The sequence below is a fragment of the Salvelinus sp. IW2-2015 genome, linkage group LG13, assembly GCF_002910315.2.
Source record: "Salvelinus sp. IW2-2015 linkage group LG13, ASM291031v2, whole genome shotgun sequence".
Taxonomy (NCBI): Eukaryota; Metazoa; Chordata; class Actinopteri; order Salmoniformes; family Salmonidae; genus Salvelinus; species Salvelinus sp. IW2-2015.
Genome location: NC_036853.1, coordinates 45051797 through 45189944, shown reverse-complemented (window position 1 = coordinate 45189944; position 138148 = coordinate 45051797). Strand labels below are relative to the sequence as shown.

Below are 138148 nucleotides of genomic sequence, written 5' to 3'. Positions count from 1 at the left end.
TGTGTGTGTGTGTGTGTGTGTGTGTGTGTGTGTGTGTGTGTGTGTGTGCGTGTGTGTGTGCGTGTGCGTGTGCGCGTGTGCGTGTGCGTGTGTCACTGTGTCTGTGTTTGCATGTGCGAGTGTCTTTATGGGTTTGTGTTTGTCCGTACCTCCAATTCCCTCCGTTATGTTGTCTTTCCACTGGGCACAGACTTCTATTCCACGTTGGTTCAATGTCATTTCATTCACCGTTGATTCAAACAGTGTGTGCCCAGTGGGTTGTGCCCTTACAAGTTTTGTGTTTTTGCTTAGGGGTACCTCCCCCTGCTCAAGAGAGGGGCCTACTTAGTGTAGAGAAACATTAGGTGTGATTGTGTGGAAACACCAATCAGAGTACTGGAATTAGCACCTCAAACCAGGTATAAAGAGCCTGAGTGTGGGCTGCTCTGATGGAAGTTCTCGTTCAATGTTGGACCCAGCGAGAAGCCTCATGCCTAAGTTCCCACCAATAATGTACTACAGTTGCGTGCGGTCAGTGATTTGATATCGATACCGACTACAAGATCTTAACATAAACCGATATTATGGACAAATGTACCCACGTCAGGTCCTAACATGAATAGATTACCACAGTATGAGTCATAATACCCATAAAATGTGGATGTCAAACAGGGAAATGTTTCCAATCGTTTTTTCCACAATAAAATAAGGGCTGTGTTTCGTGTAGTCTTACGCTGGCATGACGTTTTGATAACCGTGTAAAATCTCTCTAGGACAAGGTGACTTTTAGCAATATATTCGGTTCTATTTACTCTCAGATTCGAAAACGCTAATTAGCATCAAAGTACACATTTTAAGTGTTACTAAAATCCCCTATGGGAAAAATGGATTGGAACCATTTCCCTGTTTGACTGCTAGGTTTTATGGGTATTATGACACCTCCACTGTGGGTCTCTATTGTTATCATGGACAACGTCCTGACATCGAGATTCTTAGCTTGCATGAAAACAAAACTCCCCACACAATTTAAACCCCCCTTTAACTCTAGAAGTGTCCTAACTTCCATATGAACCCATATCATAGGTTTAACATTATATCATATATCATAGGTTTAACATAAATCTGTAAGATATAACACACATCCTGCAACCTATGGCCGCAGCATTTCCAGAGGCATTGACATGCACCCAGAGCAGAATCTGACAACCTTTCTGAGACTGATGCTTTGTATCCCCATATTAACCTGACGACACACTGCAAGTACCTGTCAAGCTGCGATAAACATTTACTAAGTACCGGAGATTCCTTTCCCGGCAGCAGTGTATATTCCACATGATTCTAAGTATAGATAAACCTGAAACGTTGTGTACATTTCTTCACAATAATACAGTTAGATGAAGGAAGTTACTTGAAGTTACATGAATACTTTAGATGGACTTTCTTTTTCCCGAGGGAACTTCATTTGTGGTGTCAGATCTTGTGGGTACAAGTCATTCATCCATTTTTAAGCTCCAGCAAATACATGTGCAGCATGACAGATTGTGTTCGAAGTAGAACACGGCTAATTTGCTTAAGTTAAGTTTGCATCAGTAGAGAAAGTTTTATCAGGGCCTTAGGTAATGAGTAGGAAGTCTGTTCAGCAGCATGGAATATTTGACTGGAGTGTGGCAAGCAATTGCAGGGTCATTTGAGAATATTCAGAGTTTGCCTTTTGTGCCTTGCGGTGTTGACCTCTCCTTGTCTTGCTCACATTATTGTCTTTATTTTCTTCCGCAGGAGTGCTGTTACTGTGTGGTATGCTGTCATTAAGTAATTCTACCTCAAAATCCATTCAAGACTTTAGAATTGCAGTTGCTTCAGAGAGGAAGACCATCTTCTACCAGCATGGTGTCCATATTAGAACTCCCTCGGTCTCAGCAGTCAAAGCTGTCCTAATATGGACACCATGGTGCCCAGAGGCTGAAGAGGACTCAGAAAAGTGGTTAACAGCCATTAATTAAATATATATATATATATAATGAAACAAATACCAAAAAATACTTTTTGGGTGGAATGTTCCTTTAAGGAAAAATAGAGCTGAGCGTTTTCTCCCGAGTCTGAAGGTCTTGCATTCTGACAGGAGTTGATAAGCCAATTTGTCACATCGGGATGTTGTTCTAGGTTATTTTACGTGATGACATGGTTACCTTGTTAAAGTCAGTGACAATGAAACACTGGAGAACTTGAGGCTTAACCGGTCTCAGCTCAAACCTGATGACCCTTTTATAATAATGACTGGACATAATGGTTTTTCGTGGCACAAATACACAGTGTCTCTATTATGGCAGCCTTCTGCTGAGACTGAGACTGTCCTAATATGGACACCGTACATCAGATATTTTCTGATACGGCCCCAAAGTAGGATCTCCTTTAAACAAGAAGAATAGGTAATTATGCCTTTGTGTGTGAATGCATCTCTGTGTGCTTCTCAGCATGCTCTACTGTACTGTGGTCTCCACAGTGTGCTGGCTGCTGGCTGCTGGCTGCTGGCTGGGAGTGAGGCCCATCTATCATTGATGAATGCCACCGTCTCCATGCTGCTCCACTGATTTGTCTCTCTGTCCCCGGCTGTGATTTCCAGCGCTGGGTCATATGCTGGGACTTTTCCCCCCCACTGCACGCAAATAAACAGCCTATATGTGCTGAACAGCCTATAGTCCTGACGACTGCACCTGTCCTCCCAGGTGGAATGGATGAATACACTTGATGTAACATGAGTACACATCCTCAATCTTAAACAGGATCCATTGGGTTGGCCATTTTTACTCTAGCCCAGCTCTAACACACCTGGTTGAACCAAGGGCTTGATGATGCATTGATTAGTTGAATCAGGTGATTAGTTGACTTGTTAAATCAGGTGTTTAAATCGTACTTTTGCCAGGTGACTCAACGAAAACAAATTATCTTTCACAATGACCTGTTAAGCTGTTGTTGGTGAGGTAGAACAAAACAGTGCATTGTTCGGTCTACCAAAGAGTTTGAGAAATACTGTCCGGGAGAACAGCTAACCCTTTGTATTGCCCAGAGGTGTGCTCCTTAAGACTGGTTACTGGGAAACGCTGAAGGCAGTATCATGTTGGCCTGGGAGGATGTTCAAGGAATTGACTCGCAACTCAGCTAAAGGGGATGGTCTATGAGTTTTCAATGTTAGCTTAATTACTAACCCCCTGAACAATTATTAATTCTGTCTCATTCAGATGTACTAATATGGACGCTGTACCCATTCAAACGAAATCTGGTTGAGTTGAATAGACATAGACACAGATGTCATTGAGCCAATGTCATATCAGATCCGTTTGTGGGTGACTTGACTGTTCTTGATCTTTGGAATGGCTTATTCAAGTGCATACAAGATATAAGCCAACACAGCATGTCTTACGGAAGACATACCAATTGAACAATTCAATGGAAGGCTAATCAAATTAGCAGCTTTTTAATATTTGAAACAAAGACATTATGTACGTCAATATTCTCATAAACCCGTGTTTATTAACCTACAAATGACTGTCCTTTTAAAGGTTTCACATGGGAGCTAATTATTACGTTTCACAGACGTCAGCCCTTGATCTATGCCAACCAGTGATTTGGAAGAAAAATCCTTTGTAATGCCAATATGGTGCGTGTCTTTAGTCTAGAGATAGATGTGATGATACAGGGAGTATTATCTCRCCCTACAGGCACTATGAGGACCAAAACCCCAATCATGTGGACTGTCTCTGCTAAGGCCTTTCAGAGTCTTTTCTCTCTCTGAGTTTAAAAGGGGAAATTTGGGATTTGCGAAGCTGTTTAACGGTCATTTAAATTCTTGAGATTTACTTATTGATTCTTGAAGAATATAACTCATAAATGCCTCATGAGTTTAATAATTTAAAAGGTTATATGATCTATTTCTTTTACAACAAAAAAACAGGAACGTAAACAAACAATGTCTTGGGTGTCATGGACTGTCAGTCCTTGCATCTAGGACACCCTGTTTTGTTGTTTTCAAATTGCAGACTGTAACTTTAAGCAACATAAAGCCTCTTCACTTTACGCTACGAAACCAGAGTCGTCGCCTTGAGCCGCTGAGTAGCTTCTCGTTCCCCGGACCGATGTGACATCATGAGCCAGATCTGAAGATTAGAACCAGGCGAGGCCCAGGGGCATTCTCTTCCCTAAGCTTCCTAAATAACAGAGACGATACGCTCCTATTAGATAAGCAAATGTGTGTGGAGATGCATAATACATGATCGCCCAGAGGACTACTGTACATTTGGCTTGTTTTTGTCAAAGAAAGGAAGGGGGAATAAGGAGAAGAGAATATCATGGTGTAGCTTGAATAAACACAGGCCTACTAAAGGGCACCCGCTATTCACAACTTGTTGTTTTGTTCCCCGTGATTTGTGAAAGGATATGCTGTAGGCAGAGTAAGAATCGACTGGAAATGTGTACAGAATATGTGTAAGGAAAACACATGTTGTGCAAAACAGAGAAACAGTTCGACAGCACTCGAGCTCAAAGAATCCTCAATCCACGGTATCTCACCCAGTCTCGCTCATCCGAGTCCGAGTCCGAGATGCAAATTGGACCATTTGAACTGGTTGTCTGTTTTTTACGGTAGATAGTCGAAGGTGAAGAGCTTTATCTGCCTCACATAGATAGAAGCAAGAAAATATATTTAAATGATGTTCTCTTTTTCAGAAGAGAAATTATCCTGGCCCTCACACTCGGCTCAGATGAGTAGCGTCTGTTTGTAAAAAATGTATAAAAAGGGAACCAAGCATCACGTTAATGTATGTCAGAACAAGATGATGGCTTTCTGAAAGCTTCTACTACAAGGCTTTACAAATCCAAACATGCAAATCCATGTCAAAGATGCGCCTTTTGTGTATAATCCCAACACAGTTCCCATGGAATTAGGATTGAGGGGAGAAAATAGCTGGTAGAGTATTTATAGAACAATCCCACTGGGCACAGACTTCTATTCCACGTTGGTTCAACGTCATTTCATTGAAATGACGTGGAAACAACATTGATTCAACCACTGTGTGCCCAGTGGGATGTGGCCAACATGACCCAGTCTGTAATGTACGGTGTTCATATTAGGACAACCTGCGGACACTGAGGCTGTCCTAATATGGACAACGTATGCAATGTTCAATTTCATATAGGCCTATATTTATCTCTTCAAAGTGTGCGCTAAAGCCGCTTATGTAGAATTGAATGAGACATACAGTATAGAAATGATTTTGCACTGTATATAATTCTGTGTGTTGATGTCTTGGTGTGTCAGATTATGAGTTAACCAGGTACTAAATCCACAGGCCTACTTATTTCCCAAGAGCAATAAATCAGATAGAATGTGATTAGTTAACATTTTCTGATTGCCTCGGGACACATCTCCACCTCTACAAAGACATAGTATGGTCTGGGTAGAGTCAACTTGTTAAACCACATAAAATTCGGGATAAAGACAAAAACTCAACTGCTCCCTCCCTCTAATCGATGGCTATTGCACCTTATCTGCCTCTAGCCTGTGTGTTTGCTGCAGTGAGGTAGTGTATGTTGAACTACACGACATATACAAAAGTATGTGGACACCCCTTCAAATTAGTTGATTCTGCTATTTCAGCCACCCCCGTTGCTGACAGGTGTATGAAATTGAGCATGAAAATTGTTGACAAACATTGGCAATAGAATGGCCTTAATGAAGAGGGCAGTGACTTTCAACGTTGCACCATCATAGGATGCCACCTTTCCAACAAGTCAGTTTTTGCCCTGCTAGTGCTGTTATTGTGAAGTGGTAACGTCTAGGAGCAACAATGGCTCAGCCAAGAAGTTGTACGGCCACAGAGGTTCACAGAACAGGACCGGCGAGGGATTCAGTGCATAGCGTGTAAAAATCATCTCTCCTCGATTGCAACACTCTCTATCGAGTTCCAAACTGCCTCTGAAAGCAACGTCAGCACAATAACTGTTTGTCGGGAGCTTCATGAAATGGGTTTCCATGGACGAACAGCTGCAAACAAGCCTAAGATCACCATGCGCAATGCCAAGTGTCGGCTGGAGTGGTTTAAAGCTCGTCGCCATTGGACTCTGGAGCAGTGGAAACACGTTCTCTGGAGTGATGAATCAAGCTTCACCATCTGGCAGTCTGACGGACGATTCTGGGTTTGGCGGATGCCAGGAATGCATAGTGCCAACTGTAAAGTTTAGTAGAGGATGAATAATGGTCTGGGACTGTTTTTCATGGTTCGGGCTAGGCCCTTTAGTTCCAGTGAAGGGAAATCTTAATGCTACAGCATGCAATGACATTCTAGACGATTCTGTGCTTCCAACTTTGTGACAACAGTTTGGGGAAGGCCCTTTCCTGTTTCAGCATGACAATGCCCCTGTGCCCAAAGCGAGGTCCATACAGAAATGGTTTGTCGAGATCGGTGTGGAAGAACTTGACTGGCCTGTACAGAGCCTTGACCTCAACCCCATCAAACACCTTTGGGATGAATTGGAACGCCGACTGCGAGCCAGGCCTAATCGCCCAACATCAGTACCTGACCTCACTAATGCTCTTGTGGCTGAATGGAAGCAAGTCCCAGCAGCAATGTTCCAACATCTAGTGGAAAGCCTTCCCAGAAGAGTGGATGCTGTTATAGCAGCAAAGCGGGGACCAACTCCATATTACCGTAATGGCCATGATTTTGGAATGAGATGTTCGGCAAGCACGTGTCCACATACTTTTGGTCATGTAGTGTATGTTCCCTTTGTAAAGGCTATAGCCACGTGAAATAACTACATGGAATTTGATGTAACTGAAGTTCAGTTATAAAGACCACACTGCAACTTCTCTCCTCTGTCTCTAAGCAATGGCTGTATACACACCTGAGTTACCTCACCGTGACCTGTGTGTTTGCTACAGTGGAGGTATTGTATGCTCTGGGTGGAGACCAATGACTGTAGAAGGTGGAGATACCTTTTGAAGAGTGTGTGTGTAATCTGTGATGTGTGTAACAGAGGAAAAAACATTTGTCAAAATAGGTTGAAAACGTGTTCATGATTGACTTCAGGTCATATAGTTACAGTTGAAGTCGGAAGTTTACATACACTTAGGTTGGAGTCATTAAAACTCGTTTTTCAACCACTCCACAAATTTCTTGTTAACAAACTATAGTTTTGGCAAGTCGATTAGGACATCTACTTTGTGCATGACACAAGTAATTTTTTCAACAATTGTTTACATACAAATTATTTCACTTATAATTCACTGTATCACAATTCCAGTGAGTCAGAAGTTTACATACACTAAGTTGACTGTGCCTTTTAAAAAGCTTGGAAAATTCCAGAAAATGATGTCATGGCTTTAGAAGCTTCGGATAGGCTAATTGACATAATTTGAGTCAATTGGAGGTGTAGCTGTGGATGTATTTCGAGGCCTACCTTCAAACTCAGTGCCTCTTTGCTTGACATCATGGGAAAATCAAAAGAAATCAGCCAAGAACTCAGAAAAATAATTGTAGATCTCCACAATTCTGGTTCATCCTTGGGAGCAATTTCCAACGCCTGAAGTTGCCACGTTCATCTGTACAAACAATATTACGCTAGTATAAAACCATGGGACCACGCAGTCGTCATACCGTTCAGAAAGGAGACGCGTTCTGTCTCCTAGAGTTGAACGTACTTTGGTGAGAAAAGTGCAAATCAATCCCAGAACAACAGCAAAGTACCTTTTGAAGATGCTGGAGGAAAGAGGTACAAAAGTATCTATATCCACAGTAAAACGAGTCCTATATCGACATAACCTGAAAGGCCACTCAGCAAGGAAGAAGCCACTGCTCCAAAACCGCCATAGAAAGCCAGACTACGGTTTGCAACTGAATATGGGGACAAAGATCATACTTTTGGAGAAATGCCCTCTGGTCTGATGAAACAAAAATAGAACTTTTGGCCATAATGACCATCGTTATGTTTGGAGGAAAAAGGGGGAGGCTTGCAAGCCGAAGAACACCATCCCAACCGTGAAGCACGGGGGTGGCAGCATCATGTTGTGGGGGTGCTTTGCTGCAGGAGGGACTGGTGCACTTCACAAAATATATGGCATCATGAGGCAGGAAAAATTATGTGGATATATTGAAGCAATATCTCAAGACATCAGTCAGGAAGTTAAAGCTTGGTCACAAATGGGTCTTCCAAATGGACAATGACCCCAAGCATACTTCCAAAGTTGTGGCAAAATGGCTTAACGACAACAAAGTCAAGGTATTGGAGTGGCCATCACAAAGTCCTGACCTCAATCCTAACGAAAATTTGTGGACAGAACTGAAAAAGCGTGCGAGCAAGGAGGCMTACAAACCTGACTCAGTTACACCAGCTCTGTCAGGAGGAATGGGCCAAAATTCACCCAACTTATTGTGGGAAGCTTGTGGAAGGCTACCCGAAACGTTTGACCCAAGTTAAACAATTTAAAGGCAATTCTACCAAATACTAATTGAGTTTATGTAAACTTCTGACCCACTGGGAATGTGATGAAAAAATAAAAGCTGAAATAAATCACTCTACTATTATTCTGACATTGCACATTCTTAAAATAAATTGGTGATCCTAACTGACCTAAGACACAGATTTTTTTAATGTCAGGAATTGTGAGAAACTGAGTTTAAGTGTATTTGGCTAAGGTGTATGTAAACTTCCGACTTCAACTGTATATTGAAGCCCTTCTGTGCATTACCTGTACATGTGCACATCCCAAATATTCACACCGGTTCAGAGTCGAAAACAGACTAAGAAGAAAGAAAGTGTGCACAACATTCAAGGGGGTGCACGATTACTGTAAAAACTTCAACGTTGCATTTACAGCATTTACAGTGTACAAGCTTTCTTTTCAGGAGTCCCCTTTTGGATGATATAATAATAAAAATAAATATAACAATAACAACAATAATGTATTATTTTATATAGTGCTTTTTATACAGAATCTCAAAGTCACTTAACATTTTTTTTAAAGGAACCTTGCAGTGATGGGAGATGCTCTTCCATCTGCAATGCGTACAGCGCTCAACTAATTTTCTCCTTCCCCCCCTTCTGACACCCAGGGGGCGATGCGCATCCCTGCATTCCTGGCAGACATCTCAGATTGGATGTTGGCCCATACCTCAAAATCATCCTCGACAAGATGGAACTGCTCTTCCTCACGGGGAAGGCCTGCCCGCTCCAAGACCTCTCCATTATGGTTGACAACTCCACGGTGTCCCCCTTCCAGAATGCAAAGAGCCTTGGCGTGACCCTGAACAACACCCTGTCATTCTCTGCAAACATGAAAGCAGTGACTCGCTCTTGCAGGTTCAAGCTCTACAACATCCTTAGAGTATGACCTTTCCTCACACATCAATCGTCGCAGGTCCTAATCCAGGCACTTGTCCTCTCCCGTCTGGACTATTGCAACTCGCTGTTGGCTGGGCTCTCCGCTTGTGCCATCAAACCCCAGCAAATGTATCCAGAACGCTGCCGCCCGCCTGGTTTTCAACCTTCCCAATTTCTCTCATGTCACCTCGTTCCTGCTCACACTCCACTGGCTTCCAGTCGAAGCTTGCATCCACTACAAGACCATGGTGCTTGCCTACAGAACAGCAAGAGAAACTGCCCCTCCCTACCTTCAGGCTATGCTCAAACCCTACACCCCAACCCGAGGACTCCGTTCTGCCACCTCTGGTCTCCTGGCTCTCCCACCCCTACAGGAGGGCAGCTCCCACTCAGCCCAGTCTAAGCTCTTCTCTGTCCTGGCACCTGTCACGCACTGACCATAGAGAGCCCTTGTTTCTCTATGGTGTAGTAGGTCAGGGTGTTACTAGGGGGTATTCTAGTTTATCATTTCTATGTTGTGTTCTAGTTTATATTTTCTATGTTGGTGTTTTGTATGATTCCCAATTAGAGGCAGCTGGTATCATTGTCTCTAATTGGGGATCATATTTAAGTAGCTATTTTTCCCACCTGTGTTTGTGGGATAGTGTTTTGTGTTTGTGCATGTGCACCACGTAGTCACGTTTAGTTGTTTGTTTATTTATATATTTTGTTTTGTTTAAGTTTCTCTTTGAATTAAATATGTGGAACTCAACATCCGCTGCGCCTTGGTCCCGTTCTTACGACAGCCGTGACAGAATATCCCACCAAAAGAGAACCAAGCAGCATATCCACGAGGTAAAGGAGTTTTGGACATGGGAAGAAGTGATGGGTGGATGCGAGACCCTTCCTTGGCGGCAGGCGGAAGGTAATAATGGAGGACAGCGACGACGCCAGGGTTCGCGTCCACAGAAAGCACAAGGACAACCCCCCCAAAACAATTTGGGGGGCACAAGGGGTGGCCGGCTGAGCCGCGGGAAGAGCCAGAGCACATGGACCAGGCAATAGAGAAGTGGTCAGTCGACCCAACGAGAGTGCCAGAGCCCGCATGGGAGTCGATGGAACAGTGTGAGAAAGGTTACCGGAGAATGGAGTTGGCTAGGAGTATGCGTCAGCGCAAGCGTGCTGAAGAGCAGGTCATCAGTCCGGTGCCATATGTGACGGCTCCACGCACCAGATCTCCAATGCGCCTCCTCAGCCCGGTATGTCCTGTGCCGGTTCCTCGCACTTGCCATGAGGAGCGTGTCGTCAGTCCGCTGCCAAAGAAACACCAAGATTATTTTGGGGGGGGGCACATGGAGCTGGCGGTCGAGCAGCGGAGAGTGCCAGAGCCTGTGTGGGAGTCGGAGGAGGAATTCGATGAAAGATTCCGGAGAGAGGTGTTAGTGATGAGAATACTGCAGCACACTCGTCCTGATGTGCGTGTCCCCAGTCCGGTACATCCTGTGCCAGCTCCCCGCACTCTCCCTGAAGAGCCAGAGACCATCAGGCAGGCGATGGAGAAGTTGGGAGAGAGAGAGAGGAGAGAGATGTTGTGCAAGTGTGCTCTGCTCAACATTGACCAGAGGATCCGGTTAGCAGTCTGGTGAAACCTGTACCGGCTCCACACATCTGGACTCCAGTGCACCTTCCCAGTCCAGTACGTTCTGTGCCTTCTCCCAGCACTCTCCCAGAAGTGCGTGTCACCAGTCCGGTGCCACCTGTACCGGCTCCACGCACTAGGCCTCCAGTGCGCATTCACAGTCCAGAGCTTCCGGCGACGATCCCAAGTCCGGAGCTTCCGGCGACGGTCCCCGGTCCGGAGCTTCCGGCGACGGTCCCCGGTCCGGAGCTTCCGGCGACGGTCCCCGGTCCGGAGCTTCCGGCGACGGTCCCCGGTCCGGAGCTTCCGGCGACGGTCCCCGGTCCGGAGCTTCCGGCGACGGTCCCCGGTCCGGAGCTTCCGGCGACGGTCCCCGGTCCGGAGCTTCCGGCGACGGTCCCCGGTCCGGAGCTTCCGGCGACGGTCAACGGTCCGGAACCTCCAGCGACGGTCAACGGTCCGGAACCTCCAGCGAGGGTCAGCGGTCCGGAGCTTCCAGGAAAAGCGTACAGTCCAGCTCCAGGGCAGGAGCCTTCCTCTGCACCGGTGGCCAGTCCAGGCACGGTGTCCAGTCCAGCTCCAAGGCCGGAGCCTTCCTCTGTGCCGGTGCCCAGTCCAGGCACGGCGTTCAGCACGGCACATGGTCGGATCCGGGGTCTGGGGGGGGGATACGACCCGCACCGGAGCCGCCACCGACACTAGTTACCCCCCCTAACCCCCCCATTTGGTTTCAGGTTTTGCGGCCGGAGTCCGCACCTTTGGGGGGGGGGGGGGGAGGTACTATCATGTCCTGACCATAGAGAGCCCTTGTTTCTCTATGGTGTAGTAGGTCAGGTCGTGACTAGGGGGTATTCTAGTTTATAATTTCTATGTTGTGTTCTAGTTTATATTTTCTATGTTGGTGTTTTGTATGATTCCCAATTAGAGGCAGCTGGTATCATTGTCTCTAATTGGGGATCACATTTAAGTAGCTATTTTTCCCACCTGTGTTTGTGGGATATTGTTTTGTGTTTGTGCATGTGCACCACGTAGTCACGTTTAGTTGTTTGTTAATTTATATGTTTTGTTTTGTTTAAGTTTCTCTTTGAATTAAATATGTGGAACTCAACATCCGCTGCGCCTTGGTCCCGTTCTTACGACAGCTGTGACAGCACCCCAGTGGTGGAACCAGCTTCCACCTGAAGCTAGGACAGCAGAGTCCCTGCCCATCTTCCGAAAACATCTGAAACCCTACCTCTTCAAACAGTATCTTAAATAATCCTTCTCCTCACCTCAACCCCCCCCATTTAAAAAAGACACCCCCCTTCTGACTCTGCTGATAGCTACGTTATTGAGGAAGAATGTACTTTTTAATGCCTGTGATATGTGGATGTCCAACATAGCTATCTTAAGATGAATGTAAGTCGCTAACTGTAAGTCGCTTTGGATAAGAGCGTCTGCCAAATGACTAAAATGTTAATGTAAAAACTGTACTAATCCAGGCACTTGTCATCTTCCATCTAGACTACTGCATCTCTGTTGGCTAGGCTCCCTGCTTGTGCCATCAAACCCCTGCAACTTATCCAGAACGCAGCAGCACGCCTGGTATTCAACCTTCCCAAATTCATTACTTGGGTAAAATTTGATTCACAGAAGTGTATTGTGCCATATCACAATGTGTTGCTGAACTCATGACCGAGCAGCATGATTTTCCATGTTTGAAGGCTTATTTAGGCCTAGGCCTATTTATTTGTTAAGACAGCTGTGCATGGCTGCATCTCACTGTAGTAGGCTGTAGGCCATGTTTTGGTTATTTGGATCTCCATTCGCCTTTTGTTTACTGCGTTTGTTTTCTGTAAATCTAGCCTAAATATAGATTGTGTCATGCCTTTATCGATCTGATATTTTGTTTACTAGGCCTACTACTTGGTAGCTGTGTTTTGTTTAGTTAAATTAATTAGCATTTGCAGTTGTGTCGGTATTCTAAGCCAAACTGGTATTCGGTATTTTTGTTTGCATGCATGAATAACTAGGCTACTACTTTCAGGATTAAGTTTGCATTATTTTGGAAAAACAGCTGTGTACGGCTGCATTCAAATAGGCTGTTTGTAATAGGCGAATTGGTCTATCTATCTTGTAGCCTATATTCATTACCAAAATGGCCTAGCTGTAGGGTGCTGTCCATTGTGCTAGTACAGCGCAGCAGAGAATTTCAAAAGGACTCGATGATCACAGAGTCTCTGCATTTAAACTTGATGTTTCTTGTGTTATAGCGTGATTACAGTATATAAGCAAGATTCAATTTAATTCTAATTCAAGAACTCCAAACATTTAGTCCCCTCGCCGATTTCAACTGCCCCCTTAGTCACTTTATCCTGGCGCCCGGTAAGGGAGGGCATCTCCCACTCAGCCCTGTCAAAGCTCTCCTCTGTCCTGATACCCCAATGGTGGAACAAGCTGACCCCTGATGTCAGGACAGCAGAGTCCCTTCCCATCTTCTGAAAACATCTGAAACTCTACTTCTTTAAAGAGTATCTCAAATAAATCCCGCCACCAGATATTTTAGCTCAACCCTCAAAAAGTTATCAAAAAACAAAACAAACAATTAGAAATAACATACATGTTCAATATTTAAGAAGCTCTCTGCCAGGGCTTCCTCACCATGGTAACCATAGAACCTTGATATACTCCAAGTTGCTATTCACCTCATAAACAAGGCCTACAACGGCCACCCTGGAGGAGAACAACTGCCCTTCGCCATTTACGCCCATTCAACATAGCCTAGATTTAAGTAGTTATTACTTCTAAACAAGACAACTTTTTGGGGTTCTCACAGGCTTACAATGTTGTTTAGATTATTGCTTGAAGAGTTGATAAGATTGTGTTTGTCTGGGATAGCAAAATACCTATTTTGGATGAGGCAGTTGTTAGCTAGAACGCTAACGCTCATTGACATAGGATAGGCTAAAAGCTACAACCATTTTACTGATTCAAGTTGAAGTGTTTTTTAAGTATAATGTAGTTGATTTACGACGATGACACAAACATTATATTAAGCATGACAACTGCCTTACAATCCAATTATGATCCAAAAGTAGTGTGAAATGCACTCATAAGCAACATGTAAATTGTGTATTTTTTTGCTGGTGGTTTATGAGAACTCACCCATGTTTTCCCCCACCAGTGGGGAAATTGTGAATAGCGATTCAGAGTATAGCCTATCTTAGCACAGGTTAGCTTTTCATATACACTGAGAATCCCAAACATTAGGAACATCTTCCTAATATTGAGCGGAGATGCTGGAATACATTAAACATTTTAAATCAAACATGAGAAAATCTGATAACCTATTTTACTGGAATTCTCTTGCTCTAAGTCTGTGTTTTCATCATGTACTGTCCATATAACACTACTATTTGTGCAAAGCAAAGGGTTCACACAGCCAAACATTAGACTCGCTGAATTCCATTGACACCAAATTAATGTCAGATTGGATCTCCTTCACACCATTACCTTTCACAGCACATCCTCTCTGTTGGCTTTGTTTGAAGTAGACTATTTATTTTGCAGAAGGCTTATACTCTCTTCCTCTCCGCTTTCTCCTCTCATTCCCTATCTCACTCCCTCTCTCAATACCCCCTCCCCCCACGCTCGCTCCATCTCCCTTTTCCCAGTCTTTCTTCTTGCCTCCTCACTCCCCACCATTTCCTCTCTTGGCTTTCTCTCTGTCTCTCCTTCCCTCTTTCCTTCTGTCTATCTCTCTTTCCAACCCATTCTCGGCATCTCTCCTCTCAGAATACAACTTCAGAATCAAAGGTGATCTAAGATCAGATCGAAAGAGTTTCTTAACCCGAGTATTAAAACACTTCAGTTGTCTCAGATATGCTTTTTTGTTTCTAGAATGTTGACATTTAGAGTGAGAGTGGATGTTTGCATCATCTCAAATGCAGCAGAGAGAAATACAAATGAGCCTACCTGCTGCCTAGCTGTGTGTCTGATTCAGAATGGGATGAATAATGCATTTGCAATGCAGTAGCTCTCTGTAATTTGTTTTGAATAGTGGATGTGATGCTCTACACTACTATTTCCTCGATTAATTGCAGAAAATGCTTCTGACATGAGGATTTGATAAGACAATGCTCTGTTCTGAGAACAGTGGAGCTTAACAATTGTCTAATCAATCTTTATAGTTGTAGTGTACTGACACTAACCAGGATTTCAGATATTTTCTGGACTGCTAAAGAGGTGCTCAGTCACAGGAATGTAAAATGAAAATAATTGAAGCTGTCGTCCAGAACCTTACTTCAACATTTCAATTGTCAAACAAAATCAACCTTGGGAGAATACAAAGGATATTCATCATCATGCCATAATATACAAACTGTTATTTTCAATATTGAGTCCATAGCATCACAATACTCCATGCACAAGGACCAAAGCCCATTTATTGGACGATGTTCAACTGAATGGAGGTTATTGATTGGACAGTGCAGTATTGTCAGGAAAAGGTCATGGGTAAGAGATGTAGCCTGCCTTATTAGCGACTGAAGAGCTGTCTTTCAGGCTGAGAGGGCAGGAGGACATTCTAGTACCTGAATGAGCATCAAAAGGTATCCGTGGCCTCCTCACCATCTGCACTGACATAAAGAAATGGATAGGTGAGATATCATTCCTGGTAGGCATCCTACATGTTGCTTTCACCCATCCTGTGTTTTGAGATCAGTGCAGAATCAGGCGCAGGAGAGGAGGCAAGGAGAGGAGGCAAGGAAAGGAAGCCGCTTTAGACTATTGAGGTTAAACCAAACGGAGAACATGTAGGACTATTTGTTTAAATATGTTTTTCTCTCCATTTCACCACATTTTCCAGTTATCTGTAATTCCACAGTAACAGAATTGTGCTGAGACTCAGATTGTTCACTTAAAATGTATTCCAAACAAAAACCATTGATTTCAAAGTTTAATAAACCATAAAACTCTATGCACCAGGACAGGGGCGTATTGAAACAATAATTCAGGCTGGGAATTTGACTCCATCCCAGGCCACCCTGATCACGCAAACCACCAGACCGCTCATTTTGTAGGCTAACCCTATTTGTTGATGTAACGGGTACCAAACTAGTACTATACATTTGGCCAATATGTTCATCTGGGAAGAAAGTTAGCCACATTACAAAATACAAACATTTGGGACTGACCAACAAGTAGCCTATCTGAACACTGAGTTTTCAAGGCTATGGCTATGGGTGCACCCTCAAAAACTCACTAGGAATACACCAATCATAGCACATACAAATATACAAGGCTAGACACACAAAACAATTAGCCTACACTTTTTTTTTAAAGAGAATGAGATATACGGAGTTAGCTCAAATGTTCAAATGATTATCTTTATATTCAAGCATCAAGCATATCAAAAGTATCAAAAAAGTTCACACACACACACACATTCACTGAACTTGAACATAAGCTACAACAATGTAAGTATAACACTAAAGTCAAAAAAGCACTCATCTACAAAAAAATGTAGATTACAATGTTCACTCACTGGTGTCCATAAAGCAAACAGCACAACAATAAACACATCTATACACTGAGTCAATGAAATTGAACAATGGCTACATAACTGCAAGTATAATACGAAAGTCCCAAAAATATGCCTCTGTACAAAATCTTGCCTCTGTAGAAAAAACTCACAGCAAATTTTCTTTCACCCTTGTCAGCCTGTTAAGAGTCATAGCGTAGCTACTTCAGAGTAACCAGGAAGTAATTACCACTAGTAAACCAGTAGGCGGCGCAGTAACTCACTGCTCTCTGCCATTTTGTCAACGATGTCATCTTTGTCTCATAAGAATCTCCTTCCCTGTTGCCATCAAAGGGAACGCTTCAAGGTTCTCTTAAGTGAGGGAGGTTCTTAGGCGGTTCTTCACAAATTTCAGGGTGGAGAAGGTCCTCTCACAAGCCACCTGAGTGATGGATAGGGTTAGGAGGAACTTGTAGCCCAAACCAATGATGTGATACGCATCCGTGAGCAGATTGTACTGAAACAGGAGAAGATAGCAGCATATCGGTAGTTTTTGTTTTACATGTGAAACAACTTCTACTCACCAACTCCACACTTTCATCAGGATCCTCAAAGCCTTCCCCTGATTCATCACTGGCGGAGGCGGCCCTGGTGTTGTACTCCACCAATGCTGACTGTTACAGCCTTTCCCATTGTTGTGCAAGGCTGATCAATTCAGCCTGCAATGCCTCAACAGTGGCATGTTCATCAAATTCCAGTTAGCATTGCTGAGCTCCTTCATGGCTGTCTTTGGAAGGCCCTTTTCTCTGATCTCAGGAAAATGCTTCGGATTCATGCAGGAGACATCTGCACACAGCACTGCATTTGCTGCGTAACAGCGGTGAATGCTTTCAACAACAGTATTACATTGTGGATCTTGATTTTGTAATTCATGTCTGCATTAGCAATGCACCTTCTCTGGGAGAGCAGTCTGAGCTTCGGCATCACAGTCCTGCTGCTCCCCCAGAATGTCATTGGCCCACTCAACAAAGTTGTCTGCTGCTGTCTTCACACCCTCAAAGTCTCGGGTACACTTTCTCAGGTTATCCTCTGTTCCCGTCACCAAGTGCTGTGCTGTTACGATATCCATGCCACTTGTTTGCAAGTATTTAAAGAGAGGGAACATCTGCTAAAATATCCTGAGAAAAACCTCAGCTGTAAGTACGGTTTCATACTTTAGGAGAGCATCCTTGTACCCTTGGGCCTTGCTTCGGATGACAGGTTTTATGGTCACATCCTTTTCAATTATTTCCATAGGGATGACCACATCCGTGTAAAGTGCACGGTCAGGCTTTGCAAAGCTTCCAAATACTTTCCTCAAGGCCTCTTCTTTGGCCCACCAGCGTGTTTCACCAATTACATCAAGCCGTCTGTGTCTCCTGGTCCTCACTGGTTTCCTCCCATAGCTTCATGCGCTTGTAGGAATCTCGAATGAACACTGCAGTGTCACTCAGTAGTGAGAAAAGGGATTCACTTGCCACAACAACCCCAGTGGTGTCAGTTAGCACAAGGTTGAGGACATGTAAGTAACACCATAGGTTGGTTAGGAGACTCTCCTGTGAGCGATGCAGAGAAGCCCCTGTATTGTCCCTGCATATTAGCTGCTCCGTCTGTTGCATTACCAACACACTGTTTGATATCTATGTCCATCTTCTCAAGGGTCTGTTTCACAAGGTCCACAAAGTACTGTCCAGTCGATGACTCACAGTCCAATGACCGCAATGAGTCTCTGGTGGACAACATCAGTGACATGTCACAGAACTACTGCACACTGGTCTTTGGATGTTAATTCCTGTGTTGTGTCCATTTGTATTGAGAACATCCCTGCCTCTCTCACTTCAACAGCAATTGTCTTGCTGTTGTTTTGGATGTCATAGTTACCAAGGACCCTCTACCTTTACTTCCCATCTGCTTCTTGCTCTTCTCAATGCAATCACTAACATGCTCTTGCAGGCAGACATCATATTTGCTTAGCAACAATATAAGGTCAAGGAACTTGCCATGATCGACGGCCATGTTTTCCAAGTTATATGCAGCTTCGTGTCTGTGTCCTCTGTAGCTAAGCCCACATTTACCAATAACTTTAACTACATCAATCACACGTTCCATGACCTGCCTCTTTGTGACCCGGTCTCGTTGAACTGACATTAGCTTATCACTCAGAAGGGTACATATGTGCTTTTCTGGCTCTGAGGAAAAGGGCTTCTGCACTTTCTCTATGGGTCTTGCTTCTCTCATGTTCCTGTACTCTCTGATGGGCATGTTTCCAGGCCCGCATGCCTCCTTTGACAAATGCACTATCACTGGCTGAAGGTTTTGCGAACGCGAGACATACTGAGCAGAACAAGGAGTGAGTTACTTCATTGTATGTCAGCCATTTTCTGTCTGTGCCATCTTTGGAGTGGAATACATTGGAAATTACTCTTTGAGGGGTTTGTTTTGGGTGGTACTTAATAAATAAGTCAAAATTCTTGGACTGAGGACGGGCAAAATAATGAAATGGATTTTCAGTGCATTCGCTGTCCCTTTCTATTTTCCCTGTACTGGGCGCTCGCTCTCTCTCTCTCTCTCTCTCTCTCTAACCCCCCTCCCCCCCAATCTGGTTGCTCTAGAGAATGAGATTAACATTGAAAATAACCTAAACTTGTATTACTTGTGCAGTCATCGATTGTATGCCCCCCGATTACAGTCCTAGTGATAATCTCATAAATAAAGCACATATTCATCTAAAATCATAGCCTACATGTTTAGGTTTGTGCTCTTAAGTTGTACCTGAAGGTTCCTGCTCTGAGTCTGACTCTGAACTACCACCATCTCCAGTTCTGCAGGAGCACCTGAAGCTCTAGTGCTGCTGTTGTTTCCTTCTCCACCTTTGCAAAGAAAATAATCTATTGTCATCCAGGAACATAACACAGTCGCCTGTGTGACACAGCACAGGCAATGACAAAGCTCATTAGCGCCATTAGTACCAGCAAAACAAGTTACTACAATAATATACAGCTCTGGGAAAAATGAAGAGACCACTCTTAATTTTTCCCAGAGCTGTATATTATTGTAGTAACTTGTTATGCTGGTACTAATGGCGCTAATGAGCTTTGTCATTGCCTGTGCTGTGTCACACAGGCTACTGTGTTACGTTCATGGATGTATTATGGTTACAATACTGGAGCCTGTTTCGCTGTACAGTGTATGTTTAAAAAATATATATATATTTCACCTTTATTTAACCAGGTAGGCAAGTTGAGAACAAGTTCTCATTTACAATTGCGACCTGGCCAAGATAAAGCAAAGCAGTTCGACACATACAACACAGAGTTACACATGGAGTAAAACAAACATACAGTAGAAAAATAAGTCTATATACAATGTGAGCAAATGAGGTGAGATAAGGGAGGTAAAGGCAAAAAAAGGCCATGGTGGCGAAGTAAATACAATATAGCAAGTAAAACACTGGCATGGTAGATTTGCAGTGGAAGAATGTGCAAAGTAGAGATAGAAATAATGGGGTGCAAAGGAGCTAAATAAATAAATAATTACAGTAGGGGGAGAGGTAGTTGTTTGGGCTAAATTATAGATGGGCTATGTACAGGTGCAGTAATCTGTGAGCTGCTCTGACAGCTGGTGCTTAAAGCTAGTGAGGGAGATAAGTGTTTCCAGTTTCAGAGATTTCTGTAGTTCACTTTCCCTAGCTTATGTGGCATGAGTCATGACCGAATGCTGGCAAGTCCATAGTCTAGGTTTACTATTTTTACTAGTTGTGTAACGGGTTTCGTCCTCTTCGTCTGAGGAGGAGTAGCAAGGATCGGACCAATTAGCAGCGTGGTAAGTGTCCATAATGATATATTTAATAAATCAAAACGAACACTGAACAAAATAACAAAAGTACAAAACAAACAACCCGAAACAGTCCCGTATGGTGAAAACACTAACACAGGATACAACCACCCACAAAACCCAAAGGAAAACAGGCTACCTAAATATGGCTCCCAATCAGAGACAACGACTGACACCTGCCTCTGATTGAGAACCATACTAGGCCAAACACATAGAAAAAGACAACCTAGTCATACAACATAGAATGCCCACCCACATCACACCCTGACCAAACAAAATATAGAAACATACAAAGCAATCTATGGTCAGGGCGTGACAAGTTGAAACATATTGCCTTCAATGTCATATTATGATCGCTTTGTTGCACTCATTGCTATGATATAATTCCTAAACGGAAACATAAGACGTGCAAACTGTTTAGCCTACCGGACGTTGTGTCACTATTATTAGCTAGGCTACTTAGCTAGCCATGTTGGGTGTCGTGTGTGTGTGTCAGTGTGTGTTTTAGCTAGTGTTTTTGACTGACCTGGTCCCTTACTGGTGAACATGTCGCTTATTTTGCAGCATTTAGCTGTGTCTGTGGCAAGGGCCTTTCTCCTTTTTATTCTCTCCCTCTCTGCTCCACCTTACCTTTTCTGACCGTCCAATTCGCCGTGCGACTTGTCTAAAATGTTATCGGTAGAGAAGCAAGGAGACGGTTGCCATGTGCGTCACGGAGAGACCTGATGTCCTTTTTGGCGCGGGGACACTGCAGCGAGAGAGTGAGAGTCGCGCCTGATGCGTGGATTCTCCGTCAACTCATTCCTGCTTGCTATATTATCGCTGGTCAAGTTGACTACTCACGGCAGGCCAAAACGACCCTCAGGCCACCATCCCAGTGCTCCCGACGGCCAGTCCACCACTGCACCAGGACTACCATTAATAATTTACACCGAACATTTTACAAAAACCCATTTACTGGAAGAGTTGTGCAGATGCAAAGTTTGGTAACAGAATTTCGGTAAAATCTCCCTCCGTTCTTTTGTGTCCACATTTTCCAAATAATCTGTTAAAACTTTTTCGGGATCGGTGTCCCGTCCACGGGACGGTTGAGCTAACGTAGGCTAATGCGAATAGCATTAGTAGAGGTTGTATAGAGGATAGAGGTTGTAAGAAACAAGAACATTTCCCAGGACATAGACATATCTGATATTGGCAGAAATCTTAAATTCTTGTTAATCTAACTGCACTGTTCAATTTACAGTAGCTATTACAGTGAAATAATACCATGCTTTTGTTTGAGGAGAGAGCACAATTTTGAACATGAAAAGTTATTAATGAACAAATTGGGCACATTTGGGAAGTCTTGATACAAAAATTTTAACAGATTTGCAATGGTTAATTTATCTTGCATTTCAAAGATGGTGGTACAAAAAAATACCAAAGAACGTTTTTTTTTCTTCTTTGCATTATCAATTAACCAGCGCTATTGTGTTATGTTATCTTACATTCCTTTCACATTTCCATAAATTTCAAAGTGTTTCCTTTCAAATGGTACTAAGAATATGCATATCCTTGCTTGCAGTTACATTTGGGAATGTCATTTTTAGGCGAAAATTGAAAGGGGTGGATCCTTAAGGGTTAAATATCTGATCTGAATTAAGACCCAAAGATGTCTGCAGAAAGAATGGAGTGTCAGCTAGGACATAATACATTGACTTTGAAAAAATATGTTTTGGTTATTTAACTACACTAAGTGAAGTCAAATCAAATCAAATGTATTAGTCATACACATGGTTAGCAGATGTTAAAGCGAGTGTAGCGAAATGCTTGTGCTTCTAGTTCCGACCATGCAGTAATATAGAACAAGGAATCTAACAATTTCACAACAACAAAGGAATGAATAAGAATATGTACATATAAATATATGGATGAGCGATGGCCGAACGGCATAGGCAAGATGCAGTAGATGGTATAGAGTACAGTATATTCATATGAGATGAGTAACGTAGGGTATGTAAACATTATATGAAGTGGCATTGTTTAAAGTGGCTAGTGATACATTTATTATATCCAATTTTTTATTATTAAGTGGCTAAAGATTTGAGTCAATATAACTCAATGTTATTGATGGCTGTTTAACAGTCTGATGGCCTTGCGATAGAAGCTTTTTTTCAGTCTCTCGGTCCCAGCTTTGATGCACCTGTACTGACCTCGCGTTCTGGATGATAGCGGGGTAAACAGGCAGTGGCTCGGATGGTTGTTGTCCTTGATGATCTTTTTGGCCTTCCTGTGACATCGGGTGGTGTAGGTGTCCTGGAGGGTAGGTAGTTTGCCCCCGGTGATGTGTTGTGCAGACCTCACTACCCTCTGGAGAGCCTTACGGTTGTGAGCCTAGCAGTTGCCATACCAGGAGGTGATACAGCCCGACAGGATGCTCTCAATTGTGCATCGGTTAAAGTTTGTGAGTGTTTTTGGTGACAAGCCAAATTTCTTCAGCCTCCTGAGGTTGAAGAGGCGCTGTTGCGCCTTCTTCACCACACTGTCTGTGTGGGTGGACCATTTCAGTTTGTTTGTGATGTGTACGCTGAGGAACTTAAAACTTTCCACCTTCTCCACTACTGTCCCGTCGATGTGGATAGGGGGGTGCTCCCTCTGCTGTTTCCTGAAGTCCACGATCATCTCCTTTGTTTTGTTGATGTTGAGTGTGAGGTTATTTTCCTGACACCACACTCCGAGGGCCCTCACCTCCTCCCTGTAGGCCGTCTCGTCCTTGTTGGTAATCAAGCCTACCACTGTAGTGTCGTCTGCAAACTTGATGATTGAGTTGGAGGCATGCATGGCCACGCAGTCATGGTGAACAGGGAGTACAGGAGTGGGCTGAGAACGCACCCTTGTGGGGCCCCAGTGTTGAGGATCAGCGGGGTGGAGATGTTGTTTCCTACCCTAACCACCTGGGGGCATCCCGTCAGAAGGTCCAGGACCCAGTTGCACAGGGCGGGATCGAGACCCAGGGTCTCGAGCTTAATGACGAGTTTGGAGGGTTCTATGGTGTTAAATGCTGAGCTGTAGTCGATGAACAGCATTCTTACATAGGTATTCCTCTTGTCCAGATGGGTTAGGGCAGTGTGATTGCGATTGCGTCGTTTGTGGACCTATTGGAGTGGGTCTAGGGTGTCAGGTAGGGTGGCGGTGATATGGTCCTTGACTAGTCTCTCAAAGCACTTCATGATGACGGAAGTGATAGTCATTTAGCTCAGTTACCTTAGCTTTCTTGGGAACAGGAACAATGGTGGCCCTCTTGAAGCATGTGGGAACAGCAGACTGGGATAGGGATTGATTGAATATGTCCGTAAACACACCAGCCAGCTGGTCTGCGCATGCTCTGAGGACACGGCTAGGGATGCCGTCTGGGCCGGCAGCCTTGCGAGGGTTAACACGTTTAAATGTTTTACTCACGTTGGCTGTGATGAAGGAGAGCCCGCAGGAGGGAATAGCAACACTGTTTGTATTCGGTCATGTTTCCGGTCGCCTTGCCCAGATTAAAAGCAGTGGTTCGCACTTTCAGTTTTGCCCGAATGCTGCCATCAATCCACGGTTTCTGGTTGGGGAAGATTTTAATACTCGCTGTGGGTACAACATCACCATCACCGATGCACTTGCTAATAAACTCGCTCACCGAATCAGCGTATACATCAATGTTGTTGTTTAACACTATCCGGAACATATCCCAGTCCACGTGATCGAAGCAATCTTGAAGCGTGGAATCAGATTGGTCGGACCAGCGTTGAACAGACCTGAGCACGGGCGTTTCCTGTTTTAGTTTCTGTCTATAGGCTGGGAGCAACAAAATGGAGTCGTGGTCAGATTTGCCGAAAGGAGGGCGAGAGAGGGCTTTGTATGCGTCTCGGGAAGTTAGAGTAACAATGATCCAGGATTTTGCCGGCCCGGGTCACGCATTCGATATGCTGGTCAAATTTAGGGAGCCTTGTTTTCAGATTAGCCTTGTTAAAATCCCCAGCTACAATAAATGCAGCTCAGGATATGTGTATTTACACCTGGTAACAGAATTATGGTAAGGGCTTTACATTGTGGGTCCCTGATCTTACTACACATACAGTTAAAGTCAGGAAGTTACATACACCTTAGCCAATACATTTAACTCAGTTCCTCACAATTCCTGACATTTAATCCTAGTAAAAGTCCCTGTCTTCGGTCAGTTAGGATCACCAATTTATTTTAAGAATGTGAAATATCAGAATATAGTAGAGAGAATATTTATTTCAGCTTTCATTTATTTTTCATCACATTCCCAGTGGGTCAGAAGTTTACATACACTCAATTAGTATTTGGTAGCACTGCCTCTAAATTGTTTAACTTGGGTCAAATGTTTTGGGTAGCCTTCCACAAGCTTCCCACAATAAGTTGGGAGAATTTTGGCCCATTCCTCCTGGCAGAGCTGGTGTAACTGAGTCAGGTTTGTATGCCTCCTTGCTCGCACGCTTTTTCAGTTCTGTCCACAAATTTTCGTTAGGATTGAGGTCAGGACTTTGTGATGGCCACTCCAATACCTTGACTTTGTTGTCGTTAAGCCATTTTGCCACAACTTTGGAAGTTATGCTGTGGGTCATTGTCCATTTGGAAGACCCAATTTGTGACCAAGCTAACTTCCTGACTGTTGTCTTGAGATGTTGCTTCAAAATATCCACATAATTTTCCTGCCTCATGATGCTATTTATTTTGTGAAGTGCACCAGGTCCCTCCTGCAGCAGAGCACCCCACAACATGATTGCTGCCACCCCCGTCTTCAACGGGGTTGGGATGGTGTTTCTTCGGGCCTTTGCAAGCCTCCCCCTTTTCCTCCAACATAACAATGGTCATTATGGCCAAACAGTTCTATTTATGTTTCATCAGACCAGAGGACATTTCTCCAAAAAGTATGATCTTTGCCCCCATATGCAGTGGCTTCTTCCTTGCTGAGCGGCCTTTCAGGTTATGTCGATATAGGACTCGTTTTACTGTGGATATAGATACTTTTGTACCCGTTTCCTCCAGCATCTTCACAAGGTCCTTTGCTGTTGTTCTGGGATTGATTTGCACTTTTCGCACCAAAGTACGTACATCTCTAGAAGACAGAACGCGTCTCCTTCCAGAGCTGTATGACGACTGCATGGTCCCATGGTGTTTATACTTGCTTACTATTGTTTGTACAGATGAACATGGTACCTTCAGGCGTTTGGAAAATGCTCCCAAGGATGAACCAGACTTTTTTTTCTTTTTTTTTCCTGAGGTCTTGGCTGATTTCTTTTGATTTTGCCATGATGTCAAGCAAAGAGGAACTGAGTTTGAAGGTAGGCCTCTGTAATACATCCCCAGATGCACCTCCAATTGACTCAAATTATGTCAATTAGCCTATCAGAAGCTTCTAAAGCCATGGCATAATTTTCTGGAATTTTCCAAGCTGTTTAAAGGCACAGTCAACTTAGTGTATGTAAATTTCTGACTCACTGGATTTGTGATGCAGTGAATTATCAGTGAAATAATCTGTCTGTAAACAATTGTTGGAAAAATGACTTGTGTCATGCACAAGGTAGATGTCCTGACCGACTTGCCAAAACTATAGTTTAACAAGAAATTTGTGGAGTTGTTGAAAAATAAGTTTTAATGACTCCAACCTAAGTGTATGTAAACTTCGACTGGAAATGCATGATTATGGATATGAACGTTATTGTCTTCATGAAATAGGTACACAAAGGTAGAAATATGCAATATCCTCCCTTGCATACTCGGGTATTATTCTACACAATGGCTATTATTTGAATGAGCTCCACTACCAAACAAGACCCAATTTGGTTGGTCCAGACCATAGAAAATCTGAAAAAAGATCATAGACGTCTGTATTTCACACGTTTGGACATCAAAGTACAGCACAGTAGAGCTCAGTAGAGTAGAGTACAGTGTACAGTACTGAACATTAGACTAGAGTGCAGTACAGTAAAGTAGAGTACACTTCTATATACAGTACAGTACAATACAGTACATTATAGAGTACTCAACTCTATTGTGCTGTACTGTACTATACTGAACTATACTCTAGTTTTCTTTACTGTACTGTTCTGTGCTACTAAACTATACTCCACTTTACTGCACTCTACTGTGTAGTACTGTGCTTTACTGTAGTGTACTGTGCTGTTCCAACTTGTGAACCCAACTATGGTTTGTAACTTTTATGATATCCCACTGTAGCCAATTAAATTGCAGAAATTCCGTTACCATTTTTTTTGGGGGGGATTCTGTTACCGATTTTGGGGGGGGGGAATTCTGTTGTCAATTTGTTAATGGAATTTTGAGTTTTAATCATTTAATAATTCATAAACAAAATGTTTATCAGTAAAAACACTAACTAATTGGTAGGTCTACCTTTACTTGTTACTCCTGTGAACTTCCATTTTCCTCCCTCATATATATACTGTATCTTAAAGATGTGTGGATTTTTGGTAACGGAATTTCAAGGCACAAGGCAATGTTTCTTAAACTTAGGCAGATAGAAAGTGTTAGTGTTAATATTAGATGCCAGGGTTCTTTACATAAACTTTATTGTCTTTTGATGTGTTTCTAAAACCTTTTTAGACTTTTCCGGTGGATGTTTTCTGGTTGACAAGAAATCAAAGTCTTTGCTTACTCCTCATTTTTAGGATGGAAATTGGTTGAAAGATGTATATATGCCTTATTAATTTCTTACAAATACAGACTCGGCTTCATTTGACACCCAATTTGACATGCCCTTGTCCATATGTTTCACAAGAATTCAAAGCCTTTGCTTATTCCAAATTTTGCAACTCCCATACACCCTAAGCCTTACATTGTGCTCTACTTTTGACCAGAGCCCTATGGCCCCTGGTCAAAAGTAGTGCACTAGGGCCTCCCGAGTGGCGCAGTGGCATTGCATCGCAGTGCTTGACTCCAGGCTCTGTCGCAGCCGGCCGCGACCGGGAGACCCAGTTAGGGGAGGGTTTGGCCGGCAGGGATGTTCTTGTCCCATCGCACACTAGCGACTCCTGTGGCGGGCTGGGCGCAGTGCACGCTGACACGGTGTTTCCTCCGACACATTGTTGCGGCTGGCTTCCGGGTTAAGTGAGCATTGTGTCAAGAAGCAGTGCGGCTTGGCTGGGCTGGGTTGTGTTTTGGAGGACGCACGGCTCTCGGCCTTCGCCTCTCCCGAGTCCGTATGGGAGTTGCAGTGATGAGACAAGACTGTAACTACCAATTAAATACCACAAAATTAGGGAGAAAAAAGTGGTAAAAAAATAATATATATTTTTAATTACATAGGGAATTTGGGACACAAACAAACATTTCAGGATAAAATCACTCAGAGTGAGAGGGAGGGGCTGAATTATTCACCAACCTGTGTATTTTTAAACCTCCAACCATACATCTATAATGCAGAGAGCTGTGAATCATGTTCCAGCTGCTATGAGACTGACATACTGTTAATCATTCAGTGTATCTTCACTTCACGCCAGGTTTGCACACACACACACACACACACACACATGTATATGCATGCAACACACACACTAGGGTTGAATGGCGGGAACCCGGTTACTGAGATTTACCGGGATTTACCGGCCAAAACCACTCCCTTTTTCAGGGATAAATAACTGCGAGAAACCGGTACATTTGTATAAATTATTTATATGAGCAGCATAGCGTGAAATGGAACTGTTAAATTATATGCAATGTCTAAATCTGGCTTCTGAATCAACGCTCAGGGTGGGGACAGACCCATCTCAGTATGGAGCACAGTTCACAATACATGTAGACCTATCGTCTCATGGTAACTTTTTTTCGTTTGACAGGTTGGCCTACATTTGCTGCAGCACGGTCTATGCTACAGTAATATAAAGACCGAATGCGAGTCTTATTTACCAATATTCATCTGGCTTTCGGGGGTCACCTTGTTTTTAATTGTAAAGATTGTTTCTTTTATTGCCGCTGCAGAGTTTTAAAATAGCCTATCACTCGAAAACCGTTGCTTTAAAACAGTGGATGCATCAACTCCATTCAAAATAAATAATCCTGTTCTAGATTGATATATATAGCCCTATATATACTGTAGATGTCCTAGCCTACCTTTTTCAGGTAATACATTCAATACAGTATTAGCCTTATAGTTAGCTAATTAATGATGGGTTATGCATAATAAGCTTCTAGCTTATAGCCACTGTCTCTTGCACAATACGCAAGCACCTGTGCTTCGCCGACCTCTCCTTAAAAAATGCTCCTTAGCTCTTGGAGCCCCATGCAGGAAAAGCTAGACTAGAATAGCTTGCTGGACCTTATTTATTTTTGTTGCGTTTCTTCTACCAATAGACAATTTTTACAACAGCCAATAGAACTCACGGGTAGTTTGAAAGAAGAGCGAACGCAATGGCGGTAGGCTACAGCAGTTATTTATTCAGACCCATAACCATTCAATCTTCGTGAAGAGAAGTGAAAGCCTTCTGCATCTAATTCTTATCTCACATTATATTATTCAAGGATGTCATTCGAATGATTCACTTATTTCATTTAGCCTAACTGTTGAAAGGGAGGAAGAAACGAAGCAACAATAGAGAGAAAGAGGAGATAGGCTAATAACATTAGGGGAAATATTATGAAAGGTATATATGCGTCAGCCTACTAATTATCAAAATTAAAATAAAATTCGCTAGCCTATACTTGTAACTTTGTAGGCTGCATTTGCTGCACCAGAATTGCATGTTCTCTTCTGTTTTTATCATGGTTTGAACGATGTGGGTAATTCCAGTCCATATAATACAGTATAGTACTATATAGTATAGTATAGTATAGTAGTATAGTACAGTAATACAGTCCACGCTCAAAAAGATTAGCCTACTGGAGCTAGTTTCATATATTTACCAAAGAGAGTGTATAGCAAGCTACATCTATGGGCTTTTCTGTTTTTCTGTCGTGCATAATGTGCAGTAGCCTATATCATATATGTATTGGATAACGGCACAATTATTTGGTATTTTTGGGGCTTGGCCTCATTAAATGTTGTTAATGAAGGGCTCATACAATGTATTTAATGTATGGCTCATCAGACTCAGGTAGCATCAGGCTTGAATGTTCATTCTGATCAAAGCTTTAATCAGATCCAGACATGCATATGCTTTATAATGCTTTTGAATGACACTTCCGGTTTTGGCGGGAAATACTGGGTTTCCCAGGAGAAAGGGGAGAAAAGTGATTTATTGGAATATTTGTAAAATACTGAGAAAATATTCAACCCTAACACACACACACACACACACACACACACACACACACACACACACACACACACACAGAAGCTGAGACAATGAAAGCTTGTGATTGCAGGGCTCCTACAGTGGAGGACTGTTTATTGGAAGATCATAAATTCCGTTGCAAACCTTTTGCTGCAGTATACCCTACTGAACACAACCCTATACAGTTTTTTCTCAAAACCTTAAGGATGTCCATAGGATGTCGACAATAATTGATGTAGACCTGTTAGTTGTTTTTTTATGAGGTCTAAGTAACTTACCACACTGCAATATATAATCACAGCAGACCATCAATGACAATCAGATTGTGTGGCTGGATAACCCTTTCATAACAATCAGCAGTAGACAAACTCAAACTCTATCACAACATTGATCTGTTCACCTCCTACACCTGTACCTATGCCATTGAAAATGGCCTCAATGAAAATCATGTGTGCTTTTTTAAACCAGTTCTCTCTTTCCAGGTGGCTGGTCCTGCACCCTCTACACACGCTCCACAACACCCCATCACAGCCAGAGATTCTTGAATATAATGATGTTCCTCTGAATTACACATTCAGATATGCTAACCCAATACATTTCAGTATGATTTACTTTGGAATGCTACCTAATTTTTCAGTGGCACACTCTGTGGCAGGCTGCGGCATGAAGCACTGTGCATGAGCAATTTCACTTGGCTTGGGCTGTAGTGGTTAGGTCTCTGCAATCCTGGATCCTTGAGACATCCCTACCCCATTGAAGTAGAATTGTAAATGGTTAAGGTGAGGGTTAGGTAAGACCGGGTTATGGTTATGGTTAAGTTAGGGTAAGGTAAGGCTTAAGGTTAGGGTTTAGGGGTAGGGACATCCAAGATCTCAGATAGCACTGACCTTAGTGGTTAGTATGTACAGTATCTATGAGGTGGCACTGCCCCTAGTGTTGGCATGTGACAGACAGGGGTGAGGGTAGACTATTGATAAAATATTGAACTGAATTTTAAACACACACAGACACACGCAAACATGCACTCTACCACACACGCAAACAACACACACACACACACACACACACACACACACACACACACACACACACACACACACACACACACACATCACACACACAACACACACACACCACACACACCACACACACACACAACACACACACACACACACACACACACACACACACACACACACACACACACATTGACTGGACTCTACAGCCTAATCTCATTGGCCCAGCAGCAACAAGACCCATTTGGCTGCTAAATTAATCACTTTAACATTCACAACTGATGAAGCACAACCTTTAGGTCTGGAAGGATGAAAGGGTCGAGGGACCAGCATAAGACGAGTGGAACAAGGGTGGGAAGGAGGGAGGAAAGGAGAGAGTGACAGAGGGTGAGGGGGTTGTGTAGCAGGAACGGGAGTGTGTGCCAACGGCATTCAGAGTCCCCACACAGTGAGCACCTGCCAGGGAGAAGGCATGCTGAGGTGTACAGGGAGTGTGTGTGTCTGTCTGTATGAATGCGTACTGTAGGACATCTACCGCAGGGTAACCTGCGAGAAACCGGAGTGTCACTAGTGTGTCCAATGGAGTATTACTGTACTCTGACAAAGAGAAGGGAAGACATTTTTATGATTTTTTTTCGTGTTTTTTACTGGACACCAAAATGACTGGTTTCTTCAATGTCCACTGCACAGTTTGTAATTACAGAGAGCCAGCTACAGGCCTAAATTTAACTGTGGTCCGTGGCACTATATGGAATCGGAGAAGACGGTTGTAAAGGGATATTCTCAAATCACTGTTTTTCTCCGAACCCCTAATATGAGGAACTAATATTTTTGTACATCAATGTCACTACTACTGCAATTATCAGTATGCATTTGTTGACAAAAGCATTAATGAAATGAGCCACCCTCATTTGGTCACCTGAAACGAGTGTAGTTATGAAATACTGAAGTAGGCTACTGTCATGAATGTATAATGTTGGAATTATGAATGTGTAATGAAGTCCTTATGTAGGAACCCTTAAAATTAGGAGCGACCCTGTTTTAAATGACCGTGGATGGAGCCATTTTGATAATTACAATTTTCTCCACGGACCTTTGTTTGGCAGCCATTCATATGTCAGTTCTCCATCAAGTCCATTGTTTGAAATGGCTTTGTCAGGTGCGCCACCGTGAAATGGCATGTCTAGCGAAGTGAGACCACCGTTGACTTGTCTCTCACTTGGCCTTATGAGAATTACTACTCGTTTTTTTTCCTATCACCAACATCCGACCTCTTCACCTGGAACGCATAAAGTGGTTACCTCTGTTTTCCTCCCTGCGGCGTCGCTAGCGACACTCGTCCCCAGAGAGTGCAAAGTCTCTCGTCCTCCCTAGGCTCCGAGTGAGCGTTAAGAAAAATACAGGCGGAAAAAAGGAAGGGTGGGGAGAGAAACAAAGCGGAAATGGGTTGTCTGTTACCTCCAACAAGGTCCTGAAAGGACATTTCACGGCTGTTTATCCATTTTCTGAACTCCCATCTTCCATAGCCTGCGGCCAAATTGCCATAAGCCTCACAAATGACTAGAGACTGTAGTCAATTTCCAGAAGTACAGCCCCATGAAGTCAGGCAATGCCACAGTCCAGCACACCATGAGAGAAGTACTCTAATCGCTCCAAAACACTAGCCCCTAGACTGCTTCTTACTTCTTTTATCGTCTGAACCCCTTTTTCTTCCTTAGTTAATCGGTTTTTCAACTTGGGAGTATACAGCGCAGCACATCTTCAGTTTAACGTTAATTAGCTTTTTATTTGCACTCTCTCTTCTATCTTGAAACAGAATTGGAAATGCAGGGCCCACAGACATCATGGGGCCACACACAAAGTGCTAGCTTTGTTTGAGCTTAGTGAAGCTTGAACTAAATGTACACTACCGTTCAAACGTTTGGGGTCACTTAGAAATGTCCTTGTTTTTGAAAGAAAAGCAAAATTTTTTGTCCATTAAAATAACATCAAATTGATCAGAAATACAGTGTAGACATTGTTAATGTTGTAAATGACTATTGTAGCTGGAAACGGCTGATATTTAATGGAATATCTACATAGGCGTACAGAGGCCCATTATCAGGGAATACTCACACACTTTTTTCACGTCTACAGAAAGTGCCTTTGATTTAGAGGCTAAGGGTTGTTTTTGGACTGGGCCATGTATCCATAGGTTGGGAAGTCCCCAACAGCTACTATAATAATCAGGTCAGAGGTTACGCCCCTCTCAAATGACAAAGACCCCCCCCCCCCCCCCCCCCCCMCCAYCCSGYCAGGAGATGACATCACTGTGTCTTTTTTTTTTACTCAGTGGGCCCCTAGGGACCACATCTTAAGAATCCGTTACTCAAGCTCTCTCCGTCTCTTCCGTCTCACCAATGTCACCCACATGAAAGAGCGCTACAGGAGTTGGTAATCCCTGAAGAGCAGCCGTCAGCGGGGCACGGTGACATTGACAAAGTGAGAGGGGCCCATAGGGGAGCGTAACTGCACGCCGTCACTTAACAGGGAGTCGGGGATACCTGCTCGGTCGCTGTCAGTCACTTCACCCTGACTCACCCGAGTCCTCGCAGGAAGGGTTTGAGTGACAGCGGGGAGAGAGGAGGGAGGGAGGTGGTTGCGAGGGAGAGTAGATGGCACTTATGTTTGCAAGGCGGGCTGAACAGGAGTTGAGGGACTGTAGTGCTAATGGTTTGGGGGAAAGGAACGGGGGGAGAGAAGGAGTGGAACAAGGAGGGAGAGAAGGAGGGAGAGAGAGAGGTAGAGGGAGAGAATGAGAGAGAGAGACAGAGAGAGAGGGGAGTGTTGCATGTCAGTTCCTATCAATTGAGACGTCTCGAAACTGTCTGCCGTTATCTGACGGAACACTCAGTCCTCCAGAGGCTTTTTACTGGATAGCTGTTATTTAGGAACACCTCTGGTCAATCTCATCATTTTACAAATGGGATTGCTTTCCTGGGCGTTTAACTACTTACTGTGTGCATAGCCATCATCATAGGGTTCATAGTTTACTGTGGTGCGTGCGTGTGTATATTTGTGCGTGCTCATGCCCGTGCGTGCACTTTGATATTAACTTTCAATGGTTTGTCATAGTTTACTTTCACAATCCCTTCACGCTTAGAAGTCAAACTAAAATGCCACAACCAAATACCACTAACATCTCTCTTCTCTCTGAAATACTATTTCCTAAACCAATTTTTTGTTATCCTTGTTTTGGGTCTTGGCCACATTAAAGACGATGAATTTTCCTTCACAGCTGAAAGGCAGCTAATGGAGCAGGCGGACTTATTAGATCAAATGCATTTTAAGGACATGAAAAAGAGACAAAGGACAGAAAGGGAACATCACAGAGCTCAATTACCAAGAGGCAGAGTCTGAGTCCTACCAAGAGGCAGAGTCTGAGCCCTATAGGCCCTGGTCAAAAGAAGTGCACTACAAAGGGAACACTGTACCATTTGGGACACACCCAATCTAAACCTCCACAGAGAGCGTCTTCAGTTGTGTGTTTGCTTGAAACCGATTTAATAACTTTGTCAAAAACAGTCAAATCTAAGCTGCAGTGACTTCTCTTTCCATCCAGCGACATCTTTGGTTTTGTCCGAGCGTTTGGCTAATTGAGGCTTAAATCTTGATTCTCATTTGATTCACACTCGCATATTACTCTAAATGTAAAAAAATATTTATGAAAACAAGACTAACTTTCATGTTTGCAAATGTATTTGGTATTACTCGCTCCTCCGACTCAAACACATTGCAAACATTTTCAAAAGCAGCAATGTTTATAATCAAATTTTGTTATCACTGCAATATATCTGAATTATTTTTAAGTCTGACATCCAGAGAACTATCACTACAATCTTCCCATTTGAGAAATGTTACTGGGCTGTGATCCAATCAAATTTCCTAATTTCCTTCCAAACTATAGGTAAGTGGAAGGGTGTGAGGGAATTCCACCATATTGCTTGCACCCTGGCATGTCCTTGCAGATCACTAGTAACTGGTTAGGAGTACGATGGCTATACTAGCTAATATGATAGAGTATAGTAGTTTGTGAAACAAAATATGTGATTTGTCTTAAATCTCTACCAAGTATAGACAGAAGAAGATTGGCCAACCCTTGGAGCCTGGTTTCTTTCTAAATTTCTTATAGCTTCCTGCCTTCTAGGGAGTTTTCCTAGACACTGTGCTTCTGCCTCTGCAATGCTTGCTCTTTGGGATTTTAGGCTGGGTATCTTTAAAGTACTTTGACAACTGCTGATGTAAAAAGGGCTTTATATAAAATACATTTGATTGATTGATCATAAGTTATACAACTCTCTAAAATGACCATTTATCATCACTGAAAGCATTTCATTGACTTCGGTGATCCCACATCATCTGAGTCTCTCCACTTTGTCGGTGTGACTTTTCAGCTCTGAGAGACACCGCTGCCTGGTAGCGCTTTGCTTTACCACAAAGGGCAGGCTTCTGTCTCATTAATTTTACTTCCTGACACTGTCATCCAATGATTTATTACCTCCTGTCACAGGCTTCCTGATTGGCCTATTCTTCCTTAATGGGGTGTCATTAGTATAAACATTAATTTGAGTGCACCCCTCTCTCCTAGGTCGATACTTGCTATGGCTCACATGTTGGTTGTTTCAATGAAGACTGGGAGGAATTGGTGCAGGAATTTGACACAACGCCATGTACCTGTTAGCAGTTGGTGGAGTTAGTGTTTAACGTTTCTGGCGCATTGTATGATGTTGAGCAGCACACATATGTGTGTTCGTTGAAGTAGAATGAATTTGTGTGTGAGTGTGCATGAGAGATACTTTGTGTGTGAGAAAGAGTGTGTGTGCGCATGCATGTGTGAAAGCGAGAGTGTGAGTGCCAGTGTGTGAGAGTGTGCATGAGAGAGAATGTGTGTGTGTGTGTGTGTGTGCGTGCGTGCGTGTGTGAGTGCCAGTGTGTGAATGAGAGAGAATGTGTGCGTGCGTGTGCGTGCATTGGTCTGTGTTCATGCTCCCTTTCAGCCCCTCCAGGAGTCTTGGTGAATGAAAAAACAGAACCAACGTCTGGGTAGTAATTTACAGTAATTTGCTGGTCAGAGACAGCAGACACACAGTCTATTGAGAGAAAAGCCAAACTCCAGTACCCCTCTGAGCCAGGAGACAGACAGTCAATTTCCCTCGCACTCACTGCCAGCCTTGGCCTGGACTCAGGTAGTTTACAGAGATACACTCTATGTGAGACTGTGCAGAGACTCTAAACATGGCCACTTAAGCTGCTCCTTGACTACGGCATGGATGGATGTGTGTGGAGTTGGGGTGATATTGTGAGTGTGCAAGTTTAAGTGTGTGTGTGTGTGTGTGATTCTCTGGCACACTTAGTCTAGTGAAAAGCATGAGCTGTTGCACACCCAAAAATGTTAGTAGAGGTGCTGACTACTGTAACAGTGAGTAAACTGTAGGCTATAGAAAATAGTCACAAACCCTCTATATAATCTCCCAGTAATGTATTGGGTAAACCACAAATGTTTTGGCATCACTGTGCCTTCTTCAGGGTAATGTCATGAATGCTTGAACCAGGTTATGTAGACAAACAGTGCAATTAGTGCAACCAATGACCATAGTAATCCAGAAGAAACGTTGGTGGTTTACCCATTAAATTACTGTGAGCTTATATAGAGCGTGTACGACTCTCTGTCACACTTAGTAACACATAATTAGTAACACATCACCTTTTACATTGAACAAAAAAAAATGCTGCAAAACAAACAAGGCATTATTCAATTTATTTTATGAACACATACAATGTTAATATATTCTCCAAAGAATAGATGTCGCTTGTTTGGTAAGTGATATTTTGTTTTTACCTCGACAGCCACCGTACTCGCATGTTGTTTTCGTTCGTTTGTTTATGTTAGCTTGGTGGCTAGCTAGTTTCCCATAATCTGAAGATATGGCTGACTATTCAAAAGTGAAAATAACAAAACTTGTTTTGAAAGGACTTAACAAGGGGTGAGTTTATTCCTCAACATCGAATTCAATATTTGTTTGTGTAGAAGGTGGTGAATCAAGCTGGCTAATAATGCTATCCAGCTAGCTATCGTTCATCGACTCTGACCAGGCATTAACAGTTAGCTACTGGCTAATGTTAGCTAGCTAACTGTTTGCTATTTTCCTTTTTCCCAATTTCTAATTTGACCTTGCTAATGTTAATCCACAATTGTCTTGTAGAAAGAAGAAGAAGCACAAGGATAAGAAAAGAAAAAGGGACGATGCACAAGATAAACCGGATATTGTTGGTATGTTGTTTGCTGGTCATTCTTGGCAGCTAGCTAGCTACATAGCTAGCTAGTTGAAAAGGGTTCTATGATACTCCACAAAGTAGCAAACAATCATGTTTTTTTTCTGCTTTCTAGGTGGATGGTGGTGTATCAGTGGCTTTGGGGAGATTTCAGGAACGGTTGCAATAGAGATGCAGACTGATTCCTACATCCATGCCCTGGATACTGGTCTGTTCACAGTTGGTGCACCACATCAAGGTAAGAAAAGTGAGAGACTATCTTTAGCTAAATTCACTCAATATTTCCTTTGTAGTACACTACTTCTCATCCAAGTCACGTAGAGCTCTGGTCAAACGTAGTGCACAATAATATAGGGAGTAGGGTGTCATGTGTTTTGTCATTAATGCATGATGATGATGCACACAATTTGCTGTATGCCATACTAGGTTGTTATGCTACTTGATTGGACAGGGGGAAGTGTTTCGAGAGACATTTTGCCATTTGTTACATCATTGAGTCGATAGGGTTCATTTTGAAGTGTTGGTGATGTGTGTGGGGCATGATCAAAATGTTATGCTTGAGTAAGTGGCGTATGGGAGCATTGTACTGCCTCAACCCAGAGGCTTTTGTGGTACAGTCCGTTAGGCTTTCACCTCTGCACCGCATGAGCTAGGGGTCGAGTCCCTGTTACAGCTCTCACTCTTCTGCTCCACCTGTTACCAGGGGGCAGGGAGGGAGGTTGAAGGTAGTGGAACTTTTGATTTGTTTAGATACAGATTACTGTTTTAGACTGTTATGAGACAAACACTGGAAGAGATTGCAAACCACCGGTAACAACTAGGGGGCTTATGCACAATTCAAGACCGAAGGGTAAATCCTTTTGAATTCAATCACTTTTTGACAGCACCCCTTTTGATTTCAACTAAACCTTCCATACATATTTGCCCTTTTGTAGAAGTGCTCAGAAAGTTACTTTTTGTAATAGTTTGACAGCTTTTAAATTATATCAAACTCAACCGTTTATCTTTTCCAGTGATGAAGACATGGATGCCTCATGGCATGGTGTGATGTGCAAAATGTGTCAACTTTGAGCACCTTTATCTCCTGAATGTTTTGGCATTCAGGTCCAAAAAGTCACTTTCTGACAAATGTTTCCATGGGCAAACATGTATGGAAAGTTTTGTTTAAATGGATTTACCCTAACACAAATCTTTGGGACAGGGTTACATATCACAAGACATGAGTACTGAGTAGGGTTGCACATTTTGGGGAATATTCAGAGGTGGGAATGAATGGGAATATATGGGAATTAATGAAAATATATATGCAAATTAATACCATTTAAATGTAGATGTTTTTTGCATTGGATATATTTACCATATCATATAAACCTTTTACCTTATCATAAGTAGACATAATTTCAAATTATTAAATCATTCCAATAGAAATCATTTTTAAAACGATTTAGTTACGAATTGAACTTTAATTAAATGATTTGACTCTTCACATGGGATGATTTCACTGAACAACAAAAGAAAGGGGATATTGAATGATCCCCAATGATCCATCGCATCTCCCAAAAACGTTTTCAACATACATCTGTAAAATGATAGTCTAGAAACTAAAGCTTTGGTTGTCTTCCTCTCAGGCTTCCATGTCTTCTCCCTGGACCTCCTCAATGTCCACCTCTTGAACATCAGACTCTGAGGCCTCATCTTCACTGTCTTTTTCCAACCTTGCTGAGGATGGCTCGTTGTCAGGCTCAAAAAGTCTCAAATTTGCTTGAATGGCCACCGATTTTTCAACCCATGTATTGGTCAGCCTGTTGTGTGCTTTGGTGTGTGTGTTCCCAAACAAGGACCAGTTGCGCTCTGATTTGGAGGATGATGGAGGCAACAGGGGAAAGACCCTCAGATCCACAAAGTCCCTTCCACCAGGTGGCTGATGAGATATGCTGGCACAACTGCCATATTGCATCTCCATCCCAAAGCCCTTGCTTGGAAGTATACTTCGCCAGACTGCCAAGAACCTTGCCCTCATCCAGCCCAAGCTGGCGAGACACGGTAGTGATGACAACATATGGCTTGTTGATCTCTGCACCAGACAGGATGCTCTTGCCAGCATTCTTGGGGTTCAACATGTACGCTGCGGCATGTATGGGCTTCAGGCAGAAGTGTTCACATTTTTTGATGTATTTCAGAACTGTAGTTTCCTCTGCGTGGAGCAACAGTGAAGTGGGCATGGCAGTATGGATTTCTTCTCTTACATCTGCAAGCAGAGTCTGAACATCAGACAGGACGACATTGTCTCCCTAAATCTGTGCAATGGCTACTGCCATAGGTTTCAGGAGTTTCAGGCTGCTTACCACTCTCTCCCAAAATACATCATCCAGGGGGATCCTCTTGATGGAGCTGTGCATATCGGCAGACTGAGATATGGCAATTTCTTGGAGAGACTCCTTCTCTTCCTGGAGACTGCCAAACATGATGACAACCCCACCCCAGTGGGTGTTGATGGGCAGATTCAATGTGGTGCTCTTATTCTTCTCACTTTGCTTGGTGAGGTAAATTGCTGCTATAACTTGATGACCCTTCACATACCTAACCATTTCCTTGGCTATCTTGTAGAGTGTATCCATTGTTTTCAGTGCCATAATGTCCTTGAGAAGCAGCTTCAATGCATGAGCAGCACAGCCAATGGGTGTGAAGTGAGGGTAGGACTCCTCCACTTTAGACCAAGCAGCCTTCATGTTCACAGCATTGTCTGTCACCAGTGCAAATATCTTCTGTTGTCCAAAGTCATTGATGACTGCCTTCTGCAATGTAGAGACCGGTGTGTCTGTTGTCCCTTGTGTCTGTGCTCTTGCAGAATACTGGTTGAGGGGTGGAGATGATATAGTTAATTATTCCTTGCCCACGGACATTCGACCACCCATCAGAGATGATTGTAATACGGTCTGCTTTCTCTATGATTTGCTTGACCTTCACTTGAACTCTGTATCTAGCAAATTAGTAGATAAAGCATGTCTGGTTGGAGGGGTGTATGCTGGGCGAAGAACATTCAAAAATCTCTTCAATACACATTGCCTGTGAGCATCAGAGGTGAACCAGTTGCATACACAGCTCGAGCAAGACATTCTTCAGCATTTCTCTGACTACGTTCGCTATTGAGTCAAAAAACCTTCTGATTCCAGGAGGACCATGAGCTGTTAATATCGATAAGGTGTCTGATTCATCATTTTCACCTCAAATAGAAGTAGAGGGACTTTTGTCAGAGGTTACTTGTTGTGAGCACTGAGGGAACTTTATGCACTTGGCAAGATGATTCGGCATCTTTGTTGCATTCTTCACATATGATTTGGCACAGTATTTGCAAATGTACACAGCTTTTCCTTCTACATTAGCTGCAGTGAAATGTCTCAACACATCAGATCGTGCCAGTGGCATTTTCCTATAAAGATTAGAAAAATAATAAATTGTAAAAAACAAAACAAATACAATTCCATGTACAGATAAATAGTTAAGCAGTTAGATTAAACAACTCCTTTGTAAGATAAAGGTTTTAAAATGAAACAAGTATGGAAACAGGTGTATTAACACTCCTCGGTTAGCAGGCTCAAGCAAGCTAAAACCCACATGGTAGCAAAAACTAACTAGCAGAAATTGTTAACAAGTTATAAATGATTTAAACACTTTGCTGTAGGCTACTATTTACTAGTTACAAAAAAATCATGTATGTCATATAATATATTCACCCCACCCAGTATTGTAATCAAAACTTACCAGAAAGCATGTAGTCCTTGGCTCAGACAGTGTAGTAGTGTGGGCTCAATAGCATCTCATTAGTGTGCAAGATCTTGAGAATCAGCTGTACATGTGATGGAAGAATGCACTGTGCATGCAGAGGGTTGCAATTCCATTGAATTGGGGATAGTTTAACCAAAATATGCCACAAGACCTAGAATTGCCCTATGTGTATCCCATAAAAAAGGTTCACTGTTATAAGCTAACTTTTTTTGATATCAAGCAAAATTCCCCAAATTCCCGGGCTTAACGTCCCATGGAAAGTTTTCTAAAGATTTCCAGAAATTTACCGGAAAGTTTCCTACCCTTTGCAACCGTAGTGCTGAGTAGCCTTTAGTTTGATCCAATAATTTGAAGGGATGTCCACATAATTTTGTATATATATATATATGACATTTATTTTCATGATGGTAAAACTGAATTAAGATTAGGTCTGTAAGAGCTAAAGTTATTGTACAGTCTGACAGCCGTGGGTAGAGTGGTGTTTTTGTTGTTTTATAATACGGGCAGTAACACAGGACAGTCTGTTTCTCAGCAGCCTGGTGGTGCAGTCACCTCCCTTATGAGAGGGAGCGGGTCATGCAGTGGTTGTTCGAGAGTGTGCATGTCCTTCACCAGGTGTACTGCAGCCTGCTCTCACCTGCTCTGCAGTGAGGGGAGCTGTGGTTGGACTGCTCCAACCCTGGAGATGATCCTCAAGGCCCTCTGCACCCTGTCTAGTTGGGCCTGCTGCTTTTTACTGCATCCAACTAACAGCACTCCACCGTATTCCAGACAAGGTCTGACCAGTGTAGTATGTCTGTCACCACTGAGGTTAGAGTCTAGATGAAAACCAATATACTTAGTTGTTGTTACCACTGGTACTTCCTGTCCTTCTAGGATTAGTGGTGCGGGTTGTGGATGGACTCTAAAATAACATATCCGAATTTCCAGACTTTTTCCCATTCAGGAGCATGTTGTTGGATGTGGCCCTATCATCCAGCTGCTTTTGCCTCCAAGCCCATGGAAGTGTCCTCCTGGATGCTGGTTAGTTGTATATGGCTCGGGACAGCCCTACATCATCAGCATACCCAGTGTCACTGAACATTTCGGTTGGACATGTGAAGGATAAACGGACATGGTGAGACGACGCCCTCTTGTGGCACACCAGAAGTGGCCTCTGACCAGGGGCTGAATGTGCCATTCATCATCACCCTCTGCCTTCTTCCGCTGGTGTAGATGTGGAGCCAGGCTAGTAACCACAGACACAGTTAAATGTCAGCCAGATGTTGCAGGAGCTTTGAGAGGGTAGTTTGGCAAGCTATCGCCAAAACACTTCTTGAATCCCCTCATCTCTGTAGCATCCCTAGCAGCTCAGCTGCTGAAGTCAACTGTGATTCAAGTGACTTGCACCAATGTTACCAACTTGGGTGGTCTGCACAACTCAAAACAGGTTGGCCCACTAAACTAAAGGCATCTTCATGTCTCAAAAGAAAACTCATGGGACCGTAGTTTCAATTGGAACTTGATTTACTTATAATCATCATACATTATGATTATCATAAATTATGGATATTGGTGGTCGCGCAACTGGTAGCTTGATGCACACGTTGTTTGTGAACTCAATCTGTTTAAGTCAAGGCGGTGTGGGTGTCTTGTGCAGCCGTTTTAGATGGCAACTTCGCTCAAGTTGTCAGAATGAGTCACTCTAAAATGGCTGTAAATTCTTAAATGATTTCACTTTGCAATTCAAACTGACAAGATTGAAATGAAGGAGAGAGAGAAAAATCTAAAGTGGTCCTGTTGATTGCTCCCTCTTATAAAGTCGTTTTTGAAATGCAAGCCAGCCCAGCATGTCACTTGCATTTACTTGAATTGTCTGCGTCGGGGTCTCCCGAGTGGCGCAGCGGTCTACAGATCCGGGGTTGATCCCGTGTCAGCCGACCGCGACCAGGAGACTCATGAGGCAGCGCACAAATGGCCCAGCGTCGTCCGGGTTAAGGGAGGGTTTGGCCGCCTTGGATGTCCTTGTCCCATCGCGCTCTAGAGACTTGTGGTGGCCGTGCGCATGCATGCTGACTTTGGTCGCCAGCTGTACAGTGTTTCCTCCTACACATTGGCGCGGCTTGCTTCCATGTTAAGCGAGCAGTGCGGCTTGGCGGGGTCGTGTTTCAGAGGATGCCTTCTCTCTCGAGTCCGTATGGGAGTTGCAGTGATGGGACAAGACTGTAACTACCAATTTGATATCACCCCAAAAATTGTATGCACTTTTTTGGGTCTCTGTTGGATTCTGTAATCCGGCATTATAGACAGAGCAAATGGAGCTGGTAATCGTCTGAAATTAATGAATCCCAGAAGAGAATGGAAGAAAATCTCCCCCATGAAGCCCAGTTTTCTCATGTTCCATTCTTTTCCAATACGAAGCGAGGAAACCAAAGAGCCGTAATGGACGTCACGTTCCATTAGCCTGGCAAAGTGGCAGGGAATTTTTTGTGTCATTCATTTGTGGAGAATTGGGATGTTCACTAATTGTTTCTTCCAACTTTATTTTCTTGCTTTTTCGATGACCGCCGCTTTCGATGGCTGCCTGTGTGCGGTACCAAGCGTCTTGAAATCTAAACCAATTTTGTCCTAAACGGTATAAGATTTAGTGGCGTTTTCGTTCGAAATCAATTTGAAATCACACTCTGAGAGAGTGGACATGTAAAATGAAAGGGAGATCTGCACTACTATGTTGATCCAGAAGATATTAGGACATTCATTTCTGCACAGCTTGCCGGGTAACGGTTTAGCGAGGAAGCTGGAATTGCTCCTCCACACACACACACACACACACACACACACACACACACACACACACACCAGGCATTAATCTATTTCTTTGTCCTCTCAAGCACGTTATTGGATATCATCAATATGAATCCGGTGCTAGCTACGATTTATGGTGCCCATCCACTTGCAGACAATGAAATAATTTACATGGAGGAAATGTATTGCACAGCTCTGTGATGGGTTAGAATGCAACGAGGTAACAGGCAAAGAGCTCTCTCGTCTCATGGTTTATGGATATCAAGATCCAAATGAGTATCATTGACCTAATGTCATTGTGATTCTTTGCCTCTTAAATGCATAGTTTTTCAGCACAACGTTTAAATTGGTCACGTTTTCATACCACCAAGTGGTATTGTGTCTAGGGTCCACAATAGATAGCATCTGAGCGCGAGTATCCGGACCCACTGGGTAGTTTAAGGTGAAAAGTGTAGTCCACAATCTAAAAAGAACGGGAAAGATCGGCACCAACCATTTAATTTCGATTGTATGTTTACCATTCCAAGTTGGCGTGCATGACAAGTTAGAGGGACATTGCCAACGTGTGCTGGAATCACATCTTTGAATCCAGGCTCACAGACGATATGCTTCGTCTCCCCACCGTTAGCCCCACTGACTAGCAAGCCAGAGCCCCATTACACCAGCCCCTGAGCCTCAGGGAAAAGGCCTCGACTTGGGGGTGGAACACCTAACCTAACTAGCCAAGCTAGACTAAATGGGAGTTTCCAGGCAAATATTCTCTGCCCTAAGGCGAGACATGTTTTGAGAAATGTTCAATAAAACCCATCCACCCTCCACCATCCACCCAAAGACAGAAACGCGGACCTGGGATTCAGCTCACGGTTTTTCATTGAAGAGGGAGAAAGAGGGAAAAACGGCCAGGAGAATAAAACGTGAACTATTCCTATTCCCTTGGTGAGGCTCGAACTTGGGAGGCAGGCTCATTTAAATGAGATGAAAGAGAAATGGAGTTACAGGGACAGAGAGAGAGAGATGATGTTTCTGTACTTTTATGGGATTTTCAGTAAGAAGGAAACCCGTCTAGAATAATTTAGCCCTCTCAAGCTGAGAAAAGCCCTCAAGATGCTTAGTCACTGGATGCAGGAGACGTTATGAATGCCCTCTGTAAGGTCAAGGGTCACGGGGAGATATAGGCCTGCTTTAGGGGATGGAATATAATTTAACCTGTCCGTCTGACTATTGTGGTCTGAGAAACGTGGTGGTATGTGAGCCTAGGGATTTTATTCGCTATCCCAATGCCCAATGATTGCACACAGAGGTGTGGTTTCCCAATTTGCATCAGTCTGTCCTTGAAATTGACAGACCCCCCCCCCCCCCCYCCYYCCCYMMCSTTGTGAGMACCTGTGATGGTCACATCCTTACGGTGTGTGTTTCACTGTATGATTAACTAGCTTCCTTTCATCAATGGCCCCTGATCTGGCAGGACAAAGCAATAGGGTAGAAATCCATCCACAACTTTTATCCATCACTGAGAAAGGAAAGGACACCAGTGCATGAAGCTATAATGGGCAGTAATATATATTGATAATATGTATTATGTGAATATACAGTATACATCACATGCGACTCAGCAATTAGCCTATTAAAATGTTTATCTGACTCCATAAAGATAATGAATATATACAAGCAAGCATTAGGCAATATTTTCCAAGCATATAGATCCTAAGTTTAACTTGCAGGACAACGCGTGAACAAAGAAAGGCTTACTAAGCCAGAGACCTAGAAGTCTAGGAAAGGAGAATTGATCATCCGACCTTCCTTCATGGACTGGATACAGGATAAGAGAGGACAAAGGCATTTCATTCCATTTATAACATCTGAAGGTGTAACCTTTCAACCCAAAACCAACCGCCATTGACCAATCAAACGATAAGTTGAGAGTAACCGAAACACTCCCGTGGCTGATCTCCACAGGGTGTTTCCGCATTTAGGGTGGTGCTTAAATTGGGGCAATGATTTCAGGTGGAACATTTTCTGAAGGGGTGGAGCCTTTAGCTGAGAGTTTCTGTTTTTAAGGGGGTGGAGATTTCTCTAGTCTTATAGTATCTGTTCTCATACATCTCTCCCCCCCCCAGAACCTAATCGAGCATCTGATGCAATTACGCAAGATTTGAGGTCTGGGTTTCAGAGAGTAGGGTGGGTGTAGGCGATCGATAGCACACAGCAGCAACATCGTGTAGCCCGAGGTTGTGTGTTATTAAGGACCATGAAGCATTAGTAAAACATGAATGCTCAGTACGTCTCAAGGGTAGAGGAAATTATGCAAATTGGCTGTTTTTCCAGAATGACACATCGTTATTGTACGTTAATACATCTGAGATCAAATGCATTGTATTGGCACCACTGAAACAGATTTATTTTTCTTCCTCAAGATCACAACCCCGGCGAGAGAATGTGAGAAATGCTAATCGTGCCCGACGTCGCGACACTCTGAATGTTAAGTCGGCAGAGCCAAGCTCCCAAATGTTTGAAGCGATAATAGAGTCATCTTGTTTTTAATCCTCATTAAACCAAAACGAATGCTCCTCTCGGATAAAAATAAGGAAAGTTAAAAAAAGAAAAGTGAAAATGCTCTGATTTAGAATATCAATCAGGGCTTCGTGACTCTTAAAAGGGAAATGTTTTCTTTGATATTTTCCAGACGACGAAGGGCCAGACCCCCCGGAGCAGTTCACTGCCATCAAGTTGTCAGACTCTAGGTATGTATGAAAGGAGTAAATATCACCTACGCACATTCTATGTTGACTTATCTGAATAGAAAGTGTCCCCTGGTGAGTTATAATAGACTTTGGAAGAACAATTACAGTCTCACAATTTTATAACTACAAAATTGCATTTAAATGAGAACGTTATAAAGGAGCATCAACTTCTGTCGTTCAAATGGTCTTTGTCTTTGAATAGTCTTTGGAAAAGTTTTTAGACACTCAAATCAACCTGCCAGTATCCAGGAATGAATTTTGTTTCTCCTGTGTTTTTCTCCCTAGGGTAGCCCTGAAGTCTGGCTATGGGAAGTATCTAGGGATCACCTCGGAGGGGGTCGTGGTGGGGCGTTCCGACGCCATCGGCTCCCGAGAACAGTGGGAGCCTGTTTTCCAGAACGTGAGTGAAGCAAGTGTCAATCAAAAAAAAAATGTCAGTCGATGCATACAAAGACTGTGATATAATGCCATGTCATATAGAACTTGTTGCATAGTAACCCTAAATATAGATAAGCCTCGTTTTCCTCACAGCTTGTTGCTTTGTTGATGCGGTTCGGAGTGAAAGCTTGATGCTCTCTGCATGTAATTGAGCTTTTACCTGGCGAGGTGAAACTCATCTGTCAAATAATCTCTTAATTTCATTCCTGTTTGTCCTCCATTTTTTGGGGACTAATTTCTTTCTCTTTCCCCCGTTCCAGGGGAAAATGGCTCTCATGGCAGCAAATAGCTGTTTCATCTCTTATAGTGAAAGTGGGGACATTGAGGCCAAGAGCAAGTTGGCGGGGGACGATGAGATGGTTAAGGTGATGTATATATTTCACAAGGTCGCTCCATAACCTCACCCCTCCCCATCTATACTATAGAAATTACATCCCAATGGGGCAGTGTGAAGTTGGTGACGGAAGGGAAAAACAAAATGTCTCTGAACATTAGGGGGGGGCCAGGATATTGCTATTCAACATGCAACTGTTTTGTGTTTTCCCCCTCTCTCTCTCTCTCTCGATGATGATGATGAACAGATCCGGTCATGCGCGGAGAGGGAGGTCAAGCGAAACGACGACATTGCCGACGAGGACAGGGGCAACGTGAAGAACTGCGAGCTCAACTACGTGTATGTACTGTCTGTCTACCTAAATCACACTCACAGTGGCAGCAACATTTGCAGCGGCAATCATACAAGGCTGTGATTCCATGCTCTCTAGTCTAGAGGTTGTAAACCCCTGTTGTACGGCTGATCTTGTCCAAATGAACATAAGTAAAGGTATCGGAAATGCCATGGCCTGCCCTATATCACGACAATGTTTTATGCATTCATGAAAAACTTTAAGACAGCCCTTTTTGTCAGAAATGCCCAACAAGGATCAACAGTGGGCTGTTATCCTAAATGACTGTGGAGTACTGCAATTATACCGAAATTGTTCATACTGGCTGCATATCTGTATTTTGAAAGTTCTATATCTTAAACTTGATTGTTGACATGCAAAACATATTGGGACTATATCAACAATGGACTAATAGTTTTGGGGTGGATTTTTCCTTTAAACTTCACCTACCAATTCTCACAGTGGGGGTGCATTTTATGTAGAAAAGACAGCCAGGAAGGTGGAGGGGTTGAACACTGTGACCTTCCGTAGACAGACAGTGATTTCCCTCCCATTTTCATCCGACAACCTTCCACTCTGCTTCTGTGAGATTTTGACAACTAATTCACAGGCCCGGATGCACAAGGTGGAGGGTGCTGGTGGGGGGAGTGTAGAGGCGCCACCTCATCAATCCCGCTCCCTTAAAAGGCCGATTGATGGGCCAACGCTACGGGGATGGAATTGGAACGAGAACGGAACCGCCGCTTTTACGGCCCGCGGCGGCCCATTAAGTTCTGAGGGCTAAGCGTGAACAAGGCTGTCATTGTGTTCCGTTTCTCCTCTTCCCACCTCAACTTTGTGTTCCATTTTTTTATCTTCCCCCTCTCTCCATCGTTTTTTATTTTAGAGGAGGAAAAAACACGGGGGAAATGGACTCATCATGTTGACGTGCCGATAATGGCTGCCCTTGAGCCCGTCATCGTGATGTAGTGCTTAGCATCCCAGAGCGTGTTGCATGAACAGAGTGCTGCCCGTGAATCATAAACCACTGACAGACTGTAACCACGGCTAGAGGGCCTAAATGTCGTTAGCGCGCCTTATAAAAATCTATGCGTTTGTTTGCGGCCCCATTGCACTCTGTATGTATCTACGTTCAGGACTGTTTACTTCAATGGAAATAGCACGGTACTTACACTCGTAAGTCGCTATATAACATTACACATTTGTCATGGTAGTCGGGTTTATGCCCCAGAGAGTGCAATGTTGTATATATTCTCTGACATTGCTCGTTCTAATATTTCTTAATTATTTTATTTGGGGGATTTTAGTGTTTTTTTGTTTTGTATTACWGTACTGTTGGAGCTAGGAACATAAGCATTTCACTACACTTGCGATAACATCTGTACGCAACCAATAAAATTGTATTCGATTTTTGTTCAGTGACGCTATTCTTTGTGTTTGATAGTGGTGTGATTGGTTCTCCCGTGTCTTATCACGAGGCTTTGTATGATAACTGCGTGTGCATTTGTGTGTGTAATAAGTCTCACTGAACACAGATTTCTGATATTACAGAAAGAAGTTCCAGAGTTTCCAGGACAGGCGGCTGAGGGTGAACGAGGAGGACAGCACCACACTGAAGATGGCCCGAAAAGACGGGAAGTTCCACGAAGAGCTGTTAGACAGGTGGGAGTTTATCTTCATAAAGAGGCAAATCCTAAACTAATTTTCATTCATTCTCCCATTGACATCAATACATGAATAACATTTTCTTTCAGTGGTGGTAGCTGCCCCAAACAAAACAACACACAAACTGGTTTTAATGATCAACACATCCAAATTTCCTTTCCAAGAAATCACTCTGGAACTGGTCCAAATTACTGTTGACATGACTCCTACTGATGGCCATTTTAATAGCAGGAGTCAATCACATAACTGGTCAAACTGCCAACACACTCTAAACCTATTTGCGCAAACCTGTTTCAATTCAACATGTTGCGACAAGCTGACTTGTCACATGATAGCTATTTACATTGTCTGGTGGATAGTGGTGATGTAAGGACTAAAAATAAACACTTGTGACTTTTGTTTTTGTTCACAGGAGAGCCAAGATGAAAGCAGACCGATACTGCAAGTGAAGATACAAGAGTTTATGGATTGTCCACTCGTCTTTGAATTTCTTATGTTAAAATCAAAAAGGCTCTCTTTTTTTTATTAGTTTGATTGTTTGACTGGCATTGATGAATACATTTGATTTGGTTAAGAGAAAGTAAAACTGCGATTTATTGTGTAATTTCAATCCCTAAACCCCTTCCCTAGCTGGCTCCTCAGAAGACTGAATAGTTTCACTGAGTTTCCCTATGCGTCATATCTCAAATAATAAACAGCAGTAGTGGTTATGGTGAACTGGATTGTATTCGAGAGATTACCCAGTGACCCATTTTCCTGTAAATTATTGCTAACATGCCTACCACCACTATCTTTGTTTTGCACAAAAAAACTGCAGATCAGTAGATCTGTTAGATATTTGGGACAGTCCATTGATGTTTGTTTGTTAGGTCTTAAGCCTGTGTTAAAATATGCTTAAAATGATTAAGACAAAAAAGTGATTGTGTTGAATTGTGTCTGGGAAATAAAGATAGATATGTTTTTATTTTTTTAAGTTAGTGGTGATACTTCATTCCGTACAGACATTTTTCAGTCGGCTTAACTTACCTTGTCCTGTGGCTCAATTTACCACATACCCAGGGTAAGTTTTACCAAGAGACCACTAAGCTATGTTTTCAAAACTGTATTTTTTTTATTCTTTTATTTCCAGGGATACACAACATCCTGAAATATATGTAGATATCTTTGTTAGAAAGAATACTATATTTCCCTTGATGTAGTGACGCTGAAAGCAAAAAAATGGCTCAACTTACCCCACTCTCCCTACAGTATTGCCTAATACACATTATGTACGTTTAACATAGGCCAAGCCCTGTTGTTGCCTCATATCCCAGCAGTGATGGCTTGCATTACGCCTGGGAGGAAAACACACTTCAACTTATCCCAAAACAAACATTTGGACTATATTAGCCCACACAGCTACAAGGATGCACTTTAATGCTAGTTTTATGACCTCATATGGAAGCTAATAGAGACACCAACTGATGTATAGAACAATCTTAAAATGATTTACTTTGGTTTTGATACAAGCATCATGAAACCTCTAAAACAAATTAATTCGACTAGTTCAAAATCAGTTTTTTGAACCTAACTTGCTTACTATTTCCATGTGGTTTCTTAATTCACATACTTTATGAAATTATTACCTCTTTCTAAATATTTGGTCAAATTATTAATTTTGTGTTCGGGTTTCCGAAAAAGAAAGGCAGCTCAATTTACCCCACTTATCCATAATAATTCAAGGTGTGAATATGACAACGCCTCAGTTTTGCCTCATATACTTTTCAAACTATTTTAAACAGCTTTTCTTGACAAGCGAATTAGCTTTAAAAAGTCATTTGTCACAACCCCTTAAAGTTGCTTTCAGTTGTTTTATGAGTAACCTGTGCCCAACTTTAACTACAATTATCCCATTCTATTGATCTTTAACTGCCAGTCATGCCATGTGTGCGTGCACTTGTTTCACTTCAGTATAACAATCAGGAATGTATCGGAGGGTGGGAGGAAATGTTTATATAATTTCACATCAGTAGGAAACCTAACTTCAGTATAACAATCAGGGGTGGGAGGAGATACTTATATAATTTCACGTCAGTAGGAGCCTATTTATACACTTCACTTTTATATTTTTAATACGCGACATAAACAAAACAAAATGTATCTGAATCAGAGAAAATGCATGTATAAAATCTGTTGTAGCCGCCCGCCCATAGTGTAATGGTGCGCTCCTCTCAAATCACGAGGATAGCATGCACTTCCGTATTTTGAAGCGGACTAAAAGTCGGGAGAAGCTTCACGCACACAAACAACGGGGCACAATATGGATAGGTTTTGTTGGATTCTCTTGGTGTCGTTATCCGGAGTATCGACACAGTTTGTGCCACCGGTAAGTGCATCCAAATAATGACTATTCTGTAATCATAAACTGTCAGACAAATATTAGTTAGCCTGAGTGCTGGCTAGAAAATGCGTCTGCACATGAACAAAGCTTTTCTTTCTTTCGCCCTCTAACAGTATACCGAAGAATGTCAGACGGGCATGTACCCTCCCAAAGGTCCAACGTAAGTATTTGCCATTAGTTAGAGTATGTTAGCTAGTTGTCCAAGGTGCTGTCAAATCTCCATAACATCTAAACAACTTGCATACATTGTGTAACACCTGGCAAAAGTTCATGCATGAGGAGGCACACATTATGGAAGGTTAACAGGAAGTGTTTGTATTGTGTATAACAGGTGCCTATTGTCATTAGCTACCTGCCTCTGTCCATAGGGCAACATTGACTACTGTAGTGACTACTGTAGCCTCATAAAATGAATCTCACATGACAATATTGTGCAATACCACATTCAGGGGATAGTAAAGTGACCTCAATGTCATTATGCATCAATCTAACACTTATGTCACGATTTTGATCAGATTCAAAGGGTCTGTCACCTGGTACACAATAGACCTGGATTTGCCCCCTAGCGAAAGATGGAAGCTAATCATCACTGACAAAAAAGCTGAGGTGTGAGAGTATTACATGTCTTGTTTGTATCCATTTAAATTACGTAAATGTATTTGCAATAAGATCAATACTTTTACTGTTTTCTTATTCACTATTTGTCTGGTTTTCTTCAGTTGGTCACCTTGATCCAGGCTATCAGGGATTTGGCAAATGCTTTCGTTCCTAGTGGGAAACTGATAGATTTGGTCGACAAGGACTTGGTGAGAGCGTTTGATCATTTCACTGGAAAACTATTACACCTCGTCACATCAAATCATTTCAATTATTGTTCGATTTAATCATGTAACTCTTTCTGATCCATGACTAATTGTTTTGTGTGTTCTGCAGCCTTTGATAGTGAATACTCTTCCCTATCCATTCAACGAGGAAATAAAAGGAATCGCGACTGCCTCTGGTGTTCCCCTTGGTAATATACATTAACCCACAATTGCCTTATTCCAACCCATGACCACAATGTCACTATCATTCAGTCTCTAGTCACCGGCCTCTATTCTGATTTTATTATACATGTTTCACTCCAGGCGAGGTTGTCCTCTTCAACATCTTCTATGAGGTCTTTACTGTGTGCACTTCTCTAGTGGCAGAGGACTCAAATGGTAAGTAGCTCATGTTTGTTATGACACATTTCAATCAATACTTTAGTCATGCAGCAAGTACATGTCATAATAGTAGGACGTGATGCTTGAAGTTCTCATGTACACACAGCATTTTGGTTTCTCCTTGCATTGTCATAGGTAACCTTATCCATGGGCGGAATATGGACTTTGGACTATTCATGGGGTAAGAATGTCACCGCTACGGTTTAGTGATAAAGGAAGGCATACGAAGGGTCCTACCACGCATTTTGTTGTGCTAAGAGCTATTACAAACCCAAATCGCTAGTCAGTCACTGATTTTTAGATCATGTGTGCATTTGTAATTTGGGTGAACGATACCTCTTTAACCAATCATGTTTTTTTGGTAAACTATTTTCCAGTTGCTACATTCTTTCCTGGAAAGTAATGCTTGTTTCTTTCTCTACCAGGTGGGACATGAAAAACAGGTCCTGGTTAATAACAGAGAAACTCAAGCCTCTGGTGGTCAACATCGACTTCCAGAGAGGAAACAAGACGGTCTTCAAGTCCACTAACTTTGCTGGCTACGTGGGCATGTTGACTGGCATCAAGCCGGTGAGCTCCGGGCTGCATTCAGCAGGCACAAATGGAAGAAATCAACATTTTTATCTTTTGAACTTGAAGTGCTCTTTTTAACCAATGATGACAAAATTGCTTTCTTACATTACATTTTGTTTTAATATCATGGTAGTTGTGCAACAGTAACGTTTGACTGAATTGTTTTAATTTCTCATTTTCTTTGAAGCATGCTTTCACTCTGACCATGAATGAGCGCTTCAGCCTTGATGGCGGATACATCGGTGAGCTACCCAAGACTCCCGGGCTTTCAATCAGTACATTATAGACCTGTGATGAATGAGCAGCGGGGAATGTTAAGTGTGTCTGTCCTCTCTCAGGGATCGTGGAGTGGATCCTGGGGCATAGAGATGGGATGTGGATGAGTTTCCTCACTCGTTCCGTCTTAGAGAATGCTACCAGGTATGGATCTACTTTCATGGAAGTATCAAATGACAATGTTCATTTTTTGTTATTGAAGGTAATAATACATATTCTTGCTTTAATGATGGCAATACTTAACGAAGTGGAATCGGAGATTAGGGCTGTATAATGGAGGAAAACCTGAGCACATTCAAGACCAGCATTTTGAAACTGACATTTCTTTGGTCTCACAAAAACACACCCTCTCTTTAACCCTGTGTGTGTCCAGCTACGAGGAGGCAAAGAAACTTCTGGCCCAGACCAAGCTGCTGGCCCCGGCCTACTTCATCCTGGGAGGGAACCAGACGGGCCAGGGCTGTGTCATCACCCGCTCCAGAGTCCTCAGCCTCGACATCTGGGAGTGAGTGGCTAAAAACACATATTAGTATCCAATTTCAACTACCCTATCAATAACACATTACTAGTGCAGCAGGGGTCTCTAACTTGTGTCATGGAGAAATACTGGATGGGCAGGCTTCTGTTACAGCCCAGCATGTCTGATTTGAGAAGGTGCTTGGGTGGAACGAAATCCCACATTTATGCTGTTGGAAATTCTAGAGCCCAAATTTCAACTAATGAAAGTAGATAATGATGCCCAAGATCACCTTGCATCACAATAGTCATTGTTAAAATACTGGGTTTGTAAAACATTCAGGGATGTGATCAAGACTACAAAAGGGAAATCTGAAATGTCTAGCCGATATGTAATAAACTGACCTAAGGATGCATGTAAAGTAGGTCGTTTTTTCCCATCGCTGCAACTCCCATACGGACTCGGGAGAGGCGAAGGTCAAGAGCCGCGGGTACCCCTCCAAGCCACACTGCTTCTTGACACTTCTCACTTAAACCGGAAGGAAGCCAGCCGCACCAATGTGTCGGACGAAATACCATACAGCTGGCGACCAAAGTCAGTGTGCATGCGCCCGGCCGCCACATGGAGTCGCTAGAGCACAATGGGACAAGGACATCCTAGCCAGTCAAACCCTCCCTTAATCCTGATGACGCTGGGCTAATTGTGCGCCGCCTCATGGGTTTCCTGGTCAGCTGCAACACAGCCCGGGATCAAACCCGGATAGGTAGTGACGCCTCTAGCACGGGGATGCCTAGATATTTGATTTAATCAGGAAGCATCACATTCCTAAACATTGTACTCCTGTTGTGAAGGATTGAGCTGAAGCTGGGCCGCTGGTACGTTCTGGAAACCAACTACGATCACTGGAAGGAGCCTCTGTTCTTGGACAACCGAAGGACTCCAGCCATGAAGTGTATGAACCAGACCAGGCAGGCAGTGAGTACTATAACCATTCCCTGGCTGACCAAAAAGGATCAGCTCTGCTCCTTACATTATTGACTCAGTCAAGGTCTGTGCTAAGATTTTCCCTCTATCCTTTCTCCTCAGAACATCTCACTGAAGACAGTGTACGACGTGCTGTCGACAAAACCAGTCTTGAACAAGGTGAGCCCTTATTTACTGTTTGAACCATCAGTTTGAACCATTCCCAAAGTAAATAAATCTAATGCGTAAATCCTGTCAGTATTTTTCAAAAAGACCACCTGAGTGACATTGACTTCTTGTCATTGCAGTTGACCACATACACCACGTTGATGGACGTGAAGGAGGGCAAACTGGAATCCTACATCCGTGACTGCCCCAACCCCTGCATGCCCTGGTGAAGCCTCCAACACAGACCTCAGATCGGTTTCTAAATGATCTATTGCACAGAACGGTGGTGATGGGCTTAACTGATTCAGAAACAACTGGATAATCATGTTGTACATATTTCAAGTCTTTGCACTAACTGCGCCGATCCAAATATTGCCTCAACCTCAATTGCTTAACCCGTGGGCACTAATAAGCACCTACATTGGAACATAGTGGATGTACAGTAACATGCTATACCTGACAGCCATTTTGAACTTGCACTGTGCAACAAGTTGGGCAACTTTTGGTCTTACTGAGGAAAATGCTGTAAATTAAGGACTATATTTTGAAAGATGATTATAATAGCTTTGTCATACAAGCAACCCAAAACACCTGTGAGAATGCGCACTTAACATTTCCAAATAATGCCTATACACTGTGTCAATGTTTGATGTACAGTTACAAGATGACACACACCCTTGGTTTTTCACTGCTGCACACGCACTGTTTCTCTGAATTGCCTAACACTTGTCACCCCACATTTTCCAAGAATAGTCTAGTTTGTTTGTTTTAGATTCAATTTTACTGGCCAAATGGCACCTAACTGCTTTGTTCCAAATTAACATGCCTTTCTACCGAGGTAGGGATGACAAGGAAACGTCTCCATTAACCAATTATATACAGATCACAGAGAAGAGGATGATTTTCACCCAATTGATAAAGTGCCCAGGAATAAACTGGGCTCATGAAAGCATTGATCAATCAGTTCACATTATTTGCATTCAAGTAAACTGATTTTGGGTCTCCAGACTACACAAAGACAAGCCACCGCTTTGAAAAGTTCCATCATTTTATTCTTAACTACGTACAGTAGTTAACATCTAATTACATGAGAAACAAGCAAAACAAAATGTCAACAAGGAAGGTAAACATTACCGACAGCCCCATGAAATTATGTGTTAGGTGCCAATGTCTTTACAGCCGAAGATGAAACGCCTCACCAGCAGCCTGAATCTAGTTTGAAGTCGTACTTTAGAGTTGTATTTCTTGAGTTCAAAGGGTTAGATGCTTAAAGCATGGGAGCTAGCGAGAGAGAAGAGGCCAAGAAGACAGAACAAAAAACTATTTAAAATGACAAACCGATTCCAAACTGATCCCATATCCGTAAAAAACAGAACTAAGGCGATTTAACAAGTTTTCTAGACTAGAGGATTCAAACGAGGCTTGTAACACAGCAGCATTGAGCGAGAGAAATCCCACCCTAAAACCCCAAATCAGCAACAAATCATAGAACACATTCAGGAATCAGGGGCAGTAAGTATCCACAGTCTCAGAGCAGCGGTGCTGATCTAGGATCAGGTCTAACTTGTCCATACACTCAATATGTATTATGAGCTAAAAGACCAAACTGATCTTCAGCACTTCTACTCTGATGTGCTTAATAGATACAGCCTCAGGAGTAGAAATAAACAAAAACAGTGTTGGTTACATTACAGTTGTAGTTGTTCTAACCGTTTCGAGCAAAGCTCAGGTCACTAGCACGTCATGACATTGTCTCGCCAACCCTTGCTACCATCCAATAAATCAATCATTAAGTACAAATAGGAGTCTGAACATCTTTAGGATGATTCTGTAGTGGTCATTCGACAACGTTTTGTACAAGAGTCTTTTCATGCACTTTGTGCACCTATCGTTTCTGTAAAAGATGAGAGAAAAAAAAGTAGAAGAATCATTCTTCCTAGAGATATCGCAAACACAGCAGATGGATAAAATAGTATTATAGCCAACATTTACTTTTCTACATGACAGAATAATATCAGTTCTGCAACATACATTTATTTACCTGGACATTCTGTGAAGAAGTTGCACTCCACCGGTTTCATGAAAACTGTGCTAGACCTACCTGGTTCTTTGAGTGTGTGTCCGTTGCCCACTAGTCCAGCCAATGTGTCAGTGTTCCCATTGAGGATCACAGCAGACAGATTATTATTCTGCTGTTCCTCGACTATCCTCTTCTGGAGTGCCTCCTGTTCATCACACACACAGATTATTAGATTTCACAAGACCAATGATCAGAGTTTGTAAGAAGAGGAAGAAGGGAAGTGGACGTATTGATAACGGGGGAAATGGTCTGGCTAGTCTCACCTCACATATGACACTGAGCTGCATGGGTAAGTCCTCCACTTTGACAAAGTCTTCCTCGTCGGACTTCTGGCTCGTGTTTCCTGATCCCACCTCCTGCATGAATGAAAGCATATAAATGATAAAGAATTGGAAACGTAATAAAGACATTGGAATACACATAATCAACTTTTTTTATAGATTGTTGTAGTTTGAAAATAAAATTAAAAAAGGACCATAGGTCTGTGTGGTGGTCTTACATCTATGTTGACCATGACGGGTGACTCTGTGTCAGGGCTGCTGCTGCTGTTTGAGCCCTGGGAGTGGGAGCCTTCCTGGTAGTTGGTGGTGGCGGAGGTCACACCTCCCTGGCTCTCCCCCTCTGGTCTCCTGTGCTCCTCCCCCTCTTCCTCTGGGGAGTCCACCACCTCGATGGACTCGGACTTACTGCTCTTGACTGGGCGGGTGCGGGAGGATAAGCAAGCAGGAAAGTTTAGGATAGAGAGGAGAAGGTGAGGGGAAAAAAGAAGCAGGGAGAGACAAAGGATAGGGGGGGGGGGGTTAATTGAGAATCAGAGGGGCTGAAAACACAGTCATCCATCAGACCAAACATTGCTATAATGAAAACATCCGACAGCCATTTATCAAAAGGTAGATGAAAAGAAAAACGGGTAGTATTGTGGCTGACTAAAAGCTAAAGAGACAGAAAAAACAACAGTGAGCGTTCTTACCATCGTTACTCCCAGAGCTTTCTTGGTCAGACTTCGTCTCTCGGTTTCCATTTGATGGGGCTTCATTTGCTGCTACCTGAAATACAGGAGAAGATGGTAACTAGAGAGTCTAGTGGAAGTGTGTGTACTGAGTGTGTGTGGGCACGTGTCCTAACCCGTTTCTCAACTCCGTCATTGCTAGCCTGCAGGGAGGTCTGGACGTCCTGGGGCTCAGCTTCAAACTCCTCCATCTCCTCCACCTCGTTCTCATCCTCCCCACTGCCGTAGTTAGTCAGGGCCTGGGTCTCCGCCTTGGACAGACCTGGCAAAGAACAACCATGAAGGGTTAAGCGCTGGGAGATGACTAGTCTAGGGTGTGGCACTCATCATAAATCCTAGTAGGGGTTTACTTGGTTGGAAATAAGTTGGCGGGAGTTGTAACGACGTGACCATAAAGATTCACAACAAATCCTCCATTGTGAACCTGCCGAACAGTCGATCACAAGCTTCCTCTTGTCGTTACGGTCACTAGCAATGTTTGCTGTGGTTGAACTAACTCACTTTGCAGAGAAGCTTTTAGGCTAATTTTGGCTTCTCGTATTGTAGTGTTCACTCACTAATAGAAAGAGGCAGACCCTCTCCATCCTCCATCTCAGAGGCCTCGCTGCTCCTGCTGTCCTTCCTCTCGGTCTCTTTCTGCTCTGTCTCGTCTTCATCCTGTCACACAGATTGAGATGTAAACAGTTATTTAAGACATTTACACTATCCTTAACCCCAACCTTTAGACTACACTAGGGGTGTCAAATGGCCTTTTTTTATTAAAAACAAATTGGGGTAGAAAACGAACTCAATATACTTTAAAATGACTAAACCAAATTGAAACTAAAATTATAATGGACCTACATTTATACAGTGTCCAGCTAATAATCACTGAATTGAAAGCTACACATTTAGGGAGGGTCAAGTTTGACGACAGAAATATAACACATTTATAACACATGGGCTACACGATGTGTAGTCTAAAAGAGGGACCTGGCTTGAAACCACACTAGAAAATCAGATGTTGAATGTTGATTTCCTCACTTTGTCTTCAAGATATGCTGGGGAAAAGGACTTCTCGACCGCCGGCGACTTGTTCTCCTGAAAGTAGACGGAAATGTTCAGTCTTGAAATGGATTCCCTCATTTAGTCAGATCGAATGACACACACACACAAATCCAATATGAAAACACACTCACCCCTATCCCCTCCACCTACCTCATTATTCCTGTGTTCACGCTTGACTTGGTTATTATTAGGGGATTGTCTCCTGTGGTTCTTGTGTCTGGCTTGAGAGTTAGCTATAGTAGCAGTACTACTGCTGTTGCTGTCCAGGTCCTGCATGAGTCTGAAGAAGGCCAGCTCGTTAAACAGGATCTCAGAGATCTCCACCAGCAGGTCCTCGCCACAGTCCTTTAGAGTACGTCCTGCAAACTTACTCAGAGAGTCCTGAGGGGGAGGGAGAAACTTAGGGCTCCATTTTGACAATAACGCTAAGCTAAAAACAGCACTAGGTAATAGACAGAATAGGTGTTGAGAAATCTATGAAAGTTGCACACCGATACAACTTATTATTTTTAAATGGCTGAACCAATAGGATCTTGTTAGCTCGTGCTTGGCTCTGCCCCCAGCCTTGCTTGTTCTGCCCACTGTGGCTCATTTGTTCCCATTAGAAACAACAGGCTGTGGTCTATCTTGGTTTAGTTATAGAAATCTTTGCTGATACTACTTATTTTAAAATGGCTGAACCAATATTTCTGTATATATATATTCTTATGTTAGTCTGCACTTCGTTAACTTGTTCGGGTTGATGTTTTCAGCACTTATTCTACCAAAATAAACAGTTACCAGACTAATCTGAGGTTTGAGAGTCGCAGTGGGGAAAACCTCTCCCTAAATTGCTATAATATCACAATGCTTATCATACCTGCAGTATGCCTCCCAGCTGTCGGTGGAAGAAGCGTACAAACTCCTTGCTCTCGTCGTTCTGCTGGGTGAGGGTGAGCACCATGCGCCGCACCGACGTCAGCAGCTGGTAGGAACACACCTCGTCCATGTGCTCCTGACAGACCACAACAACCTCTTTCAGGGCTTTGCCTTTAACAACATATTACATTGCTAGCCTGTGTACCACATTGCTGCTGGATTCAATCATGCTAGCTTTGTCAAATTGTTTGTTGGGACATCAACAGGTTGGCTAAGGCAGAAACAAGGGCTTCTAACATTACCAAGCATTTCATTCCAAGAGTGAAAATGTCTGTTCTTAGAACATAATGTGAATCATTGCTCAAGTCACACAAGACATAACATAAGTATATCGTGACTCTCACTCCAAATGTAGAATAAATCTGGAACAAAAGCCTGCACATCCAGACCAGTAGCTTTCCAGGATGAGGAATGACCACCCCTAGTATAAATGGAGAGGAGACAAAAGTGAGACCACTATAGAGTATTGAGGCGTGTCCTACCTTGAGGAAGGGGATGACTTCAGTCATGATGGCCTTAATCTGTCGATCCAGCTGCTGGGTGTCGATCTGGGGACAGTGGACGTCACCTGACCAGACACACACACTTATTATCTCCCATCTGAGGTGTGCGTTTTTTAAGCTGGCATCAAGAGGAAACGAAACAGCTCAGCACACCATTGCCACATCCCCTTTTTCTTTACTAAGTGAGACGGCACACTTTAAGGCCTCTACATGAGACTGCAGACAGCCAAAGTGCTTTGCACTTGGAACCACTAGTGGGAGTGCTCACACCCTCCAACCACAAGACCGGAGAGTGGGACGGAGCACATGGCTTTGGGGAGCAAGCTTTACACATTTCTACCCGGGATGTCGAGGGAGATGGCGAGCCGTCGAGGGAGATGGCGAGCCGCCGAGCGAGCGAGCGAGCCGTCGAGAGTGAGCGAGCGAGCGAGCCGTCGAGAGTGAGCGAGCGAGCCGTCGAGAGAGAGCGAGCGAGCGAGCCGTCGAGAGAGAGCGAGCGAGCGAGCCGTCGAGAGAGAGCGAGCGAGCCGTCGAGAGAGAGCAGCGAGCGAGCCGTCGAGAGAGAGCGAGCGAGCGAGCCGTCGAGAGAGAGCGAGCGAGCGAGCCGTCGAGAGAGAGCGAGCGAGCGACCGTCGAGAGAGAGCGAGCGAGCGAGCCGTCGAGAGAGAGCGAGCGAGCGAGCCGTCGAGAGAGAGCGAGCGAGCCGTCGAGAGAGAGCGAGCGAGCCGTCGAGAGAGAGCGAGCGAGCCGTCGAGAGAGAGCGAGCGAGCCGTCGAGAGAGAGCGAGCGAGCCGTCGAGAGAGAGCGAGCGAGCCGCGAGAGAGAGCGAGCGAGCCGCGAGAGAGAGCGAGCGAGCCGTCGAGAGAGCGAGCCGTCGAGAGAGAGAGAGAGACGAGCCGTCGAGAAGCGAGCGTCGAGAGAGAGAGAGAGAGCGAGCCGTCGAGAGAGAGCGAGCCGTCGAAGAGAGAGAGCGAGCCGTCGAGAAGAGAGAGCGAGCCGTCGAGAGAGAGAGCGAGCCGTCGAGAGAGAGAGAGAGAGCGAGCCGTCGAGAGAGAGAAGCGAGCCGTCGAGAGAGAGAGAGCGAGCCGTCGAGAGAGAGAGCGAGCCGTCGAGAGAGAGAGAGCGAGCCGTCGAGAGAGAGAGAGCGAGCCGTCGAGAGAGAGCGAGCCGTCGAGAGAGAGCGAGCCGCCGAGAGAGAGCGAGCCGCCGAGAGAGAGCGAGCCGCCAGAGAGAGCGAGCCGGCGAGAGAGAGCGAGCCGTCGAGAGAGAGCGAGCCGTCGAGAGAGAGCGAGCCGTCGAGAGAGAGCGAGCCGTCGAGAGAGAGCGAGCCGTCGAGAGAGAGCGAGCCGTCGAGAAGAGAGCGAGCCGTCAAGAGAGCGAGCCGTCGAGAGAGAGCGAGCGAGCCGTCGAGAGAGAGAGAGCGAGAGAAAGATGTGTACCTTCCATCAGCTGAGCAGCGCTAGCAGAAGAGTTAGCAGAGGCCTCAGAGGCAGTAGCAGCGGTGGTGTTGGGGCTAAGCTCAGCCTTGAGCTTCATGCGCTCGTACTCCCTCATCCTGGCTAGAGCCTTGTCTAAGTGGATCACTGTGTTACCTGGCAGCAGAGCAAGGGCCAGGAGGGGTGGGAGAGAGCAAGAGAAGGATATTAGAAGAGCAATGAGGGATAATACATTCAAGTAAAGTTACCACAAGCTGAAGTTGTCTTTTGACCTAATGTGCTGTATATTAGAGCACTGTGTCCATTTTTGATTGTGCATTATTATTTTTACCTAAGTCGTCGTTAGCGAATGGCTCCAGGTTGGAGGTGGTGGACAGGGTGCTCTCGTTGTCCACCGATTCTGCGTCATTCCGCCTCTTACTCGGGTCGTGATGCTTGATGACCCGGATATTCTTCTCCGACACGTCCTGAGAGACAGAGGTAAAAAGGGAATTCAGTTACACTACTCAACCACAAACACGATTTCGAGAAAAGGAAAAAAAAAGACCATTTCCAAAATGAGAACCCATTCATCCATCATTGTCTCGAACGAGGGGGGGGAACAAAAAAAACACGTTGATTCATTTCAGAGACAGCTCTGCTAAACTCCCTTGACGTATTTCTCGCCTGTTCTCTCTCGTGAAATCAGTGAGGGATGCAAAAGACTAAAAACAATGGGCAGAGGATCTTCCCTTGTATCCTTTTCTCCTAACATGGGGAAATCAGGCATCTCATCCATCACTGGGGAACAAAGGAGTGATTTACAAAAGGGATGGTTCTAATTGAGCGAAACCTCCGGGGACCTGGGCTAGAACAAAGACCTGCACAGCCACACATCTAATCTGTCCGGCAGGCAGCAACCGCAACGCTTCGCCCAGACTGACGGATGGGCCGCAAGGCACAGCCTTTCTGACAACTGGAACACTGAATATCAAAGACGAGAGTGGGGGGTGGAGAACAAAGGAGGTAGAGGTATAGAGAGAGGTAGAGGTAATGAGAGAGAGAGAAATGGACGGGCAGAGTGTTTTAAATGGATGGCTGGAGAGAGCGAGAGGTGTCGGGAATGAGCTATGGGAGAGAGCGAGCTAGAGAAAAGAGCTGGGGAAAGTTTGAAAAAAGAAAGGAGGGAGTGGGAGATATGACAGCCACGTGATTTAATGAGGCGGCAGGTGTGTGTGTGTGTGTATATGCCTGTGTGCGTATATCCGTCTGTCTCACCCCGTCGCTGGTGGCCAGGCTCTCGCTTGGGGTGAGCTCTGACTGGGAGCCGGCCGCCCAGGCCACGGGACCCAGGGAGGAGGCCTGGTCCTCGGCCGCACTCTTCTCCGTTAGGTGCCTGGTCACTATGTCCTGGCGGTCAACAGCAGAGAGACATGGTTAAACATGAAAATCCAACAGCAAGGAAGAAGGTTACAAGGAGCTGTACATTATGAGAAAATAAAAATAAACAATAATTTGACAACATTTCAACCCCTCAGGTCTTTATCAGCAGCTCCTTGTGGCTTGTATCCATTCCTAGGAGGTTCACCCATAGATTGTATGAAATACTATTTACAGTCTCAGAGTAGGAGTGCTGGTCCAGAATCAGCACTAGATCCTCATTCGGACGTGTTCACCTGTAGGGAGTAGAGTGCCCTCTGGCGCAGGTAGTCGGTGTTGAGCAGCTGCAGCTCGTGGAAGAGCTCGATGAGGAAGTGGGGCCGCGACTCGTTCTGGGAGATGAGCGTGGCCACCTCCGAGTAGAATGGTCTCCCTCAGGCCTCGAACAGGGAGAAGTCACTGCTGGCACCTGGAGGTGTTAAACCGCAAGACAAGACACTCTAGAAGGCATTCTATATCCAGGTTTCCATCGAGTAGTGAAGCGGTGGCATTGCAGGCTTTAGCTCCAGCCCTGCTAAACATACCTTCATCAGGACGTTGATTAGCTGAATCAGATGTGTCAAGAGCAGGGTTGGAGAAAAGCCGCACACCGAGTAGTTCTCTAAGAGCAATGTACGCTTTAATCAAAGGCAATGATACTGTACAAATCCAATACAATGTACCAAAATTTCAGGTTATATGTTCTTAAATGTAAAAGAAAAAAACATTGCATTGAAAAATGTATATATTTTAAAGCCAATTAGAATGCAAGTATATTAGATCAAAGCTAGAGATTCTAAGGTTACAAAGGTTGGGATCTAGTTTGAGTTCGTTTAAAAGTTTTAACTGTATTACATGAAGAGGTGCTTGGAAGACCGATATTAAACAAAAGTTTTTTTATTATTTTTATTTATTTATTATAAACACTCCGAACCTCAATCAGTGACAATCAGTGTTAGCTGGTGCTTAGCTGTGTGCTAGGGGTGAGTTTACCTGGCGCTTCAGTGCATGCAATTCTGTTAGAAAGGAAAGGTGTTCTCCAAGCATACGCTGTGAGGAAATCAACAACAAAAAATTGTGACGACATAAATAAACGTAAAAGTAAAATGTGGTCACATTACAAAAAGGTGAGGACATAAACCAAATAAAAATGATAATCAAACTAAAGATGTGAGTGGACAAGGTGTGTGTGATCGGGTCGAGGTTTTGTACCGGAGGAGAGGTCGTTGGCTTGTGGCCTGTCTTGGTCTTGCTGTCCAGTTTCTCCTGGGTCAGTTTGTCCACGAGGCTCTGGTTCTGGTCCCGCTGGCGATGGGGCTGCGGCGCCCTCTCCTGACAAAGTCGCCGTGCTGGACACGCTGTCACTCTCCACTTCTGGAGATACACACAAGCAAGGAAAGAGAAACATTCAAAACAAATCGAGGGAGAACGTGTGAAATAAAACAGAAAAAACAATACACATCATTTCTTTTAAAAAAAAAAACCACTTCTGCATTCGTCTTTTGCATAGATGTATTGCTCAAGGCGACTTGGTAACAAACCATTCAGCTTGTGTCTCCTATATTTAAGAGGTCTTCAAATATCCATTCTTATGTTTTAAATATATCAACAGGCAGGTGCTACACAATAGTGGTGGTTGGAGCGAGTTACCTCCCGACCTTCCTAACTGAGCTGCCGGGAGAGGAGGAAAAATGTCAAGTTCGAGAAAAAGTGCTCAATATAAATCATTACATGTCCCGAACTGAGAATTGCATGTCCCGACACTGAGAATTGCAGTCCCGACACTGAGAATTGCATAGTCCCGACACTGAGAATGCATGTCCCGACACTGTCCCCGTACCCGTGTTCTTGTGGTGTCCCTTGGCCCGCCGGGTCCTCCTCTTGGAGTTTGGCGTCTTGTCGCGGGAGGCCAGGCAGGCCTGGGCAGAGACCTTACGTCCTGCCTAAAGGTCTTGGTGACAGTGGTGGGGTCAGCCGGGTCGGCATGCTGCGAAGCTCTCCTGGGAGCCTGGTCGAAGGCCTGGGGCCGGGGATGTTAGCCCTCTATGGGGTAGAGGGGAGGGGGATTCGTTGATAGGAGCTGGAGGTTGGGAGACGTTGAGCCAGCCAGATTCATGGCCACGACTGCTGCTTCCTTCATTCTGCCTCTGGGCTGGTGGGATGGATACAGACGAGAAAGACGGTTGGACTAATGAAGGATTTTTTTTGTGTTGAAGAAACAGAAAACTAAGTGGTATGAGTATGCCTTTCATTCTTTGCACACACACACTAGGGCGGGAATTGCCAGGGACATCACAATACGATACTAGGTGCCAATACGATATGTATTGCGATTCGACAGAGATTGTATTGCGATTTGATGTTCCAAACATATTGCTCACTTTTAGCCTGCACAGAGGGACAAGAGAGAGCATGAGAAAACTCGGTTTGATCAGTCAGGGAATAGAAGTGCTGAAAACATGTTGGCTCACGTACTAAAAAAGACAGAACATGAAAAATGCTGGAGTTTTGGGCACATGTACAGCCAACTAGCGCTAGCTGACGCAACCGTACATCGATTTTTACAAAATCGATACTTGGGAGTCAAACGTTGATAATATCGTTACAATTTCGTCCAAAAATAATATCACGACATGCAACTATGGATTTTTCCTCCCACACTAACACACACCTTTTGTCTACAGTGTTGAGTGGGGACGGGTAGGGGCGGGGGAAGCTCAGTACTTCTGTTGACTGAGGTGTTGGGATCCAGCTGCTGCTGCTGCTGCTGGTTGTCTGGCTGGCTTGGCTACCAGCACTCTGAAGAACTCACCCATAGCAGAGGACAGGGGGTTGAAGTTAAAACCCTGTGGAGGAGAGAAAGAAACGAAGTGGGCACACAATATTGAGGTATATTGTGCAGGTTAGCGGTTTTTCCATTATGAATCTGGTTCTGGAGGCAGATCTACAGAGTGCGGCTGGTGCCAGCTAGTGACCAAAGTCATAAAATCCATTTTAAACCTAGCCCCAAACTGCTATCCCTAATGCCTCACCTTAACCTTAAATTAAGAACAAAAAGCTCTTAGAGAATTTTTACAATATAGACCATTTTGGCTGGCTTATTTTTAAGTGGGAAAAAATACATTTAAAATAAAATAGCTCAGTTCTGCCTCCTGGACAAGAACTGATGACAATAAAACATCAAACCTGCGTAAATTGTGATCTGGAAACAACTTCGTTACAAGTGTATCAAATCAGGATTCTCCTAGTATTCCAGTATGCCCTCTGTGCCAGAGCTTCTCAATTTCTAAAGCTAACCTCTGAATTGAACTGGGTCAAGGTGACAGGTATTTGTGAGAAGACTGCCTTCTACAACATTATTACAAAAAGCAATTGATACATTTTTGCACACCCAGTCCTGAAAGAAACATTTGACACTAACTATACAAAACATTTTAGACACCTGCTCTTCCATGACAGACTGATCAGGTGAAAGCTATGAGACAGGTTAAACCTTGAGACATGTATTTTTTGTGCCATTCAGAGGGTGAATGGGGAAAGAATTTAAGTGCCTTTGAACAGGGTATGTAGTAGGTACCAAGCACACGGTTTGTGTCAAGAACTGCAACGCTGCTGGGGTTCACACGCTCAAACAGTTTCCAGTGGTTATCAAAAATGGTCCACCACCCAAAAGGAATCCAGCCAACTTGACAACTGTGGGAAGCATTGCAGTCAACATGTTGCCAGCATCCCTGTGGAACAGCTTACGACACCATGCCCTGACAAATTGAGGCTGTTTCTGACAGGGGGGGTGTGTATGTTCGTATAGTCTGTTGGACATTCTTGGATTTTACATTCCTTTGAGAAAACTGCATCATACAAAAACAGATACTTCATAACATGAGGAGGATCTAAAAACATTGGATGGAAGGATGGAAGTTTGAAGGGGTGTTGGAAGGCGTACCGGAGGAGAAAGGGCGAGAATCCGGCAGGCCGGGAGGCAGGTTGAGGGCCTGGTTGACAGAGGGGGGGCATGGAGGAGGTTGAAGGGGAGAAAGAGGCTGGTGGGAGAGGAGGGGGGACAGGCACTGCCGGAGTCCCGGGACGTGGAGCCCTGGTTCTGCTGACCTGACGACGGAGACGGCTGCTGCTGCTGTTGTTGTTGTTGACGGAGCAGGCTCGCGGCAGTTTCAGTCTGGGGACAAACGGGATACAGGCAAGTTAGTGTTAAAACCTCAAATCACATTCATTGTTAATCCCAAGTTAAGCCTGATGCATGTTCACATATACTGAGATAGCCAATCACGGTAATTGACTATGCATTTAGAACTATACATTAACGTAGACATGACATGCGTGTTGAACCTAACAACCCAAAGCTGCAATAAATAAAATGTTCATAAACTGAATTGAGGTCTGGAAAACAGACGCTGATAATTTCCCTCATGCAGTACATTCAGCCAGTGACATTAACATATTAGTAACGTTTCTGGGAATTCAGATGAGAAATTAGCTGCAGTATATTTGCTAAAATATGGTGCAATGTTTGTGTACATCTGTGTCAAATGGGTCCCGTGTGGCTCAGTTGGTAGAGCATGGCGCTTGAGCGCCAGAGTTGTGGGTTTGATTCCCATGGAGGACCAGTACGAACAAGTATGCACTCACTAGTAAGTCGCTTTGGAAAAGAGCGTTTGCTAAATGACAAAAATGTAAATAAACCAATAGAATACGTTTTTCTAGTCAATTTGTTTTTGGTCTGTAGCGGTGTGTTCGGTCTACCTTTCGACGTTGTTCTGCTGCCCAGGCCAGCTGTGTGTAACACTGGCTGAGCTGGTGCATGACCAGGTGAACCTGAGGGGAGGACAGGTTGTTGGGCAGCGCGTTGTACGGTCCCGTAGCAGGGTCTGGAGCATGTAGGACAACGTCTGGAGGGGGGGGGGGTAGAAGAGTGAGAGGAAGAGATGTAGAAAGTGTGGGTGTGTGTGTGTGTGGTGTGTGTGTGTGTGTGTGGTGTGTGTGTGTGTGTAGAGAGAGAAAGAAAGTTTGAAAGACAGATAGAGAAGGGCAGGAGAAAGAGGGGGGAGAGAGAGAACAGAATGGTATTCATGAACCTGTCCGTCAGTTGGTTTCCCCATACAGGTTCTGACACCCAGTCAAATAGGAACTCAAGCCAACGGCTGATTTCTATAAAGGAATAGCAGCGTTGGCATTTCCATCAGGACGACACACGCTGAATAAATTCAACACCATGCCCTATAGGTTAATAAGTGTCACCGCCACCGTGCTATATCAATGACAACGTGGAGAAAATCCATTTAGGCACCTCTAACACAAGACTGGCGTGAGTAATACATTTTCTTTATTAACTTACTTTAGTGAAACGTAATAGACGTTGAACAGAAAGGAAAGTGAGCAGAAATGCCAAACATTTTTTGGCGGTGTGCCTAAAGCCTTAGGTTGCTGCTACCTTCTCTATAGGTTGGGTGAAACAGACCAGGGGGCGAATACATCATATTCAGAATATTTGAAATACTTGGTGTACTTTATTTGGCTTAGCTGGTCATGTAAAATGGAAACAAACTCCACATGCCAGGCAAGCTACATGAACCTCAAGTACCTCATTTGGTAAGAGACCTGGTTCGGATGTGTACTCCAAACATTTAAAATACTTGAGGCACTTAATTTAGCTTGGAAGGTACAAAGAACAAAAATGGTGCAAACCCCTCATGCCAGACACGCTAAAATCAACACATTCCACAAAGTGAACATGCGAGGTTCCCTTGATATAGCTTAGCTCGTCAGGTACAATGGAACCAAACTACTCATGCCAGCTAGCCTCGTACCCGACAGGCTAAATCAGGCACGCCTCAACCATGTCAAACGTTTGAGATAAGCCTAGGTGACTGAAGTGTGGGCCAACTGCTATACCAACCTGCTGATCCTGCAGTAGGGTCTGACACATGCTGGTGCTGAAGTCCAGCTGCCTCTGTAGTGTGCCCACCTGCTCCTGCCAGTGGCGTGATGCCAACCCAGACCCAGGGCCAGAACCCTCCTGGAAGGATAGCTCGGCCGCCCAGCGCAGGTTCTCCTGGCGCCTCGCACCCCCGATGCTAACGCCGCCGTGGGCTTGTTGCTGTTCTTTGGCTCGAGAACGGGGAGAGGGACGGCCACTAGCTTCGGATGCGAATTGTTGCGGCGGCTTCAGAACGTTACTAGAGAAAAAGCACAAAGGGGGAGAGTGATATATTTGTATTATTGGGTGTCCAGCGAGTTGTGGGTGCTGCTGTGAATGCAAGACCCAATTTTCCCCACAGAACTCTCATGATGCCAAGATTCAAGTTTTATTTGTATTATGTATGGGGGCTACATATGGTATACATCGTCCAACGAAGTCCATACTTGCAGGTTCCTTCTCGACAACAATAAAAAAACAATACGAAAACGAACATAAATAGCAGTAGAATACCATATTCAACCATATATCAATAGAATCATACGGGGTGGATCAAAAGCCTGCAGACTCAGTATCTCTTGGACTGGAGTTAGGTTAAGGTTAACCCTAACCCCTCATATCACTACTACAATGGATTAATCCTTAAGAGTCTATTAACAAACCTGTAATAAAAAAAATATATATATATAAAACAAATACGTCAGTTTAAGCTAGTGATATCAGTTTACATGGGCTGCATCTCAATCCACCCATGTCGACCTTTCGCTTCTGCAGTGGAAGGTGGCTGAGCCACAGCGTTGGCAGTCAGACCAGGAGACGTCCCGGAAATTGGTCTTCTCACGAAAACGTCTGTGGCGGCTGAACGGTTTGGCCTACAAACTATTGCGACGGAAAGACGAGACTCCCGAACGCGTTGGTGTTCCCCGCTTTGCTCTACGACCCCCACAAGTGTCACGTGACTCGTCTGAAGGTAACCCTTACAAACACATGGAAGCACAAAGGTAGTTTTGTGCCCCAAAAAATAAGGGGTTAAATATGTGCCTAGATGTATATTATAGTTTTTTTTATACCTAAAGGGTTCCTAAAATTCCAAATCAAATAGACTTTGAGGTTAAGACTATTGTGCCCTGTATATTTATGCGTAATTGAAAAACAATGGGTTTCCTTGTATGCCTCTTTCACAGACCTGCCCAGTGTTTTCCTGTTGCTGTAGGATCTCTGCTTCCTAGTGTAGCAGGGCAGGTCATCACTGGAGCTGGACTCTGCTCCGTCTTCTTCTTCATCCTCCTCCTCTTCTTCTTCCTCAGCGCCCAACTCAGAGGGGTAGCCGTCCTCGTCCAGCTGACACGGGGTGGAGCCGCCCCATGTGGCCATGGTCCTGAGGAAGGTAACAAAGTCAATCAAGGCACAACCAAGAGACAAAACCAATCCCTCTAGGCACTTCATGTAGATATGAAAGCATTTGATGGCTAACAGCATCAATCTACTTCCATCTGATACATTCAGAACGCTTCACATCATGGAATTACCCCAGATTATTTAGGGGTCTTAATCTAGGGGGGGGGGGGGGGGGGTGTAACGCTTCGCTCACCTCTCGTCTCTGCCGAGTGGCTGCGTGGCGGAGGCGGCGTGATCCTCCGAGTCCTCCATCCTATAGGGGAAGTCGCTGAGGCCGCTCCTCCTCTGGTGCTCGGCCATCAGGGACTCCAGGTGCTTCCTCCGCTGCCAGCTTCCTCCCGCAGGATCTGGTGGCGCCGCATCTCACACCACAGCTGCTGGGGAAACATGAAGATAAATGAGCGCTGTCATTTTCATGGTTACGTCTGCATGATAACTCACACACTCCTATACAGCTCCCTGACATCCAGCCATGGCTAACTCGGTCACGCTAACCCTCAGGTAAATCCTTGCACTGAGCGGGTGATTACAAGTCTTCTGTATGATTTTGGCGAGCCATCAAGTTCGTGGGATGAGCATACTATCCTTGACGTTACTGTGAACTGACCCTGTCAAATCAAAACAAATCAAGAACCCACCTCGTTGTCGGTGACAGAGGCGTTCGCGGCGGCCTGGGCTGTGGGTTTGAGCGCGGCGGTGGCGGCAGGAGAAGCGTTGGCTTTGGGGGCTGCAGCAGGAGCAGGGGCTGGGGTGGAAGCTGCAGCCGGGACCTTCCTCATCAGGGCCTGCTGACTCACTGTGCTGCTGGACACCGATGACTGGAGAGGAGAAGATGGGAGGGAGAGGTAGAGCGTGTATGCGAGAGATTGATAGGAGAGAGGAAGGGCGAGGCTCTCTCAAATAACACCCTATTCCCGAAATAGAGCACTAAGGTTAAAAAGTCAGAAACAAGTTCTGACACCAAAGCCTTTCAACACAATCAATCAGGAAATAGAGTGGCGTGTGCTCAGTGTGTGTTACCTGCAGGTCGGGGCAGGCCCACTGCAGGTCCTGGATCTGGTCTTGGATCTCCATCAGCCGCTGGCGTTCCTCGTGAAGCTGCTGCAACTCCTGCTGCTGCTGACGAAGCTTCTCCTCATACAGCTTCTCCCTGAGACACACAACTTATTTTAGATTCACAAACAGAATCACCGGCGGTGTAATTCACACACGCTTAAAGGCAGAAATGCACTCAGATATAAATAGACGGAGGTACTTTCATACACTTACAGTGAGGGAAAAAAGTATTTGATCCCCTGCTGATTTTGTACGTTTACCCACTGACAAAGAAATGATCAGTCTATAATTTTAATGGTAGGTTTATTTGAACAGTGAGAGACAGAATAACAACAAAGAAATCCAGAAAAACACATGTAAAAAAAAAAAGTATAAATTGATTTGCATTTTAATGAGGGAAATAAGTATTTGACCCCCTCTTAATCCGAAAGATTTCTGGCTCCCAGGTGTCTTTTATACAGGTAATGAGCTGAGATTAGGAGCACACTCTTAAAGGCAGTGCTCCTAATCTCAGTTTGTTACCTGTATAAAAGACACCTGTCCACAGAAGCAATCAATCAGATTCCAAACTCTCCACCATGGCCAAGACCAAAGAGCTCTCCAAGGATGTCAGGGACAAGATTGTAGACCTACATAAGGCTGGAATGGGCTACAAGACCATCGCCAAGCAGCTTGGTGAGAAGGTGACAACAGTTGGTGCGATTATTCGCAAACGGAAGAAACACAAAAGAACTGTCAATATCCCTCGGCCTGGGGCTCCATGCAAGATCTCACCTCGTGGAGTTGCAATGGTCATGAGAACGGTGAGGAATCAGCCCAGAACTACACGGGAGGATCTTGTCAATGATCTCAAGGCAGCTGGGACCATAGTCACCAAGAAAACAATTGGTAACACACTACGCCGTGAAGGGCTGAAATCCTGCAGCGCCCGCATGGTCCCCCTGCTCAAGAAAGTACATATACATGCCCGTCTGAAGTTTGCCAATGAACATCTGAATGATTCAGAGGACAACTGGGTGAAAGTGTTGTGGTCAGATGAGACCAAAATGGAGCTTTTGGCATCAACTCAACTCGCCGTGTTTGGAGGAGGAGGAATGCTGCCTATGACCCCAAGAACACCATCCCCACCATCAGACATGGAGGTGGAAACTTTCTGCTAAGGGGACAGGACAATTTCACCGCATCAAAGGGACGATGGACGGGGCCATGTACCGTCAAATCTTGGGGGAGAACCTTCCCTCAGCCAGGGCATTGAAAATGGGTCGTGGATGGGTATTCCAGCATGACAATGACCCAAAACACACGGCCAAGGCAACAAAGGAGTGGCTCAAGAAGAAGCACATTAAGGTCCTGGAGTGGCCTAGCCAGTCTCCAGACCTTAATCCCATAGACAATCTGTGGAGGGAGCTGAAGGTTCGAGTTGCCAAACGTCAGTCTCGAAACCTTMRTGACTTGGAGAAGATCTGCAAAGAGGAGTGGGACAAAATCCCTCCTGAGATGTGTGCAAACCTGGTGGCCAACTACAAGAAACGTCTGACCTCTGTGATTGCCAACAAGGGTTTTGCCACCAAGTACTAAGTCATGTTTTGCAGAGGGGTCAAATACTTATTTCCATCATTAAAATGCAAATCAATTTATAACATTTATGACAAGCGTTTTTCTGGATTTTTTTGTTTTTATTCTGTCTCTCACTATTCAAATAAACCTACCATTAAAATTATAGACTGATTATTTCTTTGTCAGTCGGCAAATGTGAAAAATCAGCATGGGATCAAATACTTTTCCCCCTCACTGTATGATGGTTCAACGGCTTCTACCGCGGGTGTGTGTGTTAGTGCTGCGTATGGGTGTGAGTCTCCTACCTGGCCTTGTCTGTGAGGGTGAGGTCTCTGGGGCTCCTGGCTGCAGAGGAGCCAGCAGCAGCACCTCTGGTGTTGTTGGGCTGCTGGTGGAGGCCCTCGTCCTCGTTGGCCGTGGTGGCGTCTGTATCGTCACTCTGGGAGACAGAAAGTCACATGGTTACTATACGGTAAGGCCATTGCCCAGCTTGAACGGCTCAAATTCCAGCTCTTTATTTTCTTGGACTGTAAAAGGGTCCTCCTCCACTCTTAACTGTCTAGACCAGTCAGCTGCACCATGGTCATTTTAGATTCTGTACCATGTGGTCTATTTTGTATTATTGACTTATTTGTGTGTGTTGATATGTTTCTACTCGCACGCGCTGTGAAAAAGTATTTGCCCCCCTGCTTTTGCATATATAGACACACTTTTTTTATACTGAATGTTATCAGATCTTCAACCAAAACCTAATAATTAGATAAAGGGAACCTGAGTGAACAAATAACACAACAATTACATACAACACCCAAAGCCCCTGTTTGAAAAATGTATTGCCCCCTTACACTCAATAATTGGTTGTGCCACCTTTAGCTGCAATGACTCCAACCAAATGTTTCCTGTAGTTGTTGATCAGTCATTCACATCGCTGAAGAGGAATTTTGGCCCACTCTTCCATGCAGAACTGCTGTAACTCTGTGACATTTGTGGGTTTTCAAGGATGAACTGCTCGCTTCTTGTCCTGCCACAACATCATCTCAATTGGGATTAGGTATGGACTTTGACTAGGCCAGTCCACAACATCAAATGTATTGCTTTTTAGACATTTTCATGTCGACTTGTGTATTTTGGCTCACTGTCTCGCTGAATGACCGAGCTGCGCTTCAGCTCACAGACAGATGGCCTGACAGTTCCCTGTTGAATTCTGATAATGGAAGGAACAGGAATTCTGCTCTAAGGTAAGTCGTCCAGGTCCTGAGGCAGCAAAGCATCTCCAAACCATCCTACTATCCCCACCATGCTTGGCCGTTGGTATAAGGTTCTTTGGAATGCAGTGTTTGGTTTTCGCCAGGTATAACAGGACCCATGCCATCCAAAAGGTTATACTTTTGAATCATCCGTCCATAGAAAATTCTTCCAAGAGTCTTGATGATCATCCAGGTGCTTTTTGGCAAACTTGAGTAAACTTTTTGGATGAGATTGGTCCCATTACTGATTTGCACTATGCTATGTTTCTCTGCTTCTAGTCAGTCCTCTCACCTGCACCATGGCCACCAGCTCCTGGAGCTGCCGTAGTTTCTGCTTGGCCGTCTGCAGCCGGTGAACTTTGTGGGCGAAGTCTGCGTCCTCGTTCCCCAGGCTGCTCCTCCTGCTCGAGCCCTCGCTGTCCCGGCCCCTGGCCCCCCGCACCTCTTCATCCTCCAGGGCATCGTCATCATCGTCGTCATTGACCTGGTTGTAGGGCCGGTTGTACTGGCACTCTGGTGGAGGCAGAGACAAATCAGGGTTAGTGAGATGAGTGGGTTGTGTGTATGTGTGAGAACAGCAGGGGGGGGGTGTACAGGTGTACAGCATGTAAAGTGCGTTGCGCTACCTATGGCTGAGGGGATGTTGAGGCTGCGGAGGTTGGCTGCTGCAGAGCGGTTGTTGATCTCACACTCGGTGTTGAGCCTGCCGTCAGCGTGGTTGTTGGTGCTGCCTCCTCCTCGGCCGTTGGTCAGACTGTTCATTTCTGTCCAGTTCCCAGAATGCTGTGGGTTTCTGACCAGGGGAAAGAGAGATGGAGAAGAGGGTCAAGACTCAATTTCACTTTCTGGCATGATTTACCCTTGGGAATTGTATTCATCTAAACCTTAATAATATTTCTTAGTTTGTTCTCAATGACTTGCCTGGCTATCTTTTACAATAAAGACCTGGTAATGTGGGGCACATGAAGGGAACAGATTATATGCTTGGTTTGAAGCTAACCAGTTACTGTCAGTGGTTGCCGGTTCGAATGATGCTTAGTAACAAATGGACAAGGCCCACTAATAAACAGCTCTAATGAGTAGTAATAATGACTTTACCCTACTCCGTCTGTCCCTCAAGTACCTGATGTTTGTGATGGGGGGCCGGCGGTTCTCCTGCTCCGAGTCGAACATCGTCTCCAGCATGGAGCCGTCCTCCTCAGTCTCCGCCTCCTCCTCTTCCTCCTTCACGTTCTCGTTGACCGTGTCCACCATCATGTCCGATGTCTGCTCGTAGTACTGCACCAGCTCACGCAGCTCGTTCAGACGCTTGTGCACCTCCTTCAGCTTCCTGTGGTGGGAGGGGGATTCTGTTTTAAAAATGGCCTGATTCTGTTTTAAATGACTCCACCTCAAGGATTTAAAAGCATTGGATTGGCCTTCTGCCCAAAGTGTGCACCCCCCTCAAGAATTGAAAGCACCACAAGTCTTTCTTTTGAGTCAAATTTCAGAGAGAATGTGGGGGAATGAATAGGGAGAAATGGAATGTGGGAAAGAGACCAAGGTTGATACACGGACAACTGAAATCAATGAAGGAGAGACACTTAACTAATTGGATCTATTGTTGCGCCGACTGATGAATGAATAAGAGGGATAAGGGTGATGGATGGTAGAGTTTGTCTGAAGGAACAGTGCAGTATGGATCTTCAGCTGCCGGTACCAGAGAGATACAAAGGGTGCATGCTAATAGTCTGAGTTGGTTCCCTCTACTCGTCTCCTTTGCTTCATCGGCACTGGGTTGTATTCATTAGGGCACACAAGTCCAGGTAGTCCCACTAGACATGGAACACTGGTCACTTTAATGTTTCCATACTGTTTTACTCATTTCAGATGTATATACTGTACTCTAGTCAATGCCATCCTATTCAACTATTGCAGAACATATAATATTCTATCCTACAGACATACTAAATATTCTATCCACATACTATCCGCAATGTCTATACATCCCATAACATACAGTGCATTCGGAAAGTATTCAGACCACTTTACTTTTTCCACATTTTGATATGTTAGTCTTATTGTAAAATGTACTAAATACAACAACAACAAAAAACTCAATCGACACACAAAACATAATTTACATAAGTATTCAGAACTTTCGCTGAGACTCAAAATTGAGCTCAGGTGCATCCTGTTTACATTTGATCATCCTTGAGATGTTTCTACAACTTGGAGTCCACTTGTGGTAAATTCAATTGATTGGACATGATTTGGAAAGGCACACACCTGTCTATATAAGGTCCCACAGTTGTCAGAGCAAAAAGCAAGTAATTAGGTCGAAGGAATTGCCAGTAGAGCTCCGAGACAGGATTATATAGAGGCAGAGATCTGGGGAAGGGTACCAAAAAATATCTGCAGTATTGAACACAGTGGCCATGAACACAGTGGCCTCCATTATTCTTAAAAATGGAAGAAGCTAGGAACCGCCAAGACTCTTCCTTGAGCTGGCCACCCGGCCAAACTGAGCAATCGGGGGAGAAGGGCCTTGGTCAGGGAGATGACCAAGAAGCCGATGGTCACTCTGACAGAGCTCTAGAGTTCCTCTGTGGAGATGGTGAGAACCTGTCAGAAGGTCAACTATCTCTGCAGCAATCCACCAACCAGGCCTTTATGTTAGTGGCCAGGCCACTCCTCAGTAAAAAAAAGGCACATGACAACACGCTTGGAGTTTGCCAAAAGGCACCTAAAGACTCTCAGACCATGAGAAAACAAGATTCTCTGGTCTGTTAAAACCAAGACTGAACTCTGTGGCCTGAATGCCAAGCGTCATATCTGGAGGAAACCTGGCACCATCCCTACGGTGAAGCATGGTGGTGGCAGCATCATGCTGTGGGGATGTTTTTCAGATAAAAACATCCAAAAGATTGATTCTATACATCGTTTGACATGTTTCTATAAACTGTAATAGTCTGTAACTAAATAAACTGTAACTTTGTCTGGACCTAGTGCTCGCGCCTTGTGAATTTGGATTTGTGAACTAAACGCACGAACAAAAAGGAGGTATTTGGACATAAATTATGGACTTTATCCAACAAAACAAACATTTGTGGAACTGGGATTCTTGGGAGTGCATTCCGATGAAGATCAAAGGTAAGTGAATATTTATAATGCTATTTCTGACTTCTGTTGACTCCACAACATGGCGGGTATCTGTATGGCTTGTTGTGGTCTCTGAGCGCTGTACTCAGATTATTCCATGGTGTGCCTTCGCTGTAAAGCTTTTTTGAAATCTGACACAGTGGTTGCATTAAGGAGAAGTATATCTTTAAGTAAATGTAATATTTTCATTATTTTTAATACATTTGCAAAAATGTCTAAAAAACGTTTTTTCCTTTGTAATTAATTATGGGGTATTCTGTGTAGATTGATGAGGGGGGAAAACTATTTAATCCCTTTTACAATAAGGCTGTAAGGTAGCAAAATGTGGAAAAGTCAAGGGGTCTGAACAGTTTCCGAATGCACTGTACACATACACCACCATTCAAAAGTTTGGGATCACTTCTAAATTTCCTTGTTTTTGAAAGAAAAGCACATTTTTTGTCCATTAAAATAACATCAAATTGCTAGAGGCCAGCATCCCGGTGTCGCCTCTTCACTGTTGACGTTGAGACTGGTGTTTTGCAGGTACTATTTAATGAAGCTGCCAGTTGAGGACTTGTGAGGCATCTGTTTCTCAAACTAGACACTAATGTACTTGTCCTCTTGCTCAGGTGTGCATCGGGGCATCCCAATCCTCTTTCTATTCTGGTTCGAGACAGTTTGTGTTGTTCTGTGAAGGGAGTAGTACACGGCTTTGTACGAAATCTTCAGTTTCAGCTGTGCTAACATAATTGCAAAAGGGTTTTCTAATGATCAATTAGCCTTTTAAAATGATAAACTTGGATTAGTTAACACAACATGCCATTGGAACACAGGAGTGATGGTTGCTGATAAATGGGCCTCTGTACGCCTATGTAGATATTCCATTTTAAAAAATTACATATAAAAAATATTCTGCCGTTTCCAGCTACAATAGTCATGTACAACATCTACACTCTATTTCTGATCAATTTGATGTTATTATAAATCGACAAAAATATGCTTTTCTTTAAAAAAACATGGAAATGTATAAGTGACCCCAAACTTTTAAACAGTAGTGTACATACATACATACATACCTATACTCCGGACATTGCTTGTCCATATATTTATACATTTCCATTGTTTTAGAGATTTGTGTGTATTGTTGCGAATTTTTTTATGTTACTGCACTGTTGGAGCACACAAGCATTTCGCTACATCCGCAAAAACATCTGCTAAATATGTGTATGCAACCAATAAAACTTGATTTGGGCAAGTCCAAGAAGTCCCTCTGCGTTTGTCAGTTTTCTTCCTTTTTTTGCCCCATGAATACAACTGTGGTGTGATGTGCACTGATCATAATAATAGTTTGAGTTTAGTACCGGAGTTTGTCAGCTGGGGCGTCCTCATGCTGGGGTTGCTGGGTGTGTGTGGAGGGGTGGTAGGTGGAGGCGTCCCGTCTTATGGCTGAGGCCCCGTTGGGCTCTCTGTACAGGGCAGACGGGCGGTCCGAGGGGCCCGCGCCCAGAGCCAGGCTATGCTGAGAGGACAGGGACACACTGGCGCTGCGACCTGAGGGACCAACCCACACATCACTCACACATGCACAACAGCAAACTTACAAGCTTCTATCATATGCCCAGGGTTCTCCCCAGAGAACGTAAGATGGGAGCTGCGCCACAAAAAAAAAGAAACCATGTAAAAGTTTGTTATGATTGAAGGCAATGTTTTGCTCTAGATTGCAGGAAATGGCAGTTGCAGGTGTTCAAATAAGCAAAAAAATTAAATATAACTTCCCCCCCTCCAGGCCTCCATCCCTGACGGTGTTAACCTACTCCTAGTCAGTTACAGAGACAAACCATAACTTACAGGAGTTGTTGTTGAGGGTCTGGTCGCGGAGCGAGTGCAGCTCCTGCAGGATATTGTCCATGGTCTGCTTCTTGTCCTGCAGCTCCTGCAGCTTGGTCAGCTTCGCGCTCGCCGCGGAGGCCGACGTAGGGGTGATGGAGGTCAGGGAGGTGAGAGGGGGGGGACGGAGGAAGGAGGAGGCGGCAGAGTGGGGAGGAGGGGACGGCTGGGAGGAGCGAGAGCGGCAGACTTCCCGGGAGAGGGAGAGGCTCGCGGCTTGTCTGCGGTTGTCTGGGACTGCTGCCTTGGTCTGAGGAAGGAAAGGCACACAGGATGTTAGTAGGTGCATGAACACAAATAACTCAGCATATATTACTTTGATGGGTAGCACTTCACATTACCACACAGGATAAAGTGACAATAAAATGGTAACAAGTTCTAATTACTCAACATGAAGACTTCATTTTGCCCAGTTATCCCTTCATTTAAATGTAATCATTCTAGTTACAGGGTTATACACCACGTCTGTAATAGAGGGGTAACAATACCTTGTTATTACCACATCAGCCTGTGGCGTAAAGTGCTACCTTTTGATGTTTGCCAGGGTTGTATTCATTAGGCATCAGACAGAAGAAAACGCTAATACTTTTGGCTATGGTGTGCCCTAATTTCTACGACCCGGTATTGTATGTTGCTGGTACCTGGGAGTCGTGCAGCTGGTTGTGGAAGCGCTGAATGAGGTCGTTCAGCTCATCGTTCAGCTCCGAGGTGATGCTCAGCCCTGACACACTGCCTGTGGTCTCTGTCGGCACTGGAACACACACACCAAATGAAAAAGGTTACGTATGTGTGTGTAGCTACCGGCTCTGCATGTGCGCTGTGTGTCCAGTCAGTGTGTGTGCTCCTTTGCATGCGCCCTCTCTATACGGCCCGTGTCTCACCGGTGTCAGCCATGGTGTGGGAGGCGTGCTGGGAGCTGTGCTGCATGGTCAGTAGTGCTGCCTGGCGGCCCTGTAGAGCCCTGAGCTGCTCCTGCTGCTCCAGCATCTTCTTCAGGAGCTCGTGCTGCTTCCTCAAGTTCTCCAGCTCCTCCTTCTGTTCACTGCGGCCTGCAACACGGCCCTGTTGGAGACACACACACACTAGAAAAATCGCCAGCACAAGCAAATCTGGTTGTGCGTCAGATGCTGACCGCGCAGACTTCCTGGTGTTACACCGGCAATGGAAGGGGGATGGAGGGATGCAGAGGGGGAGGGAGAGCAAGGAATGACGAGAGTGAGGGATGGTGGGCAATAAGATTAGCCTCGGTCTGCTTGGGTGACTACTTCTAGAAGCAGCGTCTTACTATCTGGTAGAGATTGTAATGCATATCCCTAGTCAGCGTATCAGATTGGATTGGTCACAAACGAGATAAACACATCTAATACAAAAGCAAATAATAATAAATAATTGTTTTTTTTTTAAACTAGCTGAAGCAGGAGGGGCTGTCAGAACTAAAGGAAGGGATACTCACGGTGGCGTTGGAGGCGTCCGAGGAGCGCACCTCCATGTTGAGGGAGGCGCTCTCTGGCAATGAGCCTGAACCCACGGCCGAGTCCAGTGTTCCCGCCTCGTCCTCCTCGTTCTCCCTCGCCTACAGAAGAGGGGGCGGTCAGTAAAATAGTAGGCACGTACTGCAAGCACGGGCTCCCTCTTTGGCCTGACCTATACTGACTGTGTAGTGGCTATGGAAACCAGGTCTCCTCAAGCATTTCCTTCCCTTTCAATGTAATACTTGAACAGTGGTTGGAGTGATAAAATTAGTATACAATAATGAAAATAGAAGGACTGCTGATAATTACTCACATAAATGCCAGAGGGGGGTCACCTATTTAATATTGATAGCAAAATCAAATGACGTGCCATCCAGCAGTTCAGAAGCAATGCGTGTCATGTCCTAGATTTGTCTGCCAAATGGAACAAGACACACGACTGTCTTGTCGGCGTGTTTCAGACACCTTGGCATTAAAAAATATATACATGACCAGGGTGCAGTGAAAAGTTCTTAAACACAACAACTTGAACTATCAACAGCAATGTGAGAAAGAAGCCGTGGACTGCAGGCTTCTTTAACTTCTTATGGCTGCAGGGGCAGTACTGAGTAGCTTGGATGAAAGGTGCACAGAGGTGCCCATATTAAACGGCCTGCTCCTCAGTCCCAGTTGCTAATATATGCATATTATTATTCGTATTGGATAGAAAACACTCTGAAGTTTCTAAAACGGTTTGAATTATGTCTGTGAGTATAACAGACAAAAACCTGAGAAGTTCCACTTCCTGTTTGAACTTTTTCCTGAGGTGGCAGATTTTCAACCAACCTCTCAATGAAATTACAGCGAGATATGGATGAGTTTTCACTTCCTACGGCTTCCACTAGATGTCAACAGTCAATAGAACTTTGTCTGATGACTCTAATGTGAAGGGGGGCCGAAGGAGACAGGAATTAGTCACCACTGCCACGAGCTGATCACCCATTCACCATGCGCCTTCACATGAGGAAGACGTCCGTTCCACCGCTCTTCTGAAGTCAATCTAATTCTCCGGTTGGAATGTTATTCAAGATGTATGTTAACAACATTCTAAAGATTGATTCAGTACATCTTTTGACATGTTTCTACTGACTGTTACGGAACTTTTGGACATTTCGTCACGTTATAGTGGAGGCGCTTTGTGACTTTGGAATTGTTTACCAAAGGCGCTAACCAAAGTAGCTAATTGGACATAAATAACGGACATTATCGAACAAATCAAGCATTTATTGTGGACCTGGGATTCCTAGGACTGCATTCTGATGAAGTTCATCAAAGGTAAGGAAACATTTATCATGTATTTTCTGGTTTCTGTTGACCCCAACATGGCGGCTAATTTGGCTATTGTTCTGAGTACCGTCTCAGATTATTGCATGATTTTCTTTTTCCGTAAAGTTTTTTTGAAATCTGACACAGCGGTTGCATTAAGGAGAGGTATATCTATAATTCCATGTGTATAACTTGTATTATCATCTCCATTTATGATGAGTATTTCTGTTGAAACGATGTGGCTATGCAAAATCACTTGATGTTTTTGGAACTAGTGAATGTAACGCGCCAATGTAAACTCCGATTTTTTGTTATAAATATGAACTTTATCAAACAAAACATGCATGTATTGTGTAACATGAAGTCCTATGACTGTCATCTGATGAAGATAATCAAAGGTTAGTGATTAATTTTATCTCTATTTCTACTTTTTCTGACTGCTATCTTTCGCTGGAAAAATGGCTGTGCTTATTGTGGTTTGATGGTGACCTAACATAATCGTTTGTAGTGCTTTTGCTGAAAAGCATATTTGAAATCGGACACTTTGGTGGGATTAACAACAAGAATACCTTTAAAATGATATAAGACACATGTATGTTTGAGGAATTTTGATTATGAGATTTCTGTTGTTTGAATTTGGCGCCCTGCACTTTCACTGGCTGTTGTCATATCGATCCCGGTAGCGGGATGCAGCCATAAAGCCCAAGAAGGCTAGCGTAGCTTGTTTTTACTATCAATACCATAGAAAAAGTGAATTTAAACTAAAAGTCTTCCGAAAGCAGCCCCTTTCATCCTTAAATGACAGAAGGATGGAAAGAGAGATGGGCCAAAAGAGATAAAAAATAAAAAATAAATGAGACAGATCAAGGCAAAGCGAGAGAAAAGGAGAAAAACAACGAGACACAGAAAGAGAGACAGTGAGAAAGCCGGGATAAGCCAGTGTACTGTACTGACCAGCATCTTCTGCAGGAAGCGGAGGTAGGACCTCTCCTGCTCCTTGAGATGGGCGATGAGGTGGGTGAGGCGCTCCACGTTGGCCGGGATGTCCTTCTTCTCCACCAGGTCATCCCTCATGGAGCTGGCCTTGCCGATGTACTCCCGGATCTGAACCAGCTTGCTCACCACCTGACAGGGACACCAGAGAGTGTGAGGGTGTGTGAGGGACAGGGTGTGTATGAGATAGTGTGACAACAGAGAGAGAGAGAGAGCATGTGTGCGTGCAGGTCTGCGAGTGTAAATGATAGAGAGAGCGAGACAGAGAAATAGTGTGAGAGAGCGCGGATACCAGGCCGCTCACTGCAGACTGAGCTAAACGAGGGCAGAACTCACTTGGGAACCTGCGGTGGTGGCATATTTTTTTTTAATTGCCCTCAATACACACTGGTTTCATCGTCATCTTGCTCGCCTAGGCTCCCATCCTTGTTCTACCATTTATTTTCTTACAGGAGCGAGAACACAGCACACCATGTGATCGTTTGCAGACAGTACATGACGATCAGTTCAGTGCAAGCATACTTGAATGGTGAAAATGCTGTTCCAAGGTATGCTATTTATATAGATTTGTCCAAAATGGGTTACTGAGTAGGACAAATTTACCCACAACTAAACTACCTTTATCGTATGCATTGTCCTGTCTGTTCTATTTTAACTAAGTATTGAAAACTACAAACTTCAACCATTTGCATTGTGCAATAAGTAGTTGATCAAACAAAACATATACTGTCTGTGTGTAGTCTAAAATAGAAGTCCTGAAAAGCCCTAATCCTTCAGTAATCCCAAGTGCCTAGACGTTGCCTACCTGGCTACTGTCAATGCTGAGCTCTCCTCTCCCATCCTCCCTAGGGGGAAGGAGCCCTCTCTCGACCCCTCTACCTAGCCTGGGGGTGTCATTGCTGGGCAGGGAGGGGGTGAACGCGTCCCTGAGACCCAAGCCAGGGCTCTGCTTCTTGGCGGTGGCGGCGACGGAGGGGGTTGCGGGGGCCGAGGCTGAGGGCGCCTCCCGGCTCTTGTTGGTGTTGACGTGCAGCGGCAGGAACTTGAAGGGCTTTTTGTTTTCCGCTGCCAGCTCTCGCTGGTTGTTGGCTGCTGTGACGCGGCCCTGGGAGTCACTGCCGACGCTCCTCTGGGAAAAGAGAGCGAGGGATGTGTCACAACCTGGCTTCCAGTCTATATTACAGTAACCTGGCTTCCAGTCTATATTCCAGTACTATGAAACAGAACGCAGCAGAACCTCTGCGATATAAAAAGCTGGAAAGAAGGTTATTTGGAACATTGAAAGTTTTCAACTATTCACATTCCTTAAGACAACAAGAAAAGTGTGCCTTTTTAACAAGAACAGTACCCTTCCACAACATCTTTGGTGAAATCTACACTAGGGATGCACGATATATCTGAATCGGCCAATATTAGCTAAAAATGCCAACATCGGTATCGGCCCGATGTCTAGTTCACCGCCCGATGTCAAAGCTGACGTGCATACCTATATAACATGACATACTGACGCTACGTAAAATTTGCCGCTACACATGCAACACAGCATTCCTAACCTAGCCCACACAACGTCTGCTGTGTGGATCGAGCAGTCAACAAGTCGAGCAGCCATTCGAAAGAGTAAGAAAAGTTCAGCGAGACAACTCAAAGGCGAAATCCATTAACGGCAAGATAATGGAATTCCTTGCCCTTGACAATCAACAGTTCTCTGTCGTGGGTGAGGTTGGCTTTTGCCGACTGGTTGAGCACCGGTACACAATACCAAGTGCGCTAGATTTCAGATGTTGCCCTACCGGAGTAACACACTAATAGCGTCACTGCTATTAGCTTCACGACTGACATTTGGACCGGCGATATCAACCCCATGAGCATGCCGAGTCTGACATCACAATGGGTCGTCGAGGATTTCGTACTGAGGAAAGTCGTATTGCATGCTCATGAAAATGCTGGTTGTCATTCCGCTGCTGCCATTTCAATGGCATTTGAGAACATGTTTGAAACTTGGAACCATGAACACACTAGCTAGCTCCATTCGAACAACTGACTCGAGAAATAAGCTCATCAACTGCGCCTGCAGCAGACGTGATACCCTCTGTCATGGCTGTGAGAGCAAAATTGCAAGATTATGTTATAATACTTTTATTGCATCAAATGGTTGTTTTATTCAACAGAATAGAGTATTCTTAACTATTGTGTGTGTGTTCTACTGAGGATGGGCCTCTGGGAGATAACACTGACAGGAGATTTACGATGTCTTCTGGGTGATAAAACCTAAAGAGCATTCCAGAGCATGAGTTAATGTTTTTGTTCTATACCGTACCAGGGAGAGATGGTTCCAGTTTGGAGTCAGAAGGCCAGACACTGGTCTCTATACAATGAAAACTGTTGACACAGCAGATACCTATAATACATAGCAAACAGTATCTTTCATACAAATCTTAACCTTGTGACCCATTCTATATATCTGTTGTTCGTCATGTAGGTTAAAAGGGATGTATCTTGCCTATAAAATACTTTTGTACTTTTGTCTCTCAACGAATCATTTGACCGTGAATCGACGACCAGCCATCATTATCGTAGAGCACTCAATCGATTCACTTATATATATTATATAGTCGTTTCAATGCCATGTGGTGGTTCATTTCTTTACTATCAAATGAGGAGAGACAAACTTATCACACAAGTCAGAGTTATACTTTAACTAAATCTTGAATCACTTATTAATAATAGAGGTCAATACAACGCACACACATATATATATATATATATATATATATATACACAATACCAAGTGCGCTAGATTTCAGATGTTGCCCTACCGGAGTTACACACATACATATATATATATATACGTGTGCGTTGTATTGACCTCTATTATTAATAAGTGATTCAAGATTTAGTTAAAGTATAACTCTGACTTGTGTGATAAGTTTGTCTCTCCTCATTTGATAGTAAAGAAATGAACCACCACATGGCATTGAAACGACTGCTTATAAAAACTGCCAACACAGGCTGTGAACAAGCGAGTCGGTGGCATTCGCTCTTTAAGGTGTCACCGCCATGCTCGATGCTATGTACAAGGACCGCTACTTCGATGCATACAAGAAACAAGGTTTACGTGAAATGTTACATACACAGCTGGACAAGATGGAAACGGACATGGTGACAGTGCGCACCGAGGAAGAGGCCACGAACAGAGAGCTGAAACTTCACTGCTTGACATGTATGATGAAATCCTGGTTGAGAATGAAACGACTGAACAAATGAACAACAAAACAGCACAGCAAGTGAAAGAAATAGGTTTTGATTATGTTTTACTGGTAATGGGGACATACATAAATGCCAACAAAATGACTTTTTGGTCAGTGTGTGTGTAACCTTTATTTAACTAGGAAAGTCAGTTAAGAACAAATTCTTAATTACAATGACGGCCTATCCCTTCCAAACCCGGACGACGCTGGGCCAATTGTGCGCTGCCCTATAGGACTCCCAACCACGGCCGAATGTTAATTACTATTTTACATTTCACCTTTATTTAACTAGGCAAGTCAGTTAAGAACAAATTCTTATTTACAATGACGACCTAGGAACAGTGGGTTAACTGCCTTGTTCAGGGGCAGAACGACAGATTTTTACCTTGTCAGCTCGGGGATTCGATCTAGCAACCTTTCGGTTACTGGCCCAACGCTCTAACCACTAGGCTACCTGACCGATAACTAGGGTTGCAAAATTCCGGTAACTTTCTCAATTCCCAGGTTTTCCAGAAATACTGGTGGGAAAACTCCTGGAATAAGCAGGAAACCCAGGAATCTCCCAACTGGGATTTCTGAAAAACTTGGAATTTGATTTTGCAACCTTACCGATAACTAATATTTAATTTGTGGCATTTTAAGCATTCTAGTTAAAAAGTTATCACACACACGGACACACCGGTCTAAGGCACTGCATCTCAGTGCAAGAGGCATCACTACAGTCCATGGTTTGAATCCAGGCTGTATCACATCCAGCAGGTATATTTCACTGGTCATCCCCAAAGCCAACACTTCCGTTGGCCGCCGTTTCTTCCAGTTCTCTGCTGCCAATGATTGGAACAAATTGCAAAAATCACTGAAGCTGTAGTCTTATATCTCCCTCTCTAATTTTAAGCATCAGCTGTCAGGGCAGCTTACCGATCACTGTACCTGTACACAGCCAATCTAAATGGCACACACAACTACCTCATCCCCATATTATTACTTACCCTCTTCCACCCCAGTATCTCTACTTGCACATCATCATCTGCACATCTATCACTCCAGTATTAATGCTAAATTGTAATTATTTCACCTCTGGCCTATTTATTGCCTACCTCCCTTCTACATTTGCACACACTGTATATATATATTTTTTTTAAAATATGTATATTGTGTTATTGACTGTACGTTTGTTTGTGTAACTCTGTGTTGTTTTTGTCGGACTGCTTTGCTTTATCTTGGCCAGGTCGCAGTTGTAAATGAGAACTTGCTCTCAACTGGCCTACCTGGTTAAATAAAAAGGTAACATTTTTTTTTATTATCGTTTTTTTGGGCAAGGAAAATACTGGATATCGGTATTGGCCAAAAATGTCATATCGGTGCATCACTACTTTACACATTTCCGGATGAACTATTACCCCCCTTCCAGACACCAACCCCCAACAATCACAGATGAATCCGCCAAGAAATGCATAGTTCAGAAAACTCTAGGGAGAATCCTCTCACCTCATCGAGGTCAGTGAAGTTGATCCTCTGCCGGAGACGTTCCAGCTCGGCCTGATCGGGCACCGACATCTGGGTGGTGTATTTGACGTGGGGGAATGTGTGAGGGGTGTTTGTCCTTCTCCGCCCCGTGCCAGGTGTGGACTCCGGGGAGATGTCATTGGTCAGCCGGCTCTCCGCCACGCCGCCGGCTGAGAATTTCTTCCTGTTCTTCTCCGTCGAGCGGTTGGCCTTCTTCTGCTGGATGCCCCAGTCCTGAGAGGGGACAGGAAGCTCAAAAGGGGTGTAGGGTGAAGTTATCCCTAAACACTGATCTTGGGTCAGTTTTGCATTTCCTCCCCACAAATGGTTCAGGTTAGGATTGAGGGAGGGGGAAGCTGATCCTTGACATTTACCTAGGGGAAACTTCATTTACATTACATTACATTTAAGTCATTTAGCAGACGCTCTTATCTAGAGCGACTTACAAGTTGAACCTGTAGTTTAAAAGGACAGAAGCTCATATACATGTGTTTTATGTAATACCATGTACTGCACATCATGGTTGCCCAAAGAGGACACACTACAATAAACTTGTAATACACTATTTCAAATCCATGTCTTGCTTTGGTCAGCATTGTAGGTAGATTGAAAGACTCTAGAGCTAGTCAGTGAGTGGGATGAATCCTTACTAAAGCTATAGATACCACAGTATGAGTCATAATAACCATAAAACCTAGCGGACAAACAGGGAAATAGTTCCAACTGTTTTTGCACCATTCATTTTCCCCCCATAAGGGTTTTTAGAAACACGTCAAATAAGGACTGTGTTTCGTGTAGATGAATGGTGGGGAAATGATTGGAACCATTTCCCTGTTTGACCTCTAGGCTTTATGGGTATTATGACACCTCCACTGTGGGGCTATATATCCACAAACGACTTACGCAATGACAAAGATTTTTGTTACTTTCGCAAAACTCCAGTTAGGATTTAGCCTTTTAGTGTCCATTCTCAATGGTCCCAAATGCCACCCTATTCAGCAGTACCCTACGTTCGGCCAGGACCCATAGGGCTCTGGTCAAAAGTAGTGCACTACATCGGGAATAGGGTTCCATTTGGGACACAGCCATTGTCACTCTCGTCTCCTCTGTACCATGTTGTTGAGCCTGTCCTCCAGGCTGCTGCCGTTGGTAACGGTCCAGTTGTGCAGCTCCTGCTCGTCTGCGCAGTCGTCAAAGGGAGAGCCCCCTGTCGCCATGTCCTCCTCCGCTCCGCACCTGTTGGGTCGTTGACATGCATCGTCAGTCGACACTCTAGAACGGCTTTGGACTGGACTCTTTCATACTGGCATACTGTAAACAACTCATTTACTCACACACACACACTCACCAGGTTTTCCGTTAGCCGGTAATTGTTGGCTTTAGGACAATAAAGAAAATGAAGCCGATAAAATTATTGCCAGCCAAATTGAGCAGGAGAATAAAATAAAATCCTCACCGTGCAAAAATAATGCTTCATATTAACTGATGGAAATACATTTCACAGTCATGCTTATCGTCCATTAGGTTATTTCGTTAAATTTAGTGGAATTAAAATTGGGGTCTGCTCCCCCGGGACTGCCGCGCGGAAATATCAGCTCACAGATAACTTCACTCAACTTTCTAGAGCAGTGGTCACCAACCGGTCAATCATGATCGACCTCCAATGTACTCTTTCCACAGGAGTAACAACATTAATTTGTGTATAAAAAGAAAATTGAGACTGGCTACTTAGCTTATTCAAGCCTATAGGCAGAGGGTATCATCATTTCTGATTCTCTGTAATAATGGTATGACAATAACGCATTTTATTTTGTAAAGTCGTTTCTTGCGTCAAACAGCATTTTCAGTCACCTTGCCTGAAGGACAAGTTGATGAAGAGGTTATTGTCAAGCCCTGCATGTTTTTTTCCCAAAAGTCTCATGGAATCCTACATTGAATACCACACATTGGCTGCTACTGTAGGCTGAGAAAGAACAGCTATTTCCATGTTAAAATGTTATGGGACGCATTTTCGTCATGGTTATTGATGCTAGGCAACTCTGGCAGGCCTACATTATGATCAAATAGCCACAGTTGCTTACACACGGCCACTGTTAAAACTAACTTACAGCAGATACAACCTCAGTGCTCAGAGTAACAGCGCGTTAGAAGTTGCACAAAATTTTCACAACTTTCAAAATTTGTTCTCAGCAGACCTGAAATTTGCTCAGTGACGAAGAAAACGAGGGAACATTGCTTGTAATGTATCATTTCTTACCTGCGCACAGCACACAGAGCCTATTTTGAGCAGAATATAACTTGTCAGACAGCGCTAGAGCTGCAGCAGCAGCAGCTCCTCAGCTTGTTGTTGCTGGAGTAAAACATGTACTTTAATAAGACCAGTCATTGGGCAACAATTCTAACGCAGTCACCTGTTCAAAACGGTTTTAATGGCCACAATTAAAAATATGTAATATTTTTATTTCTCAACTGGCAATTGCAACGCGCCTCCCATTTAAGTACAAATGTAACGGTAGGCATGCTATCAGCGCGGCACCCACCACTTGGCAATGTGAGCTGGCGGCAGTATGCATTTGGAAAACATCCATAATTGTCTGAAACCTGAACGTTTTTATTCATATTATGAGGCATGTCTTACCTTGCTACAAAGCAGTCTAGGAAAAACATGACCATAGAAACGTGGAAGCAATTATTTTATAAAAATACTTCCTCATATGCCATTTAAACCAGCATCTCTCCTGTTGGTTTTCATATCAAATCCCAGTTATATTAGCAACCTAAGTTTCTAACAGAGATTGTCATCTCAGTCACATATAGAACCGCTGGCATCAGGTGCACTGTTTGTTTTCCCACAAATTGAATTTTAGCACATTTTTGAAAATAATGCTTTAGTGTCTGCTTCATTACAGGAGTTGGATGTTCTGTTAAGATGAATACCATAATCAAAATGTTTGTCATTCTGAGCACTGTGAGTGGACGTCCTAATGGGTTATACACACACAATGCATAACATTATAGCTCAGGATCATTTCTCAAATTGACAGCAAGTTAAAATATTTCAGGTCACTGTTGTCTGGGCCACATTTTCCAAATGGAACCCCTGACACACACACGTCAAAACAAACAAGGAAACCAATATACAGAGGTGTGTTTCCAAAGTAGCTACACCGTAATGACATTAACAGAGTGCATGATTTTAGAGGCGTTTGTTGCGTTCAGAAACAGCCTCCAGCCAGAAACTGTGCCTTGTTCGTCGGAATGTTCCTGCAACTAAGCAACAGTCAACATTCACCGACCTTTCCCTTATGACAAGTATTACAGTAAACTAAACCATAACATGTGAAGCATAACGTTAATAATCCAAAACACTACAGCTAGCTTGCTACAAACCAGTGTATGACTTATTTATGACATAGCTAATAGTAATAAACGATACCGATTTCAATAACGTTACCTTACCTATCGATTACGTACCTGTGCGGTGTATTCAGTCACCCACTATTAATTGGTTGGTTTGCTATTGGAGAGGTAGCAGATTGAGTAAGGATTTCTTGATGACTAACTGTAACGTTAGTTAGCCAACTTCACGACAAAAGGCACGGTTTAGTCTAGATGGATTAGCGTTAAACCTCTGCGTTGTAGACCGCTAGAATTTCCGGTAAAGTTTACGAAATTCCCTCCACTTCTGTGAGTTCGCAGGAGCCAACTGTCACTAGCAACAAATAGCCCCCCTCTGAGAACTTCTAACGTAACAAAGTATAGGGACAAATCGATGCGGCGTATTCATCATTTGGGATACCAAATGTAGCTATGCAATTCTAAACTAGTTTACATTTGGCTTTGTCACTGTTTGGCAACATGAAGTTGAACGCCATGGTAACACTTGAGCCCCCCCTACCTTCCCCGCGAAAACTGGGGGTGAAATTCCGATAATGGAAAATACGTTGAAGGCTAACTAACGTTAATTGTTGCATTCACTGCCCTTGGGAAGTTTGAACAATTGATGTTCAAAACAAAAGCTTATGTTCAATTCGGAGGGGAAAGTACTGTCACTTGCTAGTAGGAATTACAGTTAGCTAGGAATTACAATACCTTGCTGGCACTTGCGTAGGTAACGTCAACTTGCTCGTAGTTAACGTGACCTATCTAGGCAGCTAGCCAGCCAACTAAAAACAAACAAGATTTCACAGCCTGACAAGATAGCTAGCTATCTACTTAGTTATTGTTGGCTATAACAGTTTCAAAATTAGTACACGTAGCTTGTTAAATACATTAGCTAATCATGTCTACTCGAAAATACAGCACAAACCTAGTTTTGTTTTGGGTAAGGGGGCAGCTAACTTGCTAGCGAGCTGCGTGATGATGCTAAGTTAGCTAACGTTAGCTGGTGGTGAACTAGCCACTTGCCTTGGCTAATAAAATTAGTGGAAAGAAATGCATTACCTCAGTGAGTTTTTAAGAAATTATCGTAACACGTTATGATCAACGGCTCATTCTAAGAGCCATGAGAAGGCTGGTTTCTCAATTAATACAAATAAGTCGTTTCGGTGTTGTTGCTGAATCCCCTCAGTCAATGTACGCTTAACCGCCCAGTGTCAGCCATTACATGCCCTGTTCAAGGAGGCGGAGTGATATAAAATAGTAGTGCTACTTGCACAAGAGAACCTCATCATCAATACTGTTATGTTTTTCCTCAAATGCACACACACAGATGTAAGGAGTATATCAAAGTGACTGTAATTATGTGTACAATATTTGTAGACAAATGTACAGGCAAAGGAACCCCTATTGAATAAGGTACTATTTGGGCTCTCGGATGGTTAATTAATGGTACGTTACGTTGCAAGAATGTCAGTGTTTTGCCTAAAAGTTTAATTTTGAACAGATCAAGTTTAATTAAATTGAATCAAATTGGCCAATGACTTACAGTATTCACTCACACTAGTGTCATGGAAATGTGTAAATATTCAAACTGTTACTAGCTGTAATTATATGATAAGCAAACAGGCCCCTTTGTGAATCAATAGAACATACCCTTATCATCTGAGCTGAACGTTTGCCACGCACATACACATACATTTATTTTCTTCCCTAAATTAATAATACATTGAGACTGGAGAGAAGTATAAAAAAATCACCGCAAGATCTGCTTAAGTTTACAGAATGATGTGCCCGACCACCAATTTACAACTGCACTCTTTGCTACAACTCCATCCAGCTAGATGCTCGCCATCCGATGAAAAACACAAAAGAAGACGACAGCGCAAAAGTAGAATTGGAGGCGAGCATACATCGGTGTAGGCGAGTTTTGATTTGGAATATTCGTTGTTGGGACTAAAGCAAACCAGACGGCATCATTTACTTGTTTTTATTTTATTTACGGATAGCCAGGGGTATGCTCCAACACCCAGACATCATTTACAAAGGAAGCATGTGTTTAGTGAGTCCGCCAGATCAGAGGCAGTAGGGATGACAAGAGATGTTCTCTTGATTCGTGTGTGAATTAGACCATTTTCCTGTCCTGCTAAGCATTGAAAATGTAACGAGTACCTTTGGGTGTCATTGAAAATGTATGGAGAAATACTTTTATTTTGGAATGTAGTGAAGTTAAAGGTTAAGTAAGGTACAGAGACCCCAATTGATTACAGTTTATTTTGGGCCATAGACCACTTTCAGGGTGAGGAACAGTCTAACATAAAGTTGTAAAATAGTGAAAACAGAATGACACGGTAACATCTTCTCTCTTGCTAAGTCTGTTATTGTATGCCCAATACAATTGTTTGTATTTCAACGATATCTGTACAGCCTTATCATTCATCTGAACTATTACTATATACGGGAAATAGATTATTATGTTGATTCCGTTTACATCACACTCACAATATCACCCTTCCAATTTGCTTTTTTTTATCTAGCCCAGCTCAAAACACCATCCAGCGGGTGGCGTTGTTGTCTATTTCTGGGCTCGCCACCCCCCTGAAAGCACAAAAGAAGACGGCAACGCAAGCAATTCTACAAGTCGAGGCGAGTTTGTTTTCGACTGAATGCCCAACTACCAGTCCTCTGAAAATGGCTAAACTACAGTCTTTGATTGTGTTTGTTAATGAACGTTTAACAGTGGCTGCAGTGGAGATTTTAGACGTTGTAGAGAAAGTGGTCGCCGAGGACCAGGAGGAGATTTCCAGATCTGAAGAGGAGAATGACCGACTACGGAGACTAATGCGGATCACACCAGAAATAAAACTACGTAGAATAGACTCCCTCCACTTCTCTCTCGCTGTCTCTGAGGAGGAGGTTATCCCTGAGCAGCAGCACTGTGAGCAGGAATGGAGCCCCAGTCTGGAGGACCCAGCTCCCATTCAGGTTAAAAAGGAACAGGAGGATCTCAGGACCAGTCAGGAGGTTGGGAAGATTCAAGGGCTAGAGGCTGACCCCGTAGAGTTCATATACACTCCTCCCTGTGTGAAAAGTGAATGTGATCCGGAGGATCAACTTCAGTCCTTGACTCTTCCCCAAACGGGGAAGCACAGAGAGAGTGAGCCTAAACCAGTGATTGTCAATCCACTGAAGATGTCTAAACTACAGTCTTTGAGTGTGTTTGCTAGTGAGCGTTTAACAGTGGCTGCAGTAGAGATTTTGGGAGTAATAGAGAAAGTGGTAGAGGAGTACCAGGTGGAGATTTCCCAATTTAAAGCGGAGAATGACCGGCTAGGGAGACTGCTGCGGATCACACCCAGAATAAAACGATGTAGAATAGACCCCCTCCAGTTCTCTCCCGCTTTCTCTGAGGAAGAGGACCCCACCCCCGAGCAGCAACACTGTGAGCAGGAGTGGAGCCCAAGTCTGGGGCAGGAGGACACAGCGCCCACACAGATTAAAGAGGAACAGGAGGAAATCAGGACCAGTCAGGAAGTAGGGCAGCTTCAGGAACAGGAGGCTGACATCATATTCACTCCTCCTTGTGTGAAAAGTGAATGTGATCAGGAGGATCAACTTCAGTCCTTGACTCTTCACCAAACGGTGGAGTACAGAGGGACTGACTCTAAACCAGTGAATCGCAAACCTTTTGTCACTGTGACCCACCTTGACAATCCCTGTGACCCTCCAGATAATCAAGACAATGCCTCCTGCCACAGATCAGCTGCAAGCAGCGATCCAGTAGGACTTGACATCAGCCGACCATTGGATCCCAACCCACCATTGAAGAAACCCAGCACCACGTCTAAAAAACCTCTCACCGGGAAAAGATTGAATTGCAAGGGGACCCTAAGCAGGCACATACAGACTCATACAGGAGAGAAACCCTTTAGCTGTGGTTACTGTGAGAAAAGCTTCAATCGCAAGGGGACCCTAAATGAGCATGTAAAGACTCATACAGGAGAGACACCATTTAGCTGTGATGTCTGCGGGAAGAGCTTCAGACACAAGAAGAACCTAACTGAGCATATCCGGAGTCACACCGGAGTGAAACCATTTAGCTGTGGTGACTGTGGGACAAGCTTCAATCAAAAGGTTTCTCTTAAAAGGCATGTACTGACTCACACAGGGGAGAAATCGTTTGTTTGTGGTAACTGCGGGAAAAGATTCAGACAGAAGGTTAGCCTTAACAGGCATATGCAGACTCACACAGGAGAGAAATCATTTGTCTGTGGGAACTGTGGGAAAAGCTTTAGACACAAGGGGACCCTAACTGCGCATCTACTGACTCATACAGRAGAGAAACCATTTAGCTGTGGTGACTGCGGGAAAAGCTTCAGACAGAAGGTTACCCTTAACAGGCATATATGGGCTCATACAGGAGAGAAACCATTTAGCTGTGATGACTGCGGGAAAAGTTTCAACAAGAAGGGGAACCTAACTGTTCATTTACTGACACACACAGGAGAAAAAACGTTTAACTGTGTTGACTGCGGGAAAAGCTTTGGACTCAAGGAAAACCTACCTGTGCATTTGCAGACTCACAAAGGTACAGGAGAGAAACCATTTCGCTGTGGTGACTGTGGGATAAGCTTCAGACACTAATTGAACCTGGACAGTAATATATAGAACATCCACAAAGAAAGAAAACAGGACAAAATTGGATAAAATAAAGACAGATCAGGGGAGTATCAGGAGATGGGAATAAGAAGGCTGGATATGGACAACTCTGTTAGGAAGGCAAAGCAACTCTGGATCATTCATGTTGTAGGTTTAAGATAAATATACTGTATGTGTGATTCATTTATTTTTGTAAAATGAGTTTGATTTAATTTCATGGTCAAAGAGTACAGAGTATTGTAGGAAACCAGTCATGGTCTGTGAGGAAACTCACACGTCTGTTGTTCAAAGTATGTTGATGTTTTCACCCTATTAGAAACAGGAATTCCTGGTTGTTTTTTTATGTCTCTCAGGGCTGTGAGAGAATGGCAAGACAGATGTTATCAACATATTAAACATGTTATAATGTTCAGGGGAAAAGGGGGGGGGTGAACTAATGAACCAATCATTGACTCAAGTCCCTCATTAGAAACAGCTGTGGTAGTGCTGGGCTGAAACATAAATATGCACTCCCTGGTGATCCCCCGGGAATGTATTGAGGAACACTGTTCTATTATGTTCTCTAGAGTCCTGATGGATTTCATAACAATGGAAACTCCCTCCAGCCAATGCTTTCACCAACTCAATGCTTTGAAATCCTTTACCGGGAGTGTTCAAGTGCACACTTTGAGAGAAGTATGGAGAATTGGGATGCAAACAACGGGAGAATCTCAATTGGGTTGCTTGACTCCTCGCGTCCTCACCTCTGTTCTCTCCTCGCCTTTTGAAAAAGGTAATCGAGGAGAGGTGTCTCCACTTGAGTTTCATGAGGTATGCAATCAACGCTAACCCGGTTCACCTGGGGCATTAATCGAATCGCCTCAGTTTCTGGGTCACAGAGGAGAGGAGGATGGATGAGTCGAGGAGAGGACGGACTTGAGAAGCCCAATTGAGAATCTCCCTAGAGCTCATGTACGCACCAACAATCCACAATATATTATCTTTGTTCATTTACAAATAAATAACCAAATAACATATCATCATTCATTTTTCTCCTCATTGTGCTGTGGATGATAGGTGTAAATGTTGCTTTCTTAACTTAATTGGTGTTTGTTTTGTTTTGCATCAATATTCACTTGAGTGGGATTTTTATGCCATCACAAGATAATCAACTCTGGTTATTATTACCCCAGTAAGTTCTCTGAAAGGATGTTAAAGAAGTAGCTCAGGATTTTACAACTTGATGTTAGACTGTTCCTCACCCTGAAAGTGGTCTATGGGCCAAGAGAAGCTGTAATCATGGTTCAGATTTCTTTAAACAGCCACTACCCAGCTAGTACATTTGGTTCCTTGGTTCCTTTTTTTTGGTTTCCTATTGGTTCTGGGAACAAAGCCATACGTTTCCTGACCGGTAAAAAAGAACATGTCTTAAACATTCTTAGAACGGAAGTTAAACATTTACCTGTGCTGGGATTGTGAACTTTTAGGTTGCAGGATGGTTCTGAGAACTTTTTACTATGGTTCCCTGAAAGTTTTTTCCTGGGAGGTTTTAGTAACGTTCTGAGAATGGAAATTATTAAGTTATTTGAAAATAATTAACATTCTGAGAACATGTTTCAATAAAACGTTTAATAACAAGCATAGTACACATGGAATTGAATTTGCTTCGGCATTAATCATACAAACATACATTTGTTATTGTGGCACGGCATCAGTGAGATTCAAACCTATGATCTTCTTTTCTCTATAGTCCACTGCGCCATCAGGATGGAGCTAGCATGCCATGTTTTTGTAACTCATACAAAGCTGTTCATTTTAGTTTATTCAAACAAACCCCATTTCAAAGGAAACAAGCACTCTAGATCAGGTGTGGCCAATTAGTGGGCACTTAACGAGATAGAGAGATTTTTGTTCATGCTGAGAACGGAATGATTATGTTTTTAAATAACATGCTCTGAACATTACTAATGTTTTCTTGTGACTCCAGCCACAGATCAGCCGCAAGCAGCGATCCAGTAGGACTTGACATCAGCCCACCATTGGGTTCCAAACCCTCCATTGAAGAAACCCAGCACTAAACGCAGCACCACGACTAAAAAAACCTCAGTGGGAAAAAATGTCAATCTTAAGGGGCCCCTGAAGGGGCCCATATGGACTCATACAGGAGAGAAACCCTTTAGCTGTGGTGACTGTGGGACAAGCTTAAATTAAAAGGGTTCTCTTAACAGGCAAAGGTTATTCTTAACACACAGGAGATTGACTGCAGGAAAAGCTTTAGAAACAAATTGAGCCAAGACCATGAACATCTACAAAGAAATAAAACAGGACACAAATGGAAAGAAGAAAGACAATTAAGACAGAGGAGCAATTCCCGTGTTATGGATGTGACATTTGCACACAAGATCACAAACAAAATGTCTCACAGAATGGACAAATAACATCAATGCAACTTTTGATTGCTGTGTCTATAGAACCCCTTGGGTGGGAGTGTCAAGGAAGGGATCTGAACTTCCACAGGTGAAACCATTCTTTTATTTGGAAATGTCAAACTTCATTTTAACTCAGGTTGACGATACTATAGAATCTCCGAGATCAAATCAAATCACATTTTGTCACATGCGCTGAGCACAACAGGTGTATTAGACCTTACAGTGAAATGCTTACTGACAAGCCCTTAACCAACAATGCAGTTTTAAGATAAATAAAAAATGTATAATTAAAGACCAGCAGTAAAATAACAAGAGCGAGGCTATATGCGGGGGTACCGGTACAGAGTCAATGTGCGGCGGCACCGGTTAGTCGAGGTAATTGAGGTAATATATTTACATGTGGGTAGAGTTATTAAAGTGGCTTATGCATAGATAATAACAGAGAGTAGCAGCAGCGTAAAAGAGGTGGGGAGGGCAATGCAAACAGTCTGGGTAGCCATTTGATTAGATGTTCAGTAATCTTATGGCTTGGGGGTAGAAGCTGTTTAGAAGCCTCTTGGACCTAGACTTGGCGCTCTGTTACCGGTTGCCATGCGGTAGCAGAGAAAACAGTCTATGACTAGGGTGACTGCGGTCTTTGACAATATTTGGTATACTGGTATAGAGGTCCTGGATGGCAGGAAGCTTGGCCCCAGTGATGTACTGGGCCTTACGAACTACCCTCTGTAGATTCTTGCGATCAGAGGCCGAGCAGTTGCCATACCAGGCGGTGATGCAACCAGTCAGGATGCTCTCGATGGTGCAGCTGTAGAACCTTTTGAAGATCTGAGGACCCATGCCAAATCTGTTCAGTCTCCTGAGGGAGAATAGGTTTAAGAATGAGAAGGCAGGATATGGACAACACTGTTAGGAAAGCAAGGAAACTCCACATCCTTCATGTAGGTTTCAGATATTTACTTTTGTAAAACTTTCTATGTAAATAAAGTTTTATTTTATTTGAATGACAATATAATTATCAAACAGTGCAGAGTATTGTGGGAAACCAGTCCTGCTCTGTGAGGAAAGTCAAGCAGCTGTTATGTTGATATTTTCACGTTATTAGAAACGAGAATTCATGGCCGTTGGTTTTGGAATATATCTCAGGGGTGATGAGAGAATGGTGAACTGATGTTATTAATAACTAATGTTGCGAATAAAATCAACTAATTAACCAATCATCATGTACTTGATTAGAAACACGTGTGATTGTGCTGAGCTAAAACTAAAATGTGCACTCATGTACCAACAATCCACACTCCTTTCCAGATTTAATTTCTTTACTTTGATCAACCAGTCATTTTATGACCCATTGTTTTCCACAGTATCTGTTGATTTACAAAGAAATAGGCTAACCATGAAGCAGACAATATCGATTACGTTTTCTCCTTATGGTTCTGTGGCACTTAGGTGTAACCATTGCTTTCTTAATCTAATGAAGTCATAATTATTTTGTTTTTCATCAGCATGTGTGGGATTTTTCTAGCTTGCTTGCTATTCTCTGTTCAGCTATTACATTCAACTCCTTGTATTCCATGTCATTTGCCAAAGACGGAGTACAAGGAGTGGAACGTTACAGAGACAGGTACTAGGATTCTTCAATATCTCAAGATAATCAACTCTGGTTATTATTACCCCACTGCATTTTCTGAAAGGATGTTCATTCTCATCTCAATAACCCATCTGGTTTGACGTACATACTTTTTATTCCCAATAGTTTGTATTTCAACGGCATCTATACAGCCTCATAATGTTTCATCTTATCTGTTACTGCATACTGGATATTTAAGTGATAATGCAAACTCGGTGTTTGGAGGATATATTGGCATTGGTGTTGTTAGGCACGAGATGAAGTCGAGGGCCGGCCAACCGTGCCAATATATCCTCCAAACAACAGGTTACCAACATATTAAAATAATGATTGACATATTTTCATTAACAATGTTATTTTGATTAATTTATTCATACTGTAACGACCCGGTATTGTGTTCTGTGTTTGTGGGTGTGTTATGGTTCTCATGGCTACTAGCAGGGGTTAAATATGTCAGGACAGATGGAAAGGTTGGGGGGGGTATGATGGGTAATACCGCGGGATTTGGAAATGCATAAATAGGGATTACTGTCTCATTGTTCTCTCTCTTCTGTTCGGGCCTTGATCTGTTCATATGAGAGTGACCCTTAACTCAACATGTATAATTGTGTACGTTCGGCATTTAGCGGCGTGGGCTGTGGCCTGAACAATAGCCCAGTTTAGGAATAAACCTGTGTTCTAACCTGTACACCTAGAGTCCGTCTCTTTCCTCTTTAATGACCCAGTCGGGTCATTACAATACTATTTAATCCTTCCACAAGATATAGTCCCGACACAAATCTATGGTTGCTACCGAAGCCGGCTGGTCATTCATTATATCGGTTCGGTTAAAACTAGCTGACCTTCGTATCATTTGACCTTTTTTCAATTGACATTTCTTTGTGTATATCCATACAAATTATAACAGTTGATTCATGATTTCGACTGGCTGAGAAACGCCGCCTGCCTGTTTGTCTTGTCTCGACTCCCAACACTTACATGACTATGGGACAGCTGGAGATCGAATTTGAATATTGAAACAATGTTGCAAATGTCGGAGAGACAGACAGGAAGGTTTATACAAATCGCTGCTGTTTAAAACAAAATGTTAGTCTAAAAGAAATGTGAGATAATGTCTAAATGCTTTTTATAGTGGAGATCAAGTTTATAAATTGCTTAGCTGGGCTGATGAGACAGTGGATTGCTCAGTCAGATGGAACAGGGTACATAGGCATTTTAACGTCATATATTTCTATTGTGGAATAGACATCGGCTGGAATGCGGTTTTAACCAGCATTCAGAATTAGAACCACTCGTTGTATATAAATAGCATTATTATATTGATTATTTTAAACATTTTACATGATCACTCGCCATATCAACCTTTAAACCATCCAGCTAGTGGCGCTGTTTTATTGTTCGGGACTAGCCAACCGCTGACAAACTCAAAAGAAGAAAACAACACGGAAGTAGAATTAGAGGGAAGATTGTTTAGATTTTGCACCACGCATTTTCTTTGCGTGGGTTTAGGTGCAGTGAACTGAATACCGAACTCTCAGTTCTCTAAAAATGTCTAAACTACAGTCTTTGAGTGTGTTTGTTCGTGAGCGTTTAATGGTGGCTGCAGTGGAGATTATTGACGTAGTAGAGAAAGTGGTAGAGGAGTATCGGGAGGAGATTTCCCGTTCTAAACAGGAGAATTACCGGCTTCAGAGACTGCTGCGGATCACACCGGAGATAAAACTACGTAAAATAGACTCCCTCCAGTTCTCTCTCGCTGTCTCAGAGGAGGAGGTTACACCTGAGCAGCAGCACTGTGCGCAAGATTGGAGCCCCAGTCTGGGGCAGAAGGGCACAGCGCCCACACAGATTAAAGAGGAGCAGAAGGAAATCAGGACCAGTCAGGAGGTAGGGCAGCTTCAGGAACAGGATGCTGACATCATAGAGTTCATATTCGCTCCTCCTTGTGTGAATAGTGAATGTGATCTTCCCCAAACCCAGACTGTGGAGAACAGAGGGAGTGACTCTAAACTGTTGGATCTCAAACCTTTGAGGAAATCTAAAAAAAACAGCACCATGTCTAAAAAAACTCATTGCTGCCTTGACTGTGGCAAATGCTTCATTCAGGTTGGCCGACTGAAGATGCACTCGAGGATTCATTCAGAGGCGAAACCATTTAGCTGTGGAGACTGTGGGAACAGATTTCAGCTGAAGGGAGAACTAACCAAACATATTTTGATTCACACAGAAGATAAACTTTTTAATTGTGGTGACTGTGGAAAAAGCTTCAATCACAAGGTTGGCCTTAACAGGCATATACTGCTTGTCCACAAAGAAAGAAAACAGAACGAAAATGGAAAGACGAAAGGGGAGAAACAATTTTGTTGTGACTGCGGGAAAAGTTTCACTCGCAGGCAGACCCTGAACAGACATAAAATGATTCACACAGGAGAAAAACCATTTCATTGTAGATTTTGTGGGAAAGGCTTCAATCGCAAGGAGACCCTCATTGATCATATCCAGAATCATACAGGAGAAAAACCATTTAGCTGTGGTGACTGCGGGAAAMGCTTCAACAGGAAGAGGAACCTAACTTCTCATTTACTGACTCACACGGAAGAGAAACCATTTAGCTGTGKTGACTGTGGGAAAAGCTTCAAGCAAAAGAGTGACTTAACCAAACATATAATGATTCACATGGAAGAGAAACCATTTAAGTGTGGAGAATGTGGAAAAAGYTTCAATTACAAGGTTAACCTCAACAGGCATATGCTGTTCATCCACAAAGAAAGAAAACAGGAAGATAGTGGAAAGAAGAAAGGCAATTAAGACACAGAGATCTTCTGTCAGGAGATGAGAATAAGAAGCAGGATATGGACAAAACTGTTAAGAAAGCAAAGCAACTCTGGATCATTCATCTTGTAGGTGTGTCGTTCCATGAAATTAGTGCCTTTTGCGTCCCTTTGATATTTTAAGTAGATTTTGTGCATGAATATTGAATTGTTAAGCCTGTTATATTAAATTACGTGCCCTGTAATATATCATAGATCACACGGAAAATTCAATAAATATGATTTTTTAATATGAAGAAAGATTTGCTGCATTGCGAAAATTCAGCATTTTGACATACAGTTCAAGTCAGAAGTTTACATACAGTTAGGTTGCAGTCATTAAAGCTAATTTTTCAACCACTCCAGAAATTTCTTGTTTAAAAACTAGTTTTGGCAAGTCGGTTAGGACATCTACTTCGTGCATGACACAAGTAATTTATCCAACAATTGTTTACAGACAGATTATTTCACTTTTAATTCACTGTATCACAATTCCAGTGGGTCAGAAGTTTACATACACTAAGTTGACTGTGCCTTTAAACAGATTGGAAAATTCCAGAAAATTATGTCATGGCTTTAGAAGTTTTTGATAGGCTAATTGACATAATTTGAGTCAATTGGTGGTGTACGTGTGGATGTATTTCAAGACCTACCTTCAAACTCTGTGCCTCTGCTTGACATCATGGGAAAATCAAAAGTAATCAGCCAAGACCTCAGAAAAAAAATGGTATTCCTCCATAAGTCTGGTTCATCCTTGGGAGCAATTTCCAAATGCCTGAAGGTACCACGTTCATCTGTACAACCAATAGTACGCAAGTATAAACACCATGGGACCACTCAGCCGTCATACTGCTCAGGAAGGAGATACGTTCTGTCTCCTAGAGATTAACGTACTTTGGTGCGAAAAGTGCAAATCAATCCCAGAACAACAGCAAAGGACCTTGTGAAGATGCTAGAGGAAACAGGTACAAAAGTATCTATATCCACAGTAAAACGAGTCCTATATCGACAACCTGAAAGTCCGCTCATCAAGGAAGAAACCACTGCTCCAAAACCGCCATGAAAAAGCCAGACTACGGTTTGCAACTGCACATGGGGACAAAGATCATACTTTTTGGAGAAATGTCCTCTGGTCTGATGAAACAAAAGTAGAACTGTTTGGCCATAATGACCATCGTTATGTTTGGAGGAAAAAGGGGGACGCTTGCAAGCCGAAGAACAACATCCCAACCGTGAAGCACGGGCGTGGCAGCATCATGTTGTGTACTTCACAAAATAGATGGCGTCATGAGGCAGGAAAATGATGTGGATATATTGAAGCAACATCTCATGACATCAGTCAGGAAGTTCAAGCTTGGTCGCAAATGGGTCTTCCAAATGGACAATGACCCCAAGCATACTTCCAAAGTTGTGGCAAAATGGCTTAACGACAACAAAGTCAAGGTATTGGAGTGGCCATCACAAAGCCCTGACCTCAACTATAGACAATTTGTGGACAGAACTGAAAAAGCGTGTGTGAGCAAGGAGGCCTATAAACTCGACTCAGTTACACCAACTCTGTCAGGAGGAATGGGCCAAAATTCACCCAACTTATTGTGGGAAGCTTGTGGAAGGCTACTCAAAACGTTTGACCCAAGTTAAACAATTTAAAGGCAATGCTACCAAATACTAATTGAGTGTATGTGAACTTCTGACCCACTGGGAATGTGAAGAAAATAAATAAAAGCTGAAATAAATCATTCTCTCTACTATTATTCTGACATTTCACATTCTTAAAATAAGGCGATGATCCTAACTGACCTAAGACAGGGAATTTTTACTAGGATTAAATGTCAGGAATTGTGAAAAACTGAGTTTAAATGTATTTGTCTGAGGTGTATGTAAACGTCTAACTTCAACTGTACATCCCTCTGTCCATCATCTGTGACTTCTAGGAAGATTTTAACCCACTTAACCCCAATATTTCTCCAAGTTTTCACCATCATTGTAACGCCCTAGTTATTTGGTTGCTTTGACAAAGTTATTTCAGAAGATTATTTTTTATTAGTGATTCACTTTAATGTAAMCCCCCCCCCCCCCCCCACACCTGTTCCTCATTTTAAGGTCAAACCTGTTACGTGAGCTGAACTCTTGTTTTAATATGGTGTAACTATATATTTTTTATCTAATAGTCCAATTAACATCTAATAGTCAAATCATAGTGTAAAAGCATCACAAGGGGATTTATGGCTGATTTAAGATGAAGTTGTCACCCCTATTACCTTATTTGGCTCTTAATAGTCACTATCGTATTTTTTTTAATTTAACATCTTGAGATGGGAAAAGTGTTATTGTTGTTTTTTCATCCCCATCAAAATCTGCCTGTTTCAGCATGAGATGTGTATTTTTTTGGCATGGGCTGCGTCTCAATCTATCCCGTCCGCCGATGTCGGCCTTCTACGTCTGTGGTGGTCGGCCTTCCACGTCTGTGGTGGTCGGCCTTCCACGTCTGTGGTGGTCGGCCTTCCACGTCTGTGGTGGAAGGCGGCAGAGCTACAGCGAGGTTGGTCAGACCAGGAAACATCCCGGAAATCTTTCTTCTCACAAAAACGTCTGTAGCGTCCAAACTAATATGATCCCTGTATGGAAAGATTAACACTCTCATGAGCATGATGATGTTTTGCTCTACAACACCACAAAGCGTCATGGGACTCATCTGAAGGTGTCCCGGTACCGGGACGAAAAAATGAATGGAAGTGAATAAGGCATTTCCACGTGAAAGGTATACGGGTAATTACACTAATTATTGTTTTTTTATGAGCTTTCGGATCTCTCTCAGATATAGCACAGACACTTCAAAAACAGAACTCCTTTAGATTTTCTCATTTTCTCATTTTCTCATTTTTTAAAATGAGGTTACACTACTCAAAAGGCACCTAATTGGTGGAACGACCTAGGTTTCAGATAAATGGATCATTTATTTACTTTTGTGAAACATTATTCAATGTAAATAAGTTGTATTTAATTTGAATAATGATATAATGGTCAAACAGTACAGTATAGGCTGTTGTTCAAAGTGTGGTGTTGATTGTTTCACGTTAGAAACCAGAATTTCCCGGTCATTGGTTTTGGAATGTTTTGAGACTAATGTTATTGATACATTCAACATTTTGTACTAAACATTTTAAATAAAAAACAACTCATTAACTAATCAATTATTTTATTAGAAACATTAATCCCCCCCACACACACACACACACTTATTGCCGTGTTCACGTGCTTGTCGGAACTAGGAAACTCAGACATTTCTGACTTGCTAATTGTTTGAATGCAGCACGCAGTGGCAACCCCTCATTCAGGGTAGGTGGGGCAGAGACCCACCTGTTTTGAGACCCACCTGTTTAGCTTTAAAAAAGTAACTGTTTTGTGTGCCTGTTTTGCATGTTATTTTGGCATTGATACGTGTCACATATCAGTTTGCAAACAATGTAAATAAAATATTTTTAAAATGTTAATAAAGCCGCATACAAAAATTTCTATTTTTTGCTTTCTGAGTACGGCTGTTCCAAAATGCAGGTGTTTCAGCCTAGCTTAGTGCATTCTGTGGTGGTGGGGCAGCCAGCGGAAAATACGAAGTGTAGGGGTTGGTAATGTTCTCTAGTTACGCCGTGATTGGCTCAGTGTTCTGTCACTCATGGGGACACTACATCACCGCAAAATCTACGGGGAGAGCTTGAAAATTCAAGCCCCTTCGGTGCTGCCATAGACTTACATTATAGGTGCCCATCCAAGAAGGCTCAAGGTCATGGGCCACAGATAAAATGACGTCAAATCATGTTATCTCTACCATAGCTTTGATTGGACTGATCATGACAACATCATACTTTCAAAATCTTAGTAGCAAGCTTGCAGTCATCATGAATCAAGTCAATAATCGACTGGGAAATCCTTTTCAAATCCTTGTCATATAGAGAGAAATTATGAAGAGAAATTATAGATAAAAATGTATCGATGCTTATCGGCCATTGGACATAAACATTACACAACAAGTTGGAATTAGAAAATTTCAAGAAAGAGTGGTTTGGAAGGAATCAGTGTCTAACGGCAAAGCAATCACAAGCCTGCTATTCAGTGAAGTGGGTGTGTAGTCCAAATCTCAGTTTAAGGGTTTCTTTTCCAAGCTTAAAAGGATAAACATTCAACATTTGCCATGCTGTCAATCCATCATGACTTCTGCCGCATTCAAAACAACTGGAAACTCAGAACTGGGAAGTGTCAGACTTCAGTGAGTTCAATACAACTGGGAAAATGAGCTCCTACTGGGAAAATACGTTTTGAACGGTCATTAAACTCGGAATTCCAAGTGGGCATCTTTCGAGAGCTCCAACCTGAAGATCACTGGCGTAATGATTCAGCTTAGTTTTTTTCCCAGTTGTCTGAAAGCACCATACATCCAGAGAATGCCAGACTTTGATGACAAAATTTGATGACAAMATTTCCCCACGAAGGACCACTGCGCCACCTTCCTGTTCCAGTGATCACAGTAGAACAGGGTGAGTATGCTGCTGCATAAATTATGTAATATGACAGGGAGATATGTATCCTGCAGCTAAGAAAGTAATACTAAGTGTATATTGTGTAGTAAGCTGTTCATAATTTAGCCTACTGTTCTGACTTGGTGGTGCACACGTAGCCTATAACCTGTTTTCGAAAAACGTCATCATAGAATATTGTAAGAGCTTTCATTGTCTGCTTATATGCCCTCTTTATTTATCCTCAGGTTCTGACTTGGTGTACAGGGAGAATACTGTAATAATGACCCATGTTCTGAATTCTGTCGCTGTACATTTCAAAAGTGCTGAACAAATAGTTATATTGACTACGTCCACCCTAGCTCGCTCATTAATGTCTTAATCGAAATTACAGATTCCCTCTTATCCGCTTGTCGTCCCCTTATGCCATAGTTTGTACATCTTAATTGTCAGTAGAAACCACATTTGTTTAAGCGAGTCAGCCATATCAGCTATGTTTTTTTTAAAGGCAGTAAATGAGGCTGAATTAACTGTTTCGCTGCCAKACAAGGCTCCGCTGATAGCCAGGTGTAGCAGTGGTATTGTGTTGGGACTGCTGGTGAGACAGCTTTTTGTCGGCCCAAACAGTTTGTGGTCACCGTTTTCACCGTTATAGTGCAATTAATGTATTGTTTAGTGTTGTGTAGTGGCTTTGCTGGCATGCATCTACAAAAACATTTTGTTGTTTGCCCCACTAAGATTTACATGCTACAATGACCACTGGCAGCACGTGTATAACTACAGTTTGCTAGTTCCGACTCGTGTGGCAATAACTATTGCAGGTGTGAGGGCATTTTCTATTGAACCTTAMTAATGCTTGTGTACTAAAATATCCTTCTTTAAGCCTAGGCATTGGGCTTGAGATAGTTTCTTTAACTAACTCATATAAGATAGAAAAGTGTGTGTGTATTAATACGAGGCCTGCTCTAACTGTTCTGTGTGTGTAGAATGACCTCATGATACCTGGGCGCTCAGCCAACAGCTGACAGAGATTAACTGGTTCCTCTTAGCTTAGCTGGAGACAGGGCAAAGTGTATTATTCTGCACACCAGTGATAAAGCTATTGTTCTGTTTGGAGCCTTTTTCTGGGCGAAAGATTGATGTTTTGTGTGTGTGTGTGTTCTGTGTGTGTTCTGTGTGTGTGGCCAGTACGACCATACATAGAGGAAGTATATCTGGAGTGACTTCCTGTCATTCTGGCCCCTGTTGTCCTCTCTCAGTTGCGACAGACCGAGGCAACCTTTTCACCCAGTTTTCTCCCCTCACACACACATACACATACATAGGGTCACGTGTTTTGCAGATGCATGCATGGGGTAGCTTGACTATATAAATGCTCCTGTACTCTTTGTACAGSAGGCTCCCACTCCATTTCACCTGCGTGGGTGGTGCGACCAGCCTCCTTATTATAATACGTTTTTAATAAAAGTAATACCTTGATTGATTATTGATTTTGCCTCTCCTCATTATTAGTTAAAGGTAGAAATTCCACCACACAGGTGAAATGGTTGGGGAAAAATAACAAAAAATGTGTCAGGATGTGAAACATCTGAAAACAAGGCCCTTTATCTAAATAAAAACATTCACAATTTCCTACAATACACAATGTATGGGGAATATCGAAGACATGATGTCATACCCATGCCAAGTATACATTTGTGGGAAAACATTTGTGGGCCAGGTGGGAAACGTCTTAAGACTATCCAGTCTGCTCCAGGAGTTCATTCAGGTCCAGATTACGGATGATACTGATCAACCCCTTACTGATGCGATAGGTGTGCTGGGGGTCAAAAGCACCTCTGTGATGATCATGTTGGGTCACGTAGATTCTGCCCAACACACGGTCTGACTGCATGCTGATAATGATCCGGTCTATGTTGCTGTCGTCATTGTGTCCTATGTAGTTTTTGCGRACATAACGCGGTAGGTTCCTAKACCCAGGGGCATTCAGATTGCCCACTTCGTAGTATGGTAAGYCCTGGTCTGGTAGCAGTTGGTTAYGCTGGCCATCATGCTCCTCTATCTTGTCCAAGAAGCRGTGGAAGCCAAACACGTTCTTCTCAGGGTTGCACACTGTCAACATTTCACCCTTTTTGTTGAATTTGACRTAGTCGTGGGCGAACCAGTGAAGGAGATAAAGGCCGTGTCTAGGTCGGGGTGTACCAAAGCCAGATGACTGGAGGTGTCTCATTTCGTTAAGTGTGTCCATGGAGGAAGGACAAGGAAGTGAGTATCCAGTCTGCTCCAGGAGATCATCCAGGTCCAGATTACGGATGATACTGATCAACCCCTTACTGATGCGATAGGTGCGCTGGGGGTCAAAAGCACCYCTGTGATGATCATGTTGGGTCACGTAGATTCTGTCCAACACACGGTCTGACTGGAGGCTGATGATGATCCGGTCTATGTTGCTGTCATCATTGTTTTCTGTGTGGTTTTGGATGACAGAATCAGGCAGGTTCTCAGACCCTGCAGCATTCAGATTTCCCACTTCGTAGTATGGTAAGTCCTGTTCTGGTAGCAGTTGGTTACATTGGCCATCATGCTCCTCTATGTTGTCGAAGAAGCGGTGGAAGCCAAACGCCTTCTTCTTAGGGTTGCGCACTGTCACCATCTCGCTGTCGTTGTTGAATGTGACATAGTCGTTGGAGAACCAGTGAAGGAGTTGAAGGCCGTGTCTAGGCCGGGGTCTACCAAAGCCAGACGATTGSAGGTGATCAATTTCGTTCAGTGTCTCCATGGTTATGATTTACTCTAGAAAAGAGGGAGGGCAAGGTAGAAAAGGTGGAAAGATGGAGASAGAATAAGAGTGGGTTTGATTGTCAAATAGTACGAGCAAAACATTTATTTAACTGTTCTAAGTGAAAGAGGACACGCACTTTTCTGTCATTGTCTCTACGGAGTGGTCCTTGAGAAAATGGTTTGCATCCTCTTCTCAACACGACAGAAACACACACTAACTAGAGGTGGACTTCACCCTCATTGTATCTTTGCTGTTCTGCCTATGTGCCCTTCCATGTAAATCTGAACAATAAAAGAGATATAATCAAAGATGTCTGCAAAGGCAGGACAGTCAAGTTGCATCTGACTGTAAAACTAGAGGAGTAGTATAATTTCTCGTGACCATTCATAGAGGCCAGGAGGGTACCGGCTTAGGTGTACACGCCTGAAGGCAGCAGGCCCACCGGTTCAGGAAATGGTGGGTACCCCATTTCCTGAGACCCTAGCAGGACAGGAGGCCTAGGGACTCACAAGGCAGGGGACTCATAGCCAGCTAAGGCCACAAACTGCTGGAGACTTGGAGCCTAACTGGGCATGAGACATACAGTAGGGCCTAGGACTAGAACAGGACACTACGGGATGTGTTTCAAGTTTTAATGTCACACGCACAAGTACAGTGAAATACCTTGCTAACTTTCTTCAAATCGAACGAGGGACTGTGGACCTATGGAACAGGTAGCCTAGTAACTGGACAGAAGACAATCCGATAGGGTGAGATGTTTTTCATYATCGATGGCAGATCAGTATTGGGGTTATGGTCATCTGAGGCTAGATCTGTGGGTAATGTGAATGTATCCCAATTGGGTTACTATTTATTAATCCACATATAATCATAAATAAAAGTCCCAATACAAAATCCCCTCTCCCTTTCATATTTTAGCCGTCATTAAACAGATGATCACGTGATCAACCTTCTGAGCCTGAATTGTAATGTCCTCTAGAGGAATTTGCATTTCAATACAGRCTTCTCAGCTAGCATAAAACATTCTAAGAACCATAAAGCGTGGTGAGTGTTGTTGTCCAATGGTTATTATGCAAACATCCTTCCCTGGGAATGTTGAAGCATAGTGGCTTGGCTTTGGTACATTCTCAGCACATTTAAGGAACTTATTAAAAAAAGCTGGTAAGGCGTGCTTGTAAAACAATTCGAAAACATTTAGGCCTACATTGTTGTCTTAAATCAGTCAAGCCTCAATGCAAGATATCATCTTTGAGCAAACCTTGAACGTCTTGTCCAACTAGTCTAATAAAACAACCAAGACTTTCTGTAACCAACCAGCTTATGTCCATCATTATCCAGAAGACAGGTTTACAATTGTACATTGATGCCAAAGAAATCATTAAAATTGACAACTTACCTATTACAAATCAAGTATATTCAATGTTCGTGAAGTGGTAATATGCTAGGCTGCTATGGAGTTACAATTGTATMGCAATAGATTCACTTTTAGCCTGCCGAGTTGTTTATGTGCAGAATGTAGACGTGTCCTAACCACTCCCCAAAGTTCCATGGGCAAAATGCCAAGGCTATTTAACACTATAATCTCCTAATATTATTTGGTAAAAATGTTTTTGTTTGTTGCCAACTCTCAACTAAAATCACAGTTTATCAGTATGCTTAGTAACACAATATACAAACTCCAATTTGTTAATTGGATCTGAAAATAATTTCAATACATGAATTGAAATGGCTTGCGTTCAACTGTCCAAAATTAAATTCAAGCCGGTAATCACAATACATTTCATAGAATGCTGATAACGATGAGCAGCATGCCACCCTTTTCAAATCTTGTAATTGTTTTAAAGCAACCACACTGTGTGGTTTGTATTTTTCATGAATCCCCTCTGGAGAGAGTACCGGTACGTTAATATATACACATTCATTTAGAATCAACTCACTATTTAAGACATGAGTCATACTTTCAATGCCACATATTCTTTAGATTCAGAGATGTCTCTGACGTAAGAGATACATGGAATACTGAAAGCCAACCTTTGTTTCAAACATTTTAATTCTTGTGCCATTTCCATGTCACACAGTCACAAAACTTAACCATAAAGAGTACAAACTGTACTAACAGGTTCTTCGTTGTCACACGGACACATGAGAGAATCAATGCCTCAGGGCACGTAATGCAAACAACTTATTTTGCATTGCCTGCCCTGAATCATTCATTGTTTCATGTGTCAGTGTGACAACGAAGAAGCTGTTTAGCAGAATAAGGCAACAGCGTAAAATCATGTTTAATTCCTGTACTATAAACAGCATTTTATCAACACAGAAGTTATACAGTGTTATGCTTGAATGTTTGTAGTTGAGCTACATCTGATGACAATGTTTTCCTTTCAAATTACACAACTGGATTGGTTACTATGGGCGTTCACATAACGCCTCCTGCAACACCCATATTTGCAAAGCTGCTGGTTATAAGCGCAGTGTGTCTTTCTAAAACTTGTTTTGCAAAGAGGCGCTGAAGGGAAAGGTCTCAGATTACCTGTATTCCAACATCAAAAAAATGTAGTCCTACATTCTGATGTGACATGTTGGGAAATTCTCTCTCCATTTCATGATGCGTCTTTCCACAGTAATCCTTTTTTAGTCCGAAAAATATAATATATTCTTCTATAAAATGTCCTGATGGATATTTTTTTAAAGGGGGTTGTAAAGTAAGAGTATGTCAGAGAAATTGTACAGGAAGAGAGACTGCAGATTCTTTCAAACAACAGTTTTGTCAATGCAGATTAAGATAGTTGACGTTGCCATCGTTGTCTGTTCCTTCCTGCATGTTTTCCACACATCTGAATTCCTGTAGATGGTTATGTAACGTCCTGACCAGAGTTATTATGTGTTTTGCTTGTTTAGTGTTGGTCAGGACGTGAGCTGGGTGGGAATTCTATGTTGTGTGTCTAATTTGTCTGTTTCTGTGTCCAGCCTAATATGGTTCTCAATCAGAGGCAGCTGGTAATCATTGTCCCTGATTGAGAATCATATATAGGAGGCTTGTTTGGTGTTGGGATTTTGTGGGTGATTGTTTCCTGTCTCTGTGTTTGTGTTCTGCACCAGATAGGACTGTCTCGGCTTTCACGTTTGTTGTTTTTGTATTGTTGTAAGTGTTCACCGTTTATTGTCGTATTAAACATGTTGAACACTAACCGCGCTGCATTTTGGTCCTCTCCTTCATCCCAGGAAGAAAGTCGTTACAGGTTAAAACAGTTTGTCACATACTGCAGTCGTATCCCAAAGGGCTCTTATCTGTACACCCAGACTTATGACTAAGTCACACGACAAGCTTGTATCAGTAAAAATACTAACATAATAGACAATTCTCGAAGTAAAAACAGCATAGTATGTCTAATTAAACAGTGGAGTATGTAATTCATATTTCATTTCCACTCCAAGTATTATTTAAACAATGATGTTAACTGGCCAACGACATCTTTTTTGGTGTTTTTTCTCTCTCAGATTAATCAAGTGCATCAATCAACAGGGCAATGTACAATCTAAACAATCTCAAATCAAATGACCAGACAAAACAGGACAGATAAATAGAGGAGGGAGGGGTTGGAAAGAGGATACAATCCCGATTTAGGGTAAGGAGAACATCAGAGGAGGAGCAGAGGGAGCAAGGGGGGGGTGGGGGGGGCATAGACTGGGAGAAGACCAGAGAGGTAGGTGGATACCAGGTTGTGGAGGGCTTTGAAGGTGAGGACGAGTGTTAAAGTTAATACAGGATTGCACAGGGAGTCAGTGTAGATTGATAAGGATGGGTTTGATGTGTTCAGTTGAGCCGGTGTGGATTCTGGAGAGTTCAGCACCATTAGGAGTCTATTGATGAGTTTGGTGGGGATCTGGTGAGGAGAGTGGTACAGTATTTTAGTCGGGAAGTAACGACGGCATGGATGAGGGTTTCGGTGCTGGAGTGTGACAGTGAGAGGCGGAGCCTGGAGATATTGCGTAGATGGAAGAACGCTGTCCGGGTGCTGGTTTTCATGTGGGGTTCGAAAGAGAGGGAACTATCCAGGGAGACAYCGAGGATTTTGACTTGTGTTTASAGAGGGACYGGGAAACCATCTGTGGTGATGCTTGGAGAGAATRTATTGGAGCAGAAGAGCATGACCGCTGTCTTGTTGCTGTTCAGWTTGAGGAGTTTCATGCTCATCCAGCTCTGGATGTCGTGAAGACAGCTGACGAGGGAGGTGGGAGGGAGAGTGGGTTTGGTGGAGAGGTAGAGCTGGGAGTTATCAGCATAGCAGTGGAAGTGAACTTTGTGATGTTGCATTTTCTCGCCCAGGGTTAGGAGGTATATGGATTCTTCTGACAGTAAGCATTCATGGATGAGGAAGCTTTTTGCACATTAATGAGTGATTTACAGGAATGAGGTCCGTGGTTTGAATCATAAGTGGATTGTATTCAGAAATCTATTACTTAGAACTATGCGGTTCACTACAAATCACTTATCAATCCATAATCATTCAGGAGCTGTGAGATGGATGCCTATGTAAGTAGTAATGACAGTGTATCTAGTCACACAAAATCAAGCTGCCCTCAAACCTTTATAACTAGTACACAGTAATAAATGCAGTATCAACATTGTTCTGAAACATGTTGGCTGGAGTTGTGCTGTTATCTAACAACCAATACCGCTAGAMTGTAATTRCATAGCACTTATATAGCAGTTCTTATGTAAGAACAAAGTGATGCCATGTTTCCTAATTAGTTTCCAAGTGAACAGTAAGAAAGCATTTTTATCCATCCAGCTGCTCTCACACCTGAATTGAGTGGCCAACGAATCACAAAGCCCTTGATAAAGCCTAATGCAATCAGTTGTATCTGATGTGCCTGAGATAAATTTCAAATAGACAGCAGATTTATTTTCTGAAGCGTCAATATCTTTCAGCACCAATATTAGAGAGTCGCGTCTCTATAATCACCATTGGAGCACTGCAATAATGTCACACAATCTTCAGAGCTAATATAATGTCACACAATCTTCGAGATAATATCATTGTCACACAATCTTCTTAGAGCTAATATAATGTCACACAATCTTCAGAGCTATATATGTCACACATCTTCAGGAGCTAATATAATGTCAACAAATCTTCAGAGCTAATATAATGTCACACAATCTTCAGAGCTAATATAATGTCACACAATCTTCAGAGCTAATATATGTCACACAATCTTCAGAGCAATATAATGTCACACATCTTCAGAGCTAATATAATGTCCAAACAATCTTCAGAGCTAATATAATGTCACACAATCTTCAGAGCTATATAATGTCACACAATCTTCAGAGCTAATATAATGTCAACAATCTTCAAAGCTATATATGTCACACAATCTTCAGAGAAATATAATGTCACACAATCTTCAGAGTAATATAATGTCACACATCTTCAGAGCTAATATAATGTCAACAATCTTCAGAGCTAATATAATGTCACACAATCTTCAGAGCTAATTATATGTCACACATTTTCGAGAAATATAATGTCACACAATCTTCAGAGCTATATAAATGTCACACATCTTCAGAGCTACTATAATGTCCACATCTTCAGAGCTAATATAATGTACATCTTCGAGCTATATAATGTACACAATCTTCAGAGCTAATATATGTACACAAATCTTCAGGCTAATTAATGTCACACAATCTTCAGAGCTAATATAATGTCAAAACACAATTTCAGAGCAAATATAATGTCACACAATCTTCAGAGCTACTATAATGTCACACAATCTTCAGAGCTAATTAATGTCACACAATCTTCAGAGCTAATATAATGTCACAACAATCTTCAGAGCTATATAAATGTCACACAATCTTCAGAGCTAATATAATGTCACACAATCTTCAGAGCAAATATAATGTCACACAATTCAAGAGTACTATAATGTCACATGTTACAATCTTCAGAGCTATATAATGTCACACATTCTTCGACTATAAGTACAAATTAGAGCTAAATATATTGTCACACAATTCAGAGCAATATAATGTCACACATCTTCAGAGTAATATTGTACACAATCTTCAGAGTAAATAATGTCAACAATTTCAGAGCTAATATATGTCACACATTTCAGAGTAATATATGTCACATTAGCAATCTTCAGAGCAATATAATGTCACACATCTCAGAGCTAATATAATGGTCACACTTTCAGACTACATAATGTCACACTTCAGAGCTAATACCAATATATATTATTAGCCTTCACTTTAAATTAGAAACGGGCAATAATACATACATGTTTCATAGGTAAAACCCCATCAACCAATAACGAGACGCACCTGGGCGCAATCACAGTTAGGTGACGCATGTCAAACCAATAAAACATCGACTTGGGTATTCCATAATGTTTCATTAGAGAACAATTTAAAAGTGAATTGTTTATTTCAAATGTACTCGTCATTACATAAGGAATTTGTTTTCCAACATATTTAGAAAGAGGTTAAGCTACGCTTGTCTTGTACCACCGCATCGGTACAATAAACCGGAGATTCGTGCCAGTTTTTAAACTCTATTTTGGGGGCTGCACTGCTAAAAGCAACATCTTCCTACGGAGGCGAGCCTGGTGCAAGGGATGATGAGGAGGCCACTGTTAGAGTGCAGTGAGCTGGTGGGATGTAGGGGTGCAGAAGGTCGAATGTATGAGGGCGCAAGTCCATTGAGTGCTTTGTAGGTGAGCATGAGCAGTTTGAAGGTGATCCTGTTCAAGTAAGTCAATAGCTCACGACAATTTCACCACGACAATATTGTTGTTATTGTTGACATCAGTATACAATATTGTCTTYTCAGGTGACCAGACAAGCCTCGTTGACAGGTGGGGGAGTTTAGGTGAGATGGAGAGGAGGACATTCCAGAAGATGACTGAGGAGCTCAGGGATTCAAGAGATAAAGGATAGATGACTGAAGACGTTATGGCAAGAAGAGTTGATGACCACATACAGTCTTTTAAAGCCCAGGTCAGAGTAGGATGACAGCCTAGCACTATTTTTTTGCCCACACCTTTGAGGCACTAATTTGTAGTTTGTAAGTGTTTCATAGGACGTTTCTTGGACCCTTATTAGATATTACTTCAATTTGATTTCAGAAAAACTCCAGTGGTTTGAACCAGCAACCTTGCAGCTATTGGCTCTTACTTAAAATCTGCAAATTGGTGCCTGATAAGTGTGGGCTTAAATAAAGTGCTACTGTTTTAGAACCTCACATAGGGTAAGATAAGAAGTCTGAAAGAAGAGAATATGTTAATAAAGGTTCAGAGATGACTTAGACAGAATTCTGCTTTACAGAAAATGTAATTAGTCATTTGTTTTCAGTATTAAAAGTGTATAATTTACTATTATCAAATACATGTCATGTTTGGTTCCTCCCTATGTAGTTTAATAAATTTTCTTATTATTAAGTTGTCTGATTTCAAGGATCTGGGGGTGGAGGCTGTTGTCCTCATCTTGAAGAAAAATGGAGAACAAAAGTAGTGGGCAACAGGTTGTCATGCCAACAGATAACTTGACCTTTCCTTTGCAGGTAAAGTATTATTGTAAAACAGATTAAAAGACAGACAATATGGTTCCTGTGTTTCTTGTTTTCTGTAAAGGAGAAAAATGAAGTATTTACCTGATTTGTTTGGTATTAATACTTAACAAAGAGTAAGATATTTCTGTTCTATTAATGTTGTGTTTCTGTATAGGAATGGTATCCAGCTTCCTGCAGTTAGTCTGTGCGTATGGTCAAGCTAAGGGTTTTGCGAGATATAGCTTGAGCTGACAATGACTACAGCTGGCATTCCATAAACAAGATGTGCTATATGTCACGCCTGCTCCCGCTCCACCTCATGCTTCAGCCAGCCATCAGGCTCCCACGCCTCAGCCGGTTCGTCAGGCTCCCACGCCTCAGCCGGTTCGTCAGGCTCCCACGCCTCAGCCGGTTCGTCAGGCTCCCACGTCTCAGCGGGATCATCAGGCTCCCACGCCTCAGCCGGTTCTCCAGACTCCCATGCCTCGGCCGCCCCGTCAGGCACGCCTGCTCCCGCTCTCTCTTTGGCACTCGAGGGCGCCAGACTGCCTGTATTTACGCACACCTGTCACCTTCGTTACTCGCACCATTGGACCCACCTGAACTCCATCATTATTGGATTGCGTCCCCTTTCTCTGTCTGTGTTCTCTGTTTCATCCCTGTGTCAGCATTGATGTCGTTATTTTTACACCTGTTCAGGTGCTGTTCCTGTCCTGTTTCATGTCCGTAGTTTATAAAATGTTCTCCCTGTACCTGCTTCCTGTCTCCAGCATCTAGTTCCGGAGGTTATAGGCGTCTTCAATTCTACATTGAATTGAAGACAAAACGATTGGACGCTGTCATCTCTTTGGTGGCCTTCCCAGCATTTCATTATCAGTTAGGCTCTCAGCAACACACTCAAGAGTGTGGGGTCGACAGCTTCATTATTCCAATAAGTAATCGATGATAAATAGATTTTGATTGTTTGAATAATTGTTTGAATAATAAAAGTCTGTCTCAGTATACATGAATTTCCATAACATTTCCGAAGCATATTTTCCATAAATACCTATAATAATAATAATAATAATAATAACAATAATCATTAGGTGGGTGCTTAAACTTGTCATATCATCGCACCATGTTCTTTTAATTGTTCATAGGTGAAAACACAACTGGACCACAGGAGGGTCGGAGGAGCCGACCAGATCTAGTTCCGGAGGTTAAATACATCTTCAATTCTACATTTACGATGTTTATGTTCAAAGTGATTTCCTTTCTCACAATAGCAAACAGCAGATACATTTAGTAACATCAATATATTACAGATACATTTAGTTACATCAATAGATTACAGATACATTTAGTCAAGTCAATTGATTACAGACACGTTTAGTCACACCAATAGATTACAGTCAAAATGTAATGTTGTTGTTTTGTGTTACCTGTAATCTAGTATGTAACATTTGATGTTCGATTTATAAATAAAATATGCATGTTGTTACCAATGCCAAGCTCTCTGTGTCTTCCCTGTTAGATGAATGTGGTGGAAAAGGTTGGTTCCCCTACCGCTCTTTTGAGGAGGGGACCAACGTTATTAGATGTCTGGGGCATGAGTTAACCATCAAGTGACTGTCATCTTTTGGAAACAAACAGCTGGAAGACATACTGCAAAAGGCAGGGGACTTCAAATGTGAAAATAGTAGGTATAAATTAATTATATCTTTGTCTCATTCTATCTTGTTATTGTTCAATGTTCCAATGAAATTGTGACTTGCGATAACTGAATAGATATTGTAGGCTGCCCAGCCCCTGAAATGACTCTTAACAACTGTATGCAAGAGGTTTTATTGTGTAAAAAATAAGTAAGGGAATGTCTGCACAATAATATATATTTGTAGATAGAAGTTGCTCTTTTGGTAAAGGGTTAATTTTTCCCTCTGATCATGTGTAGAATAATTAAGTGATAATGCCCTCAAAGCCGGTGTTCGGAGGATATATTGGCACAGGTGGTGTTAGGCCTGAGACGAAGTTGAGGGCTGGCAAACTGTGCCAATATATCCTCCAACGAGCAGCTTCAAGGGCATTATCACTTTAGTACAACAGAGTACCAAGATATTCAAAAAATGATTGACATATTTTCATAAAAAACGTTATTTTGATTAATTTATTCATACTATTTCATCCTTCCACAAGATATAGTCTCGACACAAATCTAGGGTTTCTACCCAAGCTGGCTGGTCGTTCATTCTATCTGTTCGTTGGCCAGAGACACGACCTAGTTGTTCAGTCTTTTTGTTCTGTATCTATGAACGTGACCCAGTCGTTCTCTCTAAATGTTCCATTGCCATACTGGCTGGCAACGTTTTTACAGTCAGGTCAAACAGTGTAGCCAGAATAACAACAGTAGCTGCATTTGCATTTGTTTACGCTGTTTTCTAGTGATTTTTTTTGCATATATCCATAACAATGAGCTAATGAGGCGTGATTTCGCCTGGTATAGAAAATGTGCTCTCTCGTCAGGGAACTGTTGTTCAGAGGAGCTATACAACAACACAGCTAACACAATCACTTCAAACTGAACCTGGAAAGACTGCAAACTAGCTGTCTTTCAATCTACATGTCTTTGTATGTATCCATAAAAATTATGCCAGATGATTCATGATTTTGATTGGCTGAGAAACTCTGCCTTCCTGTCTGTCTTGTCTCGACTCCCGACACATTCATTACTATGGGACAGCTGGAGATTGTTTCAATATTCAAATTCAATGTTGCAAATGTCGGAGAGACAGACAGCAAGGTTTATACAAAAATCTGCTGTTTAAAACAAAATGTTAGTCTAAAAGAAATGTGAGATAATGTCTAGATGCTTTTTATAGTGGTGATCAAGTTCATAAATTGCATGGCAGGGGCAGTTAACTTCAAGTGAGGAAAAACCTCACGGCACCATGCCTTTGACCTAAGACCTAAAACTCGTATGACCTACAACTCGTAGGCCTATGTGTCACGCCTGCTCCCGCTCCCCCTCCCTGGTGCTCGAGGGCGGGTATCTAGAATTGAGATGGGGGTATCTAGAATTGACAATTGATATATGCCATTGGATGAGGTAATTTGAGATGGGGGTATCTAGAATTGACAATTGAAATATGCCATTGGATGAGGTAATGTTTTCGTACTAAGTGGTACCAAGAACGAGATTAAAATCTCGTTTTAGGAGACCAAACTGAACAATAATTTATATCTAATGCTATCTAGCTATGGGATACTCCTCTTTCAAGTAAAAGGTTCTTTGTAATGTTCCTAAGATCTGTTATTCGTCATGTAAGTTGAGAGGGGTGTATCTTTTCTATAAAGGAAACTAAGAATTGTTTTGTAAGCACTCTCAGAGAATTCATTTATAGGCACTGAATTGATCTGTGAGTCAAAAAGGGCTATGGTGAAGCTCATATATAATTAAAGATGGACTTTATAATATAACTCTGACTTGTGTGTGGTTGGCTCTCATTATTGAGTAATACAGGAAATTACCACGACATAACCCACACAGAAATATCATAGATGTCATGTTCTGACCATAGTTCTTTTGTATTTTCTTTGTTTAGTGTGGTCAGGGCGTGAGTTGGGTGGGTAATCTATGTTTTGTGTTTCTGTGTTGTATTTCTGTGGTTGGCCTGATATGGTTCTCAATCAGAGGCTGCTGTCAATCGTTGTCCCTGATTGGGAACCATATTTAGGTAGCCTGTTTTGCCTTTTGGTTTGTGAGTGTTTGTCTTCCGTGTCAGTGTTTGTCGCCACACGGTACTGTTTCGTTTGTTCTCATCGTTTATTGTTTTGTTTAGTGTTCTGAGTTTAATTAAAAACATCATCATGAACACTTACCACGCTGCGCTTTGGTCCTCCTCTCTTTCTCCCGAAGACGATCGTTACAATAGAACTGAAAAGCCATGACTTGTTCCTATTGTTGAATATATATGTTACCTGCATATTTTCTCATCAGGCCATAGAAGAACCTCCGTTCTAGCACCAGACTGAAGGTTCCATCCAGACTGGTTTTCAATCTGTTACTCTGCAGTCTGTGGAGTGCAGTCTGGAAGCGACTGCTGGTGAGGGACCATCGATGGAGGATTCTGTTCTTCCTTCCATAGTCTTTAGTTCTAAAGGTTCTAAACACTTTGACCAGGGAGATCAATGATATTCATTGATCTAACAATTGTACTGTTAAAAACAAATTGAGGAAGTACCTGTAACGGCAGTCTAAGTCGTCCTCCTCATCGGACGAGGAGAGGCGAGAAGGATCGGAGGACCAATGTACAGCGTGGTAAGTTTCCATGATTTAATACCAAGAAACTAGACAAAATACAAAACAACAAACGTACTAACCGTCACAGTCCCGTGTGGCACAAACACTGACACAGGAAACAACCACCCACAAAATCCCAACACAAAACAAGCCACCTATATATGATTCTCAATCAGGGACAACGATTGACAGCTGCCTCTGATTGAGAACCATATTAGGCTGAACACAGAAACAGACAAACTAGACACACAACATAGAATGCCCACCCAGCTCACGTCCTGACCAACACTAGAACAAGCAACACACATAGGAACTATGGTCAGGACGTGACAGTACCCCCCTCCTGAGGTGCGGACTCCGAACGCACCCCTAAAACTCAAGGGGAGGGTCTGGGTGGGCATCTGTCCACGGTGGCGGCTCCGGCGCTGGACGAGGACACCACTCCACCATTGTCTTTGTTCCCCTCCTTAGCGTCCTTTGAGTGGCGACCCTCGCCCCCGACCCTGGTCTAGGAACCTTCACAAAGGTCCCACCTAGATTTAGGAGACAGCTCAGGACAGAGAGGTAGCTCAGGACAGAGAGGTAGCTCAGGACAGAGAGGTAGCTCAGGACAGAGAGGTAGCTCAGGACAGAGAGGCAGCTCGGCCTAATGGCATGCTCCGACTAATGGCAGCTCGAGACTGAGTGGCAGCTCATGACTGAGTGGCAGCTCATGACTGAGGTGGCAGCTCATGACTTGTGGCCAGCTCATGACTGTAGGGCAGCTCATGACTGTAGGGCAGCTCATGATGGAGGGCAGCTCATGACTGAGGGCAGCTCATGACTGGAGGGCAGCTCATGACTGGAGCAGCTCATGACTGGAAGGCGGGCAGCTCATGACTGGGGCAGCTCATGACTGGGAGGCAGCTCATGACTGGCTGGCGGCTCTAACAGCTCCTGACTGCTGGCGGCTCTGGCAGCTCCTGACTGGCTGGCGCTCTGGCAGCTCCTGACGGCTGGCGGCTCTGGCAGCTCTGACTGGCTGGCGGCTCTGCAGCTCCTGACTGGCTGGGCGGTCTGGCAGCTCCTGACTGGCTGGCGGCTCTGCGCAGGCTCCTGACTGACGCGGACGGCTCTAGCGGCTCCTGACTGAACGGACGGCTCTAAGGGCTCGGCGACAGGGCCCGGCGCTCTGACGGCTCGGGACAGACGGCGGCTCAGATGGTGCTGGGCAGACGGATAGCTCAGATGGCCGCTGGGCAGACGGAATGGTCTCAGATGGCGCTGGGCAGGCAGGCAGCTCAGACGGCGCTGGGCAGGCAGGCCAGTGCAGACGGCGCTGGCAGGCAGGCAGTGCAGGCGGCGTTGGGCAGACGAGCAGTACAGGCGGCGTTGGGCAGACGGCCCGACTCTGACCTGCTGAGGCGCACAGTAGGCCTGGTGCGTGGTGCCGGAATGGTGGACCGGACTGGAGACACGCACCTCAAGGCTAGTGCGGGGAGCAGGAACAGGGCACACTGGACTCTCGAGGCGCACTATCGGCCTGGTGCGTGGTACCGGCACTGGTGGTACCGGCTGAGGGCACGCACCTCAGGGCGAGTGTGGGGAGAAGGAACAGTGCGTACAGGGCTCTGAAAACGCACAGGAGGCTGGTGCGTGGTGCCGGAACTGGAGGTACTGGGCTGGAGACACGCACCACAGGGAGAGTGCGTGAGGAGGAACAGGGCTCTGGAGACGCACTGGAAGCCTGGTGCGTGGTGTAGGCACTGGTGGTACTGGGCTGGGGCGGGAAGGTGGCGCCGGATATACCGGACCGTGCAGGCGTACTGGCTCCTTGAGCACCGAGCCTGCCTAACCTTACCTGGTTGAATGCTCCCCGTAGCCCGTCCAGTGCGGGGAGGTGGAATAACCCGCACTGGGCTGTGTTGGCGAACCGGGAGACCATGCGTAAGGCTGGTGCCATGTACACCGGCCCGAGGGAAGCGTACTGGAGGCCAGATATGTTGAGCCGGCTTCATGGCAACTTGGCTCAATGCTCAATCTAGCCCGGCCAGTGCGGGGAGGTGGAATAACCCGCACCGGGCTATGCACACGTACAGGAGACACCGTGCGCTCTCCGCATAACACGGTGTCTGCCCGTACCCCCTCTCCACGGTAAGCATGGGAAGTGGGCGCAGTCTCCTACCTGATTCGCCACACTATCCTTTAGCCTCCCCCCAATACATTTTTGGGTTTCTTCACGGGCTTCCAGCCACGCTTCCGTGCTGCCTCCTCATACCACCGCTCCTGGGCTTTAGCTGCCTCCAACTCTTCCCGAGAGCGGCGATATTCTCCAATGTGAGCCCAGTGTCCTTTTCCCTCCAAAATTTCCACCCATGTCCAGGAGTCCTGTGTAGTTGACCGCTGCTGCTGCTGTCGCTGCCCGTAGCCACGCTGCTTGGTCCGAGTTAGGTGGGTGGTTCTGTAACGGCAGTCTAAGTCGTCCTCCTCATCGGACGAGGAGAGGCGAGAAGGATCGGAGGACCAATGTACAGCGTGGTAAGTTTCCATGATTTAATACCAAGAAACTAGACAAAATACAAAACAACAAACGTACTAACCGTCACAGTCCCGTGTGGCACAAACACTGACACAGGAAACAACCACCCACAAATCCCCAACAGAAAACAAGCCACCTATATATGATTCTCAATCAGGGACAACGATTGACAGCTGCCTCTGATTGAGAACCATATGAGGCTGAACACAGAAACAGACAAACTAGACACACAACATAGAATGCCCACCCAGCTCACGTCCTGACCAACACTAAAAAAAGCAACACACATAGGAACTATGGTCAGGACGTGACAGTACCTCTCGATCTGCACAAGCTGACCAAAAGCTGTTCCATCTCCACTTTCCTACTGTGCTCTGAAGAAAATGGATTAGACAGGGCATACAATAATGCATGCCAAAAAATAACAACTTGGTTTAGTAAATTTGAAATTAATTACATACATTGCAGTTGTATGTTGCTGGAGCACTGCAACATATCAGCACAGAGTAGGTTTTTTCCTCTCAAGGATGACACTGACATTCCTGCCACAATCCCTAATGGTGTCCGGTGTTGTTCCTAAAACATTACAACAGTGACAGATGTGACAACAAATTGTAATCAATACTGAAATTCTATGCTTAGAGAACTGATACAATGGTGTACCTGTTAGAATTTCTGCCATTTCCCTTTCTGCCTCTGTTGCAACTTCTGTTGCACAAGAAAGCCTCTATGGGAGAGTCTACTAAAACAAAAAAACAGGAAATGTCAGGAACATCACTAGAGTCAACCAGAATCAAGTAAATTAATAACGATTCCAAGAGTACTAAGGTTGCCTCTTGCGCATCTTTTTCCAATGGTGGAGAAAGGCATCAATCAGGAGGTCAATACGATGGTACGCCGTAGTCTCTCTGGTGGACTTCCCAAAGTGCCTCAGATATGACCACAGCGTCTCCATCTGCTCCCCATCTGCCAGTCCAGTACCTTCGACATGTCTTGATTTTTTCATGTAATGAAGATGAGTTTGTTGTTATTGCCTCTCATCCTCTCCTTCATCTCTCATAGCAGGTACACTGCATTTGACAAACTACAGAGGAGATATATCATTATTTGCATACTAAATGAACCAAACACTGCAAGAAATACTTAAATTGAAAATGAAAAACTCATTATTACTGCATCCCATCTTTCACAGTATTTCATGTTCAAGAAGCAGAGGTGTGGACTCCAGTCACAAATATGATGACTTGCAACTCGACTTTGAATTTAACACCAATGACTCGTGACTTGACTTGGAATTGAGCCTTATGACTCGACCTGACTTGATACCATCTCCAAGCCCAAATGTGAAACATTATGGTATTAAAAAAATTGTACAGCGCATCAACTCTTCATTTCACGGATTACAGTATGAATCGGACAGCAGCCAATCAAATTGTGCCAGCTGAGAAGAAGTTGTGCGTGGCAGTGCAGAGGAACGTCGGCGGGTGAATTCAGATGGAGCCCTTGGAAAGATGATACCCTCAATTATTATTTTCGGATATAAAGACGAAGCTGTATCAACAAAAAATGGATTGCAACTTGCAAAAGATGCGGGAAGAAAATTACAGACGGAGGCGCAACAATTTCCAACTTTGTTCGACATTTGAAGCTGCACAAAGAACGGTAAGTCGTGGCTAATATAGCCGACAGCTATATATTTTATTACTTGACTAGTGTATCATGTAGGCTAGCGTAACATTAAATCATTGAGCCTCCACACAGTCAGTCAGTGCTGGAACGTGATCATTGCAACCAAGATTGAGCTACAACTGGCTAGGCAGTTGATAGCCTAAATCCTGCCTGATGTTACTGCTGTTCCTAAAACCATTGACATACCTTAGCCTACTGTAACCACACAGAGAGAGAGAGAGAGTGAGTGAGTGAGTGAGTGAGTGAGTGAGTGAGTGAGTGAGTGAGTGAGTGAGTGAGTGAGTGAGTGAGTGAGTGAGTGAGTGAGTGAGTGAGTGAGTATGTGGATGTGTTGTGTGTGTGTGTGTGTGTGTGTGTGTGTGTGTGTGTGTGTGTGTGTGTGTGTGTTGTGTGTGTGTGTGTGTGGTGTGTGTGGTGTGGTGTGTGTGTGTGTGTGTGTGTGTGTGTGTTTAAGGTTGGGCATTGTGTACCAGCCTACATCGCCCGATTCGCCCCATAGCGATCCTCGATAGTTGGATCGATCCTCGCGATCCTCGCCCCATAGCGATCCCCCTCACTATTGGGGGGGGGATCTTTGGCATGGCTACCCTTGTATTTCCATGGAAATATAACGTTATTGGAAAGTAATAAATATATAGATATTTTAAAAGCATTCAAGATTTGCGTAAATGTAATATACTATCACTCTTGTTAAAAATATGAAATGGTATTACATTTGGTGAAGAGCACATTATGACTTGTTTAGGACTCGAAACTCAAAGTTTAGGACTTGAGACTTGACTTGATTCTTGACGTTCTTGACTTGGACTTGACTTGGGACTTGAGTGCGAAGACTTGAGAGTTACTTGTGACTTGTAAAACAATGACTTGGTCCCACCTCTGTCAAGAAGTGAAGCCGGTGCTCATTCTTGCAGGAAATCCCCAACACGTCTGTCTCGTCCAATTTAGGTGTTATGGGTTTGGACCTGATTGCCCGTTTGAAATCCCAGGCAACTCTACACATTTTTTTAAATATCAAGTACAGTATATGTATAACGTACTGAGCTGTTGCCTGAAGCAGATCACAYAGGTGTGCCAGGTTCAGTGCCTAAATGGATGTTTCATGCATAATATTACATTTAACAAACACAAAACCAACATGCCGTCTCCAACCTTAAGACCAATGAGTCAAACAGATGAAGTGGAGGGACAACTGCATCATTTAAATATGAATTAGTGGCAAGGTTTGATATCATGAGTTCAAATAATTGTGCATACGATCTCCTTAAAATGCAGTGCATATGACATTCAGGCATAATGTTATCACTTATCAGCTTGGTTTGAAAAGTACTTTTCCTCATGTTTTGGTGGCTCATAACTTGATCCAGACTACTTTTTCCCAGGCAAACCAAAAAAATATATCCGCTGCTACCACCACTCTTCCAAAGTCCTGTAAAGAGATGTAAAATATACTTTATATTAGAATCAGATTATAAAAGTTATTACTTTGTGTCCTATGGGGAAAATTGAATGAGAGGCATATGGCCATCAGTGAAACACCACTCTCAAGCTGCAGTCTGGTTATCTGCTTGAGTAGTGAAAAGACAACTGCAGTCTGAGGCTGGCGAGGTGTGCAAGACCAGAGCATGTTACCTGGCCAATGACACTGCTTCCGGCTCATGTACCTGACCAATGACTGCTTCCGGCTCACACTGGCAGAGCTCTACTCGCACATCATGCACTCGGCCTGAAGGTGTGTCAACAACGTAGAAAATGTTGCATTTCACATCACAAAGATAATCTTAAGAAGTTTAAGAAGTTTAGGTTTGGTGAAAAATGTAATGGAAGTAACGTTACCTCTTGATACATTATAATAAGCCTTGTCCCAGCCGTAACAGCCCATAAGACAGAAGCCTATTTCCTGTTTCAGTAGCGTGAAGCAACTTCATACACGAGTATACCACCTGGACAGGAAGCTAGTCTAACACAATGCCTTACCCAGAATCCATCTGCTTAATGCGGAGTTTCAAGCAGAGATGCATTTTGTCCCACTTTTTAGAATCTTTGGGATGAATAAACTGGGGATCAAACTCAACCTTCCAGTCTCATGGCCGACACTAACCCCAAGGCCACTGAGTGGATTGGTGCGTTATGCTTTATTAAATAAACAACATCCGTTGCAGATTGTCAACTGCTGTAACTCAAAACAGAGGTTTTAGGTTTTCTCCTTCAATGATTTCACCTTGAAATTAGTTGTTTGAGGACAATCTCTTACTGAAACTGTCTTGTTCACTTTTAATATCTGCAAACCATGCCTTCCGAGTTGTAAAGGGGTGCCAGCCACATAATTAAAAAAAAAGTCTCCCATGACAACAAAAACTATCCCAAAGACTATATCCAGTAATAGACTCTTATTGCTCTAGTTACTCTAGTTATGATATCATAACACAGTGACGCTACTACAATTAATACACAAGCCATAATCAAGGGGTTTATACTGAGTATACCAGACATTAGAACACCTTCCAAATATTGTGTTGCACCACCCCCCCCCCACAACATTTTTTGTTTTGAAAAACACTAAAAAGGTTATGTAGAGATCAAGTTGAAAGGTTTTTGTTTACTGTAAGATATTACTAACAAATGCTTAATTACTTCATCAAATACCCTCAGAAGTCTACTGTGGAGAGAACACTTATGGCCATCTCTGCTTTACAGTGCCATTTGAAAGCAAATGGAAGGCTCCTTTTAAATTGCTGTCCAAAAGAGGAAGAGAGTTGGTTTAGAGTTTGGGCTTGGTTTCAATGATTTAGTCATGGCGAAAAAGACTCTACGGCAGAGAGGTGGTGAAAATAGGTAAGTTGTGGGTGGAAATATCTATCAGAGAGACACCACACAGTAAGAGCAAAATATTGTCTCAGCCCCACCATATCATCTCTGGCTCGATCCAACACACGGAGCAGATTGATTTTACTGGGGAGGCCATGTTCTCCACAAGGATGTTGTGTAGCTGCTCCCTCATTTCTTTCCATACAGCCACAAGCTTCAACAGGAAGAGGAACATAACCAAACATTTACTGACTCACACAGGAGAGAAACCATTTAGCTGTGATGTCTGAGGGAAAAGCTTCTGACTCGAGGAGCCTTACGCATGTGCAGACATACAGGTACTGGAGAGAAACCATTTAGCTGTGGTGACTGCGGGATATTTTTCAGACACAAATTTAACCTTGAGAGTCATGTATTGAACATCCACAAATAAAGAAAACAGGAGGAATTAGAAAAAAGAAGGAAAGAAAATGATGACAGATCTTCTGTCAGGAGATTGGCATAAAAAGGCAGGAAAAGGACAAAGGCCAAAGCAACTCTGGATCATTCATGTTGTAGATTTTAGATAAATATATGTGTGATTAATTTACGTTTGTAAAACGTTCCATGTAATTAAGGTTTGATTTCATGTAATGATCAGACAGTACGGTCACGTGGAACAGGAGCTGTCTCTTATACACATCTAGATGTGTATAAGAGACAGGGGTAAGCAGGTCCGGAGAGGATTCCAAGGGAGTCGTAGAGTGGGGGATCCAGGACAGAGTAGCAGGACTGACGAGACCTCAGCCTGGAGACAGCGACCAGAGTCAGAGCAGGCAGAACTGTAGCGGAGAGGAAAACAGCGTCAGGCAAGGGAAAACAGGCACAACAGGACAACAGCATCTAAACAGCTAGAAAGATAGACTGACTGAGCAGAGATTACAATCTGGCAGTGTGGAAGTGGCAGGGCTGAGTATTTGTAGAGGTCTTGATTATGGAACAGGTTGCAGCTGGTGGGGATCTGCTCTGACTCCAGCACACCTGTCTCTGCCCACACAATCACACACACACACACACAGAGAGAGTGAGAGGGAAAGAGCACTGGGGGAGTGGCGAAAGGTCAAAGAGACACTGGATGAGCAGCAGAGGGCTTGGCAGGAGCACATGTAATAAGTACAGAGTATTGTATGAATACAAAATCCTACACTTTGACGAAACTCACACGGCTGTTGTTTGTTGATGTTTTCATGTTATTTGAAACAAGAATTCCTGGTCCTGGTGAGAGTGATCTTATTGATACTTTAAACATTTTGTAATTTCCAGATAAAACAAAACAAATAATTAACCAATCATTGATTCAAGTTCCTGATTAGAAACAGCTTTGGTAGTGGTGGGCTAAAACAAAAAAATGAGCACTCTCTGGTGGTCCCGGAAGGAAGATGGGTCAAGGGGAAGGGATCCTGAGAGGAGTTGTGTGAGTAGTAGATCTGTACCAGTACAGAGGGATAAACCAACAAGTAATATATGTTTCAGTGAGATTGTATTAATGGCATTTATAGCAATGGTTATCAACTGTACTGCAGGGATGGAATGTAATTTACAGAAAATAGAGGTTGTGGTGGCAGCTGCAGAGAGGTATTTGGGTGTGCGAGATTTGACATCAGAAGAGTTACAGGGTGTGTTAAGTGGTGGTGTCCCATCCTTTCAGGCTCTTGGCCTGAAGTTGGACTAAATAGATTGAAATAGTGGAGTATGGTATTTATTTATGATATATATTTTTTTTAATTGTGAGTTTAGTGTAGGTAAATTTTATTTGTATTTATTTTATTTTTATTTATTTTTTAAGAAAATTATAAGGGATTTATACTTCCGTCTAGTAGGTGGTGGTAATGCAACATTTATTGGATGCCAACCGTTAAACCTCATCAAAGAAGAAGAAGGGTCCCCCGGAAATGGATTGAGTATCTGTTATGTTCTCTAGATTCTAGAGTCCTGATGGATTTGATAATGATGGACACTCTCCAGCCAATGCTAACACCAACCCAATGCTTTGAAATCCAAGTGCAAGTGCAATTGCATACTTTGGGGCAAGTTTGGAGAATCGACACAAAGGTCTTTTCCCGTTTGGAAAACAATGTCTGTCCTCCACCCTCTCTCCTCAGTCCTCTTTCCTCCGTGACCTGGAAACTGATAAGTGGTCAAGGAGATGTCATTTGTAGGTGAAAGGAAGAGTATCCTCCCCTCCTCTATCCACCTTTCATCAAGGAGAGTTTCAATTTCAATGATTTTACTGAGTTACAGTTCATATAAGGACCTACTGCCAAATTCTCTAAATTGACGTTGGAGGCAGCTTATGACAGAGAAATTAACATTCAATTCTCTCGCAACAGTTCTGGTGAACATTCCTCAACATGTCATTTGCCGCTCCCTCAAAACTTGAGATATCTGTGGCATTGTGTTGCGTGACAAAACTGTACACAGTGGTGTAAAGTACTTAAGTAAAAATTCTTTAGAGTACTACTTAAGTTGTTGTTTGGGGTATCTGTACTTTACTTTACTATTCATATTTTTGCCAACTTTTACTTCACTACATTCCTAAAGAAAATAATGTACTTTTTACTCCATACATTTTCCCTGACACCCAAAAGTACCGTTACATTTTGACAGGAAAATACTCCAGTTCACACACTTATCAAGAGAACATCCCTGGTCATCCCTACTGCCTCTGATCTGGCAGACTCACTAAATCCAAATGCTTCATTTATAAATGATGTCTGAGTGTTGGAGTGTGCCATTGCTATCCGTCAATAAAAAAGACGAGAAAATTGTGCCGTCTGGTTTGCTTAATAGAAGGAATTTGTAATTTATACTTTTACATTTGATACTTAAGTACATTTTAGCAATTCCATTTACTTTTGATACTTAAGTATATTTAAAACCAAATATTTTTTTACTTTTACTCAAGTAGTATTTTACTAGGTGACATTTACTTTTACTTGAGTCATTTTCTATTAAGGTATCTTTGAGTATGACAATTTAGTACTTTTTACACCTCTGACTGTACATTTAGAGTGGCCTTTAATTGTCCCCAGCACAAGGTGCACCTGTGTAATGATCATGCTGTTTAATCAGCTTTTTGACATGCCACACCTGTCAAGTGGATGGATTATCTTGGCAAAGGAGAAATGCTCACTAACAGGGATGTAAACAAATGTGTGCACAACATTGGAGAGAAATAAGCTTTTTGTGCGGACGGAACATTTCAGGGATCTTTAATTTCACATCATGAAACATGGGAACAACACTTTACATTTAAAAGAGTACTAAAAGTTCAAATTAAATAGCTAAATGATCCTTGGTATGACGATCTTAAAATAATTCCATGTGTTAGCTTAGTAGAAACCCAGCCTTAGACTTGAGTTAAAGTTACTGAAGTAAAACGGATCTTGGTCAGCTAGCAACTTACGTGAGTCGAGCAAACACAAATGCCTATTATACATTTTTAAGAAAATTTATTGTTAATTTAAAGATCTTGAATTTGACCATCAGATTATGCGTATGATGCCTCTGTCTATATGCCCTTGGCCAGGGGGGAAAAGTTTTAAGACTATCCAGTCTGCTCCAGGAGTTCATCCAGGTCCAGTTTACGGAGGATACTGATCAACTCCTTACTGATGCGAAAGGTGCGATGGGGGTCAAAAGCACCTCTGTGATGATCATGTTGGGTCACGTAGATTCTGTCCAACACCAGGTCTGACTGCATGCTGATAATGATCCGGTCTATGTTGCTGTCGTCATTGTGTCTTGTGAAGTTTTTGCTGACATCACGCGGTAGGTTCTCAGACCCTGGAGCATGCAGATTGCCCACTTCGTAGTATGGTAAGCCCTGGTCTGGTAGCAGTCGGTTACGCTGGCCATCATGCTCCTCTATCTTGTCGAAGAAGCGGTGGAATCCGAACGCATTCTTCTCAGGGTTGCACACTGTCAACATTTCACCCATTTTGTTGAATTTGACGTAGTCATGGGCAAACCAGTGAAGGAGATGAAGCCCGTGTCTGGGTAGGGGTCTACCAAAGCCAGATGATTGGAGGTGATTGATTTTGTTCAGTGTCTCCATGGTTAGTATGTTCTCTAGAAAGGAGGGAGGGCAAGGTAGAAAAGGTGGAAATATGGAGAGAGAGAAAGAGAGAATAAGAGTGGGTTTGCTTGTCAAAAAGTACGAGCTAAACATTTATTTAACGGTCTGTTCCAAGAGAAAGAGGACACACACTTTTCTGTCATTGTATCTACGGAGTGGTCCTTGAGAAAATGGTTTGCATCCTCTTCTCAACACGACAGAAACACACACTAACTAGAGGAGGACTTCACCCTCATTGTATCTTTGCTGTTCTTCCTATCTGCCCTTCCATGGAAATCTGAACAATAAAAGGGATATAACAAAGGTGTGGGCAACGGCAGGACCTCGTGACCATTCATAGAGGCCAGGAGGGTACCGGCTTAGGTGTACACGCCGGAATGCAGCAGTCACACCGGGTCAGGGAGTGGTGGGTACCCCAAGTCAGGTGGCTGAGACCCTAGCAGGACAGGGGGCCTGACAAGGCAGGGGACTCATAGCCAGCAACTGCTAAGGCCACAAACTGCTGGAGACTTGATGCCTAACTGGGCATGAGACATACAGCAGGGTCTAGGTCTTCAAATCGAACGAGGGACTGTGGACCTATGGAACAGGTAGCCTAGTAACYGGACAGAAGACAATCCGATAGGGTGAGATGTTTTTCATCATCGATGGCAGATCAGTATTGAGGTTATGATAATCTGAGGCTAGATCTGTGGGTAATGTGAATGTATCCCAATTGGGTTACTATTTATTAATCCACATATAATCATAAATAAAAGTCCCAATACAAAACCCCTCTCCCTTTCATATTTTAGTCATCATTAAACAGGTGATCACGTGATCAACCTTCTGAGCCTGAATTGTAATGTCCTCAAGAGGAACGCCAAGGAATTTGCATTTCAATACAGACTTCTCAGCTAGCATAAAACATTCTAAGAACCATAAAGCGTGGTGAGTGTTGTTGTCCTATGGTTATTTTGCAAACATCCTTCCCTGGGAATGTTGAAGGATAGTGGCTTGGCTTTGGTATATTCTCAGCACATTTAAGGAACTTAATAAAAAAAGCTGGTAAGGTGTGCTTGTAAAACAATTCGAAAACATTTAGGCCTACATTGTTCTCTTAAATCAGTCAAGCCTCAATGCAAGATATAATCTTTGAGCAAACCTTGAACGTCTTGTCCAACTAGTTTAATAAAACAACCAAGACTTTCTGTAACCAACCAGCTTATGTCCATCATTATCCAGAAGACAGGTTTACAATTGTACATTGATGCCAAAGAAATAATTCAAATTGACAACTTACCTATTTTTGAATGAAGTATATTCAATGTTCGTGAATTTGGCAATATGAGTTAGAGCGGTGCGTGAGTGCGTGGTAGTTACAATTGTATAGCAATAGATTCACTTTTAGCCTGCCGAGTTGTTTATRTGCAGAATGTAGACGTGTCCTAACCACTCCCCAAAGTTCCATGGGCAAAATGCCAAGGCTATTTAACACTATAATCTCCTAAWATTATTTTGTAAAATGTTTTTGTTTGTTGTTGCCAACTCTCAACTAAAATCACAGTTTATCAGTATGCTTAGTAACACAATATACAAACTCCAATTTGTTAATTGGATCTGAAAATAATTTCAATACATGAATTGAAATGGCTTGTGTTCAACTGTCCAGAATTAAATACAAGCCGGTAATCACAATACATTTCATAGAATGCTGAAAACGATGAGCAGCATGCCACCCTTTTCAAATCTTGTAATTGTTTTAAAGCAACCACACTGTTTGGTTTGTATTTTTCATGAATCCCCTCTGGAGAGAGTACCGGTACGTTAATATATASACATTCATTTAGAATCAACTCACTATTTAAGACATGAGTCATACTTTCAAATTCACATATTCTTTAGATTCAGAGATGTCTCTGACGTAAGAGATACATGGAATACTGAAAGCCAACCTTTGATTCAAACATTTTAATTCTTGTGCCATTTCCATGTCACCCAGTCACAAAACTTAACCATAAAGAGGACAAACTGTACTAACAGGTTCTTCGTTGTCACACGGACACATGAGAGAATCAATGCCTCAGGGCACGTAATGCAAACAACTTATTTTGCATTGCCTGCCCTGAATCATTCATTGTTTCATGTGTCAGTGTGACAACGAAGAACCTGTTTGCAGAATAAGGCAACAGCGTAAAATCGTGTTTAATTCCAGTACTATAAACAGCATTTTATCAACACAGAAGTTATACAGTGTTATGCTTGAATGTTTTTTAGTTGAGCTACATCTAATGACAATGCTTTCCTTTCAAATTACACAACTGGATTGGTTACTATGGGCGTTCACATAACGCCTCCTGCAACACCCAAATTTGCAAAGCTGCTGGTTATAAGCGCAATTGTCACGTTCGTCGTAATGTGGAAGAGAGGAGGACCAAGGCACAGCGTGATGTGAATTCATTCTTCTATTTATTAACGAAGAACACTGGAAAAACGTATAAAACAACAAAACGAACGTGACGCTATAGAACAACAAGTGCAGACACAAGCAACTAACATAGACAATAACCCACAACCCACAATACAAAACAGGCTACCTAAATATGGTTCCCAATCAGAGACAACGCAAAACAGCTGTCTCTGATTGAGAACCATATCAGGCCAAACACATAGAAATAGACAAACCAGACATACAACATAGAATGCCCACTCAGATCACACCCTGACCAAACAAAACATAAAACATACAAAGTAAACTATGGTCAGGGCGTGACAGCAGTGTGTCTTTCTAAAACCTGTTTTGCGAAGAGGCGCTGAAGGGAAAGGTATATATTCCCAGATTAACTTTTATTCCAACATCAAAAATGTAGTCCTACATTCTGATGTGACATGYTGGGAAATTCTCTCTCCATTTCATGATGCGTCTTTCCACAGTAATCATTTTTTAGTCCGAAAAATATAATATATTCTTCTATAAAATGTCCTGATGAATATTTTTTTAAAGGAGGTTGTAAAGTAAGAGTATGTCAGAGAAATTCTACAGGAAGAGAGACTGCAGATTCTTTCAAACAACAGTTTTGTCAATGCAGATTAAGATAGTTGACRTTGCCACCGTTGTCTGTTCCTTCCTGCATGTTTCCACACATCTGAATTCCTGTAGATTGTTAAAACAGTTTGTCACATACTGCAGTCGTATCCCAAAGGGCTCTTATCTGTACACCCAGACTTATGACTAAGTCACACAACAAGATTGTATCAGTAAAAATACTAACATAACATAATAGACAATTCTCTAAGTAAAAACAGCATAGTATGTCTAATTAAACAGTGSAGTATGTAATTCATATTTCATTTCCACTCCAAGTATTATTTAAACAATGATGGTAACTGGCCAACGACATCTTTTTTTGGTGTTTTTTCTCTCTCAGATTAATCAAGTGCATCAATCAACAGGGCAATATACAATCTAAACAATCTCAAATCAAATGACCAGACAAAACAGGACAGATAAATAGAGGAGGGAGGGGTTGGAAAGAGGATAGCAAACCCGATTTGAGGGTAGGAGAACATAGAGGAGGAGCGCAGAGGGAGGCAGGGGGGGCGGGGGGGGCATAGAGCTGGGAGAGATGCAGAGAGGTAGGTGGATGCCAGGTCGCGAGGGGCTATGAAGGTGAGAAGGGAGTGTGTTAAAGTTAATACCAGGAATTGCACTAGGGAGCAGGTAGACTTGATAAGATGGGTTTTGATCTTGCTTCAGTTGAGGCCGGTGTGGAGTTCTGGAGACGTAAGCACCATTATACGACTTATTGATGGAGTTTCGGTGGGGACTCTGGATGGACGGCAGAGTATTACAGTATTTTAAGTCGGGAACGTTAACGACGGCATAGGATAGGGTCTTCGGTGCTGCGGAGTGTGGACAACGTGTAGGGGCGGAGCCTGGAGATATCTGCCGATTACGATGGAAGGAGACGCATGTGCCGGGTGCTGGATTTTCATGTGGGGTTCGAAAGAGAGGGAAACTATCCAGGGAGACACGCGAGGATTTTGCGCTTGTGTTTACAGAGGGACCGGGAAGCCATGCTGTGGGTGATGCTTGGGTAGAGACCTTATTGGCGCAGAAGAGGCATGACGCTGTCTTGTTGCTGTTCGATTGAGGAGTTTCCTGCTCATCAGCTCTGGATGTCGGAAGACAGCTGACGAGGGAGGTGGGAGGGAGAGTGGGTTTGGTGGAGAGGTAGGCTGGGAGTTATCGCATAGCAAGTGGAAGTGAACTTTGTGATGTGCATTATCTCGCCAGGGGTTAGGAGGTTACTGGAATTCTTCTGACAGTAAGGCATTCATGGATGAGGAAGCTTTTTAGCAAGCCATTAATGAGTGATTTACAGGACAATGAGGTCGTGGTTTGAATCATAAGTGGATTGTATTTGGCAATCTATTACTTAGAACTATGCGGTTCACTACAAATCACTTATCAATCCATAATCATTCAGGAGCTGTGAGATGGATGCCTATGTAAGTTGTCACACAAAATCAAGCTGCCCTCAAACCTTTATAACTAGTACACAGTAATAAATGCAGTATCAACATTGTTCTGAAACATGTTGGCTGGAGTTGTGCTGTTATCTAACAGCCAATACCGCTAGACTGTAATTACATTGCACTTATGTAGCAGTTTCTTATGTAAGAACAAAGTGATGCCATGTTTCCTAATTAGTTCCCAAGTGAACAGTAAGAAAGCATTTTTATCCATCAGCCACTATCACACCTGAATTGAGTGGCCAACGAATCACACAAGCCCTTGATAAAACCTAATGCAATCAGTTGTATCTGATGTGCCTGAGATAGATTTCAAAG

General features: G+C 43.2%; 6 protein-coding genes across 8 annotated transcripts; 4 read left to right on the top strand and 2 right to left on the bottom strand.

The window, feature by feature from the left end:
* Nucleotides 1–36509: 36509 nt before the first annotated feature.
* LOC111971577 (protein FRG1) lies at nucleotides 36510–49997 on the top strand. 2 transcript variants are annotated; one of them, XM_023998420.2, is made up of 9 exons: nucleotides 36510–36656; nucleotides 36876–36943; nucleotides 37061–37183; nucleotides 46199–46256; nucleotides 46542–46656; nucleotides 46955–47059; nucleotides 47276–47367; nucleotides 48911–49021; nucleotides 49437–49997. In XM_023998420.2, exons 1-9 carry the CDS (start codon nucleotides 36598–36600, stop codon nucleotides 49471–49473), a joined length of 768 nt encoding a protein of 255 aa, XP_023854188.1. In that variant the 5' UTR covers nucleotides 36510–36597; the 3' UTR covers nucleotides 49474–49997. The 2 variants fall into 2 exon arrangements, with proteins under 2 accessions (XP_023854188.1, XP_023854187.1); XM_023998419.2 differs by having other exon boundaries at nucleotides 36513–36656; nucleotides 37061–37192.
* A 1090-nt stretch (nucleotides 49998–51087) lies between these two features.
* Nucleotides 51088–56006, top strand: LOC111971576 (acid ceramidase). The gene is made up of 14 exons (XM_023998418.2): nucleotides 51088–51389; nucleotides 51518–51564; nucleotides 51920–52010; nucleotides 52124–52210; nucleotides 52338–52416; nucleotides 52532–52606; nucleotides 52745–52790; nucleotides 53035–53179; nucleotides 53370–53424; nucleotides 53521–53602; nucleotides 53832–53963; nucleotides 54767–54890; nucleotides 55002–55058; nucleotides 55187–56006. Exons 1-14 carry the CDS (start codon nucleotides 51324–51326, stop codon nucleotides 55274–55276), a joined length of 1176 nt encoding a protein of 391 aa, XP_023854186.1. The 5' UTR covers nucleotides 51088–51323; the 3' UTR covers nucleotides 55277–56006.
* A 70-nt stretch (nucleotides 56007–56076) lies between these two features.
* On the bottom strand, nucleotides 56077–92775 carry LOC111971277 (pericentriolar material 1 protein-like). The gene is given in 49 exon segments (XM_070446013.1): nucleotides 56077–56940; nucleotides 57148–57271; nucleotides 57390–57482; nucleotides 57626–57822; nucleotides 58097–58172; nucleotides 58252–58397; nucleotides 58693–58792; nucleotides 59159–59215; nucleotides 59333–59563; nucleotides 60042–60176; nucleotides 60583–60668; nucleotides 62043–62195; nucleotides 62371–62506; nucleotides 63297–63428; nucleotides 63695–63867; nucleotides 64431–64487; nucleotides 64650–64664; nucleotides 64667–64779; nucleotides 64781–64816; nucleotides 65277–65382; nucleotides 65385–65467; nucleotides 65469–65589; nucleotides 66107–66168; nucleotides 66170–66222; nucleotides 66224–66308; nucleotides 67410–67459; nucleotides 67462–67611; nucleotides 68196–68314; nucleotides 68317–68341; nucleotides 69349–69628; nucleotides 70556–70747; nucleotides 70961–71096; nucleotides 71099–71144; nucleotides 71406–71585; nucleotides 71788–71917; nucleotides 73686–73819; nucleotides 74920–75140; nucleotides 75254–75420; nucleotides 75751–75957; nucleotides 79112–79301; nucleotides 79599–79887; nucleotides 80279–80388; nucleotides 80519–80699; nucleotides 81091–81210; nucleotides 83369–83539; nucleotides 84213–84536; nucleotides 88144–88395; nucleotides 89274–90511; nucleotides 91636–92775. Coding segments are annotated over 48 exon segments (6375 nt in total). The 5' UTR covers nucleotides 89379–90511; nucleotides 91636–92775; the 3' UTR covers nucleotides 56077–56914.
* Nucleotides 92776–94123: 1348 nt separating this feature from the next.
* Nucleotides 94124–97212, top strand: LOC111971572 (uncharacterized). The gene has a single exon (XM_023998413.2). It carries the CDS (start codon nucleotides 94231–94233, stop codon nucleotides 96181–96183), a length of 1953 nt encoding a protein of 650 aa, XP_023854181.1. The 5' UTR covers nucleotides 94124–94230; the 3' UTR covers nucleotides 96184–97212.
* Nucleotides 97213–101682: 4470 nt separating this feature from the next.
* Nucleotides 101683–104779, top strand: LOC111971574 (gastrula zinc finger protein XlCGF57.1-like). The gene has a single exon (XM_023998416.2). It carries the CDS (start codon nucleotides 101782–101784, stop codon nucleotides 103039–103041), a length of 1260 nt encoding a protein of 419 aa, XP_023854184.1. The 5' UTR covers nucleotides 101683–101781; the 3' UTR covers nucleotides 103042–104779.
* A 1446-nt stretch (nucleotides 104780–106225) lies between these two features.
* LOC111971575 (uncharacterized) lies at nucleotides 106226–111872 on the bottom strand. Of its 2 annotated transcripts, none has more exons than XM_023998417.3 (2): nucleotides 111733–111872; nucleotides 106226–110347 (listed from the first exon to the last, which is right to left on the bottom strand). In XM_023998417.3, exon 2 carries the CDS (start codon nucleotides 110331–110333, stop codon nucleotides 109293–109295), a length of 1041 nt encoding a protein of 346 aa, XP_023854185.1. In that variant the 5' UTR covers nucleotides 110334–110347; nucleotides 111733–111872; the 3' UTR covers nucleotides 106226–109292. The 2 variants fall into 2 exon arrangements, with proteins under 2 accessions (XP_023854185.1, XP_070302410.1); XM_070446309.1 differs by lacking the exon at nucleotides 111733–111872 and adding an exon at nucleotides 111000–111303.
* Between the last annotated feature and the right edge of the window lie 26276 nt (nucleotides 111873–138148).

Bases quoted from the DNA above. Each gene is read 5' to 3' on its own strand.
- LOC111971577 (XM_023998419.2), top strand. From the start codon at position 36,598: ATGGCTGACTATTCAAAAGTGAAAATAACAAAACTTGTTTTGAAAGGA. The intron at 36,944-37,060 runs GTATGTTGTTTG...TCTGCTTTCTAG, and splicing joins AGATAAACCGGATATTGTTG to GTGGATGGTGGTGTATCAGT. The intron at 47,060-47,275 runs GTGATGTATATA...GATGATGAACAG, and splicing joins GGGACGATGAGATGGTTAAG to ATCCGGTCATGCGCGGAGAG.
- LOC111971576 (XM_023998418.2), top strand. From the start codon at position 51,324: ATGGATAGGTTTTGTTGGATTCTCTTGGTGTCGTTATCCGGAGTATCG. The intron at 51,390-51,517 runs GTAAGTGCATCC...GCCCTCTAACAG, and splicing joins CGACACAGTTTGTGCCACCG to TATACCGAAGAATGTCAGAC. The intron at 52,607-52,744 runs GTAAGTAGCTCA...GCATTGTCATAG, and splicing joins AGTGGCAGAGGACTCAAATG to GTAACCTTATCCATGGGCGG.